A 139026-nucleotide genomic window follows, 5' to 3' on the forward strand; every position below is an offset into this window, starting at 1 on the left:
TTTTATATCCCCCGTGGCCCCAAGGCTCAGCCAAATGAGCTTGCTGACCTGGTGGCATCAACACGCACAATCTGGAGAAGTGTTTGAGCTCAAGAAAGAAGGAGGATGCAAAATGGTGCACCACAGGGCTGGGAAGAACTGAGAGCTTATAACTCCCCACGACAGCCTCCCGCACGTGCATGGACTTATGCAGGGGTCCAGGGTTCTTACTAACGGCCCAAAATGAGCCTGGGCAGAACTTACAGCCTCAGCAACACATCTGGGGAGTGCAGTTGGCAGCGGGCTGCTGGAAGGCTTGCACCAGCATTAGCCAAATTAAGAGGGACAAAGCATGTCGAGATTCAGCTGTAATTAAAGAAAATAAAGTCAGGGGTTAGGAGAGCAAGAACTCTCCAAGCCTTTTAATTACTGCGGGAGAGTCACCGCTGCTGAACGGCACTCGCAGCCCTTCCTTGCTGGGGTTTGTGAGGAGTTTGCAGCCTCTGCCCCACATGCACAGTGTCCCTGAGCCCGGCAGCCACAGTCTGAGCACCCAAAGGGGAGCTGTGGGTGCACGTCCCCCCTGACCCCGACCATTGCATCCCATCAGAGGGGAGATAAGCGCCGTTGTCTCAGCCAAGGCAGCCCCAAAGCATTCCCCAAATGCTGGCGTACCCCAGGCAAAGCGTTTCTCCTGCTGACACGCAAGCGCAGCTCTGCAGCCAGGCAGCGAGTGCATCCCTCCGCAATGGGAGCCATACTTCTTCATTTCACATCTCATAAACCCGTCCTGCTCCCTCACTTATTCCTTGGCTAACGAAGGCCCGGCTCTCCACCCGCGCTGCCTCGGCTGCCGCATCCCGGGCAGGTTGGGGGGACGCAACGCTGGGATGTTCCATGGCAGCTCCCATTCCTCTCACCCTGGCTGTCCCCAGAGAGGGAGCCAGGGAGGGTATAGAGCCCACACCATTATAAATAGGAAGGTGATACAGCCCAGCTGGCAGCCAGGGTTCTGCAGGCTCCTGCATTGCTTATTAACGCACGTGCAATATCCATGAACGGAGCATTCACGCATGGCATCTCGGCACCACTGACCCCAGCATCTCACATTTCTCAGGTAACGGGGAAAAGGGCTCAGCCGTTGCTGCTGTTGGTCCCCGGGGGCTGGCAGGAGGACATGGGGGAGACAACAGTCTGACCATGCCAGAGCTGAGCGGGAATGCCAGTGCTTCACTCCCGTAACGAGCTGAGCCTTGTCTCACTGGGAGAGCTGCATTTTGGGGACACATGGGACACCTCTGTGCTGGGGACTGAACGTGGCAGGATCAGACCCCAAACAGGGTCCTCCGCTGCCCTATTTTGCACACAACCAGGAGAAGAGCAGGAGAGCCCAGCACAGGCCAGGGGTCCCTGGGGTGCCATCACTGCAGCGAGGACATTGGGAGCCTCCAGCTGGGTTTGGGCATCCCTACCTCCCGCTGAGCTTTCCCTCCAGTCCCCCCTTCAGTAACCGGAGGGACAGAGCCCCTGCGATGCTCTGGATGCTGCCCAGGCCTGTCTCTCACAAGGCTCAGCCAAGCTACTGCACCCCAACAGCCCCAAAACTCACAGCAAGCACAGCCACACTGGGCACCAAGCACACCAGCCCAGTGCTGATAGAGGCAGACACAGGTATTGGGCACAGGTAGCTTTTGTTATCAAGCCTCTCTCTTAACACAAAGCACCTGGTAGACCCAGGAGCCCCGAGCACCTTCCTCACCCTCAGAGCCCCATCCAGAAAGCAAGGTGAGCTCCAGGCGCAAGGCACAGCCCCAGGAGCTGGTGGTGCTGGTGATTATCCGAGCACAGAGCCGCTGGGGGCTGAGGAGGAGGCATCAACCCACAGACGTCTCCAGCCCGCACAGGGGGATGCTCAAGGTGATTTCTTTGGGTGCCCGCCAGCTCTAGCTCTGCTGAAGGTTGCTACGTCAGGAGGCAGAAGCTGGGAGAAGTCTCATTTTGCAGCCCCATCTCTGCCAAACGGCTTCAAAAATCACCCAGGAAATCATATATTGTCCTGACTTATTCAAATTCATAAAACAACAATTGGAAAGCCCCCAGCTATGGGTTGAGATCATGCAATTAGACCATAAAAAATAAACTTCTGAAACCCTCAGACATTTAAACCTGATAGGCCATATGAAGAAAAATGTTCACTTTTCATACACAATGAGTGGAAATGATTTTAGATTTTTATTATTATTATTTTAGAAGGGAAATAAGCATATTTCAATCCAGTCAAGAGTGAAATTGAGTTTAACAACAAAGCAATTTCTATTAGTGGAGACCCGGGGAAAAAAAATACAGATGAATAGAAAACTCACAGAGAAATGTGTCAGACAATGGTGGAATTAGGAATTAAAAGCGACTTTGCTTTACTGCTGATAATATAAGCATATAATGATCTACCTCATCACTAATGTTCTCCCTTCCCATATAAACACTGTAAAATCACAACAGCAGAAAAGATTGGGATTTAATCCTGCCCCTCTCCCAGCAGGGAAGGGAAAGGGGTGCTGTGCTTTGCCAACCCCCCTTAGGGCTGTTCCACCTTTTCCTAGGGAGTGCCTGGAGCAAGATCCAGGCCTTTGCATCCACTGCAGGATGCTTTAGTCTGGGCTGAAAATGGGGTGGCTTACCCCCCTGCTGAACATCTGGGGTTGCCCTTCCCAAAAACCAGCCTCGTAGGCATAACCAGGGAGGCATGGGATGCCCTCCATGCCGGGCGGCTCCTGCCTGCCCTCCGGCTGCCTGGACCGCGGGCAGCAACTCAGGCAGCAGCCTGGCAGGGCTTGTGTTTCCCAGAGGCAACTGCTGCTGGGAAAGGATATCTAATCCTCCGGGATGTTTCCCGGCGTGCCTCTCCTCCTGCCCCTGCCAACTGAGGAGACCAGTCCTTGTGCACGTCCAGGAGCTCGGGCTGAGCTTCCCGTGAGGGACACGGAGCCATTGCAGCCCTCTCCTCCAGCTCCCAGCCCCAGTAATTTCCTTGGTGAAGAATAAACTGTAATTAGCTGCTTTGTTTGCTTTGCTTTGGTGTGTGGCTTGCTTTCAGGATGGCCTCCTGCCCCTTCACCCCAGCGGAGACAACGGAGAAAGGAGAAAGGTTTTTCTGCTTCCTCCAGCCTCAATGCCTGGGGATGGACCTGGCTGCCATCCGTGGAGGCTGTGAGAGGACAGGACCCCCCGGGCTCCCACCACCCACAATTACAGGGTCTGAAGCAGGGGTGTTCAGCAGGGGCAGATGCACAGGGCAATGTCACAGCCGCAGCCTGGACCTGCCAAAATTCACCCTCGTGAACACCAACTCCCAGCCAAATCCTGCCCTACCATGCAGGTCGTGCATTCTCCGTCACCTCCCCCTATATTCTTTCCCATCCTACTCTTCTTCACCTTCTCTACTCACTGCTCATGCTTTTGGGGACAGGCAGCATCTAGCTCTCTCGTATCTCCCCCCACCACTGAGCCATGAGCGACCCCAAGGTCCACGTCCCAGGGCGCACAGCATCACCGTGGTTTCTCTCCGGGATGCCAAGGTGTCATTGCTTCTCATCTTGAAACATATCCATTGCCAAGGATCTAGGTCGTTGGGTTAAAAATTGAAAGTTTGAATAGTCTAAAGTATCAAATCTTAAAGCAATTACACTGTCCTAAATCTTTATTGGCTTTAAAGATTAACTTCTCATCTCCAACGAGGCAGCTCCACTTGTTTCTCCTCAGCGGGATTCACAGTTTGAATATGGAGACAAAGGAATATTGATAACACCATATATTACTAAACGGAATTTTTTGCACCATTTTCTTTCATTTTTCTTTCTTTCTATCGTTCTTCTATAGACAAACCAGTGAAGGTGAACTGCTGCAGGAGCTGGAGATGGGGTCACCAGGCGCTCTGCCACAGAGGCTGAGAGGAATGCAAAACTCAATTTCAAGCCAGTCCTGTTCCCTTTGAAGTCAATTAGGCGGCTCCCGAGGACCTTGGTTGAAAGGAGGCAGGCGGAGGCAATCAGGGGGAGAAGCAGTTGAGTAAAAGACCAGTAAAAGCATGGAACAATTCCCTAAAATGCTGCTGATCCATCAGCTAAGAGGGTCTGTGAAGGAAGGCAGGATCTCAACACCTGATTTCATCCCAGCCCTCCATCCCACCCCTGGCAGAGCATGGCTGGGGCACGCTAACAAAGCCACCCCCGCCGCAGCACCCCAATTTGGTGGGACGGCTGTGTCACGGCACACGGTGGGTTTTCCCTGGGGTCAGATCCAGCCTTGGGTTAGGGACTCAGGTGTGTCCGTCAGGGACAAGACCTCAGCCAGTCCCAGAGGGCACTTATCCCCATCCTAGGTGGGAGTCCCCTTGCTTCAGGCTCAGGATCCCCCCAGCACGATGGGCGTCCAGAAAGGGCACCACAAGGAACACGCGATGGCATTCGTGTGACCCAGAGGGGCGCTGGCAGGGATGGAAAGCCGACTGAGAACAGGCAGTTCCTCAGGGCACGATGGTTTGGGTTTTTTCCCTTACATTTACTCGTTCACAAGGGAAGAGCATGCTGCTGGCAGAGCGTGTGTTCCCACATTTACCCATGTCAAAGCTGTCTCGGAGGCCATCTCTTCTGCATTTCCAAAACCAAGAAAATCAGAATCAGCAAATTGAGGAGCAATTGGAGCTGCGCTTGGCATTCATGAGGATTGATAAATCTCCTCCAACACCAGTAAATAACCAGACTCCGCTCCTCGCTCAGAGGAGGGAGCATCCCCCCTCCAAACACCTGCAATAAGACACTTGCAATTACTGCTTTGTCTCCTGGAAACTAGTAAATAATTCAAACAAACCCCTTTTTTCCTTTTGTTTTTCATTTTAATTAATCCACATAGAATTTTGTCCTCCAAACACAATCATAGCAGCACAGGAACAGCAGGTAGAGAATCTCATTACCCAGCTTACCAGCCAGATCCTAGAGCCATTATTAATAGAGACTTCACCGCGTGAGGAATTAATAAAACCCGACGGTGAGGGGGAAGGGAAACGCTCCTGCTGGAGTGCATCGTCCTCTCCACCTTGTCCCCGGCATGTCTGATGGTTAGGGGTGCCAGGGGGTTGCCATGCTTGTCCCTGCAGCCAAATGCCACCTTCCCCCATCAGTGCATGTGGTCCGGGAGGAGCTGCTGGGTTCAAAGCAAGGCAAGGAGATCAGGAAACCTGTCTCACTGCGCGCAGGTCATCACACAGACTCTTGCCCAGCCGCTGGCAGGACGCAGAGGCCAAACGCACGTTCTCATGGTGCTACGTTACTCCTTCCTTTCTCTCTCGTTACACCAGTACCAGCCGCATCCGCAGAGCACGGCCTCGGCACCAGGAGTTGCTCTCGTCTGGGGGTGGCATCACTGAGGTGCAAACAGCCAGGCCCTCCCAGGTACCTGTGCTGGGAAGAGAGAGCAGGACCATGTTCCCCAGCACCCCTGCTGTGGGGGGAGACCCCCATGCCCAGCTGCTTTTAGGGGTTTGGATCCTGCCACCGTGCTCACAGGTGTCCTGCAGCAAGCATCCAGCCACGTGTCCATCCCCGGGTGCTGGGTCCACTTTCTGGGTTCTCAGCTCCCTGGTGACCCCATGGGGTAATCGCCCAGAAGAAAACACCTCCTTCTTGGAGCACCCACTGTACCGATGGTTTTTTTCCTGACACAAGGCAGTTCCGATGGGGCAGCACTGAATACAGGCACGCACACGAGGGACACCTTTCTCCCAAAGGATACTGCATGCACAGCACGACTGCCAGAGAGGAAAATGCCATTATTAACTGGAATCACTTGCACGGAGACAAGGCATGGCCACGGCTGGCTGGCAGCACACACTTGTTCTCTGCTTCCTTTCCTTTCTTGGCTTCTTTTCTCCTTGTTCCCCCAGACCTGAGAAGTACCCTGAGTTGGGTGTGCAGGCTGCTGCACTGCAAGGCAGGGAGGTGCGATTCACTTCGGCTCGATGGCTTCTCTGCCTTGATCAGCTGCACTTAGACAAACAGCAGTACATGAATAAGCAGCTCTAATTAGAGGTGTTAATAGTGCTGGGAGCTGGGGGAAAGTGCATCGAGGCAGGAGGGAGAAGATTTTGCAATCTAAGGAGAGCGACGGGAGGAGTTGGGAGACCTGGGATGCTCAGGACTTTCCCTTCCTGCTGCACACCCAGCGGGTGGGACAATCAAGCTCCAGGAGCCCATGTGAAATTGCCGGGGAAATATCCCCCGTGCTGATTATCTTGAATAATTTATGCAGATGTTATCATGCATTCATATTTTATGGAAGTCTTGCAAAAGCCGTGATCGTGGTTATTCACAACCATTTGCTCCCTTCCAGAAATCTCCATCAGTGGCGGGTGCGGGGATAAAGCCGGCGTGCAGGTCACACCTCGGGGACCTCGGCTCCCCACAGCACTGGGGACAGGGCACGGAGCAGCATCAGGGCAGCCACATTCCCAGGGCACCAGCCCAGACTGGGGTTTACCCTTCCATCCCCCCAGTACCTCCGGGGGACAGACACCCCAGGGCAGAGGGGAGAGGGGACACTAACCGTCACGGACACAGCACAGCAGCATCGCTCCCACCATGATCCCGCTCCTGCACCCACCACCTCACAGCCCTCTCCGGCCCCAATCCTGCAAAACAAAGAGGCTCTATGGACCCCCAGGAGGGACCCAGGAAAGGGACAGGTCCTGCAGCACTGTCCCCTCTGCCCAGGAAGCTGTCACACAGCAACGCTAAGCAGGACAAACGGACAGGACCTGCTCCCAGGGGAGCGGGTCGCTCGATTCCCAAGGGTGGGATGCAGGCTGGGGTGGAGGGGACCCCAGGGCCACCCACGACCTGATGTTGAGCTGCGCAATCCTGCCAGCTCCAGCGCATCCACTGCTTTCCCAGCGGCTGTCTCCCTGGAAACTGGAGCCGATGCCGAGGTGGGAGGCAGGAAGGGGCATCGCTTCCGTTTAGGAAAGGTGGGTGGATGAGCTGTGCAGCAATTCCTTCCAGCACGGGGGGATGGATGAAAGGCCATAGTTCCTCTGCTGCCCGGCTGGAGGTGCGGCAGGCAGGACCCTTCCTGCCCAGGGCTCCCTGAGGCTGTGGAGGGGCACCAGCCAGCCCCACATCTCCCCATTGCTCCACATCTCCATCTGCTCTGGGGTTGGGAATACTCGGTGCCTTGACTCAAGGCCACGTGGGGCAGTGACGGTCACCACAGGAGAAGCAAAGGACTTTGTGGGGAGCCGAGAAGGAGCAGGAGGAGTAAGGGGTAGGCGATGGGTGGGGTGGAGAAGAAAAGATGGGAGTAAGCGGGAAAATTGAGGAACCCAAGAAGAAGTGCTCAGACCGTGCGGGAGGAGGATGTGGCCGCAGGGAAGCCTGCCAGTACGCAGCGGAGCAGAAAGTCAACGATATTAAAGCAAAGACGCTGGATATTTTAATTCCCCGCGGCTCCTGCTTCTCAGAGGACAGCAATGATGTCTGAAGTGCAAGCAAAAATTAAACAAGAGGCATCTCAGTCTGGTTGTTCAGCCTGTAAAACAGGCCTGGGGACCAGAGCGGAGACACGGCTCAGAGAGGGGCAGGAAGGACGGGCACATGTCCCCAGCCAGCCCCCGTGTCACGCACCCCCGGGAGGTGCCACCAGCACTGCCGCCCCACCGCCACACTCTGGTTTTTGGTGTTATCTCTTTCCCTCCGGGGACACCCCAGGAAGCCTTCGCTCAAGCCAGTCTGCCTCTGCCTACAGCAACTTCCATCTATTTCAATTAGAGAACCTTTCCCCAAAAAGGGGCCAGAAACCTCAGCTCCTGTGAGGCAGAGCAGGGGGATGCAGACAAACAGCCTCTGCCACGCTTGGGGCTGCTGCTCAGAGCCTCATTTATCATCTACCAACAACACGGGCATGCCCAGCCTTCCCAGCGCCGGGCAGGGGACGAGCAGCCCCCCCCTTGCTGGCTGGGGTTAATCAAGTTTGGCCTCTGCCAACAGCATCTCGCAGCCCGGGGAAGCGGCACGCTGCGTATCCAAAGGCAAGCGGGAGCCTGGGGACTCACCCAGAGCTGAATTTCCTCCAGGAGCTTGCATCAAACTCAGTTAGAGCGCTAGTGATTTATTAGGAGAGCTACTCCTTGGAGCAGCTGCGAGCCACAAGGCTGTAGTACAGGCATCTGCTTCACCAGGGAGGGGTCCTCAGCAACACAGAGTGATTTATGGGGCAAAAGCTGCTGGTTTAGCACAGGGTGTACAGCATGGGGCGACTCTCGGGGCTGGTTGGGGCAGGGGAGCTGCCGCCAAGCCCAAAGGGTCCCTGGGTGATGAGCCGTGGGTGGCAGAGCTTAGGGACAGGGACACCCCCACCTCCCCGCAGCCCAGCCGGCAGCACGATGCAAAGCAGGCTACGAGCCCTGCTGCCAACAAGTCAAGAAACAGAGGAGGCAGGGAGACCACATCTCGGCTCCAAACCGACAAACGAGCTTTTTTTTAATCTTTTCTAAGAAAACGGCTTCTCCAGTTTTGTCTGGAACAACCAATCAAACCCAAAGAGTTGCATCCGACTGCGAGGGGGGAAAAAAAAAAAATCCAGGTCTATTAAAAATGATGAAAGACACCTTGACAGTGTCCTTTTAATGTAATTAAAAACCTATTTAAAGGCATGCCAAATGTTTACTAATTAAACAAGCGCTTCATTCTGTAGCCATAATGAAAAAAGTAATTGTGATACTTTTAGCAAATCCGAGGTTTTTAAAGAAATAATTACTTTACAGAAAATCAGTTACTAAATTAAACCATTCTTTACCCGCTGTTATTTCTGCTCTTTTGCTCATTTTGTGCAGCAGGTTGAATCCTGAAATTACCTGGGACAGATTTTTATTCTGAATAATGAATATTTCAAAGGAAATAGGAATAGAGAAAGAAGAAAACTAGGAACTGTTAGTGGGTCCCCAAACCTTAATATGTGGCTGGTGGGAAAATTGTGATGTGGTTGGAACAGACTGAAACATGCCCACGTGGCTGTACCCCTGATGCACTGCTGACAGATCTCCAGCAAACTGTCCCCCTAGTGCTCCATCACTACCACCGAGACAAAAGAGGGCCACCAACAGAGGCAAAGCCTCTGCAGCTTGGGTACAAAGGTTGGGTCAAGCCCTCTGAGCAAGATTGCTCTGCTGTTCGTGGAGTCAGCCACAGACTATGCTGATCACCTGAGGATGGTGGAGTTTCCACCCTTAGAGATATCCAAAAGCCAACCAGACGTAGTCCTGGGCAACCTGCTGTAAGTGGCCCTGCTTGAGCAGGGGATTGTACCAGGTGACGTCCAGAGGTCTTTTCCAACCCCAGGCAGTCTGGGGTTCTGTGATGACTAACCCGAGGAGCAGGAGGGCAGGAAAGACGGTCGTGTAGCAAAGGCAATGCTGCACACCACAGCCCCGCCTGCAAATCTCAGCTCCATGCTCAGATGCCGTTGAGAAGTCAGGTAACATCTTTGTGCCCTGTCTGCAAAATAGGATTCTCAGCTTAGCCCACGAATTCCTCCGAGGCAGAACTGTCCCCTTGGTGAGCATCTACAGAGACGTGACGTGCTGGAGCCGCACACCCCAGGGCTCCCCAGACACCGCCAGGCTGCCAGTGCTCCTCTCCAAACAGGTCTGAGCTCAAACACAGAGGGAAGGGGAAAGGAAACCAAGCACTCCCACCCATGCCATTAATAAATACCCATCACAAGAGCATCTCTCTCCTCCTTCTGCAGACACTCTCAAAAGCAATCCTGGCCGAGAGAGGTCTCTTATTTCTGTACCGGAGCACACAGCACTAAATTGAACATGGCTCTATAAACCACCCGGTGCTTGTTTTTCAGCCAAGGTGTGTGCGTGTGCTTCAGCCCATCAGCTCTACCTGGCTCTTTCTGAGAGGAGGCACAGACTTTGAACACAAGCCCACTAATCTAAGATGACACTAGACTGAATCTAGAGAGAGGCAGCGAAGGCACGGCGGTGACCAAGCATCTGTGCAGGCAGGCAGCCGATGGCTGGCTCCCAGTTGTCGGGTTGCAGGGGCTTTTGATAGCAGATGGAGAGTCTGATTGCATTTGCTGATAATGGATTAGGAGGCTTATCTTTGATCTTGACTTTCTCCTGGTTAGCCGGTTTCTTGAGGGGCTCTGCAGGGAGGTGTTACAAGAGATTTATTAACAAGATGAACTGCAATGCCAAGAAAAGCTACTTCTGCAAAATGCACTTTCTCTCTCACGCCTGCACAGGCTTAAACCCACTCCCTGTTTGAACGCACTCAGCATCTTTCCTCCTCGGGGGACTCCTTCCCTCACGGTAGGCTGGCAGAGTTTCATCAATGCAATGGGAAACTGCTGCAGTCCTTGCCCAGCCATCCAGCAGCCTCCAAAATGTCCTTATTTGCCAACAACAAACGTAAGCACCTTAAAAGTCAGGCACCCAGGGCAGAAGAAACTGTAGGTAGAGGCGGCTTGTCCCCAGTGTCCCCAGCACCATCACAGCCTCTCCCTAGGGCCAAACTCCTCTCAGCTGCTCTTGCAATAGGGCGCAGGAGCCCAGCTCTTCCCAGGGCCAGGGAACAGGCGGCACCTCCAAAGATGTCCTGGTAAGGTGAAGGATTGGTTTTAATGCCCACAGGTTTTTGGGATCTAGCTCTGACTGGCAGGCCAGCCACTCAGCTTCTGCGAAAAAGGCAGATGCTCCCCACTTACCTTACGCAGCCTCCAAAAATAACTGAGCGCTTCCAGCAGCATCACCTGCTCCCAGCTGCCCCTCGAGCAGTGGCGAAGTAGCAGACACACAGTCCCCTCCTGGGTGCAAGGCAGCTTATTTGGGCTGCCTGAAGGCAGGCATCACATCTGGAAGCCCTGCCTGCCCCCCAGTGTGTCCTACTGCAGCCCCAAAGCAGGACTGTTCCTAGGGATCATTCCCAGCCCAGGGAAGAGCTAGCTACTGAAGCTCCATGTTGCTGGCCAGCAAGTCTGAGTAATTAATTTTCAACCGGTTTTCCTTGAACCTGATCCACCAAGCACACGTCATCCTGCCCCAGAGGTGGGCTATTTTAGCAATGGTCCCATCCTGCAGGTAAGGAAGCTAAGACCTACTCTAAGGCATCTAAGGCCAGCAAGGGAGCCAGGATTAGAAATTCAGAGCTCAAAGCTCAGCTCAGTAGACTGCCTCATCTGTACCACACACGGACATGGCACGAGGCGACACTGCTGGACCTCCGAGATAGAAGTGAGCACAGCTACCCACCAAGCAGTAGCTACAGGGGAAGGAAGGAGCAAGGACAAAAGAGATAAGGTGATGGGGGAGGCAGACGAGAAGCAGAGAAAGTAGAGGAGAGAGAGGAAAGCAGGAAGGTAACCCGTACATTCATCACCCTGAGTCCACCATGGGAGTTTTTGCTTGTTTTCTCTACAGGCACAAGTCTATTGCTGCTTTCTGCTGCTAGGGAACAGGGGTGCCCTGTTGTTGTTACTGGTGTCACTCTCAAGCAACGCCATGCAGCCACGCACAACCTGTGCTGCCAGCCAGACTACAATCTGACCTCATGCTGGACTGTGCACAGCATTTTGAAGAGTATTTGGCTTTGGGGAGAAAAAAGCAGGCCAAAACCAGCGCTACCCTTTCTCCCAGAGCACCTCCTGGAGCAGCGGCAGGAAGGGGGAGGTAGCACTGGCCATGTGCCTGCTCTGCCCAAGAGCCATGTCCTGAGCTGCCTGCTACCACCCGGTGTGTCCCATTCTGGCCAGCATGGTTTACCCCTACTCCCTTCCAAACCAAACACAACAGGTGAAGATAAAGCAGACACCCCACCTGGATGGATTCTGGATTTGCTTTGCCAGCAATTCTCATCAGCTGTGATTTCTCCATGCTTTTGGACCTTGCTGCTGATCTGCAAACCCTTGGCTAGGGAGAGAGCAGAACTCCCCCATCCACAGTCCACGAACACCTCTGAGTGATGCAAAGCTAAAGGGCAAATTCATTTTCCCCCACTGATTCACAGCACCGCTCTACACAACAGGACATGCCGTTTCACATTAACATCATTATTTGCATTGCAACAGCATTCAGAAAGCCAGGGCCCAGGTTGTACGGACGCCACTCCAAAGAATCAGCAATTCAACTCAACGGTCATTTATTCAGCTCTCTAGCGCTCCTGCAACATGTCTGCACTGCACAGCAGCAGCCAGCTGGAGAGAAAGGTTTCACAGTTGACCCCAATGGCAGCAGTGAGGATTCGGCCAGAACCCAGACTCCTACAAAAGGATGCAATAAGTGAGCACAGGGGTACGGGAACAGGAGTCTCCCTTAAACAATAAGCGGCCTGATGCATGTTTAATCTTCTGCTTCAATACAAGCTAAATACCTTGGCTTTTTCTGAAGCGATGGCCATGGTGCACACCATCGCTGTGCTTGGGAGCCTGACAGCATCTCAGAACCAATGTCCAGGGTGAGCTGTTGAGATTAACCAAACCCCAGGTCAGATCAGAGCAGTTCTGTTGCTTTCTAGCAGTCTGCTTGCTCTCTGAGAATTAACCCCTTATCTTGCAACCTTATCTCCCCGGGGAGCAGCGCTGGATTGTCTGGTCACCTAATGCCATTGCAAAACCCAAGCACAAATAACCCCCAGGGATACAAACCAACAAGCCTTGGTCCTTCTCCATCAGCATGTGGGTTGTTTGCAGAAAACGAGGCCCCAGGCAGAGGAGGAGAGTGGTAAGTGTGCAGCTCAGGCTGCACAGGAGCTATTCCCGTGTCTGCCTTCCGACCTAAGGATGAAAAATGAATTCAGCAACCAAGCCACAATTCATCTCAGCTGGCTAAGGTCTGCCTTTGCAGCTGAGATCCAAGCACAGACACCACTTAGCCTGGCCAATTTCCTGTGTTGATGCTTCACCCAAGACCCTGGCGGGAGAGACTCATTAATTACAGAGGCTGGAATTGTCTCTCCAATAGATAAGCGGGAAGCCAAATGCAGGTGAGCAGCTGTACGTGCCCAACAGAGCAATAAACTCTGCCAGCAAGTGCTCCTACAAACCAGCCCTAGCAGGGGACAAGAAGAATGCTGTGCGCTTGGCTAACGCTGGCTGCAGGCTGCCCCAGCTACAGGTCTAGCTTGGTGGGTGGAAAAACGATACCTTGGGGAGGAGAGATGCTGCCACGTTCAGAACTTTATTGCCAGCTAGAAAAGGCTTCCTCCGCTCCCCTCAGGCTCTTTGCACCTGCTTATTTCCACCCACTCCTCTGCAGGTGCTTTGCAAAGGAGGTCAGGAGCTCTGCGGAGGCACCGTGCCCTACGGGCAGCCGGCAACCCCGGGGCCAGGACTGATGATACCCACTGTGCAGCTGTGACACATCCCCACCCCAAAGCAGGGCAGGTAAGTGGGACCCCCCCCTCCTGCACCCAAGGCCCAGCATGGACCACGTAACTTCGTTGCTCTGAGGCTGGCTGCCTGTGCAGTCATGCTGGGAGGGTGAAGGTGCTGTTGAGGTCACACACAACCCCCCCACCAGCCAGGCTTCTGATGAATCACTTAAATGCAAAAATATCACAAAGTGCCTTCCATTCCACACAATATCCTTAGAGGATAATACTCGGAGGCTCTTACTCACCTTCTTGAGCCAAAAGGATGAAGCTGCCACCCCACAAACTGCAAGGGAAGTTTCTGGGATCGACCTCACCCTCAAAAGCACCTCCAGAGCAGCATCCTGTCCACCAGTCCCTTACCAGGTGGCCATGAATTTCCCACCAATGCCACAACATGTCCCAATCCCTTTCTGTGTTCTTCTTACACTCCCCCCTCTCCAAACATCTCTCCTCCACAGCTAGGAGGATTTGCTCCAAAATTCAGTCTTTCCCAGGGGAGAGGGCAGCCCCACACTTCTCCCAGTTCCTCTGGATCACTGGTTTCCCACCCAAGCTGACCCTGAACCAAGGACCTGCAGCCTCCTCAGCTATTCAAGCAGGGACAGCAGCTCCCGCTGACTCTTTGCTGGAGCTCTTCTCCCACCACATCAGCAATTCCTGGTTTATGCCCCATGGCAACAGGAGAACGGGGCTGCTCACTTTTAGTGCTTCAAACAACATCACTTCATTCCTTTCCTTTTGCTTTGTATGAAATATGCTACAGAGGCCTCAATTATGAAACTAAAAACACATCTTCCATCTGTGCTGTACAGCACCAAGCACCTTCCTATTAATGGAGAACAATTATAATTATTGACACAGAGATAAATGCAGAAACACCACCAGAAGAGCTCCTATTTGAGAGCAGCTGCATCCCACATCCTGAACCACAGAGCATCGTGTTCTGGCTGCTTCAGGAGGATGCAAGAAACCCTTTGCAAACACACAGGACAACCTGCCCTCACTCAAGCCTCTTCCTGGTTTCTAGTACTTAGAAATTGGCTTATATCACCCAGCACAAAGTCTAAGAGCCCTTTTTCTATTTCTGTGGTTATTAATTATGACAACTGGGTCTATCAGGGGTTTACATGTTGGAAGTGCTACAACAGCTAATTAACATTATGCACACCCTATCACCTCTTGGTCCCCACAACCTCCCATCCGAGCCACAGCTCTGCAGAAAAAGTCACAACAGAGAAGGAAGGGGGAGAAAGAAAAAGAAAAAAAAAGTAAAATTATCTTGGCTCCCAGCCCAAGGCTTTCTCTTTTTAAGATGCATTTCAAGAATCTGCTGGCTGGTAACCTCCTCGAGTTACAAGGGAGGCTGCTTGTCAAAAGCTGACCTGAGCTGGATTTAATTGAAAGCCGGTTGCTGGCAGTGGGAGTGAGATCAGAAAGGGCACCTTGGGGAGGCTCCGCACAGAGCGGCCAGGAGGACAGGAGCAGTTGGAGTGGACGGGAGCCATGCGAGCAGAGAGCACCCTCTGCAGCTACGCTGAGGAGACCCTGGATTTGGAGAGTCTGGGTTCTTTGGGTCTGGGTTGGAGAGCCCTGGGCTGCTTCCCTCAGGTCCTGCTGTTAAATTGGATCCAGGCTGTTTGCTTTGCACTCGCCATGCACCGAGCCTTCCGCAGGGTACGTCAGAGGGCAACGCACCGCTCACGTACAGACCCCGCGCTGAGACAGCCTGGGTCAAGGCAGCGAGACCCAAAGGTTTGTCTTGCAGCACCTGGACACAGAAGCCTGTTTCAGGGCGCTCCTCCACAGAGGTTCTCCCACAGCACTGCAAAACACAGAGCAGATGCAGAGCGTTTCTCTCTGCTCCCCCAAACCGCCACAGCTTCCTCCGCTCAGGCCGAATGCCCACCCTTTTCATCAGCGGTCAGACCAGCAAAACTAGGATGAGAGCCAGCCAGGGACAAGCCAGCGTCTCCCCCAGGCTCTGGTGCAAGTCCCTCGAGCGCTCGCAACCTGCCTCTGTTTATCACCCCATAAAGATGTGACTCTTCCCACCTCCCAGCCCTAGGACAGGAAGGCTTGTGTTAAGTTTTTGGACAGTATTTTACATCCTGGGGAGTGTGGGGGGCGAAGAGATGTTTACAGATCTAAGCAGCTCCCAGGACAGCAGTGCTGTGGGGGGATTGCAAACTGGATTAGCTGGGACCAACCGATTGCTAATCCCAGTTCCACCACTGAGGATGCCTGTCACCTTGGGCATACGACTTCACTTTCCATTTCCAAATTCTCCTGTTTTGCGATATTTATCTCCTGCATGAAGTTTTTTGGGCAGAGGAATTTATTACCAGAGGAAAAACAAATCAAGTATTTCACAGCAGTACTTTGCAGCAGAAAATATTGAGCAGTCTCCACATCTAAGTGTTATCGATACCCTAAGCTTTTAATTCCACCAGAAACAAAACAAGTTCATTTGGAAGTTTCAGTCAGTGACCCAGGAACATTATCCTTCTTGCTAAATGTAACCTCTCATGAAAACACTGACCATGAAACTGCACTTTCAGCTGCTTAGAACTTCCCAGGGTATTCCCACTCCTTTTCTCTGCAGCCTAAGCCCCTGCCACCTTAAGGCTTTATCACCATCTGAAAAGAAGTTTAATTTTTAATGGTGAAACATGACCCTTCATTCCTTTCAAAATAAAGTGACACATGTACGCACACACACAGAGTAAGACCAAACCACAACTACGGCGTGCTGCAAGTTGAAAAGCCAGTGAAGACAGACACAGAGCTCCTCCTGTGCTCTGCACAAGCCAGGCCCACAGCTCCATCTTCATGGACAATCAGGATCTGAGCTTTGCTGATCCCCCGTTATCGCTACTTACCAACCCATCATTTCATAACTCCCGGTTGCCTAAATATGAAAAATAATCCCCTTGTTTCCTTTCTACACATTTAAGCACTCACCTCTGCTTCTCATCTGGCTTGTTACCAACCTCCCGTGGCCACAAGGCAGCTATAGCCTTTGGCTCCCTCACAGACTGAAATCTTTTCCTTTGATCCTGCAGTGAATCCAGACCCACAGTGGGGGTGAGCTGGTACTGGAAAGCAGAATGAGACACTTTTTTTCTCTCCAGAGTTTGGACTGTAAACTGCCTAACCAGAACTGGCTTATGCCCTGGGAACCCTTTCCCCAGCCCAGTCACGAATGCCAAGTGATACTTCACTTGTCTGGTGAAAAACAAATGCTCGCAGTAGGTAAAAAACAAGGTGTGACTGTCCATAGCCTTGTGACAGCCCCAGAAATGCATCCATCAACCCAGAGCTCCATCCATAGCAGTCCCACTGGGTTCCCCGAGCACACACGGTGTCCTGGTTTCAGCTGGGACAGAGTTAACTGTCTTCCTAGTAGCTGGTACAGTGCTATGTTTTGAGTTCAGCATGCGAAGAATGTTGATAACACTGATGTTTTCAGTTGTTGCTCAACAGTGTTTAGACTAAAGTCAAGGATTTTTCAGCTTCTCACGCTCAGCCAGGGCACAAGAAGTTGGCACAGGACACAACCAAGGCACCTGACCCAAACTGGCCAACAGTGTATTCCATACCATGGGATGTCCCATCTAGTTTAGGAACTGGGAAGGGGGGGGGGGGGCAGGGAATCGCTGCTCAGGGACTGGCAGGGTGTCGGTCGGCAGGTGGTGAGCTATTGCCCTTTGCATCATTTGTACATTCCAATCCTTTTATTACTACTGTTGTCATTTTATTAGTGTTATCATTATCATTATAATTTCTTCTTTTCTGCTCTATTAAATCGTTCTTATCTCAACCCAGAAGTTTTACCTTTTTTTTCCCCGAGTTCCTCCCCCATCCCACTGGATGGGGGAAGTGAGTGAGCGGCTGCGTGGTACTTAGTTGCTGGCTGGAGTTAAACCATGACACACGGTTATCAAGGCAGCTTGATCTGCTCAACACCCGTGAGCAGCAGAAGTGACAGGTCTACAAGGCAAGCCAAAGCGAGTGCCATCACCAGCAAGGGCACAAGCCCACAGTACCCGAACTGGGTCCAGTGATGGTAGCCAGGGTTAGCCACAGCCAGCGATCGCTAGGCAAGGCTGAGGCTAAGTGAGTAAGTCACATCAGTAAGACCCGGTCAGCATCAACACAGTAGAGGCCGGGCATGGACAGGCACCTACTTTGTAGCTTAAAAAAGGACCAACAGCAAGGAACTGAGCTCAAACACAGCTCCGGAGGGGAGCAGGGGGTCAGAGTAAAATGGCCAGGCTGGCTGTGGAGCTAGGGAAACTGCCAGGTGCAACTGGGCTCATAGCTAGCCCGCAAGGGAAAAGTCCCTGTGAACATCTCGGGGCTATCTAGTCACTGGCCCTTCTCCACAGAGTCTGACAAGCACTTTCCTTAACTAACAGCATTACACGACATGCCTGAACCTCCCTCAGTACAAACGTGTTTTATCTGGGAAGCATGTCTTGAATATGAAGCTTCCAGTGTTGCCAGATTTCAAGTCATTCTTCCCTCCCAATCCCTGGGACTGGTGGTTTATTTGTTTGCTGCAGAACATCATAAATATTTTTACCGGCTAGCAAACTTTTAAATCCAATTGCTTTCTGCATGAAATGAAACCCAGTGTGCATAATGCCCTTTCCTTCCCCTACAGTCATTTTTTATGCGTATATCAAATCACAGCAGCACAAACATGAAAGCACGAAGCGTAGGCAAGCACTGCTCCACGCTAATCCTGATGAACACCCGCAGGGGCACCGAGCACTGTCCTCTGCCACTGGCTGCGAAAGGGCAGCACTTTGTGTCTTACCCACACGTCTGAGAATTTGCAGAATTAAGCTCTTACGAAGTATAATTATTCATAAATGTCATTGAGATCTGCCTGTGATTGCTGCTCTATTTCACTCTGCAATGAGGTAAGGATGGCATACGAATGTGAACGCTGGAACAGTCAGTCATTTTTCAGAGCGTCTCACTCATGCCGTATTTTCTCCAGAACTTCCAATTACAGCACAAGTGCTCGCTGTACTGGTGGGTTTAGTACTGCCTAGTGCCTACCTGCTGTGTGCGCTAACACACCAACAGAGAGCATCAGCCTCACACCCACACCGTTAGCCTGCTGCCTCTGAAGGCAGAGGAGGAATCCCAGCCCTGCGGGGAGGAAGAGCAGCTACTTTCATCGTGCTGCAAGGCTGGGTCACCTACACACAAACACCTAAATAGAAGCACGAGCTGATGAACCTCTTGGTTTTACCCTGTGTCAGGCTGAGCATAGGAACACATGACAGTGGTCATTTATTTCCTACATAGGTATTTTATAGGAATATGTATAATGGGAAGAAAGGTAGTTCGGAAATTGTCTGCAAATTTTAGACAAGCCTTTAGAGAAATTTCAGCAAGAGAAAAGGCTGAGCACTCACTGCTGTCCTCCACCTGCATTGTCCTCCATCAGTCATGCTGCTTGAACAGGGCAGGGGTGCTCTGGCAGCCTGTGATTCTTTTCACCGTCCCCTGCTTTTAGCACCACACTCCTGGTCCCAGAGCAAAGGAGCACAGCACACAGCCCTCAGCATCCTCCGCTGTTCTATCGCTACAGAGGAAATACTTTACTTCCTTAGCACAATCATTCAGCACTGGAGCTGTTACACAAATGCTCTGTACCACAGTTACACTTTTGAGACCATGAAACAAATAATGATGTATGGTGGTGAGGCTCTTTTAAAGAGGTTATTATCTGTGTAATTGTTTTTTTTACAAAGATTAATAATCATAACAAACTCTGCAGGTCAGGCATTACCACAAGATGAGTGGTTCTGACAATAAGCAGTCACCACTGCATTTAGTAAGGATGCTTAATTGAAGCTAATTTCACTAAGTGACCTTAACAAATAGCAATTTCCCTTTAATATGACAGAATGAGTGATTGTTTTTCATTTAAGGCACAAACCTTCTTTTTTTTCCCCCTTCATGATCTAACTTTGAAGTGCAAACTCCTAAATGTCCTTTTATCCAAAGATTCAAAGGGCTGTGCACAGCAAAAGCTAACCTGCGAGGTTCTTTTCTATTTGTTCACATAAAGGATTTTACAGTCAGCTATTGAATACAGATTCTTTCTCTCAGAAATCAGAATACCAAGGCCATCCAAAGATCACACTAGTGGAACCACAGTGGATTTTGATGAATCTGCAAATTACTGAATCTTGAGGGGGAAAGTGCAGCAAGCAAAATTTGTCTGTACTAGCCTCCGTGCATGAGGCACTTGTTACCTTCCCTCTGCAATCATATTCTTTCACGTACAATCCAGCCAAATGAGAGCCAGCAAAGCTGTTCCCTGCTGCTCCCTCCATGCCCTTTAATCAACAGTATGAAGCCAGGACTGAACCATGCCTTTCAGCCACACAGTTTCTGACTGGACAATAGCCCTCCATATCTACATTTAATTTTAGATAAACAGGACCCAAATAGTCCACAATTCTGATTAATTTTGTGGAGTCTTTCAGACATACAACACTTGAGCTAGGAGAAAAATATCTAAAGTCAGGGGAAAGGTTACTGAAAGAGGAATCCACACAAAAAAAACCCCAACATTAGACACATTCTCCTCTCAATGACGATATCAGTTTTCTTAACATGGGCTCTCGAACAGGACAGGGAAAGAAAATGGGCTAGGACTGAAGCAGCCACCCTGATTTTCCTTAGACATTTCACTGGTTTACGCCATGACTAGAATTAAGTGGTTCAAAAGGGCTGCTTAGCACTAAACCAAACATTTTCATTCTCGTAAGCAGGCCCTTACAGGTGCCACAAAGCACTTCTGAGATCCATCAGTTAAGACTGTGCCTCCCCCTATTCCAAAGCTCCTGGCATGACTGTTTAAAACAGTGACAAAAGCAATTCTGACAACTTAACAAGCATAGTAACAAAAACATTGTCTGATTCACTTTTATTTGCATGGCTGTGACCATGAAAAGATACACAGTAAAGAGTCAGTACACTCACTCGAAATCAGCATTTTCATTAGGACAATCATTGTGTGAGCGTGTTCTCAACTATCACCAACTCTAACCCAGACACCTTTTATTAAAGTAAAAAAAAGTTTCAATCATTTAAATTAAGACTTCTGCAGTGTCAAAATGTAAACAAAAGAGAAAGGATAGCTTGGAGGAGGACATGTCAACAGATGAAATAACCAAGATAGCACAGAAAGTATGAAACAAATAGAAATTGAGTCAATGCCAGCAGCAGCTAAATGCCCAAACTCAAGTGAACAAAGCACCCCCTTCACCTGCCCACTGAGAATTATTCTCAGTTCCAGATTTTCTCTCTATTGCACTTCAAGGATGTTTTTTCCACTCTTGCCTCAGTGCCTCTCTTTGGTAGTAATGCAGCCTCTGAAGTTAGACTTACCAAAGCAATATTCTGAATGTATCCATGAAAACTACAGCAGTCTCAACCTTGCTTCTGAACCAGTGTGGTTATATCAGAATAGCAAGTATCTTGTTAAGCAGCTAACTTCTCAACTTCATCTCCATCTTTAAATTCAACCATTTTTTCATATTTCTGCCAGCATGTTAGAAGACCTACCAGGCAAGGAACAATGAATACATGGTATTAACTACTGCTGCCATTCAATTAGCATAAGTGGGGCTACAAGACTTCCAAGGAAAATAGTGGTGTGGATGAAGTCTTTGAAAATGCATTTTGGTAGAAGAATTAATGGTCATGATTGTAAGATCTTGTCTTAACTAGCATACTTGCACAATTCAAGTCAAAATTGAGTATTGTGTCTACTGACATGACGTTGAAGACAGTGGTTCCTATTTATACTGACAGCAAACAACTAATCATTGCCCTAGAAAACAATCTTTGAGGTTCCCTTCATACATGCCTACTCTTAAAAGAGAGGCAAGCTGCTACGTAACCTCTGTAGCATTAATTACTGGCACTTAGAGAGGTTGGTGTCCAGGGAATCACATTCCCCAGCTGAAGTAAACATGGATTCAAAGAAAGTCAAGTGGAGCTTTCTGTCTGGTTAGCTGGCACACGGTCCTGAATTTATGGTTTTCTACACTTAAATTATTTTGCCATGAAGTTATACCAGCAAACTCCACCAGGAAGCTCTCTTTCCAGTATAGTTTAAAATGGGCACAAGAATTGAAAGAACTATACCAGCAGAAGACTTCTTGTTTTTTAATAACTGTACCACAGGAGGGCTTCTGCTAAGATAGGGACCTCAGTAAAGGTCATGGGGGTTTGGGGTTTTTTTTTTTACTGTTTTTATATCCCTTATGAGTTTATCTGCATCTGCAGAAATTTATAGATTAGAATTACTTATAAAAAACATTTTATAAATGGTTCTTTTCCTTATCTCAACTTGCTAACATAGATTGTACCTAATGAAATTAACACAACAGAAGTAAAAGCACATCACTTAATTATGAACAAGGTCTACAGTTGCAGAAATTTTCTTTCCATACATTCATATATCAAAATGAAAACCAGCTGGCAAGACAAAAATATAGATATGCGTATATGATATGCATTAAAGACTAATTTGTAGCAGCTTCTTTGGCAGTCAAATGTCAAGAATATCAGTTTTCATTTCCTCTTTAGCATTAATTTAAAAAAAACTTGGGGATGTGACATGTCAAGATATTAAACCTCAGTAATAACCTAAAAGGATAAGAGAAAAAAACAAACAAAACTTCTTTTCAATAAACCCTAGCACCTCAATGTGTAATTTCACTTATAAAGATAAAATCCCTAATACAAAACAAACCCACAATACCACAAATAAAGCAAAAGCCTTTTTTCAAATCCCACTTAATTTAACAGTAAGCTCCCAATTCAGATTAAAGTGAAATTGTTCAAAGGCCAACGAGGTGAAATGAGTGGGGTGCACCCTCAGGGCTGGTAAATGCTAATACAAAAAAAATTAAGAGATAGCATCATAAATAGATGTCAGCATTTCTATTCTTTATGTTGCTATACCAAAAATTTTGACTGAACTAACAATTGTATATAGCTGGGTGGATTTTTCACCTCCTGACAAATCAAAGAAATATAAGTGAAAAGCAATCATGTGTCATCATCAGCTTGAATAACTAAGGACTGTCTTTTAAGATCAAATGTCAAAAGCAATACTTATATAGTTAATAGTAAAAAAAACCCCTGGCTATCCATGATGCAGTTTTGAGAATTTCAAGATTTCTTGTAAAACTTGTCACAGAGCAATAATACTTCACTTTAATGACCCAATAAATAGTTCTCAACAGCCTTCTAACATTATCTGATATTGAGTCAGACCAAGAAGAACAGCAGAAAAAAGTAAAGCATCAGGTTCACATAGGTACTAAAAATCCACAAGTCCTAGTTCATTAGTATCCCTGGAAGTTGGTGTCAAAATGCTTTTTGAAACTACATAAACTTATCAATTTTCTTTAATTTCTAATAAAAAAGTTCATATAATTCTTATGTGGCAGATGAATATCACAGAAGTTCATCATTAAAAGCAACCAATTTAAAAACCAACCCTCATGAGCTGTAACCTAGCTACAATTAAATGGCATTGTTTTAAAAGCATTTAAGTTACTCATCACCACAAGACCTGATAATCATGTCCCCTTCCCCCCCACCATGTACTGCAAGACAAAATTGTTCTTGTGAACTTTCAAGTCTTTCTTCTCTTGTTGATATATGTAGGGGAAAACAGGTCCCAGGAGGAGTTCGGAGACTACAGTCAGTAATTCCCCATCTTAAAAAAAGCTCTTTATCCCTTTTGGTACTTGGGAGAAAATACAAATGTGTAGCAACAAGAGAATTCTAATCACTGGAAACATTCTAGTGTCTGTACCTTTTATGGTGCTCAGTATATAAAAATAGTATGCTTCAAATTACAGGATAACAGGAGTGGATAAGAGAGAGGCATTAGAGTGCTGCCAGTCACGTTAATCATATATATATTGATTGAATACTGAATGCTTTTTCAGTTTGTTTGACAAATTGGAATGGCTTTGGTAACCCCTTGCTCAGATGTGTGTTCGGTCTCATTCCCTTTTACATCATTCATTAAATCTCCTGGGAATACACAAAGGCTCTCTTTCCTGGCTGTCCTCACAGATTTCTTTGCTTGCCAAATGTTCAGGTGCTCTCTCATCCTCCAATTAACACCTTACTGATCTTATAGCAAAAACCTGCAGTGAATTTAAAAATCCCTTTCTATATGCCTGTAAAATAATCCCTCTCTGCCGTTTTACTGTGCATGAAGAGGGCTGTGCTTCATGGGAGTTGTGTTACATGCCCTCTGTGAGCAAAAGTGACAGCTAATGTCACAGGAAATGCCATACTCCTCACTAAGTTTAACCTTGGGTACACCTACATAGTTATGACATGCAGGAGCTACTGACACATACTGAGTCGACTTTTTTTTTTAACTTGTCTTTAAAGATAAGACATTAACATTCTGACTGTGCATAAAAAAAAGGTTGGCAAATGGTACTTTTCTAAAAATAGCTAGATGGAGTGTCTAAAAAACACCTTCTCAGTGTTCCATACCTGCTCTTGGTTGCATCTTGTCTGCCTGCTAGACAGAAATATAACTGCAAGTACTACAGAGTCATGTAGACAGATAAAAATCAAGGTGAGTTGCATTCACTGCCTGTGTTGTACCATATATAAGAGTTTTGGATTAAAATTTAGTTACTGTGCAAGTATCCTTGTTTTCGCATTTGGCAGAATAAGATTACAGTACAGTCTTCCCAAAATACAGTGAATGCAACAACTTACGTCAAACATTTCAGGTATTTTTAGACTATGCAGTAGAATGAACACTGCAAGGCTATTCTTACAGTTCACATTCTGAGTCCGTTTGTACTTTAAAAAGTTATCTTAGACAATGCTCCCATCACAGATTATGATGAAAATTTCATTGAACTCAAACTATTTGAGAGTCTGGGAGGGAAGCCATGTCTTATGGTCCTTCATGTAGCATTACCCTGAGAAAGTTTCAGCAGCTATCCCAATACAGTTCAATTCTGAGAAGCTGAACCAGGAGACTTTTCAATTATCAATACTTCACAGATCTCAGGATCACATCCTTATGATGGCTACGAGTAACTTCATGAAATTCTTTAAAAATCTTTCATGTCACACTACAACCTGATTCACTTTCTTAAAAAAAAACAAAAACCCTGTATCTGATAAAATTTAAGCACATGAAACAGATTAATAAACAAATCATTGGGAAACAAAGAACTGGGTGATACAGAATAAGAAAATAACAAGGCAACATTTCCTACAGAAATACTTCTGCATATATAATTCTTGAAAAAGTCAGTGACATAAATTGATTTCTTAGTTGTGCAGATACATTCTGCAATATAATGTACTTTATAAAAATATCACTCATTCAATACAAGAATTCAAGTGTCTGCAGAACTAGAATATAGGAAAAACAATTTAGGGGGAAAAATGAAACTGTAATTCTGTAGTGCATGGTAGAGTGAAATTAGGTAATTACATTCTGAAAGGTATGTCTCAGAACAGAATTGTTCGATACATGGATCTCTACATTTCCTTCCATTTCTAATACCAGATTTTTAAGAACATGCATACCATGCTCAGTTGATTAAAGCAAGAAAAAAAGCCTTTCAAATTTGGCTTTTTTTTCTCCCACGTTTCACATTGTTAGACTGATGGTGATTTAGTAGTAGCTTCCTCCATGTTAACCCCTGCAGCAACTTGATCTTTTCACCTTGTTGCATCACTTCACAATAAGCATGCCTGTGTTTTTCCTTACGCTGAACTAGGCATAGTATCTAGATCAAATGCTGCTGTAGTCTGAGCTACGGGCAACAAGAGCTGCTGCTGCTTGCCACTCCACTGTAAAGAAGGTAATTGTTCCAAAGAAGCCCACAAACACCATGATCAGGAGTTGCCACTGCAGAAGGAAGTAGTTGCTGTAGAAATATGCAACTGCAGCACAGATGGACTGGGAGGAAAAAAAACACAATGTAAAAAGATAATCAGTGGAAATATCCAGGCTAGTATTACTACAGAAGGATTATCAAACTGACATATATACAGTTTAATATGCCAGTCTCAGTGGTATGCTTCTGTAGAAGATATACAATCTTAAAACTTCATTATACTTCAACATATGTCTTGACATGGTACACAACAGATGTAGTTTTTACTTGTTATTTAAACAGCCTTCACTGTAGAAAATGAACACCAAACTCAAAAGCATTTGTAGCATCGCAAGTGTCATTCTCTGGTATTTTAAAACGTTTTGTCTAGAAACAACACAGCCAAGGCTTTAAGGTAACAGTCCAGAAAACTATTTCCAGCTTTAGAGCATCACAAACAATTCTATACCAAAATTCAGGATGAAATCCTTTGCAGAAACAACATCATTTTTCTCGGCTCATTAAAAAACCCAACCCAGTATTTCAATAACATTCCAACAGTCATACTTTCAAATGGTTGTGTTGTGTAGTACCTGAACAAACTTGAAGATGGCAAAGGCAGGAGCACTGTCTTCTGAATACAGGAATCCTAAAATACTGAGAAGCTGGGTGTTAAAGCAGCTGTCTCCCAGGCCCAACAGAAAGCTGCAGAATATGGCCACCTCTTTGCTGAAGGAGAAAGAGAATGAAATTTAAAAGCCATTTGTTCAAACAGCTTACACATCTATAAACTATTTTTGGCAGACTTATTTGGAAACTGAGAATGGAATAAAGTTATCAAACTTTAAAATTCCACTGGAAAAGAACTAGGAATGCTTGGCAAAAAGAATAGTTTCATCAGATTTTAATTTCTTGAATGCTAAGACTTCTCTTACTGTTACCTGCAGTCAATTCTACACTGAATTAGAACCACTACAAGAACTCATTTTGGTGCTTGGAGCCACAAAACCCACAAGGCAGTGATTAAAAGCTGAGACACACACATGGTGAGTTCATAAGAACTGCAGGAATATTAGAGAAATACCAATTTATTTTGCAGAAAAATACTCCAGTTAAATAAAGAATAGGCACCTGCACAGGCACAAATGCTTAGAATTGCAAGTTAGCAGCTGTGTCTGCACAAACTGACAACACTGTACTTTCACACAAATTGGCAAAAATACATTCCAAAAGATAGTTGCAATGATGAGATAAGAAAACTCCCTATATTATTTCCCTAACACTCCAGTTCGACCAAGTGGACTTCAGCAACAAGTGTTCAAAGACTTTGGAAACCAGCACAGCAGTGCAAGGCCGGTGCTCCATGCTATAGTAAAATTGTTTTAAAAAAACACTTTTCAAATAAACTGAATTCCTGACATCTAGTACAATAGTTGCTGGTTTCACTATCGTACTAGAAGTCAGGAATGTCAGTTCTGAAGTGACAGAATTGCTACCAAACATCCTCATGCTTTTTATTCTTAAGCCATTTAAGTTCCTAAATTGGGTGCACACTGGTAGAATATCTACCTTTAATAAAAACAGAATTCCTGAAAGCTTTTTTTATGGAGTTAGTCACTACACAGACAAGCAGCTTGAAGAATTTTCTATTAGAGGAGCAACCTGTTTATATACATCTTGAGTTATACCAGCCAAAGGAAAAAGTTTATATACCTTGGAATCATATAAGCAACATCATCTGTTCCTTCCATAGGAGCAATAGGGGCATCATTTGGCATATTGAAAAAAATTAAATAAAAGGCTATGAAATGGACAACTATGCCAAGCATCACAACAGGGTTCCTCCCAAAGCGATTATTCTTGCTCAGTAAACCAAAGATTCCTCCACCTGTATGAGTGGAGAAGATTGAATAATTAAATCAGAACTGAAGATGTAAAGAACAGAACCAAACTTAAAAACTGAAAAAAAAATATGCTGAAAACTTGTATTATAAACTTCCCCATACTGAATAACTAGAAGATTGTCAGACATGAAAACAAACCCAAGGAGTCTGCCAGATCTACCAGACCCATTTGCCAGATGACATAACCTTTGGGTTGCTAGAGATGTCTGGGAAACACGGGCAGGAGATTTATCAGTTGATTGGCAATGAAGACACTTAAGCTTTTTGCCAATATTTTGCCAGTAGCCACTGTTCTCTCCAGTACTGCAACAGTACTAAGAGAAAATGGATGGCCTTGTGCTTCACTCTTTTAATCGCAAAACCATGCATCTCTCTATGGATCTAAGTTGCTAGTGAACAAAGATAGTGTTTGGGTTTTTTTTGGTTTGTTTGGTTTTGTTTTTTTTTTAAAAAAACCCACTGCAGTACTTGAGTTTAAGCAAAAAAAAAATTAATGAACATTGCTCATATTCAATTTTCTTCAAATATCAGATCTCACTTATCACAAGCTAACTTTTTTAAAGAAAGAAATCTTTAGTGTAATAATTTTTTAATAAATCCAGAATAGTTACATCACTTAAGAAATAATAAAAATGTAAACAGAAATCTATTTAAAAAACAGAACATCAAAATGCTGAAAAATCCCCTAATAACATTGTAGCCTAGTGTTTCACCCATTCTAAGTCTTATGTATTTCTTTGCACTAACCCCAAAAGAATAAAAAAATCTTAGGATTCATAGTCATCAGTATTTCACATCCCAGTCCACATTCACTTTACATGGTATAATGTATAATTCACAGCGCAATATGGAACCACGGTGACGATTTCATTTCTAATATTTCTTTTTTTGTTCACGTAATCATTGCTGGAAGCTTGAAAGACAGTATTCAGTTAAATACAAAAAAAACCATTTTGAATAACTACATCTTAATCCTTTTTTGTCTAGAAGGTAGTAAATTTAGACTCACCCAAAATTTCTCCAACACCAATAAAAATACCAGAGAGACCAATAAGGCTTTTCTCTTCACTGCCAAACCTATTCACAGCACCAATACATGTTCCATATACTCCAGAAAAGAACGTTAATACTAAACCTTTGAAGAAAACCAAAGAAAATTTATTAACTTAATTAACTTATTAAATAGATTAACTATTATGAAAGTTATGAAAAAATTCTTTTGTTTAAAGGCTGTTTTTCCCTAAGGTAGCTTTCAAAAACATATATTTAAATGAGGTATGCATAATGGAAGAAAACAGGGAATTTTAAACTATGTAATTATGATATTCTCTTATGCCAGTTTATAAAAATTATATTAGAAAAAACAGCGTCACTAATCAGTGTCACATGCACTCAGGTTCAGTACTGCTTCTGTTGACACAATCCCTATATATAGTTTATATTTCTACTTTTCAAGAACTTTGGCATTTCATACAAATGGAAAGTGCCATGTGAAATAACACTTAAAGTAACTGAAGAAATAAAGCACAATTTCAGTTTTTCAATTTCCCCCCCAGTTATGTCATTCCTAAGAAAGACTCCCTGCATCCCCAAATACCGGTAAAGAGGTAAGATTCCTAAAGTGAACTGCTACCTTTCTATACATATATAATGAATGAAAACTGAGAAAGAACAACTGCTGCTTGTTTAAAACTCTTCTTTCTACTGCCATTACTGTGAGGAAAGGTAACACAGCTGCGTCCAACTAACATGACTATAAGCAACCAGTGTAAAATATCAATTTCTTAATAGAAAGTATATTTAAAACAGTGCAAAGTTTTATGTTTAAACAAAGAAAAGCAGTTAAAAAGTAAAGCTGTTTCTAATTCACCTTGTCTTTCGCTATTGCAAAAATATGGTACACCATATCCTGCTCTACATGTAGCATGCTACATCGTATATGAACTGCATATCCCCTCAAAAAGGGATGAACTTTAATTAGTCTTAACAATCTGACCATTAATTTTGGAAAAAAAAGCTTTTGTTGGCTTCACAGGATTTTGTATTTTCCTACATAAGGTGGCAATATTGACCAGGAGCCACCAGGTGGCAGCAGCTATTTTTCCAAGCTGGACTGATTCTTTTTCTGCTACCTTTAAGACCAAATTGCATATTAATCAGGCAAAACCTGACTGACTCCTTTCCTGTGTTATCTTGCTTCACATTCCCATTGCACTAAACGTCTAAGAGAAATTCAAGCCAGTTAACCTGGGTTAACACAACATTGGAGATGCTGTGAGGTAACTTGTAACTCAGATTACTGGCTGGTGCAAGCTGACATCATAGCTACACTATTGCTATTTCTTTACCAGAAGCTGACTGCAAACTTTGGCAGATGTTATGGCATTGTTTATAGTGTGTTCGCATCTAAGTTTTTCTTTTCACCTACAAGAGCTAACAACATAATGGCGATTCAGAGCTGAGGTTCGGAAGATGCATCTATTCTTCCTAAAACTTAATTTGATCATAAACGGAACTGCATCAGAAGCCAAATAAGGAACAAGAAACCCCCAAAAAATCCGTAACAGGATCCCAGTAACATTTTGAACATTTTATAGTATTTTTGTGGAAGAATCACCTCAGTGTATGGCAAAAATAAATGTATTTTTACGTCACAATTCATACCTCAGTCTAACAATGGCAGACCAGGTTTAACTAAAGTTGCTAAAAAGAAAGAGACCTCTTGCCACAGCAAATACTAATGACAAAAATAGTTGAAAACGGCTAAACTTTTTCCCAATAGAACCAAGACTGAAATGAAGACTGTTAGTAATCTCCCATGCCTCAGTGGAGGGGACACTGAAAGTGTATTCTACAAAATTAATTTTAATTCAAATGCAATGCAATTGCATTAAACAATCTACAACCAATTGATAGTGTAATGCCAAATCACATAAAAACCAGCTATGTAAATTTTGCCTAAGCCTCAGTTTGGGTGACCCAGAACTGTACTGAACCAAGCATTACTACATCTGCCAGTATTTACAGATTTAGGTGCACTGCTCCTCCCATACAGAAACACTTTCCAGAACACAGAAATGTCATAAGTGAGTAACTTGTTCAAAGGTAATTGAAATACTCAAATAATGTCTGCAGAGATACAGAATTGCAATCCTGCCCCGGGGTTAAAATTCCAAACAATGCCCTGACACTGCTACATGATTATATACTCTGCTTGCTTCATACCTGTGTAGGCTGTTGTAACACTGAGAAGCAGAATCTCTTTGGTGAAGCTCAGCTTTATAGATTTCTCTGTAAAAACATAATAATAGAATTTAATATGATAACACTATTAAGACAATATACACTTTCTTCTGCTCTTTGCAAAAATAGGTTAAAAATTATGCAAACTGTGACTTTATTACAGTCAACAGAGCGCTAAACAAACCAACCCTGACCTGTCCTTTAAAAGAAATGTTTCATCTGAAATCCCTTTTTGTAAGAAATGCAAGCGGGGAAATATTAAAAAGGGGATACACAGTTTTCAGTTAGCAGACATAAGACATCTCTCAGGTCATGGCGATTGCCTCCTAAAAGGATAAGTAAATTCTCAGTGAAGATCCCCATGTTCTCAAAACAAACTTAACAGTCACAGGCAGAACACATCAAACTTCGATGGAAGCTGCAGATGCTCCAGTTCAAAATTGTTGGTTTTATGTGGTATCATTTGGTGACAAAATAAGACAACTTGTAACTTCTCCTTTACCTTGTTATGTCAGTGTTTTTGTTTTGTTGTTGTTTTGGGTTTTTTTATCTTTGCACTCAGATTCCCAAGTGGTGACCTGTTCTTTCAGAGCTCATCTACAGAAGGTATTGTGAAATAGCTTGGACCTGAAACTACATCAAGGAAGTACCCCTCCAAATTTCTCCTGGACTATACTAGTATGTAACCGAAGTGAAGTTTACTTCACTTTCTTTGCTTGCAGTTAAGCTTTGTTTGTATGATATGGTCACCTGAAAGGAGCACTTCTGAAGTGCAGGCAGCCAGCTCACACCAATCACACATCAACAATAATTTTACCACGTTACTTCAATGGTTCCCAAGATTTTCCAGCTGCAAGCCCCATTTCAGCTAGGTTCACAATCACAAATACTCACATAGACAACTGAATTCCTATCATGCTCAAAACTCACCAGTCCTGTGTCCCTATGTGACCTGTCATCTCTGGTCTGAAAACCATTGCTATCTGGCAATCATTTTTCCAAGCAGGCCATGCCTGAAGGTCTATATTTGAAGTGGAATAACTGAGATACATTCTTAAAACCTAATTTTTTTTTCTAAGTGATTTGTACATGATCACATTATCAGCAGAATCATGGAAAGCTAGAAAGGATACGTCAGTATTTCTTGAAACAACTCGTATGTGAAACAGTACTTACTGAAGGCAGCCACTGCTCTCATCATTTTGTTTTGTGCAGACCTGGGTAAATAAATTACTTAGTCAAAATGGAGAGAAAAAGAGTAACAACACTGTACCACTATACCGGAAGGAAGCTGAATTTTTCAAATTTTCTGTACATTTTCTAGCCCAGCACTATATACTGGAATATGCTAATATATTATTAAAAGTTTCTGAGAATCTACACTACTAACCACAAAATGTTTGCTTTCTGTACTAGTGAATGCTGCTCAGAAATAAACCTGCTTAACAGAATCTTTCTTCTGAGCACTTTTAGCTTTGAACATTTTTTCACTGGCATACTTACTGATGTTTTTCTAGCATTTTCATTGTTCTTTAAATAAAGCAAAAATATTTAAACTGATGCCTCAGGCAAAACTGTACTGAATCTATCTATCTGTGTACCTACACATTTCTAACAAACTTATGAGGGTGGCATATATATATATATATTTAGAGAAGATATGAAAAACATGTTTCATACTCCTATAATAAGGAGTAATTTCTGCTTATTCCAGCCTTTAAACTGGGCTGATGAGGGCAAGACAGACTATGAAAGGTAGATACATGTTTAATAATTATTAGTGGAGGAAAGAGGTAAAAGGTATCTTTCCAAAGGCACTTACTTATTAATGGAAAAACTTTATGTGCAGTACTGCACTCCACCCTTGAAAATATGCCATATAAAGAACATTAATTCTCACTTGTTAAAGTATATACACTTTTCTGTTAAATCTGTAAATTCTACAGGTTGTTGATAACATTCATGTACCCAGTGTAGAGAGGAAAGTGAACGCACAATGTTCCATTGAGGAGCAGGAGCACAGACGAGTGTGTGTGACAACATGGTATTGCCATAAGCACTTACGAGCTGTCTCCCAGGATTTCTTTAGCAGAATCTTCCTCCCCTGGAGCTTTTGTGTCCTCTTGTTTCCTAATCAGAAAGAACAGAACTGTGCCCACAAGACTGATAACAGTCAGAGCAATGAAGACAGTTCTGCGATCACTCTCTGTGGAAAAACAAAGAAGAGTCATAACTAGATGTGCAAAAGCAATTCAAACCAATTCAACTACCTTCAAAGAACTAATACAGACATACTACATAACAATGTTTAAATGCTTACTAATTTTCTAACTTACCTTCCACATGAAGCAAAAGGTACCCAGCTGCTGGCAAATTCCTGTCTCAGTTATATGATGCTAATAAAATATCGGCGTATTAAAGAGTGTCACTTGCATTTTCTGCCATGTAAAGGCTATGACCAAGGAGGAGCCAATTAACAAAGGAAGTGCATAAATTATTAGCAGAAGAAAGCACATCTTTCAAGACTTATATAATTCAGAGTGGACATAGCAAAGTACCCCAAAACCCTTCAGATTCCTCAGATAAGCTCTTTAGCAGCATCAGAAATACGAGCACTGTAACATCATAAACTGGTAGGCTTGTAAACTACAAAGGCCTTAAAACCACTGAAACCTGACACAGCATACAGTGTGCAGCTGAGGAAGGCAATTGCTGCCCTATGCAAGAGCTCTGCTGCACTAACCAACTTGTTCGGCATGGGAAAGTCTGTAATACAGAAGTCATTCCCATTTACAAATATTAAGCAGAAAAAAAAGCCAAGAAACAGCTAATAGCTGTGATTGAACCAGGGTATGATTCTGAAGATACTGCCTACATTTGTATTTACTTCCCCTTTAGCTTAAAGGTAAACATAAAATTGTTCTACATCAATTAAAAATAACACATATGATTACAGATCAAAAAAAGTATGTGCTTCACCTTGAAATGCCTGTAAAAAGTGTCTCCAATACTTTCAATAACATTTAAGTCTTTATGTTAAAGATGAGGGAATGTGGGAGCTGACCTTTGAAAATTAACCTGTGCTGCACTACCAAGCTTATGTCTGTGGGGAACCTGAAAAGACAGATCTAATAGAGGTATGAAGTGGACTATTCCTCTCAACCAGGCAGTACTTCTAAAGCCTGATAACTATCATTTAAAAATCAACATCTTATTCCTGATTGACTATAGCAGAAGTATCTTCATCTTTTAAACGTTAAAAGAATTGACCTTTCTAGTAGGTATTTTACTTTAACACTACAATAAAGAAAACTTTCACAGTCATTATAGAACAGGACAATCCACCCTATTTATTTAGAAAATTACGGTTTTCCAGCAATACTCAGGTTTTATAATTAAAATCTTACATTTTGCTCTATTTTCACCATTGCCATTTCCTTACCTGATACCCCACCACACCTTGCCTTGCTTACTTAAGCGGATATATCTGCTTTAAAACCAATGAGTCTCAACCACTATCCAGCTTCTTAAGAATATCAAGATTACTGTTCTCTCTCCTGCTCTTTATCAGTCTAGCACAATGTCAAACAAAAAAACTACAGTATTAATTACAATCCCATTAGGAAGTTAGTCTTCACAAACTATGCCAAGAAAGGAGGACTGAGTTCTTCACACACTCTTCCAGCAATGCTGCCAGTTTAAGCAGCAGCATCTGACTCTCAGTCCAGCTGCACATACCAACCTCTGTCTTGCTACTGCTTTGTGCCAGCACAATCAGTGCAGCCATGAAGGGAACTGGGATGGTTTTCCTTTCTTTTCCTTTATTTCACAGGTTAATCAACCTCCAATCTGATTTAGGACAGTCTACACCAGGAACTTACTTTGGAACAAGATAGCGTGTCTATTAAACATATAGCAGCCATTCCAGAATACCTTTCCCCAAAATATGTGTATTTTGGCATAAGCATGTCTGCACAGGGAAAATCCCAGAGTAGCTGCTGTGGAAAACCTTATTCTAAATTAGCATTCCGAAGAATTTCATAGACAATATCCTACAAGAAGGTACTCGAAGTGCATTGCATGCAGGAAAACAAGATACATAATACAAGGGCCATGAGTACCATGGAACACTGAATCAAAAACATACTCCAAAAATAGAGTATATCTGACAATAAACTGGAAAAAAATTGTCTGCTGTTGTACAAGTTCCTTGCCATTTTCCAGTTCATGATTTCATCTGTTTATTCATGCTACTGTATTTTAAAGGGTGGCCTCTCACACAAACAAGCAATACCCACCTGATATGCGAGTTTTTCCTTGCCAAGCAAAGTATATATAGAGGTTTCCAAAAAACAAGCTGTAAACAAAAAGGACAGCAGAGGTGAACTGAACTTTTTGTGGCAAGATTAAGGCTGTAGCATCATGGTAATACTATTCTATGCAAAAAATAGTACTATGCAATTGTGAAAGAAACAAAGACACTAGTCAGTCTCTGGGCAAACTGCTTACTCTACGTAAAACTTCAAACAGTACCGGATTCTTCCCCATAATGCTGGCTGTTCATTTTCAGCAATCAAGACACAAAGTGGTAGCAAAAATGAGGAAATCTGCATCTAAGTTGCCTCTCTAATTTTAGAAGGGTACAGGTTAGAAAGCTGACATATTTATGGAGATGATTTTGTAACACTTCTTTAGAAGAGTCGAGTTTTGTCTGAAGTATTGCCCCAGCGAGACTAAATTGGTTGTTAACAGCTCAAGGGAAATTCTGTATTCCTACCTACAGTTTCCTGAAATACAGTAATTCTGAATGAATAGTGATTCAAAACAGCCTGAGACAAGTCTCCTCATATAAAGCCATGCATTTTACTCACTGTAAAACACACAATTAGTTGGGTTTGCGAAAATTGCTGCTCTGATAATATACTGGTATGTTAATTCTGGAACACGAAACTTAAGGAACACAAGAAATACGCCACTGGCTCAGACTGATGTTCTACTAATCCAGCATTCTGTTCCCATGACAGCATTAGCAATACCATCTAGTGCAGGCTCACCAGCCCAAGCACTTTCTGCAATTCATTCCCCTCATTATCTCCCAATACCCAGAATTGCTGTATTAGGGGTGGTAAAAGGTATCTCTCTTCAGGAACCATTTGTGGACCTGTTGTCAATTAATTTGTTTGATCCCTTTTTGATCTTGCTGACACCATCTACCTCTACACCACCCTGTGTAAGCTCCAAAAGTTTAATCACCCATTGTGTAAAGAAGCACTTTATCTGTTTAAAACCAATCCTTTTCTAGTTTCACCAAGTGACCTGAGTTCTAGTACAGCAGCATTTGGTGAGCAAGAGTTCTACATTCAGCTCACCTACTGCCTTTGTATTTTAGTAACCCATCAGTATAATCCTCCTCAAGACAATTTTTCTCCAAAGAAAAAGTCCCAGCCTTTTTAGTCTCTCCAAGTCAGCAGCTCTATTTTCTTTTGCATTTTTGTTATTTTTCCCTATACCCTAACTACATTACACTCTCCCAAGAGAGATAAACCATATCTGCACAAATACTCAACAGCAGCAACACAGCATCCACTACCTTGTTCTCACTACCTTTCTTGATGCCGAGGCTTTTGTTGACTTTTTTGGTTGAGGCAGCGCTCAAAGCTTAATATCAGAGAACTATCAGCAACAAGACTTCTTTTCTGACTTCTGACTGCCACGTCCAACTTTAGTATCTTCACTTCAACTTGTCAGCAAGCAGCCAGGTCTGACCGCTCCCTCAGGGAAGGGGAACTAGGAGTCAAGGGTATTACACATCCAGCAGAAAAGTTGCCTCGCGCCAGCTAGAGCCTAGCCTCGCAGTACTCAAGCAGCGCAGACCCAAAAATTGTAGGTAGGGTCAACCAAGAGTCCAGACCATCATACAGGTTTGTGTTGACAAGGCAGGTCTGAGGTCAAGCCAGGAGGTCACTCCACAGGCCAGAGTCAGGTCCGGTGATTGCCACACAGGTCCACAGTGACAAGGCAGAACAACACCAAGATGAGAAGTCAGTCCGTAGATCACCAGGATCCATAGCCAGGCACAGTCATGACTGTGGCTGAGCTGAAGACCCATACTCCTCCAACACAGCTCCAGAAGACCTGAAAGCCTAGGGCTGAGTTTAAATGGGGCTCCTGGGTGCATGGGCAGATGGGAAGGGTGTGGTAGAGATGCCAGGTGAAGTTGTTCAGGACCATTAGGGCTTACTAGTGTAGTCAGGATCCTGACACAAATTAGCACAGCCCTCCACAACCAACAAGATTTCTATTATGTATGTCAAATGCTCCCCTAACAGAAATGTATCTTTTTAGCATGTTGAGAGCAGAGACTTGCAATATGTAACCTTCATTTGTTGTCCTATAATGCACAATAGCAATAGAAATGTTGCTTCCAGCTCTCCCTCCCACTTCACTGACTACAAGGTACCAGTGGATTATTTTTTGATGCAGTCTCCCACTTATCAAGAAGTGTAAAAAGTAGAATGTGTACACAACCAAAAAAAGATGAACAAATAAAGCTTACCTGGACTGTAAGAGTGCCCAAAATACTCCACTGTTCCTTCCAATGGTGTTTTCATCAGAATTTACAGTCAAGCAATTTCCCTGTGCTGTCCAGAGTACTGAAATATACACAATATATTGCTCAGGAAATAAAAATATTTTAGAGGTATATTCAAATATAGCAAAGAATAGTAAGCAGGGTAAGAACAATGCTTACCAGCAGCTGCAATGCCAATAAAAACAGAAGCAGTGTAGAAAGCCCATGCAGCAGGTTGGATAAAAACTGCAATATACAGGCTAGAATAGAACAGATCAGTTTATTGAACACAGACTTAAAGTGGACAATGCTCTTTAACAATCAGATATCTCACTTAGCTTCTAAATCAGCTACTCTCTCCTAAGTGACACTGGAAAATAGTTTAGGTCATATGTGAAAAAAGTTAATCTTTTTACTCCACTAAGCATGTAGAGGTTTTTTTTTTATATATAGTCATTAATCTGAGACCACAACCTGAACTCCACAGTCAGCAAAGTCTGGAAATGATGTGGAAAAAATACACTCTGCTTCCACTAGGCTCATGTACTCTGCAGTAACACATCTACTGATACAGACTGTCTCTGCAAGATACCTTCCTTAGCCAGTATAATTTCATGTATGGCATGGTAGCTTTAGGTGTGAAAAAAAATGAAAGAAAGATTTCAAAGGCAGCAGACAAAAATTCAAAATTAATACTTACCTATAAAATACGCCACTAACAACCATGGAGAGTTGAGGTCCTACTATTGCAACCACTGAAGGTGATATGAGATTTGATGCAGAGAATACTCCATAAATAATGGACATGCTACATAAATGAACAACAAAGACGATTAAGTACTTAAAATAAAATATAGGATATAAGTGCAACTGATTTAAAAATGTTCAGTTGATTCCAAAATATCAAGTTAAGTACATACATAACTTAAGTAACTGCATAACTTGCACGTTCACACATTTCCTTCCTTTCTTCTGTTACCTTCACCTATTGCATCTATATGGGTATATAGGAGTGTAAGCATTTCTGAGATTGCTGAATGGAGCCCCAAACTATTGCAGGCAAGCACATCTTGTAATTTACAACACACATTTGTCAAACTGTGTCTTAACAATAGTTATTGTATTTTTTGCCCAGTACTTCTAGAGGAGAATGTTCCAGATCCTCATTCGTCTATCAGTGAGGTTTTCGTTTTCTGCCAAATATGCCACAGAAATTTTATAGATATATTTTGTGCTGGTTGTATTTTTACTTTAAATTAAGACAGTAAACCCTTCAAAGCAGCAACCAGGTTTTCCTATATGACAGATTAATTTGGCATACAAAAGGTCCCTGATCATGCTTGGCAAGTTTGGCTATGCCAATGCAATAAACAGAATAGCTTTTCGTGGCTTTGCTTCTCATCTTTCTGACTGCTCCTTTCACATTTATGTTGCAATATTTCCTGGAAGTTGATCCACACCACCTATCCTACATAAACACACAGAGGTGTACAAGGGTAAACAACCAAGGCCTTAGTTAGTAGTTTTATCTGAAACTTCCACATTCTTCATCTCGTAAGACAAAATGCTGAGAATGTGATGACAGTACGTTGTTTTTTCTCCCTACAAAGAAAACATGCAAAACAGATATGTAGTTCACCTAAAAATAATTCAGAGTAGAAGTAGAGTGAATGTGAGAAGCCTATGTTTTAAACTGTTTTAAGTATGTTATTAAATTGTGAAGTCAGCAGAACACTGCACTCTCTTGAGGGTGTATCTCTACCAGATGGAATTATAACTAGCTTCACCCTGCAAGAAGCAAAGTATTAAGAAGATCTGTGTAAATTACCTTGTGTAGCCACTGCCATGAAAATCCGTGTTGTTCAAATCTGTGATAACAGTTTGCTGTGAGGAGAACATCATACATTGTAATATGTTAGAATATATCCTGTAGTCTGAGAACACTTGCATCAGTTTGAAGTCAGTATCAAACGTTAGAATTAATCCTTAATAGACTCTACGAAGTACTTAAAATAATTTAAAGTGCTAATTACAACTCACAACACCTCCACAATGAAGGTAAAGGAGATATTTTTCAGGAAAATATCTATATTTGAAGCAGTAATTAGTACTTTAGGATTGTATCATGATTTCATCAGAAAGCTGAAAATATTTCACAAAACTTTTGTTTCACTAAACACCCCTCTTACGCAGATATGTATGACTACCTTAATTTGAAACATAGGAAAAAAAGGAGAAGTTTCAAAACACTCTTAATTTGACCTAACTTCTGATAAGACTTTACGTTATTTTCAGCTTCCTGTTATTTCCCTGTTCCTTTTTTTTTCCCTTCAATCAGCTTTAGTGATCATGAGACCATGAAATGAGTTGGATTGGCAGGCAGATCTGATTGAAAGTCACTTGTAATGACTTTAATGACAATAAATTACATGGTTGCATGATCACTAGGTCCAATTCAGTGGGGTGCTGTGAAGTCATTGCAGAACTTCTAAGATCACTGGGCTGTACTTATGTACTTATGTACAGTATCACACTGCACTATGACTTTTACAAAAACTATCCTAAGTAGTTATTTCTATAACGCAGTGAAGGACATTTGTATGTCTGAACCCAGAAAGGATTCTTCTTGCATGCAAGAAAAAAGAAGCTGTAAGACCTGTAGGCTTAAGAGGTATGTTGAAATCTAACTGTCCTTCAGGCATATAACTAACATTGAAAGCAATGTCAACAACTCAGTAAGTTAGAGGATCTGGGCTAAGTATGTCAGCAGAAGGATTCTAAAAATTTAAACAGTAAGAGTGCAACCTGCTTTTAATAGTAAATTTGGATTATTTTATGCTCAATTTTGCTTCAGCACACAAAAAGATACCCGATACTAATGCAGTAAATTACTTATTCAGATGGAAGGTGACTTGGCAGTTCCAGCAATTGTGGAAGTCTGACTACTTGTCATGTGTTATCCTCATACTCCCCCTCAACGTCTAGTTTGTTAGAACAGAAAAATACGTTAGATTAGGAAAAACACTCCAGGAAAAACTAGGGGCATAGTTAATAATAACAACAACTTAGGCAAGTATTCCAAAAGGGACTATATAGAATAATCAGAAATATGGAATGCCCAAGTTAATTCAATTGTTAGATATTGCAAGCGTCAAAACAGACAGTATTTTAAAGTTCAAACATGTGGTAATTTTCTACTTTCTAAGCAATCAGACACAGTTACATATGTAGCTATGCTATCTTAAAGATATAAACTCCTTAATTATCCAGTTAACCAACTTAATCTAGTTAACACTAAACTAAAAGGAGACAAAATGTCAAGGTGTCTTGCACATTAAAAAAATCCCAGATAAAGCAATTATTACATTAGAGTACACAAAAGACAAGAAAGGATGAATAACTGTGATAGAAACGTGGCATGTTTTGAAATTTATACCTACCGCAATATTTCCACATGTTTGGAAAGCAGTGAATATAAACATAAATGAGACTCCCAAAATAATTATGTTGAAAAGTTTTTTTGATTCAGGAGACATTTTGTGTTTTCTTGCGAAGTCCTCAGCTTCAGTCTGGAAAAACGCTATTTTCTTTTAAAAGTTTTCCCTTAACCTCTGTTAAAAACAAACAAGCAAAAAGAATAAAACAAAAAAAAGAAAGTTTCAAAAATGATAATTACTTAGGGCTACTTATTAGCTGCTAGGACATAACCATCAACTAATCAAGAAATCAGGTAACTCTCTTAAATAATGTACAGCAAAATCAGTAAGTCGAAAAAAAACCAACCAAACCAAAACCAGAGAAAGGTCTGGTACAAACGGTAAAGACCAAGATTCTCTCTACCTTTTCCCATGAAGTTGACAGAGCAGACTGCAGTATGTTACTTCTTCATGACATCACTTTCCCCCAAAGGTAGCAGTTTTCCAAATATTGAGCTAGTTCATCAGCTCAGTTTCTTGCCATTGTTCTAAATCAGAATTCTGGTCCACAGCCTTTAAATCACCTGACGAAGGAAAGATGAGACATTTGTACAGGAGTCATTTCCATGCATGTTGGACAGGAAATAAGGAACATTTCACAATCCAGATCAGCTGACCCAGCCTAGAAAGCCCTTGTGCACTATGGGAAATGCAGTTTTATGAAAGCACACTTTTTCTACTTGAAAGGTTAGAAATCTCCTAAGCCTTAAAATAAAAAGATCTATACTAGTTTTTAAGAATTAATATCTCTATCCACTAAATAATAACCAGCAAGATAAAAGAACAGTCTTAGAAATTCATCTAAGAAAACTGCCTAATTAGCTGAATTCAAACAAACAAATAGTCATGCCAAAGGGAAAATGATTCCCACCTCAGAGAAACTACATAGCTCAATGCTACCAACACATATGCCTTGCACAGTGCTTCTGTATTCCATTGTTTCAGTGACTCATGAGAGGAAAGTCTTCATCATCTTTCACTGCTTTGTCTCAAGGAACAACATTTGTCTTTAGTAATTACATATCCTTAATATTTTACTTCACAGTATTTCTACATAATATATTTAAGATCAATTGATCTTTTAAGTTTTGAAGATCTCTCTTAAAACATCAGCAAAACTGAAAGAGGATTGCACATCTTGTATCGACTGAACATCTGCTTCTTACTGTTAATATCTTCTGTCCGTTCTGTTGGGCCTCCAAGTCAGGATTGGAACATTCACCTAAAGCAGCTCCACTTAACTGCTGGCCAAAGAGGAAAGGAAGGCAATTCAGAACTGACAGAAGTAAATGGCAAATCAACAAATTTTACCTCTGCTACCTACAGTAGAGGACTGAGATCAAATCTGTATCCCAGCTATCACTACATATTTAATACTATTTTAATTCCCGAGTTGTATTAAAAAATGTAGTTTTTTCAAAACAGTATTTATTTTTTACTTGTGGAAGAAAGTATGATTATTCAGAGGCTGCTTTGCAAAGATCCAATTAGAATATCAAGGTGTTTTTTTAACACAAACAAAGCTCTCTTTTTTATATTATGAATTTATAGTAACAGATTTTTAAGATCCTCTAGGCACTGTGTCCCACTCATGCCTTCTTCCCCTTGTGCCAGCATAAGCATTCATTTAGCTGCGCAGCAAACTGGGCTGGTGTGCTGGACCAATTCTTTTGGCAACAGCAGCAGCTTGTACTGAAGTGACTGAAACTAGGGAGGAAGGGACACTGGAAACTCTCTCTGTCACTTTAAGGAAAGGATTTCAGCAGATGAATCACAAAATTTTTAATCAAAATTCTCAGGGAAAAAAAGAACAAACAATATAGCATGAAGCAATACAAAACGTGAAAACCAGTACGAGTTTGTTTGATTTCTTAAGTCTTTTGTAGGAGGAAACAAACTGTTGCTTCTGGGTTTGTACTGATGTCACTGCTTATTTTTATACCTTTTCAGTGAAAAGGTTATTAAACACAGTTACAGTAACAATAAGGATTTCAATTCTAATACTGATTTTGCTTTCTTGTATTGATACTGTCATTGCATTAAACAAATCAGTAGAGAACTGCCTCTTCGTTTCTATTCTTTTTTTTAACATAATATTATGAAAGAGATGGGTAGAAACACTTATCATGGTTGTAAGATGAGAACTAGCTGTTATTGTTTATGCTTGGAGTTTGGGCGTTTTAGTCAGCGCCTGAAGTGACAAAGCGACAACTTTTGGAGTGGGGGAGCAGCTTTCACCGAATTCCCTAGACAAAACTCAGGGAATCTGCTTGTCATCCCTACACAAGGGCCGTGTTAATCTCCTCCCTTGCTCCAACCGTACCACGCACGCTGCCAAAGCATGAACTTGCAGAGATCGCTGTGTGTGAAGGACGATTTCTAACGTTTCCCAGCTCGGCTGGCAGCTCGCTCCCAAGTACAGATGCAGCCGTGGGAGATCGCCTCGCCAGCGGCCTGCGGGCAGAGGGCTGCCTGCACGGCTCTGCCGCCCCACCACAGCGTGCATCCACCGCGGCGCGGACCCGGGAAGCCTCACCAGGCACCGCGACCGGCAGGAGGTGAAGGAGAGCCCGCACAGCGCCCGCGCCGGCCTGCCAGGCCCCCCTCACAGCGCCGACCGGAGCACACGCCCGGCTGCAGCGGGAGAAGGCAGGGCGCAGAGCTCCCGCGGCAGCTGCCCCGGGAGGAACGCCCTCACGGCAGCCCGAGCCGAGGACCCCGACCCGCCTCCCCTCACAACCCGCTCCCCTCCGCGTCCGCCATCTTAAACCGTCACCTCCCCGCCCGCGCGACAGGCGATTCCCTTCATTAACGCTTTTTTTTTTCACGCGGCGGATGTTTCCCGCCCCTCCTCCCCCTGGCAGAGACTGGACTCGCCTTATTTCCGTTTTTTTACCGTTTTCGGGACACATTGTTCAAAATTTCCCCGCCTCCGCCGAGTCCTTCCGGGTCACGGCGGAGCCTCCTTAACGGTCACTTTCCAAGGCAGGCGAGTTCTTAATTTAGAGGCCGTTTTTCCGCTTGCCTGCCAAGGCCGCCTCCGGGATCCGCGGTCGGTGAGGAGAAAAAAAAAAAAAACAAAGACGAGGCTGCCCTCGGGGAGGCCGCCGCCGGGAGAGGGGCGGGGGGGGGCAGCGCGCGCCGGGCGGCGCTTTCCCTTCCGGGTCGCCGTCGGCCATTTTGTGGCGTTAAGTAGGCGCGCGCGGGCGGCGCCCCGCTCATTTCCTCGCAGCAGCGGGTAGGGGCGGCCGTCGCTGGCGCTTCGTCTCCGCTCCGGCCTTCGGCCGCCTCCCCCCCGGAGCCCAGAGGTGGGTGCCTGCGCCTCCCTCTCCGTTGAGGACCCCGCGGCGTTCCCCTATGCCCTGCAGCTCTCCTCCTTTCTGGACTCTGCTGGGCCGCCGCTCCGGCGCCCCCCCTCCGGTGTGAGGCGCTTCCCCCTCAGGGCCGCGCCGTCTCCTGACTCGCCCCCCTTCCCTCGGGTTTCTTCTCCTCAGCCGCCGCCGCCCCTCGGGGGCTATTGCCCGCCATGAGCTACGGGCGCCCTCCGCCGGACGTGGAGGGCATGACGTCCCTCAAGGTGGACAACCTGACCTACCGAACGTCCCCGGACACGCTCCGGCGGGTCTTTGAGAAGTACGGCCGCGTGGGCGACGTCTACATCCCCCGGGACCGCTACACCAAGGAGAGCCGCGGCTTCGCCTTCGTCCGCTTCCACGACAAACGCGATGCCGAGGACGCGATGGACGCCATGGACGGGGCCGTGCTGGATGGCCGTGAGCTCCGCGTGCAGATGGCCCGCTACGGCCGCCCCCCCGACTCGCACCACAGCCGGCGTGGCCCGCCGCCGCGCCGCTACGGGAGCAGCGGCTACGGCCGCCGTAGCCGCAGGTGAGGGCCTGGGAGGGGGCGGGGGAGGCAGCGGAGTTTCGGTAATAAGGCGGGGAGACCGGGGCCACGCGCCCGTACGGCGGGCGCCGCTGGGTTTTGTTTCCTTTTCCGAGCGAGTTCCGTGGCGGGGTTGGGCGGGGGGAGTAGGGGTTTAGGAGCAAAAGCACGTGCAGTTCCCTCGGAGCGGAAGGGTTTCGCCCTGTAGTAGATTTAGCCCCCGGCCACTCGCTGAACAATGGCGCCTTCTTAACACTCGTTTTCTTGCCCACGTGGGTCCCGTTCCACTCTCCCTGTCCCGAAGTACTCGCTGAAGTCTGTTGCGCCGCCCGTGTTCAACTCGTAACGCGCTTTTTTTTCCCCCTCCTGCTATGATTTAGCCCTAGAAGACGACGCCGCAGCCGATCTAGGAGCAGGAGCCGCTCTAGATCCCGCAGTCGGTCCCGCTACAGTCGATCCAAATCCCGGTCTCGCACACGCTCTCGGTCTCGCTCCACCTCGAAGTCCAGGTCTGCCAGGAGATCCAAGTCAAAGTCCTCGTCTGTCTCCAGATCCCGGTCCAGGTCAAGATCCCGGTCCAGATCTAGAAGCCCTCCCCCTGCCTCAAAGAGGGAATCCAATTCTAGATCCAGGTCTAAGAGCCCTCCCAAGTCTCCGGAAGAAGAAGGAGCTGTATCTTCCTAGGAACATGGTAATGTACCTCGGGATCAGCACATGTTGCATGTTACTTTATTATAGCACTTAGGTGGGGTGTTGGGTAGTTCTTAGAGTATTAATAGCCTGAACCAAGCGGATCCTAACGGGGCACATTGTTAGTTGTTTTTTTTTTCTTGAGCAGTGCTTTTTGGTTATTGGTTTAGGGAAATTAATACCAAAGTGCTTTCTACGGAGAATTTTTTTTACAGAGAGAATGTTTTATTGAGAGATTAATGGCTTGGTTTTAATAAAATATTGTATGAGACGCAACCTATGATGAAAATGACTATTTCTTACTGTATTTATCCAACATCTGCATTTTCCCCTTTAAAGCTGCGGTCTCCTGTTTGCTAAAAGAATATTGGCCAGTATTGCAGATTTTAACTGATTTGGCTGATCCTCCAGGGACCAGTTTCTGTGGGCGTGTATTGGAGCAGGTTTGTCTTTAAATGTTAAAGATACACTATCCTTTTATAATGGAAGATCGGTTCAGTGGCCGTTATACTGACTGGAGGTAATAACTGTTCTAGAAAAGTGGCAAATTCCTTGCAACAAGAAAACCATGGAAACTAGTTTTTCCTCAAGTCGACATCTCGAAGAGGCATCTAAGGATACATCGGGTGGGGAAAGGATAGTGTGTCTTTAACCCTTCAAACTGTTTGGTCCTATTTTTAAAAGGAAAGGGCCTAAGCTAGCTCTGAAGTTAGATAATTGTAGCAAAATTAGTCACACTTTGTTTTGAATGCTAAGTAGAGTTTAGTTAAGTCTTTATGAAGAAGTATTAGTTTTACAACTTTTATGTAACTTTTGATAATCTATTGTTGAACAGGCTGAATTGAAGTTAATGGTGGCTTGATCTACAGCCTGATGCTTACTCTTCTTTGTAACTAAATACTTTGACAGAACCTTACATTTGGCCTCTGAAGTAAAGCAACACATGGGGGGGAGGTGGAACACTATGGAAATTCCTAAAACTTAAAATTAAATTAGGCAAAGCCAGTTGAAACACAACTAGAAGTATACCTGAAGTCATCCACACAACCAAAAGAGACAAGGTAGAAACCTGGCTGAACTTTTGTTTCTTCAAACCTAGATGCATCAGATAAATGAGAATCTACATAAAGGACGCCTTTGGGGGGAAAAGATCGCTTGAGTCTTCAGTCCATTGGAGAGACCCCTGGCACGAGCAACCAGCTGTTGAAAAGGTTATTTTGTAACATTTTGTCTAACTTTTTACTTGTTTAAGTTGCGCCTCAAGTGGCAGATTTTACATTTTATGTGCCATTTTGTTGCTGTTATTCAAATTTCTTGTAATTTAGTGAAGTGAACGACTACCGATTTCATTATTGGCTTGGATATTTGAGGTAAAACTTCATTTTTGTTTATATAGTGCTGACTTTTATTTGAAATTAAAACTGATGGTAACTTGCTGCCTCCAGTTTCATACTGAGGAAACATGCAGCTATTATATGCTGAGTAGCTAACTCTGTCAAAAAGTATTCTCAGTTTTGTCTTCATTCCTTAAATAAAATTCTGCAAAACTTCAATTTGAAACTTACTGTAAATGCTTTTTTTTTACTTTGAATTCAAATAGTATCTTCAAATTCAAATTGGTAGAAATCTTTTCAGGTGACAGTTGATATTTGAAAGGATTGTTTTATCAGACTCAATTCTAATCTCTTCTCTTATGTATTTTTGTGCACTAGGCGCAGTTGTGTAGCAGTTGAGTAATGCTGGTTAGCTGTTAAGGTGGCGTGTTGCAGTGCAGAGTGCTTGGCTGTTTCCTGTTTTCTCCTGATTGCTCCTGTGTAACGATGCCTTGTCGTGCAGAAACAAATGGCTGTCCAGTTAATTAAAATGCCTGACAACTGCACTTCCAGTCACCCGGGCCTTGCGTAAAAATAATGGAGCATACAGTGAGCACATCTAGCTGATGATATACACACCTTATTTTTTCCAGAATGGTAAAACTTACCAACCTACATATATGAACTTACATATGAGAAATGTAATGTTAAGAAAAGAAATGGTTCATTCCTTTGTAAGTACTGATTGGTGTATCTTTTGCTTAAGACATTCTGTACTATACCCACTGTCTCTGTAGTTAATATTAAACATTTCTCTGTGTTAACTTTTCTCAACTTAATGTCCGAGTCAGCTTATTTTTAGCTTGAAAAGATTTCTGCAATTATACTGTCAATGTTTAACTTCTATATAGTAACTGAATGCATTCTACTGCTTATGAATTTTATTTACAGGGGTTGCTTTTAAATTACTATGGGCAAACTTAACTAGTATTGTGACTAACCCAAATGTTGTATGGCAAGTATTGCACACCAGTCTATAAACACAGAATCAGACAGGTCCGCTGGGCATTGTTATGGAAGATACACACTGAGCAGTACTAATTGCATTTGCTGTGTGCTTGCCCTGACTCAACAGGCTGCTGCTTGATGGTAGCTAATCTTACAGTGATGATTTTTTTTTTCCTTGATTTGGGTACCAAATGAATTGTAACTTCAACCATCACGTGTCAAGGGTTATTGTAATGCCTTGTTAACTTTATGCATGTATGTTAAATGGGAATGGAAACATCTGAATATTTGCAATCTGGCTTGATTGAGGATTAAAAGTACTTTTGTACAAACAGGAGTTTGTATGTTCCAGGACTGCATGGCTAGTGGCAGTCTATGCAGATGCATTTAAAAACAAAGGGGCTGGCTTTTGTATATGAATCTTTGGCAAAAAGCTTCAGTCCTGAGAAACAGATCTTACGGGGATATTTTTTTATCTTGAAAGAGTGCAGTTAACTTTTCTTCATAGCTGAAGTTGTGAATTTAAGTTGGATCTTGTGGATTGTCAGGTTGTTAAGCTATGTTGTGTAGTGGCTTACATAATGGAATTGAGTCTTTGAACTATTACATGGTCTTTGAGGAGGAGCACAAATTTCTCAAAAGCCATAGCTGAAAAATTGAACAGCTTTATTTTTACAATGCATGTTTTAAGAATTACTGCTAAGGGGATCCGTTTCCTGAAAAATATGCATGGGGTTTGCTGTAAACAGGACTGTTTTCTGCAGATCCATGCTACAGTGAACAGTTAAGTATCATCTTGTATTGGAACGAACAAGTGGAATAAACTTAAGTACCATCTGATTGTGCTAGTGAGATGATCATCATTTCAATTGTATGTCTTCCTGGTAGAGAAGAGCTGGCCAAGTGCTCTTTGTCTGCACTGAACGAATGTAAGGGAACGTGGACATTCTTCAGTTTCCATTTGCAGAGCAAAGCTTCAATAGACCAGTCGGCACTGAGGGGAGGAAATGCCAGTGTGTGAAAAAGTTAACCCACGTTTATAACTTCTGCAGTAATTATAGGAGACTGTCACCAAAACTTAATACAACAGTTCACAAAACTGTGTTTCTAACAGTTTTCTAGTCCACAGTAAATTAGTGGTTCTTGGGTTATTTTCTGTTTTGGTTGCTTTGGTCTGCTACCCTTAGGATTTACTTGGCTAATTCCAGCCCAATTCGCTATCTGTGAGGAGCTTCTCTAGAATCAGTGCGGTGGTGCCTCTGAGAAGTTAACACTCTTTAAGAGCTAAGACAGGAATTAAGATTTGAGTCTTAAATATGCAAAAGAGTTTACCTTCGGACTTGATAAGTAGTCCAGAATTGAGCATGTGGATTCTTTTCCAGCAAGAAGTAAATCGTAGTTAAAATATCTTCAAAGTCTGTATAGTTTGGGGAGGTTAAGCAGTCTTGGTTAGTCTCCGGATTCTAGGTACAGTTAAATATGCCTGGTTATGTGAAATGGTAATTAAAAATCAATTATGCATCTGTATGAAAGGCCTGAGAAGCATGGCCTAAGTGGTTAGTTAATGACTGGGTTTTCTCTTCACCCACCCTCCAGTGGTATTTATAGGATAGCTTAATGCTGGAATCACCCCAAGAATAACAAGTTTGATAGCACAGTATCACCATAAAGGCTGTCGCCTGATCTCTTGACAGTGTTCTCAGTACGACTTGGCCATGAACTCCTACCAGTTTGTCACAAATCAAAGATACCCGAGTGCTTTAATGTACCTTTTGGGTCAAAAAAGACATCCGATCCTAAAATAATGTCTACAGGAGCAAGAGAGAGCAGCTCCGGCGATACCCGCCCCCAGGTGAGCCCTAGAACAGGTACGTGGGGCAGGCGGTTCAGCAGGCAGCTTCTCCGGCAGTTGCGCAGACACTGGGGCAGCTCCTCGCTGTCGGACAGGGTCACTTCAGCACCGCACTTGGCAGCCAACACGCCGGGGAGGCTCACGCCGGCACCCACCTGAAACCACAGCCTGGTCACGGGGAGGGAAGGGTGGACGGGGCCCCTGCAGCTCCTGACAGGGTCGGGGCTGGGAGGGAGGGTGGCAAGAGGGTCCCGTCGGTACCTCCAGCACTCGCTTGCCGGGCAGGCTTCTCCGGTGGGCCCAGAGGTACTGGGCCAGGACCACGGCGCAGGGCCACACGTACATCCCGTACTGCGAGTCCAGCACCTGAAAAGCACCGGGTGCGGCGCTGGGGTGGGGGGGGGGTGGGGCTCCCGGTTTTACCGCCCCGCTTCCCCCCCGCCCCCGCCGGGAGGTACCTCGGGGATGCGCAGCGTCAGCGCCGCCGGCCCCTCCGTGAAGCGGTACCGCCGCACGCCGCCCCGCCGCCGCCCCCGCCTCGGCTCCCCCATGGCCGCGCCGCCGCCCAATGGCGGGCGGCCACGTGTGGTACCAGGCCGCGCGGACCAATCGGCGCCTTCTCCGGTCGTGGCGTCAGGCGGAGCGCCGCCGCGGGCGCTGATGGCGGCCGGCCGGTTGCTCAGAGCGGGGCCTGTCCCGGCGCTCCGAGCGGCTTCCCCTGAGTGTCGCCGTTAAACCTAGCCGCTCCCGCCCGCGCTCATGGCCCGGCGGGGCTGGACGGGCTTCCCCCGCGGGCCGGTTCCGTGAGCGGCACGGCGCGGTCCCGCACGAATCGGCTGGACACGCGGCCGGCTCACCGCTGTCACGGGAGCAGCGGGGGCGGAGCGCGGTCCCGCGGGGGAAGGAGAGGGGCGGCGGGCGGGTGTTCTCGGGGCGATCCCGCCGGCGAGCGGGCGCGGGGCAGCGCGGCCAAGGGCGACCGGCGCCCGCGCTCCCTTCCTGTCGCCCGCAACACCCTCCCTCCCAACATGGCGACCCGGCCGCGCCGTTTCCCCGCCTCGGCCAATCAGCGCCGGAGGGCGGGCGAGGCGTGGCGGAAGACGGCGGCTCGGCGAGCCAATGGGAGGGCGGCAGGGGCGGGGCCGCGGCGACAGCGGCGGCAAGGGGGGTGAAATTTCTCGAAGGTGCGGCGGCCGGGCTGGGGAGAGCCGGGACCGGGACTGGGGCCGGGGCCGGGGCCGGGGCCGGGCCGGGCGCGGAGCGGGGCCTGGGGCACGCCGGGGATCGGCGACGGCGGATGGTGACGCCCCCCAGCGCTGCCTCCAAGACCGCCGCCATGAATCATAAGAGCAAGAAGCGGATCCGTGAGGCGAAGCGCAGCGCCCGGCCCGAGCTGAAGGACTCGCTGGATTGGACCCGCCACAACTACTGCGAGACCTTCCCCCTCAGCCCCGCCGCCTGCAAGGTCCGCCCCGGCCGCGCCGACCCCGCCTCGCCTGAGGGGAACGGGGTGGGGGGGGGGGGGGGGCTGTGTGATGGGCCCCTGAGGGGAATGGGGAGGGGGGGACACACGCCACGACTGGGGGCGTCCTGAGGTGATTGGGGAGGCCTGAGGGGAAGGGGGGGCCGGGGGAAGTCTGATGGGAACGGGGAAAAGGTCCTTCCTTGAGGCCGGGGTTGCCTCCGAGCCGGCGGAGCTCCGTGGGGGTGCCGGGGCGGGGACCCTGAGGGAGAGCGTCGGGGCGGGGAGGGGGAGGCCGACCGGCACCCGCGTTTTTTCCTGCCTCCACGTGGCGAGGGGTGCGGGGAGGTCCGGGCCCCGTCGGGGTGGGACGGGCACCCTCGGTGCTGGGAGCGCCCACGTAATTCCCAGGCGCCTTCCCCGGGGGCGGCGGGGGGGGGGGGGGAAGTGCAGCCAGGGACGTGTCAGCCGAAAGGGCAGGGGTGGCCCCTCCGCCTGGGGAGTTACCGTGGTGGGGAGGAGTGCCAAAGGGCTTCGGCCTGCTGGTGTTACTGATGGGCACAAGGAGCGCGGCACGGGAGATGGGACTGCAGCCTCAGTGAGCTTAAAATAACACGTCGGCAGCTTGATACCCTCGTGGTGTGTGGAGCGAAGTGTAAGCGTGAAGCTCCTCCACACTGACTTAGAAAGCGCAGCTCTAGCATGCTAGTCTGTCCTAATGTCTGTTCTGTATTCCTCTCTTGGTTTCACAGGATAACGTGGAGAGGGCAGATGCACTCCAGTTAACAGTGGAAGAATTTGTTGAGCGTTACGAAAAACCTTACAAGCCTGTAGTCTTGCTGAATGCCCAGGTGGGCTGGTCTGCCCAAGAGAAGTGGACTCTAGAACGACTGAAACGCAAGTATAGGAACCAGAAGTTCAAATGTGGGGAGGACAATGACGGTTATTCTGTGAAGATGAAGATGAAGTACTACATAGAGTATATGGAAACCACACGTGATGACAGCCCGCTCTACATCTTTGACAGCAGTTATGGAGAGCATCCCAAGCGCAGGAAACTCCTGGAGGACTACAAAGTACCCAAATTCTTCACTGATGATCTGTTTCAGTACGCAGGGGAGAAACGAAGACCGCCTTACAGGTACAGTACAGTGAGAGTAACATAAAAGTAGGTATTTTCCATCTTGTTAGCTGTTCTTAAATAGGTATGATTATCTTATGTAAAACAAAGCGATAGCTTTATGTCTGCTCTTTTGAAATGAGCATACATCTGTAACCCAGAGGGAGGGAAGGGCAAATTTGTGTATCCCAATTGCTGGTTCTGTCCCAGTGTTGCCACAAGTTTGTGGGGTTTTTCTTTTTTTTTTTTTTTTTTTTTTAATTAAGTCAGTTTGCCTCACTTTTTAGAGTAAAAAAAAAAACCCAAAACATTTACATAGTTACTGAAAGTTATGAAGATTAATTTTTTGCTATGTGTGCCTTCTGGCTTTCAAATTTTAAGTACCTCAGGACTAGCTCCTGGGTTTTGCACCAGTGGCTTATGTACAGTGTGGAATTTTGTTTAATTATGAGTCAGTCCTTTTAAGGTAGAGATCTTAAGCTAGATTAGTTTGAAGTGCGGAGACTAGTTCTTAGCTCCCCTTCAGATGATTTTGAGAGAGAAAACAATATTTCACATCTCTGTAGTCTTTTCAACTCTTTTTTTGCATCTGACTGGAAAAGGAGTGAAATGACACTTCATTCCTGAAATCAGATGCAACAACCTTGTATATGGGCTGTTAGATACAAGTGTGATTTCTGTCTACATTGTTATAATGCTTCATAGCAGTATGAGCATAAGCTGAACCCTCCCAAGTAATTAAAGTCTTTACAGCGATATTATAATTGTCAGAGAATGCCTTGCCCTTCAAGTGACATGAGGCTGTGATGTGGGTGTTTTAATTGTTTGGGTTTTTTTAAAATGAAATGGAACAAGTAATGAATAATGTTTCTCTTCTCTGCAATCTCTCACATGTCTGTAGTCCAGTTGTGCTTTTGCAGGAGTAAAGTGTGAAACTCATTCTATTTAAGATCATTAAAGTAGGTGTTTTTACAATGTTGTAACAGACCATTTTTATAATTCACTTCTAAGAAGAACATGCAATGCTGTGATTAAATGCAAAAGCACATCAGGTGTAGTTTCTAGTAGAAACTGAATACAGTTACAGAACTGGAAATCATTCATCGAAGTTATAGGTAAACTAGATAATCTGGTTGTGACTCAGTTATATTGCTATCTCTTTCCCCCACACCCTCCCTACCTACAGGCACATGCTGAACTCCTTGCTTGTGATCTTGGTATTCACAATTCTTGTGCTTTGTTCTGGAAAATGTGGGTTGGTTTGAGGCTGTTACCATTTTTTGAGAGGCGAGTGATGCAAGGAGCAAACTGATGCCTCCTGGAGTTAGGGGTTTCATCCAGGTACAGAAACGGATGAGGAGTCCAGTAGCTTAAGAGCATCATAGAAAATCCAACAGGAAGTGTTGCTTTCCAATCACATGATGAGGATATGAACTGTCCAGGTGAACCTCTGGATTGAGGGGTGTGTGATAGCGTATAGATCTTAAAGTAAGAACTTGTGCTTTTAGAGCATCTTCACTGGAGTTGTTCCTCTTTAAAATAAAGGCAGTAATTTTTGGAAGCCATTTACTGAAGCAGCTATTTTAGTTTGTGGGAGGGGTGAGGTTTGGGTTTTTTGCTTTTAAATTGAAGTTACAGGTTGTGAAGTTCTTAATGGTAAATGTGATGTCTTATGGCAAACTGGGTTATGTTCATTGTAAATTAAATGCCTGGAGGAAGATGCTGGTAAATAGCAGTGCGGCTAAATAAGGGGTTTAAAATCATCTGCATGTGTAGATTCAGGTTATAGTCAGTACTGAACGGCGCGTCCGTCTGCGTACCAGACAGATCTTTATGTTTAACTTCTTCTGACTTGTTAGTAAAAGCTTTGACTGTTCTTCTTGTGGTTTAATCATCTTTCCAAGGCTAATATGAATCTAAAGAGTGAATTGACAATAGAAGTGACACACACCTGCTTATTTACGTTTTTATGGCTCCTTTGTGGAGTAGGAAGAGTGCAGCTTGATAACCAAACTTACAGTCCTACAGTTGGTGTTAGCAAATGATACTTGAGATCCAGCTTAATTTACACCTGCATTGGAAAGGGGAAATGGAGAGTTTGCTCACTTTCAGTATTTTCCCGAACCTTTGAACTCCTCTTGCTGGGTATCACCTGCCTGTCAGCCACGCGATGGACAGGAGGGACCTTGTTGGTGCTTTAGTTTCTGTTGCCCATTAAACAATTATTGCCTTTTTTTTCCTCTTGACGCCTGATAGTAAGTCACCTCGCTTATACTGCTGTATCTGGTATGGTAGATCTTGCTGTTCTGTTACAGGGGAAGTGAGCAATTGAAGGTGCTGCCGCTGTTTAACATGTATAGTGGATAAAGTTCTCTATTGGGAGAAATAAACTTTGCAAATGGGGAATGAGAATATACGCACCAAATCCTGAATGGTCACTGGAGAATAAGCTTCATCTAGTTAAATGTTAGAATGAACAGCCTGTTGTAAATAAACAGAAGGCATAGAGGGAGGCCAGAGTTGTGTAACTTTGCTCAGTTCTTTACTTATATTGCCTTTTGTTTGTTCCTCATTGTTCTGCAGTTCTGGATCCATTTATGAGTAACAAATTTTAGAAAAACATAGGATTAGGAGAATCCTCCTGCATAGTAAGAATCCTAATGCAGGCTGTTGTGACTTAATCACATTCATAAACCTTGAAATCACTATATATTTTATTGAAGAACTGCTTAAACAAATTACAGCTATGAAATATAAAAGGTATCTTCACTTTCTTGTCCCAGAGTCATCCATGTTGGGTTTTAGGTTAAACCCATGTTGTATCTTTTTGCTGTAGCTTGAGCCTAACAACCTCAAGAAGGTAAATGAAGGAACTGTAACCACCTTGATTTTTAACTGTATGTGAAATTAACAGCTCTAATTTTCTGTCTAATATGAAGAAAAGGAGAAGGTAGCTCCTTGCTTGCTCTATGACTAAAGGATTTCATCCCCCCCCACGCAGGTGGTTTGTGATGGGCCCACCTCGTTCTGGAACAGGAATTCACATCGATCCCTTGGGAACTAGTGCATGGAATGCCTTAGTCCAGGGTCATAAGCGATGGTGCCTGTTCCCTACCAGCACTCCCAGAGAGCTGATCAAAGTGACACGAGAAGAAGGAGGGAACCAGCAGGATGAGGCTATCACTTGGTTCAATGTCATATATCCTAGGACGCAGCTCCCCACCTGGCCCCCTGAATTCAAACCCCTGGAAATCTTACAGAAACCAGGCGAGACAGTCTTTGTGCCAGGTATGTATGAATCTCTGCAGTAAGGAAATATGGGAGAGAAAAACACGTTTTTAACATTTGTGTGTAGTAGAGATGAAGAGAATATTTCAGCTTTCTTATATGGCCCATCTCTTAAAAAAGAACCTATTCTGAGCTGTTTCAAAAGGAATATATGTTGCAAGGAACATTTTCAGACCATTCAGTTATTTTTCTGAGTGTCCTGAAACATATATGGCCTGTAGCATAGAGTTGCATGTGGTACAGATGACAAAACAAGTGAGACCTGAGTTGCAGCATCACAGGAATGTGATCTTGAACTAAATTGCAGTAATAGGAAACTGTCAAAGCATAAAAAAATAGAGGTGTTTGAGTACTAGTAACTCTTAAACAAAGATGTTTGAGTTTATATACACTGTAGCATCCATGACAATTTTGTAGCTTGGGTAGTCCCACTGCTTATGAATTTTTCTTAGCTGTGGGAAAAGAACTACTTTAAAGGCACTGACACTTTCCACCCACCTCTCTGTGGTTATGCTTCATCTTGCATTTGAAATCAAAAGCTATAGAGAGATCTGATAAAGATGCCATTCTCTGAGTGGCTGCACACTGTGTGCCTATTATAACTGGGAGGTGAGGTGGCTAGTGGATGAAGCGGCTGAGCTCAGTGCCAAATTTTAACCTCTAAATCTTGCATCGTTTTTGTGCAGCATGGCCGATAGCTTCTATCCACATTGCTTGTCTTTAACATACAGCTGACTTCATGTTTGAAGAGTGCCTTGTGATTGTCTTGGCACTTACTAGTGACTCCTCGGTGTACCTTCTGTTAAGATTTTGTAGCTGTCGGGTTCCATTAAACTGTTTCCTTAGTCTTTTTATGAGGTTATAAGTGGGTTGTAAGAACACCACTGTCTATTTTTATCCTGTGTGGGGAAACAATTTTGTGTCTATTTTTAAATGAAAGGTTAGTCTGTAGTCATAAGAACCTTACTAAATCAGCATGGAAAGTGCTCTGCAGCTTAACAGAAAGGGTCTCTGTGCGGTCTGGGTTACAATGGCTCTTCCTATTAAGTAAGCCATCAGTAGCCAGCGTGTTGCTGTCAAGTCAGATCTTCAGTACTGTTCATGAGCTGGATAATTTGGTCAGAGAGTTGAGCAGCCTTCTGTAACGAGAATCTGTAAAGCATTGGAGCAAATGCTGAAATAAGACTGAGGAAAGTTGACATGGTGGCAAACTCACCTGGGTTCGGGAGATAAGGTCCAATTTCCACCTGTGCTATGGGAAAAGTGTTCATGGTTGTTCTTGAACTTGGTTTCTGCTATGTAGCCAGAAATGGTCATTGGTGTTGTATTTACAGGTGGCTGGTGGCATGTGGTTCTCAATCTTGACACAACTATTGCCATCACTCAAAACTTTGCCAGCTGTACCAACTTCCCTGTGGTGTGGCACAAGACAGTAAGAGGGAGACCCAAATTGTCACGGAAATGGTACAGGTAAGAGATTTAGTAGCTCTCTTTTGTATTCTGTATTTAAAACAAAAGACCAAAAATACCCCATTCATTTACATGCAGTGTTACTGTTCAAAGGCTAACCCCGAAATTTCAACTGTATTTAGGATCCTAAAGCAGGAACATCCTGACTTGGCAGCCTTGGCTGATTCAGTTGACCTCCAGGAATCTACTGGTATTGCTTCCGATAGTTCTAGCGATTCTTCCAGTTCCTCAAGTTCCAGCTCCTCAGACTCTGATTCAGAGGTAATGCTTTTTACTACAGCAGGTGATCCATATCCTGCAATTACATTGTTTTTTCCATACCTGATCATGTGTCCTCATCCTAATATTCATGTCTTATGGAAGGAATTAATGGAAAGAAACTAAACAGATCTACATGGTGGAGGAGCCTGTGGCCTTAGCAGGTTCTCTTTACTGAAGCCTCTCTTTGTATTGTTAAATTAATTCAGTTTGTTTGATCTATGTTTATAATATTTATAAATCTGTCACTCATTTAGCTAAGCCATGCTTGTGTAAAATGGCTGCAAAATGGATGTTTTAAAAATGGGGTGGGGGAACAAGATCCAAAATAGAGACTGTTGGTTATGACAGGTGACTTTTCTAGGCACCTAAGTCCATCAGAAGGCACTGAGTTTGCTCTCAGAAAATTAGGCCCTTGTAGGAGCCAGAAGGAACACGTGCATTGTCTTGCCCCAAGCCAGCTTACTCGGTGATGAAATCTAAGAACATAGCAGTTCCTGATTTTTAAACACTTAATTTAGAATTTATTTAATGTGTCTAATCTAAACTAGTACATTCTTTGAATATTGATTATTCAGGGTTTCTGAGGTAGATCTTATGGTGAATTCCACAGCACAAACAGTTTACTAGATTTCTCTGAATTATGGTTTCATCTCTTCATACTTCAGTGTGACTCTGGCTCTGAGACAGAGGGGATGATGCACCGGAGGAAAAAGAGGAGAACATGCAGCATGATGGGTAATGGTGATACAACTTCCCAGGACGACTGTGTGAGCAAAGAGCGCAGCTCCTCCAGGTGACCCGATGGCAACTGTTGTTTTTAAATGAGCAAAAGACAATACAACGCAGAGCTGGCAGACTTCAGATAGGGTGATTCATCAGAACAGAGGGATGGAGAGCAAGGGATTCCTTATAGAACATAAAGCAGTTAGCCAGTGGTGATATCTTTCCTCCATAAATTATTTTAATTATTCCAAACTGAAAACTTAAGATTCTTGATTTTTTTTAAATGAGGTTTTTTACTTTTATTAAATAAACAGTTTTATTACTTTTCCTAGTTGTCACTTTTAACAGAGAAAGTATTTTATTTTTGTTTAATGGGAGAGGTGGGATATTTTAACTGTGCTCTTCATAGAGCACAAATGAATAGTAAACAGCTAAAAATTAGGAATGATCAGGTAAGACTCAGGTTTCAATGCCTTGTTGTCCAAACAGAAAACCTTCAAGTAGTTGTATGGTTTCTCTTATTGTTGCCTGTATTACTTCAATTTGGCCCACTGTTTTATCTGTTAAAGGCAACATTAATCCCAAATGTCTATGTTTACCTATTTAAAAAAAAAAAACAAAAGGCAAGTTTCTAGTCCATCTGGAGGGAGGAAACATTAATATTGCAGAACCAAGGCTAGATACTGCATAGGGTAAGGTTGCTGAGGAAGGAAGTTCTCTGGACTTGCCAGGTTAAAAACAGTGAAACACTGGGAATCTGGGAGTATACTGCAAGGAGGAACTTAGAAATTCTTTGCCAAATTAAGCATTTTAAATGAAGCCTACAGCAGAGGCTTGCCAAAATTCTTAAGCAAACTCCTTGCAGTTTGGTTAACCTATGCTGCTGTATTAGCTGCCTGCCTGCATTAGGGTGCTGTCTAGTTACTAAGTTGTTGGATGCTCCAGGTTTGGCATGGATGCCAGTACTGTGGTGACTTACTGCGTGGCCTGCTAAAGAAGGTGTGTGGTAGTGATTTACCTGAGGAAGGCCAGGTTTCCAGTATCATGCCAGACTTCCCAGTCTAGGGTACTGCCTAAAGACCTGTTTGCTCCTGTTAGTGTTGCCATTTATCTTGCTGTGATAATGTTGCTCTCTTGTTTTCAGGAGTTGCTCATAACTGAATACAATTGAATTACAAGTACAGAGCATCATGAAACAGTTGGAGAAAACTGTACTGACTGCTTATTTTGCCCTGGAGGTTTTAACAATTTGTTTGTTACAACACTGTCAAATCCCATTTCAGCAGCCAGTGTGACTTCAGGCAGGGAATGAGCAGCAGGAGATAACAAACTTTAAGGCAGACCCTGTTTAAAAAAAAACAACAAAGCTGTAAAAATGCAGAGTACATGTGCAGATCTGTTCTTCTGAAAATCCTGTGCATTTTTAAGTTGTTTGCACTTCAAATTTTGAAATTAATACCTTAAACATTAAAAATTAGCACGTTGCCTAGAACATTTGCTTTCCAGGTTTCACTGTTCCTCCTCCTGTATGTTGATTGTTTCACTCTGTGAGGTTGGGTGGGCTTTCTGTTCCAGCTGTGTGATGGATTGGTTGATAGAAATGGTTCCAAACGTAAAATCATACCTAGCTTGTACAGTTCTGCAGGAAGAATAAACATACAATTAACATGCATGCTGCAATCTTGTGTCCTGATATGAGGGGAATGCTATAGTTGTTGACAGGCAGTTGTACTTTTTTTGACAGGATTAGGGAATCTTGTGGAGGCCGCAGCTACCCCTGAAAGATAACAACACCCGCCTAGAGGCAGCTGCCGATCGAAGCTCCGTTAGCAGCCAGCCAGCTCTGTTCTACCCCCTTCTGCTTCTATTTCTCACAGTCCTTAAGTTTTTGTCACTCTTCCTCGATCCAGACATCCGTCTTCATTATGTGCTGTCGAAGGTTGGCTCCTTAATAACTTCTAGGGGAATGCCCCGACTCTACATTATTGTGCAATGCTTTGTCCCCTCTGCGCCCCAAGTGAGTGCACTAATAACCCAGCTTTGGGTAAGGAGATGCCAAGTATTTAATGGTTCATGTAACTGGCAAGGAAGACAACGGTCAGTTTTTAAAGAACTCTTTTTAAAACCAGCAGGTAAATGTAAAAACCTGCCTTGCTTTGACACTGTCATATGTTTACATGTTGTCCTGTACACTTGAGGAAAGGAACACCAGCCCTTTTGGCCTGTCTGAACGTCCGGCGGATCTCGCACCAGAATTTCAGGAAGGGAAGGTGGTGTGAGTGCTCCAAACACTGAAGCAACTTCAGCGAAGGTGACCACCAACCTGAAGCATCTTTCATGGTCTTAATCTACACGCATACATCTAAGGTGCAACACCTTAACCAGCAACAGTCCATTTCCTTTTGCTCTGTGTCTATTATGATGACTGGCAACAAAGATGCACTAGCACCTTGTGATAGGAAGCTCATTGGAGCAGGAGAATCCTGGAGTTTCTTGCACAGCAAAAACTGTGGGGAAAAAAGTCAGCATTTGCCAGTAACTACAATCCTTTAGGTGCAGGTGTTGTCTTTAGCACTAGGCAACAACTGACAAAGTCTGACTCTTGTATGATAACAACAGTTGCTGGGCTTTAAATACCAAGCAGTAACAGGGCCATGGGCTCGTTCAGGCCAGTGCAGTTCACATACGTAAATGGCTTTTCTTTGAGGTTATGGGTGCAGACGTTTCCGGAACTTCCGGTGCCAATTTTAAAGGACTGGGAGGGGGACATATTGTTGTTTTATGCTTTTTAAAAATGCAGTGTGTTGCTTAAGTTTGTGTAGATGCATTTGTATTATGCTGGGTAAAGCTCTCATCCCCAAGGGATCTGTTGGAGCTGCTGGATTTTTTAGCAGGGGTTTGTGCTGGTGGTGTCAGTGAAGAGATCTGGCTGGCTGGCTGAAGGTGTGCTGCATGGAAATGACCCTTCTCTATCTGAACAGCACAGCCAGAAGCTAGCTGGGTTGGGGTTCTTAACCTTGGGTACTCTCCTGAGACCTAGGAGGTGGGTATTAGATCTCACTTCAGCCGTTCTTCTTTGGGAGAGGAAACTTGAAAGCAGAAGTGGTGTGTGTGTAGTAAACATGCAATAATGCCCAGGCACTGGTAGCAGAATTAAAAAGCAGATTGGCAGCCTTAACTGTGACTTTCTTACACATGTTGGGTTTGATGGAAACTAGAACATTGCTTGTCTGGGTTTTCTGATCTTTTTTTAACCTTGTCTCTTCCTATTTAAACACTCTCCCTTACTGGAGACCGGGCCATATCCTGTTGTACAAGGGAATCCTAAATATGTTTGTCAGGATCTCTGTTTCTGAATCTTCTGTGCCAGTCACTTTGTGCAGGAGCAGCGTGGTGGTGGAAAAATGGAGAGAGGGAAGGTGTTTTGGTACACTCTTTAGCTGTCCAGACTCCTGAATTTTCTGTGATAGCCAGGCATAAGTGAGCATGCTTGCTCTGTAGACTGCTGCAGATTCTTCCACAAGATTACTTCATTTAAAAAAAAAACTTCTCAAACTCCTGGCATTTCTGGCCAAGGTTGCCTTTTTCGCTGCCCGGTTGAACAGCCAGGGAGCATGCACAATCTGTTTGTCTTCTCAGAGCAGGCTGCAGTTGCTGCCTTTGGGAAGAACGTGGGGGCCTGGAAAGGCAAAGGCTCAAAAGTCTCAGCCCTGTCATGGTGAGGGGAGCCCTTAGAGAACTGTCCACTGCCCTCTTTGGTGGCTTGACAGTTACTATGTCAGTAAGATGACTTACGCTGTAGCTTGCAGTTGCATTTGGCATGTGTGGTTCAGTTTCACAGTCTTAAAATCTTCCATGCATGTGAAAGCCCAATTGCTGTGCTGGGAAAGCCACACCTCTGCCACCAGAAGCACAGTGGGAAGATCCAGAGTGCAGACTATTCTTCTGTGCCTATGAACTCTTCCATGGTGTGAAACAAAACAATTTCACATTGAAGCCTGCGTTCATTTGACATCCCTTGCAGAAAAGCAGTGTGTTTGAAATGGACTGCAGGCATCGTGATACCAGCGATGCTATACTGACTTCTCCACAAGGCACTTTCTGATATGAAACAAAGGTGTATCTGTTTAGGCTTCCTGGGAATTAGGACTCCTGGGATCTCTGGTTCTTCCGCTTACAGGCTCTTGCCTCAGCTGAACTGGTGAGCTTCTGTCTTTTAGTAGATGAGGAAAATACCTACCTCACAGGGGTGTTGTGAGGCTGAAATGTAATTACTGTGTAAGATGCTTTGAAGTTGTCCTCCCACAAAAAGTGTTCCAGACATCCTAAGCAACCTGAAACTTCCTAACCTGGTGTTAGCTTTCTGTAGCAGAAAACATTGGGGATGTTGTTCAGCACTCTTGGCCACGTGCTGTTCTGTGGTGGCCCTTCCAGAATTGCTGTGTGGTACATGAATTGTAGCAGAACAAGGTTTTTTGTTTTCACCACAGTTGACACTGTTGGCATTTCATGGCCTGCTCTAAACAGGAGGTCCTGCTAGATTGAGATTTTTTTTTAAAAATAGGACTAGATTAAATTCTTTCTCATCAGGGAGTCGGCTTCACTGGCCTTACAGGAAGTGGGGGAGCTGGTACTTCCCAGGCCCTCATTCCAGGCCAGGTAAATGAGGAATAAAGTTAAAAACTGTGCTCCCCTTGTGCCTAGCTCCATGCTTGTGGGAGGCTGACTGGGGAGAGTGGGTTTTGTGCTCTCACTTCTCCAGGCTTGTGCTTCTTGGGGCATCCATGTCTCTTGTTCCGACCCCACTGCTTTTGTGTACTGTAGAGCCCCTGGATGTAGCAGGCTGCTGTGGTCCAGCACCCAGACCCATTTTCTTGAGCCCCAAAGTCACAGTGCTGCTCTGCCTCAGCCCCGTGGTGGTGCTTTGTGGGCTGCCTTGTTCCCCAGGGACAGGCTTAGAGAGCCACGTGCTGGGTTTGGACTGTGGGCTTCCCGATTGTACTGTGCGTATTGGTGTCATTGTCCTGCCTGCTCTGGTGAAAGGTAGAGGGATTTGTGAGCTCTGGCCGTGCTTTTGAGTCTGGTAACTGATACAGGCTTGTCTTCTATGACAGTTCAGGAGTAAACTAATAAATACCCCATCAGAACTGTAGACATGAACAACAGGCACGCTGATCTTGGCACCTGTTCTCTGCACAAGTGCTGTGGGAGCAGGTGATGCTGAGGAAGCACTGGCATACCTTCCTCCCCTTCCCAGCTCGGGTACACTGGCTCCAGTTTGTCTTCTCAGTTACATTAAGCCTCTCCAAATGCTTAGAACAAAGACAGCAACCTCTTTCATAACTAACCTAGACCCTTTTCCTCCCTGAATCCCCAGCCATCCTGGGGCAGGAAGCAAGACTGTTGACTGAATCAAATCTGAAATGCCTATGTGGGCTGATTGTAATGGGAGGTTTTTTGGCACCCCCCTTGCAAAGGGGGGAAGGAAAGAGCTTACCGATTCGTTTGACAGTCACACTGTCAGCTCCAAGCCCTGCCAATGCCATTAGCTGCTTTTATCACCCCATCCAGCAGAGCTGGGATACTCTTAATTGTCTTGTTTGGATGATTGTGTGTTTGCTTTTTATTTTAAATAAAATCAATTATTTTGCATTATCCTGTTGGCTAGTCACTTTTTTTCATATCCTGATCTGAAAAAATCCCTACAGGTGTACACCTCTGTTTCCGAAAGTACCACACTAGCTAAACGGTGTTCAGGTAATAGCTATGGGGGTGCTTTGGGGAATTCCTCTAGCTCTTTCTCGTGTGTGATTAGTACATCTGTATGGTGGGGGGTGTTTTAGAAGCTGCTGGGGCTGTTGTGGCTTTGGGAGAAGGTTTATGTCAGTAGCTTTGTTACCAGACGGCAGTGTGTGCTTTTGCCCCTTCCCTGTCCTCCCCAGGCTGTATTACCAAGAAGCTTTGTGTTTCATCTCTCTTGCCACCTCATACTGGTGAGAGGGAGTTTCAACTTCCAGGTGTCGCATGCTGCTTTCAGCTTAGCTTCTAGACAAGACGCACAGTGCAGAGAGTTGCTGTGGAAGGGCTGGAGTGCATGCAGAGAGCCGACCAACCTTCCCCCTCCCCACACCCAGGGATTCAGAGAGAGAACCGCCTCTGAGGGCACTCCTGTGTGTCTGAAACTGCCTCTTAACAAATTTGGCTCTGTAGTGGAACAAGGATTGGGAAAGCAGAAAAACTTGTATATTGTGTTAGAGAGCTTTGTTGAAACCAGTAACTGTAGGTAAATAAGCTGAAGCCGAGTGTGGAACAGCAGCCTGGAGGCTTTTGAAATATTTATATGAATGTATTGTAGAATGACACACCTTGAAGAGTAAATGGTTTTGTGGAGACAGCAAGTTTGCTGATTTCTGCACAAAGATGTGTCCTTCCTTTCCCAAACACTGATATAAACACTTTCCTTGATTACTGTCACCTATAAAACCAATTATTTTTTTCTCCTTTCCAAGTGCTCTTCAGAAGACCTCTCCCCGTGCCCTGTTCACATCCTTTGCTAGATACTGACTAGCTCGATGCAACCAGGCAGTCACAATTAGCAAATGAGCCCCTGTTCTCTGTGTGGGCGCTCTGGGCACATTGGTGCTTGGCATTTAACAAGACCCAATTCCAGAAAATGGTATGAATTGTGGTGGCTGAAAGCTATGTAGAGCCATTGTAGAAATACTTTTATAACATATCTCTTCTGCTTTTCATTCCCAAGAGAGGCGATTTTGTGTGCTCCCAGCTTCAGGATAATCCCATTGTTCTTCCTAATTCGCAACTACTGCTGGTACTTCCTTCAGTGCCAACGTGGTCTTGCAATCTGGACTTGATTAACTTTTATTCCTCTGATTTATCTACCTATCTTCCTTTTTGTGACAGTTGCAACCTAATGCCTCATTTCAACAAGGAGGGTGGCACACTGATTTTTGAATTGCTACCGGGGAGCCAACAGGACAAGGTTGGGAATGCGAAGGTTGCGTTGTCTGTGCTGCACTCTTGCCAATGTTCTTGTTCCTCTCCTCCAGTTTGATGCAAAAGCAAAGTAGCTACTGCTATTTCTTTTGTGGCAGTTGGAGAGCAGGTCACAAAGAGAACAGGGCTGCACTCCTACTTGAGTGTTAGGCATGGCACTAAGTAGCTATGTGTTATAAGACTGGTTTGGGATTGAACTAATATGCTTGCAGCATCTCATCTGTTTTTCCAAGACATGTAAAGACTCCTGTGGGACTGCACCTTCTCTGTTTCTGGAGAAGTGCAAATTGAGGCACGTAAAGCTGACTGGAAATGTGTTCAAAAGGCAATAATCATTCCATGTCCCTTCTGGTTAGAGAGCTGGCGGCTCCCACCCATATGTGATGCCTGTAATTGTGTGTCCTCTCGTTCAACAGAAGGACCTGAAACTGCGGGGCTGCCACCACAGCAAGTGTCTTGCAGCCTGGCGGGAGGAGGAGGAGGATCAGGGCAGCTGGAGGAGCAGCAGCTGGTCCAGCCATGTCCCAGCTGTGCTAGCAGGGAAGGCATAACCAAGGCTGGAGGAGAATTTTAGAATTGCTTTTCTGATGTGTTGCTGCCTTGTTTAGACCCAAGGCTGTGTCTTTTCTCAGCTGTGCTGCTGCAGTCAGGACTGGACTGGCTGCCAGTATCCATGAGCTTTTGGTTCACCGTTAGGACCTTCAAGGGCAAGGCCAGTTGCACAGCTGGTTCAAAACTTTGAAGACCATCAGCAACAACTTGGAGCCTGCCTTTGCGCAGGGATTAGACTGGAAAATGAGTTTTAACATGATGGAAGAAGAGCTGTACTGGATGAGACCAGAGGCCTAGCTAGCAGAGGGGTTAGTAATTGGAGCTTGGGGAGAAAGTATAGAAACAAAGACTCACAAGAGAGCTCTTTGGTAGGATCATTCCTTTCAGTGGGAGCAGGTACAGCCATCCCCACCCTTGTGCTGGCTCAGACCTCTTGGTGAGCTGAACTCTTCTTGTGGTATTTAGTTTTCTGCCACTTGTGAATTGAACCAGGTCTCTGAGCATCGCTGCAGCATCAGAGCTAGCACACAGCCGGGTGTGAAAAAGCAAATGAACAGCCAGCCAGATAGCTCAGTGACATCCAAACCTGTGTCAGCTGAACAACAGGGCAAGTACACTGACATTTCCTAGGATAGCTTCTAATTTCTGGCATCAACGCAGAGAGGCTGTTGCTGTTCTTGGCAAGGAAAACGTGGTATTGGTGACTGGGAGCATGACTGGGGCTTGCAGAAATAATCTGAGTCTGGACCAGTTATAAGACCAGTCTGTGCCCAAGCTTTACGTGAGGGGAAATGGCTTCTTGGAGGGCCTGGGAACACAGAATCATCTGGAACAGGCGCTGTCTGAAGTCATTAAGGTGTGTGCAAACCAGCAGCTGCTGCTTTCCCTGCTAGAAACCAGCATCTATCTGCTCACCCCACTTCACAGGATCTTGTAGACCCATGCTTGGGTTGCAGCTGTGGTGGAGAGAGGTATTGAAACTGCTTGCTTCAGCAGACTTCCTTGCTTTGGCTGGGAGGGATGCATCTGTGTAAGCAGAGGACATCAGAACAGCTACTGCCTGCACAGTTCACAAGCTGCAGGAGAGAGTAAGAACGTGCAACGTGGTAAATCGGGTCATGTTTGTGCCCACAGCAGGCTTTCCCAGAACGTTACACTGGGGAGACTGGGAGCAGCGCTGACCGTGGTGGTGTGGGCTGCAGGGAGCCAACCGAGCTAAATCCCTCTTGCAGGCAGATTTGCAGCGCAGCATTTTCCGTGGCGGGGGATGCTTCCCGGCGCAGTTGTCACCGCAGCTCTCCTGAATCCTCCTTTGTTGGTAAAGCTCTTCAGCTGTTACCCAGCCCTTTGCTCCCCCCGCTGCAGCCTGGAGCTGACGGCCCTTTATCTAAAAGCAGCTTTTGTGCGGCGCCGGGGCTCTCTCGACAAGCTCTTTCCCAGCCAGCCCCTTTCCTGGCCGCAGCCGGTGCAGGGCTGCTCTCCTCCCAAGAGAGGGCAGCGTGCTCATTCGGTTTCCCCGCTCTGGGCTGCCCACGGCAAGGCTGGCACCCCCGGGCTGGGCTGGGGATGCCGTACCCCGGGAGGATTGCCTTCCCCGAGCCCTTCCACCCTTGCCGGCAGTCTCTGTGCAGAGGCTGCGACAGCCCCTCCGCGGCTCGTCTTCTCCCGGAGCTGGCGGGCAGGAGCAGGGCAGAGATCCCTGGCTGGCAGCCTTGCCTGGCTGACCTGGCGTGTGAACCCATCCCCTCCCGTTCCGCTGCAAGGAAGGAGCCGCAAGCATTGATCTTGCTGTTGGGTTGCAGTCCCCTCTCCTCAGTTGTGGCGAAACTCCGTGACAGCCATCCTTTGGGAGTCCAGTCCAGGCGGCTGTGGCACCAGCCCAGCTCCAGGCAAGCGCAAGAGAGTTGCCACCAGCTTCCACGGGCCACCTGCTCTGCCGGACGTCAGGTTTTCCCATCCACCGTGGCAGTTTGGAGAGTCAGCAGCATGGTTTTGTGAGTGAGTTGATGGGGATGACAGATAACCCTCTGTCCCTCCCAGTGGGAGCCTTGCTACATCAGGGCAAGCTTACTCCCATCCAGTTGCCTGTGGAGAGCCACGGAGGGGACAAGTCGATACCACACAGGACCTGCTGGGCCTGGTTTCTACCTGGGAGACCATCAGATCATATTCTGCAGAATAGTCTAGCTCTTACCCCAGGTCTGGACGTGGGAAGCTGAGCCCTGTTGCTGATTCTGCTGCCTTGTTGCTGTATGTAAGGACGCATTCTTGCAGACGTGTCCTTGATGCTCCTGGCTGTTGCTCTTAAGACCGGGAGTGTTGTTTTTCAGAGGTGCCGGAGCGCTGCAGTTCTCACAACTCCTACGAGCGCAACAGGTTCCAGCAACCTGATAGTGAATCACTGCAAGGCCAAAGGCAGAAGCCGCTAACAGTTTTCTCTGGCTGTGGCTCCTGTTTGGTTCCCCCATCAGTGATCTTGATCTCAGAAGCAGCTGTGAGGGCCAGGGCCTCATATTTTAAGGCAGTGATAAATTCTGCTTGGGAGGGTACCCACTGAAGGGCTCAGTCTCTGCACTGGCTTAATGCAAGCCACATGCCGCCACATGCCACCACATTCCTGCACGGGCAAACACCCTCTAACAGACTTTCAGCCAAGAGCTATGGAAAATGTACAGTGCCAGGGAAAAAGAGCAGGGGATGTCCTGGGTGTTGGCAGCAATCGAGGGCACTGCGATAGCTGCAAACGAGGGCATCAGCGTGTAAGGCCAAAACACCCCGAGTCACCCTACTAGCAGACCACGGTGCCCAGTCTCTGGCAGTCTCGCCCAAAATTCCTCCTTGTCCCCAAACCTGACAGTCTGCCTAGGCACAGGAGCAAAGACCCAGTCCCGTGAGTTTCCCCACCCCGGTTCTGTCTCTCGCTGTGAGCAATTCCCAGGTCTCAGGGGAAGTCTTAGAAGGCAAGTGATGCATTGGATTCGGGACCGTGCCTTCGTGGCTACTGCAGGTGGTCAGCTCAACTCCAAGGTTACTTAAAAAAACAGAAGAAATACAAACAAACCCGATTAACTGCTGATTCCCAAACTGCCTTCCCAAACACACAGTGACGTATCACATACCCGAAGCCGTGCCAGGCTCTAAATCAATGATCACCTTGTTCTGTTGGACATGCTCTGCCGTAAACACTTCGTCTGAGGTTCTTTGCTCCTTCTACCCCTGGAAGGGTCTTCCAGAAGCTGCTTGAGAGAGAATTTCAGTCTCGCACTACTCCAGACCCATTTATACCCCTTTGTATTGATCTGGTGGAGCAGTCCTGGCTGTCACATCCCTTGTGCTTTTCCACTACTTCCCTCTAGCAAGTCAAACTTTTGGAAGGCAGTAGCTTCACCAAGCTAAAGAGTGGATTTGGACAGGAAGGGAGAACAAGGGACCAACTATACATCAAAAAAGGTGCTGAACCAGACAGCACTGTGACACTACCATCCCTGGATGTTCTGGCTGAGCTCTAGAGCAGCTCTGACGGTCGGGGCCCGGGAAAAGCAAAGCTATTCAAGAGAAGGGAAGATAAGTACCACGGTTGGTTGTTACTAAGAATACAATTATCCATACGCTAACGATTGCCTGCCTGATAGGATTACCAATAAAGACAAATCGCAGTGAGGATCATGGCTTCACTTCCTTCCTCCCACCCCAGGGATTTAATCCCGTCTTTGTTCGTGTTTTGTTTTTAGCCAGTCAATAAAAAACTTTGCTCCCGGAGATATCTCCAAAGCCTTTTCCCTGGAGGAAACTTTGGGGGCAGATTCCCATGTCTGCTCCCCTCACGCGCAGCTGGGAGAGAGCTCCATGCTGCTTTTACCCTGGCAGGAATAGCTTAGGCCTTCTAATTTCAGCCTGCTCTGTAAAAGGTTGGCTAATCCTCCCAGCAGTCTCAAGAGGCAGGAAATCCTTGGTGGCAGAGTCTGGAAGGACTTGACAACCCCTTGGCCAGTCTCCTTGCCAGCTTCTGATGGCTTTTGAGCACATCCCATTTTTTAAGCCTCCTGTTTTTCAGGCATCCCAGTAGCGAGGTGCTCGGGGGGAGGCTCTCGCAGCCCAGCTGCTTTCAGCACCCACTTACCCGGTGGGTGCCACAGCAGTTTACGAGTGCCACCGATATCGCCCACGGCTCCTGGGGAAGGTGGAGCAACGCTCTGAAGCTTGGCGGAGATGCGCTGCCAGATGCTCCTCGCCGAGGAGAGTCAGGACGGACTTTCCTCGCCCTGCCAGCAACTCTGCTACCCAGCCAAGGGCTAACAAGGTGTAAATGCTCATTAAACACTACACGGAGGCCAGCTGACGCCCCAGCCTGCACAGAGCTCCCTGCAACGGTGCTGAGCTCACCGAGCTGCGGGCGCCTCTCTGCCCGCAGCGAGCATCCCAGGGGGCAGAGACCTTTCCCAGTCAAACAGTTACAAATGATGCAAGCGACTGGGCGGAGGGGTCCGGCAACGAGTTTTGGGGTACAGGGCAGTGTCTAATGAAAGGTCCTCCGGTCCCGAGCCCGCCACTGGCATCAAGGATAGCGGGGGCCGCTTGCAGGCAGCCTTCCTCACCCGGTCCCCTTTGCCGAAATCCCACCCGTGGCTGTGGGCGCGCATCCCGGCAGGGGGTGGGAATAGCTCCGGCTGCCGGCTCCGTGCGGGAGGTGGGTGCCGAGGCCGGGGAGAAGGGGGGGGCCGGGGCTGTGGGCAGGGCCCAGGCAGATGACGCCGGGTAAAGCCGGCTGAGAGCCTGCCCAGCCCCGCCGCAGGCCGAGCGGGCTGGCCGCGCACCCTCCGCGGCCGCGCAGTCGGGTCGGGCGGGCGCCGGGAGCAGGATGGACGTGACCGTGGACTTGTACCTGGCCGTCCCGCTGCTCTTCACCGTCCTAGCCCTCGTCCTCGCCTCCGTCTTCGTGAGGCTGCGGGGAGGCGAGGGGGAGAGGGCGGCCGAGCGGCCCCGGGAGCCGGTAGCGGCGGAGCCGGCCCGGGAGGGCGGCCCCGGCCCCGGGGGCGAAGCGGCGGCGGAGGGAGCGGGACCGGCCGAGGGGCCGGAGGACGAGGGAGGCCGGGTGCCGGTGGAGGAGGTCGGGGCGGGCGAGGAGGGGAAGGAGGCGGCTACCGAGCAGCGGGAGGCGGCGGCGGCGGAGCCGGGCCCCGCGGCCGAGCCCGGCCCCGCGGCGGCCGAGAGCATCCCCCGGCAGCCGCCCGCCGAGCCCCGGGAGCCCGGGCAGCGGGAGGATGCGGAGAGCAAGGTAAGGTCGGCTCCCTGCGGAGCCTCTCCCCGTCCCCCGGCACCGCTGGGGTCCCCGCAGCCGGTGTCCCGTCCCCGTCCCCCCCCCGCAGTGTCCCTTCGCGACTGCCTCCGGCCCCGCCGGAGGGGCTGGTGCCGGCGGGAGGGCAGCGCCCGGCGTTTTCCTCTAAAACAAGAGAGGTCCCGGCAAAAGCCGGGTTTTGCTCTCGGGTGGGGACGAGCCCGTTGTCCCCGAGGGCGGCAGCGGGGTGGGGTGGTGGTGGTTGTTTCGGGCTCCTTTCCACCCCTGCCCCCCCCCCCCCCAAGAGGTATACTCTTAAAAATAATCAAGATAGTGAAGATGTAAGGGAAGAGAGGTGTGTGTCGGTGTGAGCCTCTCCTGTCTGCACATCCAGCCCCTGGGAGCCTTCTCCTTCTCCCAAGAGCTCATCCAGGTGCTGGCGGGTTGCGGGATGTTTATTCTTCCCGTCTGCATCCTCTTTTCTGTGGGTTGCAGCAAACTGTCCCTTTGCCAGCACCTGGCTCCCTTACGCTGTCCCCGGCTGGCTGTCCTCGCCAGCCCCAGGGGAAGGGACTGCCTTCCCCCTCCCTCCCAACCCCAGCAGGACGCTGGCCCCAAGGCCTGACCCCTGGCTGAACTGGGGGGGGCTGGGGGGGGCAGCGATGCCTATAAACACCCGGTAAATCCTCCTCCGGCACTGGATCTTATTTAAGAATAAAAGGGTGACCCAGTGTCCGTGGAAAAAGCTTGCTCTGCTCTTGCCCGGCTTGCGTGGGACTCGGTGACACCCTGAGGTGCCTGAATTCCCTCCGTAGGTGCCTTTCTCCCAGGGTGGCCCCTTGTCCCAATGGGGGGAAGTGAGTAATGGGGTGGCTCAGCAATCCAGAAGCGATGCGTCGTCCGTGCGCAGGCAGCGTGGTTCGGCCGGGGAGCGCAGGCCTGGGGCCCAGGCGCCTGCTGGCTATTATTAGCAGCATTTGTAATCCTCAGCGACTGTATCCAGGCTGCCGGGCAGTGCGTAGACAGCCCTCGCCTTGGAAAGCATCGCCACTGACTCGCTGGACGGCCTCGGGCAAGTCCCAGGGGGTTGCGCACTCCCTTCTGTGCCGTGATGCTCTGCAACGCCCAGGGTGAGCCCTGAGCCGCTCTCAGGGCTGGGACGTGGGTCTGTCTCCCTGGGCTCCTCTTACCTGCCCTTGTCATTTCTGAGGCTCGGAGCTTTCCCTCTCCCCTTCCCCACACCCCTTGGCCATGGGTATGGCTCTCAAGCAGCCCCCTCCCTCGTCCCAGCATCCCAGAAGCCACATCTGTCCCTCTGCCCCGTGATTTATTGGTGCCTTTGAGTACCAGGATCTCTGTCAAGCTGGAGAGCCGTTGGGCTGCCGTTAGCCGGCTGGGTCCTGGCTGGGCTAGCTCGGCACCAAAACTGGCCACCTGGCCAGAGCTGTTGTGGGGCCTGGGGCATACCCAGCACTCTCTGATGAAGTGCAGCACCCCATCAGGACAGATGGCCATATCCAGTGCTGCCAGAGCTCACGGGTTCCTCTGCTGTCTCACTAGCTTGAGTCTTCTTGGGCATGTTTCTCTTCCCTTGTGGCTGCTCTTCAGTCCCAATTTCTTTGAAAAGGCACTGCTGCGGTGCTTGTTGCCTTCAGAGATGGGCTCAGCTCTTTTATCCCCACTCGGGTGCAGGTGCGGTAATGGGGTTTTGCATGCCTGGAGGTGAGCCCTTACCCAAGGCACGGGGGGTCTTGTGTCCTCCAGGAGCCTGGCTGGGCCCGGTGGGACCAGGGTCTCTGCTGCTCTGCCCTCAGCCCCTCTTACAGCAGAGCAAAGGGGACACGAGAGCTGAGTAGGGTCCTTGCTAGTTTTTCCTCCTGGGAAAAGGTTACCGCACTTGTAGGAGCAAGACAGGACAAGTTGCCCTGGACCTAAGCAGTGTCTCTTTGGGAAGGACAGGGACTGGGCGGTGGCTGTGATCTGGGTGGTGGTGGAGAGCAGTGGGAAGGGGGAGGGATGCTTCTCGCTGCTGAGTAAGTGTTTGGGAGCGCTGGCCCGCGCGTGATCTCGCGGCTGCCAGGACTGCTCGGCACAGGCTGCCTGGCCGGGGCTGGCGGTCCCACGGTGCTGGGTGGCACGGCGGAGGGAGTACGTGCGTTTCCAGCAGGCGCTGCGCACATGTGAGCGGGGAGCAGTGCCCGGGCTGCTGATGTGGGAGCTGATCCTGCGGGCAGGATCCCTCCACAGCTCTACTGAGTCTCCACTGGCTCCCCCGGTTTTGTTCCCTGCAAATATCCTCAAAGTTGCCTTCTCCTCCAGCAGTGCTTAGGCCAAAGCCCAGCAGATGTTACAGGCAGGGATGGGACTGACCTTGGGCAGAGCAGCGAGTGCTTTGCAGGCGGCTGCTGGTGGAAATGTGCCCTATCAAACCCATCTTGGCTCAGCTGAGGGCTGCAGTCCGCTGATGTGACTCAGCAGGCGAGGCTCCCAGACATTGTCCGCTCCGCTGCGGGCTCCCGGCGGTGTCAGAGCTGCTGCAGGCTCAGGGCTTCTCGATCCATTAGCAAGCAGAGGGCTGTGCTCAGCACTCGGAGAGCTTTCTTGCCTCTTCCCCCCCCCCCCCCCCCCCCCCTGTTTGCTTAGCACATACTGCGCCACACTGGTTTGGATTCACTGCAGCCATTAACCACTCGACCAAAATGCTGATGGATGAACCCGCTTGGGAAGAGCAGCCTTAGTGTGTTTAATGGCTGGCTGGAGCTGTGCACCCCGCTACCTCTTTCCTTCCTTCTCCCTCACTCTGCAAACCAGTATCTGCTGGGGCAGCTGCGTAGCTCAGCTTCCCTCCTGCTCCCACCTCCCACAAGGGCAGCCTGTGATGTGAAACCGGCTGGTTAAAATCAATGTGGTTCGGGGCTTCCCTGCCCCTCTCTGGGAGGAACGGACCATTGCAGCATTGTCCCCACAGCTATAAAATGAAGTAGTGGCAGAGCAGGGAAAGGAGCCTAGGAGTTCTTGTTTCCATTAACTGCTGGTAGTGATTCTCCTTGTCTCTGCTGGCTCCCATCACTGAATAAAAGTTAATTAGTGTGCCGCTGTCTGTTCTCATCCCCATCCCCAGCTTGTTAACGGATGAGGCAGGGCTGTCAAAGCGATCCCCTAATGAAAAGCTGTCGGGTGGGAACCACAGTGTCGCTAGAGCTGCTGAGTCTGGTTCTTGCGAGAAATGGTCAGAAAACTTCAATTCTGTAATGAGTATTTCTGTCCTGGAAATGGCAGATGGCAGGGACAGGGCAGGGTTTTCAGTGGTGGTCCAGAGCCACTGCTGGGATGCCATCCTGGTCAGGATGCTCTGGAAATGGGGAGGGTGAGCAGGCAGTGCCAGGCTCTGCTGGGCACGGCAACCTGGCCGGTTTGCCAAGGGTTAACCGCAGCTGGTGGCTTCAGAGGGAGCAGGGTCAAGTGGGTGACAGTGGGGAGAGGGGACAGTTCCGGAGGTGATCTGGCAGGGGGGGTGCCCAGCTTGCCCTGGCCAGGGAGTCATGCAAACGCTGCCTGACCGGGGCAGCGTGCGGTGCTGTCACCTGGATAGCAAAGGCACGAAAGGGATGTCGCCTGCCTCTTCTGCAAAGCTCCTGGCACCTTTCCCCTGTGTTCCCCCACCCCTATCTATAGGCACACATAGGCAGCAGAAGCACAAACCACCCAGCTCTCAGCAGGGACCCTCTTTAAATTTAAGAAGTCGGCATCTCCCTCTCTAATACCTCCTACTTCCTTCCCCGTGCCAGAGGGGAGAGGGTGTCTAATTAGTCTGGCTTTAATTGGCAACTGTGCAAGCTGCCTCTGTGTTGCCACAGGGCTGCGGCAGGAGCTCTGCCGTCCCACAGCGTGGTGGGGAGGGATGCCACGATGTGCTACCCCTCGTCACAGCCTTGGCAGCGGCACGGGCCCCTGCCAGCAGAACGTGGGACTCTCCGGCCAGATCTGTAACTGCTCAGATGTGCTCCAGCTCTCACCCAGTGCAGTCTGTGTTGATAACAAACGCATCATCTCTTGCAGTGGCTGCAAATTGAGAAGTGAGGCAGGACGTGTGTCGCCCCCCCGCCCAGGGAGCCTGTGCGCGTGTCGTGCCCTCCCCTGCATCCCAGCCGTGGGGTCGGAGCACAGGGCCGGTGCTGGGACGTGGTGTGGGGCACAGTTGCGTTGGGGCTTTACGTTGCGTCCCCTACAGTGGGTCTGGGAGACTGGGCTGCTGCTCAGTCCCTTCTGGGCTGAATACAGCCCTGGGAGCCTGCAAGGAGCCGGTCGGCTGCTGGAGTAGAGGCCACAAGGACTCTTTGCCTTCTGAAGTGCTCACCCATGTGAAAGGGTGCCAGGTAAGCCTTCGAGGTGAGGGCAGGCTTTGCCTGCCCCTGCTCCCTGCCCAAGGATGCCATCTGACTTGTCTGTGCCAGCAAGAGATGTCCCGGTGTTGCTGCCTGTGGTGTTTGCTTGCCGGAGGCCAGAGCAAAAAGGGGAGAGCAGTGGATGAGCAGGCTGGGTGCAGTGCTGGGAGTGCTTCACCGGGGTGTCACGGTGCCCACAGAGATGGGTGCTGCTGAGCCAGGACTCCTCAGGCCACTATGGGACGTGCCAGGGTTTTTCTCATCAGATCTGGCACTGCCTGACCCCTCGCTGAGGGCTGGATGGCCCTGGAGTTTCGGTAGGGCTCTAGCTGCCCTATGGCTCATCCTTGCCCACAGCGGTAGTGGGGAGGATGGGTGGGAGCAGATGCTCCCCACGCTGTGGCGGGGGTCAGATCTGCAAAGCACCACCTTCGCGTGCGGCATGTACCCGCTGGGCACCCTGGGGCTGGCAGGACCATTGCCCAGGGCAGGAAAACTTGTTCTGTAGCAGCTGCTTCTCTGGCTGGTGGGAGGATGGAGAGCCGCAGCAGCGGGGTGAAAGGGACTTGCCGACGTAGCAGCTGCTTTGCTTTGCTTTGCTAAACTCTACCCAAAATCATTATTTATTCTTTTTGTTAAAGGCTTCTTCCTTCCCCCTTTCCTCCTGGCTTTTCTCCTTCTGGCTGGCTGTCTCCTGTCTGCTTTCTTTCCCTCTTGCAACATCTTGCATCAGGCTTGGAGCAGAAAGTGCAGCCATAAATGGCAACATGCAAGGGCTGGGAGTTTAATCCAAGACAATGTTCTCCCCCTGCTTTGCAGCCTGCGATATTCCCTCTTCTTGGAGCTGGAGTGGGACACTCATTTGTCCTCATCCTGCCCGTAGACACCGTGGCTGTCCCTATGACCGAGGATGGGGAGAGAGACACACTGGCCCCTCACCGTCCCTGTGTCCCTTCTGAGAAGGGAAACCCATTGCTCAGAGGGGTTTGCACCAGGGATGGAGGAAGTGGGGAGGAAACGGCCAGAAATGAGCTGAAAACCAGATGATGTTGTGATGGGGAGCCCGGCCTCCGTCTCCTGTAGGGCTGGGAGAGGGCTCACACGGTGGCAGAGCCACGAGGGGGCATTTTGGGGATGCAATGCCAAGCTCCTGTGCCTAAGCCATCTTCCCCTGGGAGACTTGGGATTGTCTGTGGTCAGTGCTGCCCATACCCAAAATGTCCCTGGAGGTCTCGTCCTCACTCTTGTTTTGGTCCAAAGCCTCCGCTGCCAGAGTCGGCTTCACGCGCAGGCGTCTCGCTTGTTGGCTATGGAAGCTAAAGGGCAGAGGCACGTTTCCGATGATCCAACAAATGCTTCAGCTCTAAAGCCAAGAGCTGCCAAAAGCCAAGACAGATGTCTTGCTATGTTGGTATTTAAAGTAAATGACTTTCTGGATTTTAACCCTGCGGTGGCAGGCGCTGGGTTTTCCAGAGCCCCTGGCAAGCCGTGCAGAGGTATGATTGAGATGTAAGAGGACACGGGATGTGCTGTGGAGTGGGCTGGGTCCACCCTGCCCACAAGTGGGAGCAGGCAGGGAGTGCAGGGCATGTTCCCAGCCCTGCGTGGCCTCGGGGCCAGGCAGCTGCCGCCGAACGCGTCCCCTTACTGATGCCGGCAGCAATGTGATCTTTGTTTGCTGCAGCAGCTGGCCTGGGCGGCCCGTGTCAAGTCTCCTCCAGATGCTCCCGGATAATGATGTGCGTCGTCTCCCTGCAGTGCTTCTTGTCACTTTTTTTTTTTTTTTTTTTCTGCGGGGAGGTTTTCTTGGTCGGTGTGCAACCATGGAGAGATGCTGGCTTGCAGGTTGGTGGCCGGAGCACTTGGGTCCCTGCTTCTCCAGCAGCTCCTGCTGCCATCTGGCCCTGATCCACACTTCCCTCACTCCCTACCACTTGAAACAGTCTCCTTGCATTGCCCCTGGGCTGCGCTTCTTAAAGAAGAGCAGTGCCTGGGGTGCCGTAGTGTCCTCTTTGGTTGTCAAGTCTCCCAGCGTTGCCCTACCACCTTCCCCCTCCGTTTCTTGGCTGCAGGATGCTGCCCTCCTCTCGCAGAGCATCCCATGGCGGGGGCAGGGCAGCTGCCAGCTCGGCTGCTCTTGCCCCACGGCTGCAAGGAAGCCAGCACAGCATGGCCATGGCAGGGCTGAGGAGCCCTGAAATTTGGGGCAGACCCCCTGGAGGTGTGGGGATGCTCCAAGCAGGGAACACTCTCCCCTCTGCCCCAGCTGGCAGGGGCTGTGGGCACCAGCCAGGCTCGGGGTGGGGGTTTTGTCCCTGCTGATAGTTTTTTAAGCCAGCCCAGAGGCTGCTCCCAGCCCAGCACTGGTATTTTGCTGCAAGGCCAACAGACACAATGTCCCCGCTCCCTGCCCACGCGTATCTTCCTCCGCAGCCGCCCTCCCGGCGCAAGGGAGAGAGGTTCAGCTGAGAAGTGTATGTGCTGGGAGAGGGCAGGGGAAGGAAGGTTTTGCATGGGGGTTGAGGCCATTCTGCATTCACAGCTGACATGGGGCTGAGAGGGCAGGGAAGCCCCAGCTCTGGGATTACGGTAGGGGGACGGGAGGGCTTCAAGGGGGTATTACTCTGCGATGGAGAAGGCAGCTGGCAGAGCAGGCCCTGCAAGCGTTAACGAACTGAGCATATCGTGGTGCCGTTCCTCTCCTCTCCCCTCCTGCTAGCTCTGACCTGCTGCATCAGCATCGCGGGCAGCTGCCTCCAGCCTTGCCAGGACAGCCGGGCAGCCGAGCCCGGTGCTGGCCAAGCTGCTCCCTATCACCGATGGCTCCTTGCAAGGGTCCCAGTCCTGCGGGATGGGAACGCTGCAGAGGGCAGCTCACAACCTCCAAAGCCTGGCTCCAGGGCTGGGCATTGAAGGTCTCTGGAGTTCCTCACTCCACCAGCCATGCCATGGCTTGGCACACGGATGGGAGGCAGCATGGGCTCGGGCACCAGGGCAAGGCAGGCTGCTGGCTGCGTTTGGAGATATGTCTGCGTGTGCTGATGCTGCCAGGGCTGGTTGATTGAGCATGGGGAAGGCTTGGGGACCTTTGTGCTCAAAGTTTTTGCTTCTTTCCAGATACCACCTTTGGGTGCCTCACCTGGGTCCAGCCTCGGGCACACGGAACAAGCGGAGGATGGATGTGGCCATGCAGCACTTTCCAAGGCAGCTTTCGAAGGCACCAAGGCAGAGGTGCGTGGGACAGAGAGCTGGCCTGATGAGGGTGGCACAGTGAACAGTGTGCTGGTGTCCCTGCATGGATGGGACATGTCCCAGGGTAGCAGTGGCCATGGGAGGGGACAAAGCTTGCCTGCTCTGCTCCCCTGGGGGGGGGTTGGGTGGGCTTTTAATGGGTTGGTCCATTTAAAGCAGAGAGAAACGGTGCTCCAGGTGCACATGTGCTTCTCGGATGTGCAGGGAGCGATGCCTGGCTCCTGGGGGGGGGTCAGAGAGTGGGGTCACGCTAAGGCAGCCTGGGGGGCTCTGGTGGTGGTGGGACAGCGATGGCTGCGGGTGCGGGAGTGAGCAGCCCCGGCGAGGAAGACAGACGGGGATGTTGAGGCTGGGGCCGCAGCATGGGGGGAAGGGAGGTGCTGGCATCTGCCTCTAAGCCATCCAAGCAGAAAAATGTCGTGCTGCAGCGAGCTACCAGCTGCCACGAGTGGGGGGTTCCCAGCACAGCCACAGCACGTTGCTGTCGCCTGCCAGCCTGGCATCCCCGGCTGCTCCCTCTCTGCTCCCATCAAATGTTTCATCGTCTGGGTTAGAGTGGAGATATTTTCCTTTCTTGGAGGTTTGGCACCCAAATTTCCTACTTGCTTCCACTGTTAAATGCTCAGTTCTTAACGCCTGGGCAGGGAACAGGCTAAAATGTCCCTTCTTGTACCAGGTCCTGAAGGTCAGGTCTTCCTGGAGGCATTCTGGCTCACAGGGAGAGACAGATGTGATGGGGAGCCGCTGCCCCGGGCTTGTGGCTGAGTCCCTCCCTGAGGTGACTCCTTTGGGTGCTTCCCTGCTCCTAGTCGTCCCCAGGGGACGCCTGGGTGTCCAGCAGGAAGTGCCCATGTTTGGAAGAGTGGCCCAAAATAATGGTGGCTGCAGGGGGTGGGGGTCATAGCAGCATGTCCTTCTGGGGAGCCCAAGAGCATGGTGGCGAAAAGAAGCCAAATGGCTGTGAATAATGCGCATTCCTCACCAATGACAAACTAACCTAGTTCTGGGTCGGGGCTGCATACAGCGCTCCAGCAGTTTATCTAAAGCCGTGCACCACAAAGCAAGCGCTCGGCTCTGCACAGGGTCCTTCTCAGATCGTCTTCATTTCCCTCGGGTGTCCTCCACCCCAACTTTTCCTGTGTCCCCCTCGATAGCATGCTGGCTCACCAGGCTCCCTTCATGCTCCTTTCCCTCTCTCCCACGTGCTTTGCCCTTTGCGTACCAGCCCCATTACTTTGAATGGGATGCACAGGGCTGGGGAGGATGCGGGAGGACGTGTGCTCCAGGGTGCTGTTGACCACAGGGGTTTGCAGCTGGGGTGCTGGGTGCTGCGCTTTGTGGGAGGAAGGAATGTACACGGGGGCATTTGTGTTCCTGTCTTATCTCCAGAGCTGGAGCGCTCCCCTCCCTCCCTGCTTGCAGTTTGCATGACTTTCTGCAAGGGGAAGGAATCTGGGCTTGATAAAGTTTGTTGTAGCTTGTAGGAGGCAACCCCCAAAACTTCCAAAATTGCTTTGCATTTAAAAAAAAAAAAAAAAAAAAAAAAAAAGCACTGTTGCTGACCCTATCTGTGCTCCAGAGGTCAGCTGTGCCACCGCAGTGGCAGTGCGTGTGGGCAGGCATTTCTTGGAGGAGCGAGGAGGAGCTGGGGGTCCATGGGCCCGAGCTGTCTCTGGGGGTTGCTGCCAGGCGAGGCTGGGGGGGTCCTGGCAGGGTCCCAGCATGAACCTCCCAGCGCTGGCTTCGACCACTGGTCTCAGCTAGTGAGTGCTTCTGTACTTCGGAGCAGCCGCTTGGCCCGTGGCTGCAAGGTGGCTTTTGCTGAGGATCCAGCTTTTCCTAGTGTTGGAACAGTCTGTCCAAGCCTGGCCTGGGGGCATCCTGGAGAAGTTCTCATGGCTAGTGGCTCAGTTCCCTGCACATCCCTGGGCAGGGTGGGGAGCATGGCGGGTGCCAGTTCGGGAGGGTGCTCAGGCACAAGACTGTGCCTGGGGACACTGGGATAGCAGGTTCTTGGTAAAAACCTTAATATCTCCTCGATTATGGGGAGGCACTTGCAGTTTGCAGCCTTTGGGTGGGAGTGCAGTAAGCAAGGCCAAATCCCTCCCCACTGACTACTGAGAGGAAAGCAGGCTAATGAGCCTCGCTCATTAGCGAGCATCCTTTTGGCCTATTCCATGAAGGAGGCAGGAAAGGGGTACTCAGCCCTCACCACAGGAGCTCTGCTCTCTGCCTCCCTGCCCTGCAGGCTCTGGTGCCCCAACAGAGCACGGGTTATTTAGCATAGCACCTTCTCCTCATGGCTGCTCTGTTTTTAACTCCTCCAGGAGGAAGATCTGGACTCAGAAAACGAGAAGCTGGTGGTGAGAGAGCCGGAGGATGAGGATGGTGAGTGCCAGGCAAGCCAGCACCCTGCAGGGAGGGTACGGATGGGTCTGAGGGGCTGAAGCCCCAGAGTGCTTGGGGATGGTCTCCTTCCTCCAGGAAACGTAGCGGAAATTCCTACCCCGGCAGCAGCCCCTGTTTGCTTCCCCAGATGCCCTTGGGCTGTTTGCCATGGGGTAGCTTTGTGATGAAGCTGCCCCAAAAGCTTCTTGCTCACATCCAGGACGATCTCCAGGGGCTTTAGTCAGAGCCGTGTTTAACTGATTAGCCAATTAGTTGATTGGAAAATGATTAATTGACTAATTGGGGTGACAACTGCTGTGCTCGTAAGAAAATGAAACAGATGGTGCCAAGCAAGAGTGTGTGTCTGAAGGGGACTCTGCTCATCTGAGCAGCACTGGAGATGCTGGGATGTCCCCAGGAGCCCCTGCCTGGGGTGGCTGGGAGCAGCAGGAGAGCTTGGGGTGTTCCCTCTTCCCTGCCCCGCTTTCTGCTTGCCCTTTTTAAGGCACTGTGTGGCAATCCCCTGGCTCGGGAGGATTATGCCTAATGCCACAGAGAATGAAATTTCAGTCCTGGTGCTGTGCCCACAAGGTGGGGAAAGCACCTTTGGAGGCAGGGTTCCCAAAAGACACTTATTCCACCCCGTTAGTCTTCCTCACAGCACTGGTGACTGGGGATGTCACCATGCAGGACTGGGAGACCTGGTCTGAGGAATGATGGATGTATCCTGCCAAATGCATGTTCAGTAACACTGCACTGCCAGGGTCTGCCTCCTTCAGTTCAGCTCTGTTTCAGGGCTGCTCCAGCACCACTGTGCATTACCCCAAAGTGGCTGTGGCTCGGGATCAGGAGATGACGGTCCCTGGCCATGTGTCGTGGCTAGCCCAGCATCCTCCTTAAGCATCTCCTGCAGACAGCCACTGACTCCTCTCCTGAATTATTTACACCATTTCTGAAGTGTTTTATAATGGAACTGGGTAAAGTGATGGCTCAGCCTGATAATGAGGGGGCAAGCGTTGTGCAGCTGGGAATAATAGTAGTGCCCTGGCTTTGCTGGGGAGCAACCTCACGCCTTCCTTCACTGTCTCTCCTGCACATCGCTTGGTCCTGGCCCAACTCAAGCCGCTGAGCTGCTGCCCAGCAAGCCCGCGAGCAAAGATTCCCCTTGGGCATGTGGGGATCGTGCAGGCAGTTTGTCACCAGCCTGGGATGCTGCCACAGTGGCCAAACCCGCTTTGGGCAGGAAGGCTTGCAGGGAGCTGGCAGGAACCACATGTGGAGCACGCCAGAATATGTTCAGGGGAGAGGTGTGCTCTTGGGGCTGCTTTCTCCCTGCCAGCTCAGGGTCATGGTGCTAGCAATGCAAGGGCAGAGAGATGAAAGACAAATGTTTTCTTTAATATGAACTCACGGAGGCTCCGAGTAAGTAGGTCACCTCATATTTCTGTAGTGTTTTCGCTGTCCACGTGAAAACCCAGCCTCCCCTTTTCTGTGTGTTTCCTGAAGTTTGTTTTCAGTCTGCAAAGAAAGTTCCTGAGCTCAGAAAAGAGCCAGTGGTTTCCAAAGCCACATGCTGGCTCCTTTTTAACCACAACATGTGGGCAGGGAGATGGGTAGCTTCCTTGCCTCACTCTTCCTTTATTCTTTTCTGTCGGGGTGGCAATTAAACTGCCCTTTTTGGGAGAGGCAAAATCCTAAATCTCAACTTACTTGGCAGAAAACCACGAGGGAAATGATCTTAATTGTCCTTGAAATCAGGCAAGCTATACAAAGGTAATGAAACAGCTCCTGCTCTGCATCAGAGTAAGAAACAGGATGTTACACCCTCTTTTTTTTTTTTTTCCTTTCTTAATATCTCCCAAAGCAGCAGCCAGCTGAATTTTCTTTCCATGCACTTTTATGGCCACCCGAAAGGCTGATAAGCCGCAGCATGAATGCTCGTTTCCAGCTGGCCAGGCTTGTTTGTCTGCCCATTCAGAGGGTTTTCCCACCGAGGGAAGTGGCATATGGCCAAGCTGAATGTTTGGGGCTGCAGGACCAAAGCATCCGAGTGCTTGTGTTTGGGCACTTGTGAAGATGCTAGGGAAAGGGTTTGCCTCGTTGTTCCCCCTGGAGTCCCAATAGCATTCTGGGATTAGAGAAATACTCCAGATCATTAACTGAGCAGTAATCTACTCAGACTTCCCAGGGAAGCTCCCCAAGATCAGGGGCATGGAAATATAGAGAAGAAGGGAGGAAATGTGGATATCTGCAGGGAGGTTTCTGTTAAATTCCCACCCTGCTCCCATTGCTCCAGGCACACTGCATACACTAGCAGCAGTGACCTTGCAGTGGTTGGCTCACTCGGTCCCATACCTGCCTACGCAGCCTTGCACAGCTTGTTTTTGAGATCTCAGGTTTCCCCATCTACAAAATGAGGCTCTGACTTGCCTTTTGCATGGGGGTCCCCAAGGTCTGTGAGAGCTCTGGCAGTAGCCGAGGGCGTGCATGAGCTTAGGGTCGGAGAAATCACTAAATCAAACAGCTGACCTTGGGCATGGGGAGAAAATCCTTAAAGGCAGTATTGACCAGAAAATAGAGAGAAGCTGCTGATGCTGAATCCTTCTGAGTGTGAGGAAGGGAGGATAGGGGCTGTGGGTTGTTTTTCATTTGGGCAGGTGGAGGAGGAGAAACTTTCATCAATGTGGTGCTTGCAACAGCAGCAGTGAGGATTGGAAGGGGTTTCCTAGGTGGCTGGGGAGAGGGGATGGGTCCATGGGTTATGTACAAGTTGGGGCTTTCTCTCCTACCACAGAAGTCAGGGGAGTTTCACCACTTTTGTGGTCTTGCTGGTGCTGGGAGGTATCATCCTGGATATTTGGCTTGTGGAAAAATGTCCAATTTTTCAGGGCCATGCAGATAACACAACAATGCCTTCCTTTTGTGGACCCCTTAGAAGTATCACCAGGGTTCCGAGGGTTGGTGGAAGCAGCAGATGTTTCTGGGTGGATGTGGAAACAGCGATGCTAGATGGCTCGACGTGAAGCAGCTGAGTCCTGCAGTCCTTGGGAGATAAAGGCTCGCAGATGAACAGCCCACAGATAACCCACAAAGGCAACTACCCAAAGCAGCCGCTCTTCCTGGGCTGCCCTTTGGATTGACCTCCACTCCTGTTGTTTTCTCCCATCTGTAGGAAGATAAAGCAGGGGAGAGGTTTTTAAAAGCAAATAGTGCTTGAACAAAATCCGATTGGAAAAGGATCGGCTTTGGCTCAGAGTCCGTGAGCTTCGGTGCTCTAATTAGCACAGGGCTGAGGCTGGTGAGCTGGGTAGAAGAGCGCCCAGGCCTGGAGAAGGAGACCTCAGTTTCCTCTTCAGGTGTGTTGGCTGATGACAGAAGGATTTGGACTAGCTGTGTTGGTGCTCCTGGGGCTGCCTTGGCTCAGGTCTGTTTGCAGCCCTGGGATTTGCAGTGTGGCACCTCCTTTTTTTCACAAGCTTTGTCAAGGGCTGCAGGAGAGCTGCTGGGCTGCGTGGCCCGCGACAGCTCTGCTCGTGGCATCATCCATGAGCCCCAAGCATGGGAAGGGGCCCCTGGACTAGAAGAGGGAGGGAGGAGGAATGCAAGTCTGGAGAGGAGAAGCGGAAAATGCTGTGAGCTAATCAGGGCAGGATTAGCATGTCTTGATAAGCCAAGATGGGCCTGCAAGGCTTTGAATCCAGGGAGAGCAATAGCATATGGTTCCTGTGCTGTAGGATTTACTTGTATCTGCTTCCAAGCAGGGCTGCTCGCTTGCAGCAGTCCTCACTGTTTCCAGTGCTAGCTGCAGCCAGGACTCTTGCCATCGTCTGGCCAGCAGCACCTTGGCTCCCCACTGCAATCCACACAGCTTCCCCAACACTTCCCAGGCTTTCCAGAGACTGGAGCTGACTGAGGAAAAGTGTCTGGGGTGGCCATAATGTTTGGGGTGCATGTGCAGGAGCAGGGGTCAACGAGCATCTCAAGAGAACAAGCTCACTGCTGTTGATCACTGGTCTCAGGAGGTCTCTGGCTCATGTGATCTCTTGCTTTTCTTTGTCTCTCCCTCTCCAGCTGCAGATGAGACGTTCTCTTTTAAATACAGTCCTGGAAAGCTGAGGGGAAACCAGTACAAGTCAATGATGACCAAAGAAGAACTCGAGGAAGAACAAAGGTAACTTGAGTTTCCTTTTTCTTCTTGCCCAAGGCCATCTGGTTGGCATCGTCTTGAAGAAAGCTGGGTCTGTTCAGACCTCTCTTCCCCATTACTACCTTAGTAGCCTCAGGCTCAACGTCTCATTGCACCATGGTCCAGACCTCTCCCACCCAGGAAGACATGAGAACAAATAAAGTCATGCTGATTTAGGAGGTGGAGACACTATGGCCCTATATATTTTTGGAGCTGTTCCAGCTCCTTCTCTGGATGCTTAGACCAAATTTTCAGTTGATGGAAGCTGGTGTAGTTCCCCTGATCCCATTAGCAACACGTTGATTTACATCTGTTGAGGACCTGATCTCTAGCTACTTCCCCTCCCTTTACCCTGTGGGTGGTCTCCAAACTGAGGACATGGGCATAGCTTGGAAGTACTGGAGCGAAGTGAGTGTGGAGCTTTAGAGTTTGCTGTGATGGAGCTAAGACTGGAAATGCCCATACACAGGCCTGGCTCCTCAGCTGTTTGTGGTGGGGATTTGCCACGTAGCAGGCCTGACAGAGATGGACAATTATCCATCTCGCACTTTTTGCTAAAGTTTCGTCTTGAGCCCTGCATGAAGAAAGGAAGAGCCTGTCCTGTTACCAAAACCAAGCTTTCTAGCTCAAGATTTCCCAGCCTTTACAAGGGAAATCAACCCCAACCTTGCACCTCGAGCTGCAAAGCCCTATCCAAAGCCAGTCTGTGCTGTCAGTATGAAGTCTCTGCCCACGTGCAGATGGAGTCCTTCAGCCCACAGGCACGCAGAGCCCGTGCTAAACCAGAGGTGTCAAACCCCACAGCCAAGGGTTTTGCCCTACAAGCAGGCTTTGTGGCAGGCTGCTCCCTAGCAGATGTGTGCAGCTCATACCCTTTCCCTCTTGGGTGAGCTGCAGGGAACTGCTTTCCCAGTGGTGGCTCACCAAGCCTGGGAGATGTTGTTCTCTCCATTGGTGTTCCAAGGGCTGTGGGACCCAATTCTCCACCCAGTGGTGTGCACCTCCTAGAATGATTTGGAGGAATTTGTCACACCTTGCCTGTGATGCTGTGGTATAAGTACCACCACAACTGGCATGGTGTAAAAGCCTGACACGGACCAAGTGGAAACTTGAGGGCAGCAGGGAGGGCAAGGATGGAGGGACCGTACCCTGCCCCTGGGTCAGGCATGCTCCTGCTGGCAAGCCTTGTCTCAAGGCCCTTGGGCAACATCTCTGCATTGCCAGCAGCTGGGATGGCCGAGGTTTGTCTCCATGGCGGGAGCAGGGCATTGTGGTAGGCAGTGTAAATCCAGAGACCTGCCCAAGGGCTGGTGCTGACACACACTCACTCTGGTCCTCAGAAAAGCTCAGGTGGTGCACGGGGCTCTGGCAGGCTGTCTTCACTAGCTGAGCCTGCAGCCGTTCTTTCCACATCAAACCCGGCCTTCCCACCAAAAGATGTCTTCTCCTTCTCCCCTGGCTTCTGGGCTCCCAGTCATCCGGTCTTGGGCTTCATCTGCCTTGTAGCACTGCCAGGGGCAAAGATCTGCAAGGGCTCTGTGCTCTGAGGTCAGCAACAGAAACGAGCTCCAGTTTCCTCTGGCACAGGGTTGATTCTGCATTGGTGGCATCAGGAAAAATGTTGTTTGCTTTCTTCCTTTTTTTATATCTTTATTGTGCCTGAAGCCCCCAACCTGTGAAATGCTAAGCAGGTCTGTTAGTGACACTGTATTTTTCACTTGGGGAGGGTGGTGGTGGAATGAACTGAGTGACTGTGAGAGAAACCTGTGGGACTCAATGGGAATTGCTTTTCAGGATCCTGCTAAGCACCAATGCAAAAATCTACCTGCAGCAGGCAAATGCAAACCCTTTGCACCAGCAGCTCCACCCAAACCAGCTCAGCAATTGCTGCTCAGGTTTTCAGGGCCAGGAGTCCTATAGGGCCTTGAGCTGGTTCCTCTGTGGCAAAAACTGCTCCTGCTATCACCCAGGGACACCGAGGGGACGTTGCCTATGGACAGCAGTGGGATAGGGGTTTTGTACTCGGGACTGTAAAACAGGCTCCAGGGGGGTGATGGACCTTCCCTGGGCATGTGGGATCTCCCAGGCGTTGCTGCTCACATCCGTCTGGAGCTGCCCCAGGGCAGGACAGTGCACCTAGAACTGATGGACAGTGCCTGGGCATTGGGTCCCTTGGAGGTTCTCCGCAGCTTTCCACACTGAGGGCCATTGGCAGATGTGTTTTTCCTACTGCTCCTTTATTTTCTTCTCTTCCATATTTGTGTTGTTCATTTCTTTAAGGCAGCTTTGTGAATTTTTTTTGTCTTGCTTTGTTTGCTGGCTTACACCCCCCCCAAATCTTCACTGCGGCACCAGCAGCTTTTCATTTCAGGCCTCGCGGGTGGTGTAAGGGGGCAGGGCTGCTGCCAGGTAAGCTCCTGGGTGAGCTGAGTGCAGCGGCTCAGCCCAGTCCTGCATCCTTCTCCCTTGGCAGTCCCGTCCCTCTCCCTGACTCCGTGCACCCTGACCATGCTGCTGATCTGCTGTGACCCAGGTTTGCCACCTTTATGTTGCAGGATTGAGCTGACCTCTGATCTCACATCTCTGTAGCAAGTACCTTAGGTCCTCGGCCACAAACATTCTTGCAAATCTTTTTGGTAAGGACACACTATTTCTTAGAAGTAGTGGTACCACTGGTAACATCTGCTAATGTGTTTTGGGGTTTTTTTTTGCTTTTGGGTCTCATTTTCTGGGGGAGTGTTTGTTTCTGAGCTGCAGTTGACTGCCTGTCCCACCTCCCTCACCACCTCCCTCCCCTTCCCTTCTCATAACAGATTAATAAGTCCGCTCCCCTCTGCCTCCATCTCGCTTACCATGAGTGCTCGGGGGGGGAATGGGGGCTCTCATGTTCGGATGCTCACCTCTTCCATCTTGGATGCCTGAAGTTGGACATCCCACAACCACTTCTGTTTACTGATATGGAAAATTAGGGCTGCTGAGTGAGTGGGTAGTTAGTCCTAAGGTGTGTTGCTGAAGCTGAGACAGGCTTAGTCTTTGATTTTAGCTCTGTCGCTCCTCCAGTTTTCCCATGGACCAACAGGTTCCTGTGTGAAGCAGCTTGTAAGCAACCTCCCAAAAATGCAAGTGGGTCTCCCAGACCCCCTTGAGGCTACTTGTTGTGTTGATCACTAGTCCATGAGTCTTAATTTAGGGACCCCTAATTTTGGAGGTGCCCTTGAAAGAATTATTTGCCTTTTCCAGCACCTTGTAAGCAACCTCCCAAAAATGCAAGTGGGCCTCCCAGACCCCCTTGAGGCTACTTGTTGTGTTGATCACTAGTCCATGAGTCTTAATTTAGGGACCCCTAATTTTGGAGGTGCCACTGAAAGAATTATTTGCTTTTTCCAGGAAGAGCTATAGGACTTCAGATAGGAGACGACAGGCATGCAGTAGATTGAGTTGTTTAACCAAAACCCCACTTCTGCTCTAACCTGCATCACTCCAGAAGTTGTGGTTGTCTTGCCTAGTATTCACTTGAGCCTTGTGGCTTCAAACTGGTGCTAAATCTGGACTAAAAGGGGAAGGAATGTGACCTTTACTGAGTGATGCAACTTCCTGCTTCTGGTTACTTCAGTCTTAAAAAAATAGAGGGACTGCTCAGTGAGGGAGGAGGACAGTAAATCTAGCTGGCAAATACATCTGCTTAGGTGGTGGTTGTGCTTGATCACACCTGGCGGGTCACCAGTACTTCTAGAACAGAAGCACGTAGCGTTTGTTCCCCTGGGGGAGAAAAATAGTCTGGGCAGGAAGGGGAAGAGTGCAGGGGAAGGATGCAGCCCTTAGTCAAGCCAGCACAGCGTATTTCCCAAATACTTCTCTTCTGCACCTGAGGCTTTTGGCCATCTATTGCCAACTGTAGCTGCCATGGTGCAAAGCACTAGTTAAGGCTGAGAAATATGACTTGTAGCAGTGCAGCTTGCCCCAGTTCAGACAGGGTTGAACTGTGTTGGCATGAGACACAGCCTGCAAAGGGCCGACTGTTAGGTGTTGCTGTCCTGGCTGGGCACCTTGTGCAGATGATGAAGGGCTCCTCAGTGTGCCTTCAGGGCCTGGCTCGCATGGATAGATTGAAGTGGTCTCTGCCAGCTGCTCTTCAAACCTCCCTTGAGGCTGGAAGAAGTTAGTGGGGTTTTTTTGCAGTTCGAGAGGAGTATGATCAGGACTCTGTTGAGCACTGACAGCTGCAACAAGGCTCCAGACATAGTAAAAGAGAAAACAATCAGGAGAAATGACCCCCTTGGGTCTCTGCTTTCAGTTCTCTCTTTCCATGAGGCAGAGCAGGTCCCAGCCAAATCTTGGTTGGCCTCGGTGATGCCAAAGGGTTGAGCTGTCTGTGCTCTGTCCTTGCTGCTCTTTGCTAGGTGTGTTGGCTGGAGAAAGGAGAGCAGATCCCATCTGATGGTCTGTGAAAAGGTTTTTCCTCTCTGTCTTCTCTCTTGTTTCTGGGCTTTAGGAAGAGGTGAGGGTGGAGAGCCAGAAGCTGCCCCATGGGGCCTTAGCTAGGGCACTCTTGCAGACCCCTTGAGCAGGGTCTGAGTGAATGGCACCGAACTGCTCAGACACGCTCTGCTGTTTGCAGGTGCACTCATGGATGGAGCAGGTGATCCCCCAGACCACAGTCTAATCTGTGTAAGACTGAGAAGGTAGGGATGGCTGCCAAGTTTCCTTGGCTAATGGCCTCAATTGCTGCAGCCAGGGGACCCATTGTAGCAGCAGATTTTTCTCCTGCCTCTCAATCCTCTCCTCACATCTCCTGGTCAGCCACGGATGGGTTGAGGAGTAACTGCTTGAATCAAGGCTAGATTTAAGCCTAGGGCTTGACTGCAAGTTGGAATTCATGCAAGGGGAATTGGATGGCTGTAAATCTCATGCTCAGTCCTTTTCTTGGTGGTAATTTAGCGATGGAAACCTGTCTCCTCCCCAGCTGGGTTCAGAGTACCTCTCAGTTATGAGGCACTGAATAAAACTGGGCTTGGACCCTGGAGTTTCAGCAAGGCAGGGTGCCCTGGATGGACACTGGCTGTAGGGAATGGCAGAGAGTAGAGACCTTTCCCTGCTCTGCCAGACATCCCAGACCAATGTGGGGATGTAGCTGTGGCTTGAGGGAGAACTGTGCTGAAGTCTGGTTTTGAATGAGACAATGCTTGTGGTGACAACTCTGGAGCACACAAGGGCAGGAAGCAGCTGCAGGGGTTTAATGACTGTGTTGACAGACCTTGACCTAATTTGAACATCTCCACTACTGGCCCTCCAAAAATAAGTGGGTGGGACTGGGCTGGGGGAGGTTGCATTTCGGGAGAGCTCTCCATCAGCATCTGTCCCTGTCCACCCCCTGCATTGCCATCACATAGCCCTGGCTCGCTTGCTTGCTCCCCCCTCTGTATAGCATGGGATCTGGGCCTCTTTCTCCTCCCTTCTCTTTTGCTAATCTTCACCCCCCCAACCCAGTGGCTTTGCTGTCCTGTCCTGTCCAGCATGGTGCTTCTTTTGGATGAGGGAAGCTGGTAAGTTTGGGCTTTCTTTGGGGTTTTATTATTTGTTTGCTTTTCATCTTCTGCAGCACGATAGTCGTCCTGGGCTGAGGGAGGAGGAGTAGCAGCAGGGAACTGCGAAGCCTAGGACCATGGGATTCTTCAGGTCAGGCTGGCAACTGCTTCACTGCAGCCACCAGCCACAGGGATGGCACTGACCATGGGCAAGGCTGTTTCCAGCTGCAAAGCACCCAGTGCATGAGGCACCTTTTCTTCCCACCTGCCTCTTGTAGGAAAGGGGTACTGTGTGTTTGGGGGTCCCTGCTGAGCTCCCCCTACTCTGATGCTCCCTCCATATGTGCCAGACTCCACTTGTATGAGGAGGGAGTCTCCTGGTGGCCCAGTGCTGTTCCCTGCTTCCACCATATCCCCAGGGAAAATGTCCTCTGACCTCCAAGATGTCAGTGGACTTGAGCTCTGGCCCTATTTATAGAGCATCTGACTGAGTCATGAGTCCCCAGCAGCTTTAAAAACGGAACAACTAGGATGCCTCCCTCAGAAACCCAGGGAAGGGGAGGCCAGGAAGCCCCTTCCCTGTCTCCTCCTCCTGTACCGGAGAGGAAACTTTTGCAAGCTCCCCCATAGCCTTTGCAGGGTGTGAGTCTCTGAGCCTGCCCTGGCATGAGATTTCAGATCAGACAGCAACTCTGCTTGAGCTCCTGGTTTTTTTCTTTTGGCTCAGGTCCTGAATTGTCCTAGCTTGTGGCTGCTGCTCTGCGTCTCCCTCACCCAACGCTCACAACTTGTCTTCATCTGCTTTTGCTTAATTCTGCGCGGCATGGGCAGCTTGCCGTTCTCTATCTGCTAACTCTCTGGGAGCCTGGCTCTGCCTCTCCTGCGGCTCCCCTGCGGCCAGGGGAGACCAAGGGCTGCAGGGAATCAGGGCATCACACCATGTTGGGTGCAAACAAACACTGAGTGATGGAGGAAAGGACAGGCTGGCCCATCCATGGCTTTCCCTACTGCTGCGGCGTTGGCCAGGAGTGTTGCAAGGGGATGGGCACAGGGCTGAAGGAGAAGACTGTGGCCTCTTGGCTGAGCTGGCCAGGAGCTTGAGCCACCTTCCTGGCTGTGCTCTGGCCTTCTCAGCTGTTGCTGTTGTGGCTGGGAAACATGGGAGGCTTCTGCCTTGAAACAGCGGTGGGCAAGGTCCGCTCAGGGGGTGACGCAGTCCCCAACCCCACTGACTTCTTGCTGGCCCCTATCCTAAAGGCAATGGGACTTGCACTCCCTGGTCCACGCAGACTCCAGCAGCCTCAACTGCTTTCCTGGTGTTCCTGAGGAGCACTAGGTATTTCCCAAGGTTGAGTGCACCTTTCAACTTTTCTGTCCCGCTGGAGGAATTTCAGATTTGTGTTGATAGAAGCTCCCTTTGGTACCTCTCACTCTCCCGCTCTTCTCTTTTCTAAGTACTGACTGTGTCTCCCTGTTCTGCATTTAAGTCCTCTCTTTCTGTGTTTTACCTATTAGCTGATGCAACGGGCCCACACTTTTAGGACCACTGGGAAAGCTTAGATTTATTATGTCATTCTTCATATTTTTCCTGCAATACCCCGATCCTGGACAAGACTGGGTTATGGTCACTACCAGAAATGACATGGTAGCTGTCCCCATGGTAAAGAAATGGGAAGCGGTGGTGGGACCATCCCCAGCAGTGAGAACTGCCTGGGGAGAGCTTGACCACTCACTGCTGGATCTGCCCAGGGCTTTTTTTCACTGCTCTTGATCCTCAAGGGTCAATCCTAGCCTCTCTGGAGCCAGATTGCTATCTGCCCTCCTTGCCAGGATTTCAGACCAGAGGACTGATGGTCCCGACAAGCCGAGCGCCTTACCTCTCTGCCAGGGGAAGGAGCTGGGAATGTTCCATGCTTCTGAAAGTCAGCTTTCTGAGTGAAACTATTCCTGAAAAGGGCACAAGCAATTACCAGAGGTGGTTACAGCAAGATGCTCTGGAATCTCCTTAGAGTGGGTCAGAACTCCTTTGGAAAGCTATAGTCTATGGATGGGCTACAGGATTTCCTGACCTGCTGTGGATTTTGCACACATGAGGGATAAATGCAGATGGGAATGCCACTAGCCCACCCCATCTACCAGTGCTGGGATTCTGTCTGCTCTCAAAGGCAAGAAGCCTTGTGCCAATGCCATGGCTGAGTTGGATTGAGGGGAATGCTGCTGAGGCCACCAGAAGGACATCCAGTTTCCATGCTTCAGGAGAAGCATGGTCTTTTGAGACCTTCAGTACCTGAGCCTCCCTCATAATCCAGGACCCACTCTTGTCTCAGCTTCTTGTTCTCTAGCTGTTCCTTCCACAGAATCATGTCCAGCTGACAAATCGTACGATTCACTGACTTGGCCCTCAGCTTGGGCCAGAGCAGAGATATTTGGATAATCTGTATCTGAAGAAAGGATATGGGCTTCCAGCAAAAGAAGACCCTAACCTGGTTTGATTGATGTGCTGCTGGGGGAAAGCATGCTGATCAGGTTGATTTCATCATCCAAGGTGAATGGAAAGGAGGGAAGAGCCAAGGATAAGCAGTGGTTCAAAGCTCTCAGCCTCCATACCAAGCTAATTAAGTCTTTCAGGCTCCGCGGCAGCAGTGCCAGAGCTTCTCAGCCTGGGGGTTTATATAGCCCTGATGTCCCCAGTGATGGACTGCCTCATGCTCTTTAGTCTAATCCCCCTCACAGCTTGCTCCAGGAGCAGAAAGGGGTACCCCTGCTGTGCAGATGGGGAATTTATGGCTCTGACGGACATCCTCTATTAAGTTCGTGCTTGGTTTAAGATCATCTCACTCCAGCTGTCGGCCCTGTCCAGGAGGTGAGTATCCCTGTGAGGGGCTGCAGGCTGCAACTGAGCCTCCTCCACCCTCCCTGATGTCCTCCATCCCTCCCCGCTCCAACTGCAGCATGCTGGAGGGGACCTCTCCTTTTGGGCCCCCGTGGCAACAAGCTTATGCCCTCACGCGTGAAATCTGATTATGCTTGCGTGACTTGAGCAGGATGATCTGATCCTCAGTGCTGCGAATCCCGCAGAGCGATTATCCACTCCGGAGAATTTCCTTTCTTTGTCCTAATGGGCCGGCCACTGAGCCTCTGCAGTGTCGCTTGAGGTCCCACGTGATGCTTCACCCTGCATCTCCCATCTGGGATCCGGGTCGCTGGCTGCACTTATGAGGCTGCTGGAGAAGGCAACCTTTTGCAGAAGAGTGAGGAAGAAATGAGGCTGTAACTTGCCTTCATGCTGTGGCTGGCAGGAGTAAGGGACTTTCAAATGGGGTTCAGGTGTTACCTGTGAACAGTGAACCCTCTTGAATCCAGGATGAATTAGGCTGGGGTGCATCTGTGAGAGTTTGTAAGTACCCAGGCACTGTGTGTTGTAGCTTCCCTTTACCTCAGTGGAGGTCTCTGTGTCCATGGGCAGCTGCCCAGCCTACTGTGAAGTGTTTCCCACCGTGGATGGTTGGGCCGTGAGAAATGCTGGGGCAGTAAGGGCAGAGTGTCTGAAAGGTTCAGACTGAGAACAAGGGAACACATATTTTTTTTTTTTAGCCCTGGCTCTGCTAACAACGTGCTGCAAGACCTCAGGGAGTGCCTGGATGTCCCCACTCATAAAACACATCTAATGATCTCGCTCTCCTTCCCTGGGACATTGGGAGAGCTTCCTAACAAAAGGAAGCCTTGTGACCTGCAGAGAGTCTTGGGATTTTTGCCTTCTTCCTTTGAACAGACACAGCTGTAGGAGGACTGAGAAAGGTCGACCTGTTCAGGCACACTGCCCTGTGAAACCAGTACTCATTCCTGGCTCATCTGGCTTCAGGTGAGAAGAGGGATCTGGGCTGGACAAGGGTGCCAGCAGCCCAGGGAGGCTCTGTGCAGGACAGTGAGGTGGTAACCCCTGGAGCTAATGAAGGCCTCCAATTAGGTGGGCTTCAGCTCTCATCAGTAGGTCAGAAAGGTTGTAACTTAGATTGGTGCCAGGTGAAACGATTTACACTTCTGATTGGGTTTCGACTATCCTGCTGCAGTTGATGAAGCAAAGTGCCTCCTCCTTAGAGGCACGAGGTGTGCCAACAGTGGCTTGTTCTGCCCTGAGGTGGGAAGTTGCTTTGCCTTCCCCCCCCACACACGTACTGAGTTTTCCCCCTGCTCGTTTATGTGAATGATAATGAACGAACCTGAGGGGTGAAATGACTGAAATGATTTCTCTTCTCTCCCTGTTTCTCTTTGCAGAACTGAAGACTATATGAAGTTGTCCCTAGCCTCCTCCTAAAGGCATCCCTTGGCATCTTTAAAGGCTTGAGAGAAATACCAAAACCAACCAAACACACCCATAAGAGAAATCCATAAACCCTCAAAACTTGGGATCCCCTCTTGGTCTGAAGTTGAGTTCTTCAAAAACTCCTGTGGTGTCAAGTTTGAGGAGATCCTGTTGTGTGGCTCCATGGACTGGGGCTGGGCCCAAGCAGCGACTCGAGTTGTGTTTGGGGGGCTGGGATGAACCTTCCTCCCTCTCCCCCAAACAGAACCCAAATTGGACACTAAATATGCAGCGAGTCCATTAGTTGTGTTCATTACCATGTATTAGGCCTGACATGAAATCTGTGTTGTTCCTTTATTCGGGTGAGCGAACCATAGCTCTTCTCCCACACCAGCCTGGACCTTATACCAGACTATGTTGCTTCCTGGGGCCAAACTCCTCTTTATTGCTGGAGGGTGGGAACTGCCTATGATTTCAAGTGTTCTATAACACTGATTTATTCTGAGGGGTGGAGGGATAAAGTGGGGTCCAAGTGAGGGATGGCAGATGGTAGCTGGACTGACTCAAATCTTGCTTCTGTAGTTATTTTAGCAGAGGGCTGATTCTGTAGGTAGACAGAAGACTCTAGAAGTGATGAAGATGGATAGTTTAGCTGTTCTGCTTGTGGTGGAGGTTTAGGAGACCACACTTTGGCTGCTGTTAATATCTGGATTCTCACTTTTCCCTACTCCAGTTCCCAAGAGGAGAGACCCAAGGAGGTAGCTATGGCATCAGGGGTTCCCTCTGGCTCAGGATGAGATAGTGGGAGTCCTGGAAGAGACACTGTCCCCATTGCTCTGCCTGCTTGCTGTTCCAGTGTCCTCTTCTCTTGCTAGCCCTGTGGCTTGTCCACTGGAGCCAGAGCTCAGCATTGCTCCTCAGCTCTGTCACATATACAAGATGAATTTGGCTGGGCACATATACCTGCTTCAGACATAGCAGGTTTTAAATCAAACCCAGCTGGTTTGCAAGAGTGAGAAGAGGGTCCCAGTTCTCTAGCAATGTTGTAGAAATATCAGGCTGGGTGGGGATGTGTCCTTCAAAGTTTCTCTTTCACTGCCGGACAACTGCCTCTTGGCTAACGCTGCAAACATATCGGAAACCGAACAGGCTGCTTTTTTTTTTTTTTCTCCCTTTTTAATTCCTATGCAGACAATACTTGAAACCTTGTACACAGTTGTCCTTTCCAGCGCCTGGGGTTGGCAAACTCTTAATAAAAGGGCTCATTTAAAGAACAGCAGGAGGCTTCAGCTTTAGAAGAGGCTGGGCTGCCCCTTCCCAGCCGACAACTGCAAGCGTGTTCAGTGGTTTGCATATGAATTTAGGCACATCTGGATCCTCTGCTTCAACATCCCGCTGGTACAGCTGCTGTGTCCCCTTGGTGCTGGCTGGCTGACTCTGTGTCCCGAGCACCCAACTATGCAAAGAATGCCTTATATACATTGTGTTTAAGTTACATGGCAATATGTACATCGAGCAAAGTCTATAGTTGAGTCCAGATTTTTGCTAGTGGCCGCGAGTCAAACTATTTCTTCAACTCAAATGGCTGTCTGGGTATTTTTTACTTTTGTTTGTTTTGTTTGTTTGTTTTGTATCTGATGGTGGCTCTTATACAAAGGACTGTAATTCTAGTGGCTTGAATCTGTAAAAATTGCCTTTGTTTGGTCCAATAAACCTTTGAATAGTTTATTTGGTTTGTGCTTGTTCTCCCTGCCTCCAGCAGCTTGTAACTTCTTTCTCAAGAGATTTGTGTTGAAAATCTGGATTTTAGGTTAGAGGTACATTCTGCCCTCCTGTGCCTCTTACCCCATAAATGATTTCACTGGCTTCTTTAACAATAGAGTCAGACCAGTGGTGAACGTCAGGGATTTTCCCTTATTTCTGCTGGAGCAATGCAGTGTTGCAGCAGGATCCTGGTCTTGTTTGGCTGCAGAACAATTAGCAATGTTCCCAAGGCAGAGCTCTGCCCAGGATTTCAGCTGATGTGAACATGGGTGCCTAGCAGTTCCTGAAACGGAGATCACCTTTAACATACCTATGGCTCACTGCCCCAAACCTCCATTAATTGTAGAAGTCTTGGACTGAAATGTCTAAAAAGAGCCTAAGGGAGTTAAGTATGCAAATTCAATTGCCTATCAAGAAGAATTAGACTGCTTTGAAAATCCTTAATTCATCTATTTTGTCAGGAATAAGTAAAATCCTGTTTGACATCCTAAATCCAAGTAGTTTTGAGGACAGCACTTGTGGGAAGAGAGAATGATTTTACTTGTGAATGGGGTAGGTTTGATTCAAAATCATCAAAAAAAACCCCAACCCAAACCCCAAGCTGGAGCACGACAAAGTTGATTTGCAAGGTCACCTTTGATAGGAGAAGCTCCTTTTTGAAATCAGTTTCATGTTTTTGATGCCTTACTCTTCCTTCCCAGGCTCTTTTCTCTCTTTACCTTTGTTTTGCTCTCCCTTTGTCGTAGATGATGTAGCACAGAGAATTAACAGCAGTAACAGCTCTTTTTTTATTTCTGTTTTTCAAATGCACAGTCATGATATTTAAAGTTGAGGGGAGAGCCAAAATGCATTGATGTCGTGCTTAAAAAAATTGAGTGAATACTTTCTGTGATCTTGATTTTGGAGGTTTAGAGGCAAGGAAATGGGCCTTTGGGGAGGTTTCAGCAGTGTTAATGTCTGTGAAATAACGAGCGAGGGATGCAGACCTGTGTGGAGCACTCCCAGTTGGCATGCATTTCAGACACGTGAGGCAAAGCCGTGTATTGAATTTCTCCACACCAGACTGGAGAAATGCCCTCTGGTGCCCAGCAGTGATCTAAAATAAAATATTGATCACTAATGACCATGCTTCCCTTCCTCTTGTCTGGAAAGGGCAGTTGGATGCTATTCATGTGAGCACAAAAAATTACAGAAGAGACAGACAAATCCAGGCGCTTGACAGCCTACGGCCAGAGGTTTCGTAACCAGAAGATCCCACATCATTATCAGAATATGTTTGGCCTTAGGACAATTGTATTTTAATTGCAATAGAAAAGAATTGGCAAATGAGCTTTCTTTTGCCAGGATCTGTTTTTTCTTGCCCTGCCTGCTGTAACGGTGCTGGGAGGACAGCCTGCTGTTCCTGCTTCTGCTGGGACTTAGTCCAGGAGAGGGGAAAATGCAGAGCCCCACTCTGCAGAAGCACAGCGTGTGAAGGCTCCTCTGCTCGTTCCTGACTGTCTCATTCCATTGATCTTGTTCGTGGTGTGGTTGCTTCAGATGTGTTGATGCTGTCCTCTCTTCTTTCAAGCAAAGATTGTGTCCTCATTTTGCCGGTCAATAGGTATTTCTATCCTTCCTGCTAGTGGAACAACTAATAGCTTGTCCACACAGGACTTGCAGGAAGTCTACTCCAGGTTAAATAATGGCCTGCATTTAAATGGATTAATTACAGTGTATTAAAGTCCTATGTGGAAAGCGGGCTGTGATGGGGACAAAGGACTCTTGACAGGGTGACCATGTGGAAGTAAAAGCCAGAGTCTGTCTTTCTAGCCCACAGGAGGTCTAAAGAAGCTAAACAAGCAGGAGGAGCTGGGATTGCGGCAGATCTGTGCTCTGAGCTGCTAAGTTATCACTGAATTCCAGCCCCACAGTCATGTAAGGGCAAAATGAGCCTTGAAGTATTAGAAACTGCTTCTCCCTTGTTACGGCCATAAAGCACCACAACCTCATTGGTTCTTTTAATCTCACACAGGAGAGTCAGATATGAGGTGCGCTAGGCAATATTGCAGTCTGACCCCAATCAGGTGGAGTCCAGCAATGAGAATGTACCAGCCCACAGACAGCTCTGACTGGAGCCAAGGTGCACGTTCATTTTGCCCTAAAAGAGGATTTGTAGACTGTTGCATCAGTTCATGAGCTACCTGCGAAAAAGTGACACTCCTGTGCTGCCCACCCTTCTGTATCCCTGAGTGATGATCAGTAGACGTATGACCAATATAAGCCCTCCTATAAAGTTTCCTCAAAAAAAGCCCTGTGACAGATACAAATCTTTGTGCTGCAGGGCGTACAACAATGGTTAACTGCTTCAGGTTACGGAAAAATCAGGACATCTTCTGTTATGGGGAGAAGGGAGTTAATCATCTACTACAGGACTTTCTAGGGATGGAAAGCTGAGCTAGATGGTCCACTGGTCAGCCTCTGCCCACACAGGGATCATCTTGTTGCTGGACTGGCTACATGAGTCCATCTCACCATTTGACACTGGCAGATGAACTCTCAAATCAAAGCAAATTTCTGTCTGTGATCTTATCTTCCAGTGGCTGATTAAAGTCATGTCCACACTGGAAGGTAGTCTGGTCTCTAGTTTTCAGGTAGGGTACGCATTTAAAATTTAATAGCTATTCCTGAATTACTCTGTATCTACATACTCTTATTACAGAATGAAAGGACACTGTGCTGATGACGCTTAATCCAGTTTCATTATGGAGTCTGCTAAATTGGGACATGTTGGTCTTATGAAATTCCACATGTCGAGTTATCTTGAAACTTTGAGTATAGATAAGCCCTAAGGAACTCCAAAGGTAGTGTTACAGCAGTCTGTTTTAACTCCATATTTAAAGAACTGCAGAGAGATGTGTGGGATGATTGGATAGATGGGAAGGTGGAGGAAGGAGAACCAGAGGCTATCTCCTTCTTATGTCCCATGGGCAGATTTCCTGCAGCCAGTAAGGCTTGTAAAATGACCTGCTTTTGGCTTTGTGTTTTCATTTGACCATGGTGTTCTTGCTCAAAGTGCCTTCTGGGGACTGGCTATTCCTACTTCTCCTTTTTTTTTGACAGGGTTCAGAGAGAGCAGCTGGCTGCCATCTTCAGGCTCATGAAGGAAAAAAGTGACACATTTGGAGAGATGTCTGAAGGAGACATGAAGGAGCAGCTTAGACTGTATGATATATAACCTTGCAGCCAGTGGAGACTATGCCCAAAAGTCATCTTGGCCGTTATTATGCAGGTCACTGGAGGCTGTAGTACTATAAACCTGTTTTGGTAGTTATTTTGCAGTTCCAGTTTGTTTTGCAATGCATATAGGCCTGTGATATGTATTTCAAAAGACTTGTCATTTCTCACCCTTTTAATTGTTTTTCCTTGAAGAGCTATCATGATATTTTCATCTCATACAGAGATTTTTACCTCTTTCTGTCTGGGGCACATGTCTCAGTCATACAAAGCAGTTAAACTCACAATTTTTTTTCTGGCCATGCTTTATAAAAACAAACTTTCAAACCTAGTCTTTATCAGTTTGATATCTGAAGGAAGCCAAAGATGATAGATATAAAATGGATGAAAATAATAGAATCATAGAATAACTCAGGTTGGAGGGGACCTAAGGAGGTCTGTAGTCCAACCTCCTGCTCAAAGCAGCATCAGCTATGCGACCAAGCCAGGTTATTCAGGGCTTTATCCTGTTGGCTCTTGAAAACCTCCAAAGATGGAGACTGCACAACCTCTCTTGGCAGAGAGGCTTCCAATCCTATGGTTAGAAAATGAATAGCCAAAGGCGAGTCATTAGTGCTCCGATTAGAGGTGAGTTGCCATTCTCATCTCCTTGGAAGAAACACTTCATCCTCCTTCACGCTGGCTTTTTGAAACAAATCCAAGTTGGTTCTGGCTGACCTCATTGAGCTCATCTTCATGCCTGAGAAAACAGCACCTAACTTCGACTTGGAAACACAAACATCTCTTCGCCTCTTGGCACTGGTAAAAGTAGTACAGAAAGGTGGCTGGCTTTTTTACAAAGATGATTGCGTCCAACTCAGATCCTGTTCTCCTAATATAAAAATGATGTGAGAAACTACATACTTAGGAAATCTCTGTGAATTTATGAAGTCTTTTGAACAGTCTTGACCAACCCTTGGTGGTTTGGATAAAGAAAATCAATGAGCATTCCTAATTTTAACTGAATGTCTTCTGGTGTACTTATCTCTCCTACGAAATCCTGTTAAATACTTTATTATCAGGAAGGATTTTCTCAGTTTTAATACCTGCTGACAGAGGGAGGCAACATTTTCTGACCCAGTTTTGGGGAATGATCTCTTACAAGATTAGGTTTGCTTTATTTTGTGTAATTCTTTTGAGTCTGGGAAACCAAATCTCACATTATCTGGTGACTGTTTCCCACTACAGTTTATTGTATAACTCTATATACCGTTTGACTTTTAAGAATCATTTAATCTTCTAATTGTTTTCACTTAGGTGAAGGCATATTTAATATGAGATCAAGCTGGTTTTACTACCAGTCATGACTTAATCTAAATTTAATGTCTGAAAATTACCTCTTTTTATTCAACATGAAGGAATTAAGTGGGAAAAGGAGTCTTATGATGTGAAACATCGTGCTAGCCTGCCATGTCCCCAGGCCACAATTTCCTTTGTCAAGCTGTATAAAGGAAGAAATGTAGAAAATTTGTATATGGGACTTCTCCCTAGTTGAAAACTGAAAGCAGGATCTTTTCCAAAGCTCTTTGTAAAAGCAAGCAAAGGCGAGTTAAGGTTTAGTTGATTTTTAGTCTTTGTCTTGTAGATTTTACAGTTTATTTCCAAAATATATTTATATTTCTTCTTTTACATTTGGGCGTTCTCTGAATAGGAACATTTCTGGAAAAAAAAAAAAAATCCTCAAACTCCTCAGCTTCACATTATGCCAGCAATGATAATGCTGAATAAGGCAGAGCAGCTGGCATGAAACCTGCCTGTCCTGCCCATACCAACTCCAAGCAGTGTCAGCAAAATGTTAAGATGCTGTTGAAGACAGGACAGTGTCATTTACTAGGCCCAAATTTAAGAAAGAAATGAAGCCAAGTAAAAAGGCCTCTGCTCAAGACATGAAACAAAGGGATCTCTAGACGGTAAAACCCATGGGTTTTAAATGGAACATTTCCTCTGCGTGCAGTTGCAAGGCTGTAATAAAGAGAAGCCTACTGGAGACATCTGTGTGCGTCTGTGGACGGCAGCGGGGAGGTGGCGTTCGGAGGCCGCCTTCGAGGCTGCTGGGACCTGCAGCCATGGGGTACATCCCGTCTTGGCTTGGCCAGCTTCGAATTTCCTTTTCCCTCTGGGCTCATCAATATTTATACAGGAAATTTCACCAGTTGCTACGGCAGGATCTCCCCTTCTGGGTATTGTCATTAAGTGACACTGGCCGCTTCTCCTCAGCCTCATGCAGGGCTGCAGGGTACAAAAGTGGCCGTATGAAGGCACCGGCGCCAGCGCGGCACGGGGGTTACACCGTGAGAGCCACTGGGGAAACGTTTCGCCCCTTTGACAAGCTCTGGGGCTGCAAACATGGGCGGGAGGATTCCGAATCAGCGCTGGCACCGAGGGGCCTCTCACAGCCCTTCATAACGCGGAGGCCCGGACTCCTCTGTGAGCCCCAGTCGTGGGGATGTCCGCCCCCCCTCCCCGAGGCTGCTCCCGGGGCCGGGAGCCGCTCCTGCCCACGCCTGTCGCCGACGCTTCGGGAAGGCGACCGGGCCACCAGGGGACCGCGGTCCGGGCGCGGCGGGTCCCCGTGGCCGCGAGGGCCGCGGCCTCGGCGGAGCCTGGGCAGGGCCCGGCGAGGGGGGCCCGCTGCTATGGCAACCAGCCCCGGGCCGCTTGACATTGGACACTTGTGTCCCCACTTGGCACCCGTATGGCAACGCGGGACGGGACTAGGTTGTCCCTAGCCGGCCCCCGTAACCCGCCACGACCGGGGGGTGGGGGGGGCAGACTGGGAAGACGTAGAAACCGCCGTTATCGTGCAGTACGCATGCGCACGGCGCTGGCGTCACGCGCCACGAGTGACGTCGCACCGCCGCCTGCCAGAGGCGGGGCCGAGCGCGCATGCGCGGGCCGGGGCCGCTCCCCGTAGTAAGATGGCGGCGGTCGCGGGCGGCCCTGAGGGCAGCTGCCGGCGGAACGCGGCCGGTGCGGTGTTCGGCCGAGAGGCTGAGGGCTGCCTCAGCGGTGTGGAGGGTCTCAGGAGCCTCCTGGGAATGTCTGGCCGGCGGGTGTGCGGCGGCGTCCCCGGCCGCTCAGAGAGGGCCCTTTCGGTGTCTGTGAGGTGTGGCTGCCGTGTGGGGGAGGCAGGGGGGCTAGACTTTACTTGCCAGCCGACAGGCAGCACGCCGGGCTCCGGCTTTGTAAGGCATCCAAGTTAACCCACGTGTGCACTGGTAGTTTTCACCGGGTGTTTAACCTGACCCAGAGTCCACTGAAGTCGTCAGGACATTCGTTTCAGTGGGTTTGGAGGGGGAATGCAGTGAGATAAGTCGAAGTGAGTGTGGTTTAAGCTGTTCTTTAGTAAATCCATGTTTGGTGATGGTCTTGGGGTCTGCCTGCGCAGGCACCTTAGGAAATGAATCTATCCTAAAAGTGCCCAAAGCAACGTAAAGTGTGTGCAGCTGCCCTCACTTGCATGCTTGGCAAGAACAGTTCATCCTAGGTCTTTGCCAAGATACTTCCTGGCCACATTTTTTCTGATGCTTTTATTTCTGTGTGTTCCTGACATCCCACTAAGCATGCTTTAGTGTAATCTAGGGTTACGACTCTTCATCCTGCAGATAAGGAACAGATTGTGTTGTCTTGATCTGATCTTGGGTAGATCAGAGAATGACAGCATTTTGTTCTGCAACTTCAGTGTTCTTGGATGTGTTTCTAAGTTCTCATTCAAGCTCAGGCAGTCTTAATTGATAGCATATTTCCATACATTCTGTATGGTATGTCTAAATATTTTGATGGTTGTAATATTTTGTGCCAGCCGTGGAAAGGTTTGCTGTTAGGTGACTGTAAAAGTGAGATTTGGTAAATAATTAGTAGGAATCTTATACTAACACTATGATTGAAACAATAGACAAAAGTATAGCCAAGCAATTAACTAGTAGAGGTAGTTGCTCGTAAGTTTTGCAATTCTTTGCTCTTATGATGAGATGTTCCTGTACGCTAGATAAGAACAATGTTGAAACTGACCACATGTGATTGAAACTGCGTTAAGCTTCAAGATCAAAGAACAAGGGACAAGAATAAAGACTGCAAGGATGGCCAACAAGAACTTCAAATGGGTTGGTGGTTGCAAAAGCAGCCCTTTGACTCAAATGGATCCTTCATTGTGCATGATTGGATGTAGGCAGTACTATGATAATCAGTTATAATCATTTTTATGTATATGTATACTAATCTGATTAATATGCAATTAGTTATTCTATATAACCTGTTTGTGCTAAAGCTGTGGCATGCATGCTAGGTGGAACTATCTATCCCCCGTGCATCCAGCACTGCAATAAAGAATGCCTGCTTTCTAAAACTCCAGAACGAGTCTTAGAGAGTTTCTTTGACCGGCTTTTTGGTATCATTAGGCACCAAGCAGATCCAGGTTTAAAAAAAATCTGGAATTATTTAGTTAAGGAGCTTTAGTAAGTGGGAGAGATGAAGGCAGGGGAAAGAAAGCAGAATTCCTTTCCTCTGGCTTTGTAGGTAGCTTTGATAGGGAGTTCAGGTTTTCTTTACAGATCACTTAAATGAGCTTTTTTGCGTATGTTGCCTCTGGAATTGGTAAGCTGTACACTCTGTGATGCAATAGCATCTGCTTTGCGCTGTAGAGCTGGTGTAGGGCTGGCTTGGCCCAGTGCATTAGCAGTGTAGATGAAGTAGGTGGCTGTTCCAACAGTATGAGGAATTGTGCCAGTGAACTTGTCAACTGTATCTGATAGCAAAGAGGTGGGTTTCCACTGTCCTTTCCTTTGAAGGAAGTGGGAATAGTTACAGATGGGAAAGAGTGTGGCCCCATGCCCACCATAAACCCTCTGCTTTTTGCACCCACAAGGTTATTTTCCATCTTACATTCCTTCTGTGCTGCTCAGGGGAGCTACAGGATTTTTTGCAAACTATGTCAAATATTTTTAATAAATTCCTCAGGGGCATTTCTCAGGATGAACTGAAGGGAAAAGTCCTCATTAATATCCACCAGAGGAGAACAAGTATGGGTTTCCAGACCAGCTTTGGAGTTACTATAACACCAAAAAAAGCCCCACTCCTTCCAGCCCCACCCCTCACAGTCCCTTATGTCTCTCAATCGCTGTATCCAGGCTACATGCATTTGACAGGGAATTAAATCCACAGTCTCTGAATCTATAATAGACTGGGTTTATTCCCATAAGAATAGTGAGACAAAGTTCAAAAAACATGTTGTAGATAACAATCCATTTTAGAGAATGTAATTTCCTCTGGGGAGTGAAATAACTAGTTCTAAAACTCGCAGTAACTGGTGGCTATAGGGAATTTATGTAGTAATCAACCAGTGAACATGTGGCATAAGCATCTCCTGTTTTAAGAAGGCAGCTTCGCCTTTGTAACCATCCACACTTTGTTGGTGAATCACATTTTGGTATAACATGAGGACTGTATGAAAAGGGCCAAAGATATATATCTCTGTAAACCCCTTGATATTGCAGTCTTTTGTACCTGCATTTCTCTGGAAGTTGTCTGACCAACATAACCTCAGAGGTGGTGGAAAATACACAGTGGTATCTGCTACCTTCTGTTTGTAGCAAGGGAATGGTATTTTGTTTTATTCTCCTTTCTCCATAATATGACTAGAGCTTTTCTCACAAAGGTGTGTTTTTACTGGGATTTTGACATGTTCCAGGAATGTGATCTTTCTTGTGAGTCCTCTCTAAATGTCCAGGGAAGCAGCAGAGATGCTGATCTGTGAGTACATGTTCAGACTGAGTTATGGAAGCAGCACTAGATGGTAAAAATTCCTAAAGATAAGCTCAGGAGATGGGGATGGATTTGAGTCTGGCTTTCTGCTAGGATGGGAACAGAGGAAAACATGGAAGTCCTTGTGACTTTTTTTTAAATTTGAATAGATTTATTGCACATCAAACACATCCGATCTCTGGATCCCAGCCAACAGCTCTGGAATAGCTGTGCAACACTCCTTTCTCTAAAGGGGAAAATCTCTTGTCTGAAATGCTTTCTTAATTCCCAAAGTAGGTCAGGAATGCAGTCATTGAGATAAGTATGTGTAGTGAGTGAGTCATGGTGTGATCAGCTGCTGGGAATGCTGTGTAGTGCTTGCATTTGTTAACTGCTAAATTGCATTGAGAACAATAAACTAACAAAGAGGAGGTATTACATAGTTTGTTTCATCTTCATTTGTCTCAGAGAAAGGGGATAATTGATTTTGTTTTCCGTGAAAGGATAGTGTCAAACCTACTGTGGGGACTGTGACTGTTTTCGAGCATTAAGCCAAATTGTTAGGGATGCTGCTATAGAAAGAGATGAAACAGCCAACCGACCTAGTCCTGGGGAATCGTAAGCAGTCTCAACACATCTCCAAAATTGGCAGTGCAGACTGGGCCAAACGTGGCAGGGGAGGTTGCGTGCCTTATCCATGTGGTCACATGTGGACTCGCTGCAGCACATCTGGCTGTGAAGTTGTTCCCAGTGGTCAAATCCAAGGGTGAGGTATGACGAGTCCTTACCTCTCTCTATTGGGGTCAATTTTTCCTCCTCTACAGTGGTTAAGAGATTCCAGCCCTGGTTCAAGGAAAGGTAACACTGGGAGAGATATGGTGCTGTGTAATTTCCTGCTGGCAGAGCTGCCTGGTAGTAGAAAGTGTCGTTCTTCTTGGAGCTATTTTTTACCTCTCTCCTGAAATGGCTCACATCTTCTTAACCGAGGCTAATGTAAATGCAGCCCTAAAATGCTCACGGTTGGAAGAAAGTTTATATACTGCATATTCCGTAGACAAATGTAGGTAAAAGTGAGGTGGTAGGAGAAGAAAAGCGAGTACCGTTTATCCGCTGGATGGTGCTGTTGTTTTATAGAAACAGCAGAGGGGTCCTGTGTTGCTGTGACTGAAGACTTCAAGTACTGTTTTGCTTCAGAGAGAATTAAGGATGTGCACAGTCCTTTTCTCCTTAGCAAATGTCTCACAAATCCTGCATGTTGTGATCCGCCTGTTATCCAGCATTCCTGAGACTGGCTAAACTTAGCTAATGACTATAGGTGGGAAAACTCCTATTTTCTGAGCAATTCCTCTTGATCAGGACCAGATTTTTTTCTAAAAAAATCTCATTTAAAACTTCCCTCAATCCCCCAGCACCCAAGAGTTAAGCTTTGTTTCACCTGTGGGATGAGTATTTGTTGGCTCAGTCAAGTGCAGTAACCTAGCTAGGAGTCGCTGGAGGAAAAGGTTGTTTTCAGAGTCTGGTTATACTTCGTTGTAGGGGAAGAGAAAACACATTCTTCTGATGAAACCGCCTTTCCAGAGGGCAAGACTTGAGTTTGAATTTTGTTTGCTTGCCGTAGCATCAGCTAACATAACATTAGATAAGATCTGAAGTAGGTATTTGCTACTTACGTGACATTGTTCTAATGTTCTTGTAACTTTTTATTGTATTGTTTTATAACTCTCTCTTAAAGATGTAACTGCAATCCTCACGAAGGAGAGGACTTTGTGGATCATTGCCTCTGTAATTTGTGTTCCTTGTCAACACTGTTACAGCCTTTTATTGGAAAGGAAACAAACAATAGTAGCCCATGTGATGTGAGAAATTGTTTTGCAAGGCCTGCCTACAACTCAGTTGTTGGAATTCTGCTACTGATCATTGATGGAAGTAGAAATTAACTCAAGATGCTGGTTTTAAGGAAATGAGAGGGTGGGTGTTGTGGTTTAACCCCAGCCAGCAACTAAGCACCACACAGCCGCTCACTCCCTCCCCATCCAGTGGGATGGGGGAGAAAATCGGGAAAAAAAGAAGTAAAACTCCTGGGTTGAGATAAGAACGGTTTAATAGAACAGAAAAGAAGAAACTAGTAATTATAATGATAACACTAATAAAATGACAACAGCAATAATGAAAGGATTGGAATGTACAAATGATGCGCAGGGACCGACACCCAGCCAGTGCCCGAGCGGTGATTCCCCGCCCCCTCTCCCAGTTCCTATAGTAGATGGGACGTCCCATGGTATGGAATACACCGTTGGCCAGTTTGGGTCAGGTGTGCTGGTTGTGTCCTGTGCCAACTTCTTGTGCCCCGGCTGGGCATGAGAAGCTGAAAAATCCTTGACTATAGTCTAAACACTACTGAGCAACAACTGAAAACATCAGTGTTACCAACATTCTTTGCGTACTGAACTCAAAACATAGCACCTTACCAGCTACTAGGAAGACAGTTAATTCTATGCCAGCCGAAACCAGGACAGTGGGGAAGGAAGTGGTGAAAGTGTTTAGTTTGTAGTAAGTGAAGATGGCCACATTGGTTCAGTAACTCTTATGAAAGGTGATACTTTGAATTTTTAGTGCCTTCCAGCAACAGAGGACTGGCTGTCAGCTCCTTTCAGTTTCCAGATACCCTGAATTCTGGTAGCAGAGGAGAACTTTGCATAGAAGACTGTAGTCTGCTGGCAGTAGATGTTTCTAATGACCATTGCTAGTTTGTGGAGTACAGGTAGAAAACCCCCGTGTGATGGCAGTGGTTCAGTGCAGAGCATTGTGTTCTGTGTCACTGGCAAGGCTTTCGTCGGAACCCGTGTTCCTGCAGTAGTCATGTCTGAGCTAATCGAGAGCCGATCTGGTGGGATGCATGCGTGGGTGTCACTAACCAGGGTCTAGAGACTGGCAAATGTGCGGGGAAAGCAGAGGTCCGAAGAGGTAGTGTCTTACTTTGAGGATACCAGTGGTTCACATGTAAAGCAAGTCCTGACTTCAGATGAGTAACAGCATCAGATTCATGCCTTAATTTCTCATCTTGTTGTAAACTGTTTGGCCTCAGTGTAGTGGTTCCCCACTGAAGCACAGGATCTTTCTAATCCTTCCCGTCACAGTGAATTCCCTTTAATTGCCACTCTGTTTGTGTGGAGTGTGTCCTTTCATGTCAGCAAGGACCATTTAAAAATCTAGCTGTTTCCTTTTGGAGGAGAAATATTGTAGCCCAGTAGCTAAGGAAGATGACTGTGACCTTTGGAGGTAAGAGGGACTTACTGAAAATGTGACTGGATGGATAAACCAGGGCTGCCTGGGGAAACAGATTTGCAGGGAGGTGGAATGACTGACTGCCTAGCCTTGTCCCAGCATCTGAGGTTTTATTTAAAAGCCAGAACTATGTCTTGCAAAATGGAGGAGTTACAGTTTCTGGATACTTCTGAGATGTGGTCTATGTGTGGTCAGAATGGCTGGGAGAGAGACTCACACCTGTTGGATCTCTGAACTTTCTGTTTGTTTTGGCTTTTTGTTAAAAGATGGCCTCTGTGTGTGTTTATGCACTTCAGTTTTGATTGGCCTGGGTAGATGTCATCTGTCCCTCTTCCATGGTCTTTGTTTTGTTTGTTTTTTCCACTGTGATGTGAAGCTATTGGATGAGTTACACAGGATGTTATCTGCGTATTAGCAATACAAAGACCAGTGGAAACCGGATGGAGAAAATAGAAACCCCAGCTTTTCTCTGTACAGATTATGCTGAAATTTTCACACCCACACACTTAAATCAGCTTTGTAGTGGTAAAGTTTGACTTTCGGCATGAGCAAAAAGACTTCTATTTCAGGCAGCGCTGCATGAAAATTGGAGGTTGGGTATTGCCAATTCTTTCTCCATGGGCTGTGTTTCTTTGCCCTGCAATAAAGGATTCCTGCGTGTCATCGCTGTCCTTGTGGCAGGATAGAGCTGTATGACCTTAGTGAAAATGGGGAGTACCACAGTGTATGAACCCAGCAACCTTAAGAAAGGAGCAGAGGCATTCTGACAACTTTTTTTTAGGGGGGAATTTTATCTTCCGGCTATTTTCTAGCTGCCCATGAACACGCAAGAGTGTTGGGCCTCAGTTCTTTAGTCTTGTTTTGTGTGTAGACGATGACAGTTTCAACAACCCTACAATTGCACTGTTAAATTGGCAGTGCTGTGAGTGGGTTGATGAGATGGTTCCCTAAAATGTCCCAAGGAAATTGCACACTGTCCTACGCACCTCCTTTGTTTTTTAAAAACTGCTGTCAGCACAGTTGAGGTGGGAAATTTTCTGTTTGGCTGTTTGATTTAACATGCCATTATCCAGCAGTCCTTTGTGCTGCCCCTGAGATCTGCAATGGACTGTGGTCCCAGACTTTTCTTTATCCCCTGTATCTGTTCTCACAGGTGAACATCCACATCAGAGAGCAGAACTAGGGGAGAAAATCTGATGCTAATGTAATGCTGATGCTGGGAATATAACTTACTGCAGCAGAGAGGAATTCCTGTGTGATGCAAAGTCATAAAAAGAAAACCCGGCACCAGTGGCTCTTGGACCTGTGTGTGGGAAGTTTTCACCACTGAAATGTTCTGCCTGGGACACAGTGCAGTCATGGCTGTGAAGATCCTGCTAACTGTGGTGTTAGCAAGTGGTTTCCTGTTCTGAGGACTGAGAACTTGTGCAGACAAAATTTGGGATGGTCGCTCTCCTCCTGCACTTTGCCATCTCACCTGTAGCTCAGCCGTTATCTCAGCAGAGATGCTGCAGGTTTATGAGGAGCCCCTTAATCCATGCTAGGCTGCTCGTAGAGCTGCTCCACTGCTGGTACTGGTGAGGAGTGGCATCTTTATCACTGCAAAACTTTGCGTGCACAGGCAGAGAAGATGATGGACCTGCATCCAATACCTTTATACTGGTTTCCAGCAGAAGTCCTGTCTTGAGAAGTCCCCGTCTTCCCAGGCTTCTTCATGACAAAGGTCTGTCTTTGCAGCTGAGTGACGCTGTCTGTCTAGGTGGGATCCCATGGAGCTGTGCGAGCCTCACCTGCTCTCTCTGGCTCACACCATCCTTTTTGCCAGCTCCTCCTATAGCCTTTTGTGGAAAATGCTTTCTTAGTAAAGGGTGGGTTATCCTTGTTTGTGCATGGATATTCTGTACCCAGAAGTTATCTGCATCGTGCGTGACAGTTTGTTAATGTTATACTGACAAGCCTGTAACTATGATGTTGATCTTCCTGCTCACCTTCCTGCAACAAGAGATGAGGCAGACACCCTTTTGCTAATTGCATCAAAATATGGTGGGCTTTATCCTGCCCTCTGCAGTCACAGCAACTGACTCAGCTGAGAAAAAGTGACTTTCAATGTCTGTGGGGGCACACATATGCAGACAATTGTGGTTAGGATCTAGGAGCCCAAGACTGGTCCATCACAGTGTCCTAAGTTGGGAGAGCATGTGGTGATGGTAATGGCAGGGTTCTGTCCCCTCAACCTAGGTGGTCATCAGCATGTGGTGGGATAGCAGAGCAGTGATTCGAGACCCCCTCATACAAACCTTTCTCTCTCTAAACAAACCAACTAGAGGACAGGACACTGCATTAGCTGCCTGTCTCATGTTCTCGATTCTTTTTCCTTCTTTGTGAGCACAGAATATCAGAAAATAGCCATCTGTATAGCTAGTTTTGGAGAAGGGTGGCTGGGGTACTGAGAGCATGCTCCTTGGGTCACTTAGCTGACAGTATTGACAGGTATGTTATTTAAAGTTATTTTTTGGTGCATGTAGGAAGGGATAGTGTAAGGATGGTCTGTTGTTTGCCAGTTCTGCTCACCTCTTCTCTGTTCATCAGTTCCACTTGCCAGTTGCAGTGTTGAAACAAAATTTGATCACCTGGACTCTGTTCTGAGTCAAACCAGATTGATAAAACTGGTGACCAAGGGTTTGCAAGCATGATTGTGACTTGATTTGGCCTGCAGGAAAACCCTGGTAAATTTGATGACCACCAGGCCTGTTTTGATTTTGGCATTTCGGGTGCAGTTAGCAGAGCAGGCAGGTAGAACAGTTATCTGTGACTGAGCACATCTAACAGGGTCCCCGGCACAAGATCGGACAGCCTTAAGATACCGTTTTTGTTGGCTTTCCGGACAAGTGGTGCACTTCAAAGTTTGTAGCAGATAAACTTGCACCTGGGGTATGTAGAGTGAATGGCCTTTTTAGTGAAGTATGCACTATTTATTTATGCATAAATGGAACCGCAGTATTCTTGTTTCTTGAAGTTGTAAGGCCAGACCCTGTCAAGTGCTGATATTAAGAGAAGTGAGAGGCTGGCTGAATACAGTGTTCTACAGGCAACAGTAAACAACTGAAGGAACTGGCCTTGTAGAAAAACTGTCTTGCAATTCAGCTGCAATCTCTAGACAATAAATTGTTCTACAGGATAACAGAGAACCCAAATACTAACCACATGACAAGATGGGAAGGGTTTTTTTTCCCCCGGATAGATTAGATAGCAAACCATGTGAAATTCCACAAGTAAAATGCCACCTATTTATCTTGAAAGAGAAGGAGACAATGTGCATTTTGTAGATGTGAGTTACAAGTGAGATAAAGCTAATTCTCAAATCAAATTATATTTTAGGGAGGACCTGAACTTCTATCTATGAAACAGTGTAGTTATTTTAATGTATTTGTGGGGCACTTGACATATCTAAATGTTTTTAATAGATAGACCTCCTGAACAACCGTGAAATACTTCGGTAGTGGCAAAACAAATAGCCCGCCTTAGACTTGTGAGCTGCTGGAGCATTGTGGCTTCAGCCGTCAGGGTTCTGCGGATATTGTGGTGGAGCCACCAGTATCTAGATAAAGCTGAAAGCAAAAACATATCCATGTAGCTCTGGGCAAAAGCAGGACTGTTGGCATCAACCTGGTTAAATTTTCATGTGATTAACTGCATTTTACCGCTCTGTCTTCTTTCTGTTTATTTCAGAGACCTTCTGTCTGGAAAAGTTTGGGGTGGTGTAGCACAGCTCATCATATTCCTCTCAGCAATGACTGCCTTTCAGTATCAGTTGAAGGAAACACAGTAAGGTAATTTGCAAGTACTTTAGGGTAAATTACATAAAGTTTGTAAACTCAAGGGCTTGTAACTTGCTCTTGGCTTCTCAGAGCTTTTTACCATATGGTTCCACAAAATAGCACACATAGTTGAACGACCAGAAGAGTAATTTTCCATGTTTCTTATTTTTCTACAGAGCTCTCAGTGTCCTCTTGCTCTTGATTGTTTTGTGCATTTACTCTTAAGGTATTAATTATTTTAGTAAACTGGGCTTGCGTTTACTTATGATTGCAATATCAGGGGGTAAATATGAACTCAAACATTGACCAAGCGGAAAGGCAAGGTGGAGCAAAGGAGGTGCCCTAGATGACTGTCAGTGGAGCATGATGCAGCAGTGTAGATTGCTTAGGGAGAAACCTCAAGCCTGGAAAGATCAACAAGCCCCAACCAACATCTTCGCACAGGGTTCGTTTAGATATCACTGAAGCTTGGAGCTGTATGAGATGACCTTTCAAGATGTCTCTTCCAGCTTTTGTTGCAGTGGCTCTGCAGCATAACTCATTCTAGATGAGTGGGTAGCATCTCAGTGAGTGCAAAATGCCCACTACAGAAGAGAGAGCTATAATGGCAGGCTAGTGGAGATTAGCACAAGGGCTGGACACCACCTGAATTTGACATCATCCCATTAACAACACAGCTTAGACTGTTCCTGTTGTAGGCTTGTTCATTCTCATTTGATAACTAAAAAAGGGGACACAAGGCTTGAGATGCAAGCTGCAGAGGTAGGAACAAACGCACTCGGTGTATGTCCTGCCTGACTTTTCCGTGCCACACTTTTCACTAGAGTGACACCCATCTTTAGGAAGTGCATCTCACGGGAGGAGATGAATAATGTCACTGCGCAGCATTATTAGAAACAGACTGGCTGATCCTCTTGGCCCCGGCTGAGACTGTGCAACAGGAGTGTCCCTCCTGGAGTTCTAAGGCCTGTGAGACAAACCCCCATTGAACAGATGCTAAGCAGCTCCCAGGGAACCAGGAGAGAATGGCATGCCCTTCCTGAGCACAAGGATCTCACATTTCCACTACAATAGCACAGTGTGCTGCTTTCCTGCCCAGCAATCACTCTGCTTGGAGTTTTCCCAGTGTGAAGGTGATAGGTGGTGGGTAACTGGAGTAGCAAAGAATTACCTTCTCTCCATGGCTGGCAAAAGCCTCTGTGAAGTTAATAGGAGGAGGATGGAGATTAGCACAGTACCCTCTAGGTATCTAAATAAAGCAGGGGAAGAACTGTTAAATAGAAGACAATAGACAGAGAGGAGGGAAGAGAAGCATGTGATTTCCAGCAGTAAATCCATCTTCCTTATCACAGGACCATGTGGCTGCGCTACTCTTGCAGCTAAAAACATGACTGCACTTTGCCGATGCATCTGTCAGTCAGGAACAGAGAGGAAGGCACTGTGAGGCCACATTTTTCCAAGTGTAAATCAGGGGCATGATGATTTATACCACTCAAGAAGCAGGCTTACATCTTGCATTCCTGTAGCACTTTTCACCCCAAAGGATGCCAAATGGCACATTTGTCCTGCCAGATGTCAAGAGGGGTGGTTTCTGATGTTAAGTCAGTGGGAAGAGTATGGGAAAGACCTTTAGCAAGAAATATTTCACTTCTGGCTCTAAAATTAGTAGACCCACACACAGATGTGATTCTGTAATTCGTATCTGTGCAAGGCCTAATTTTTGCAGCCAGATGTGAAGTGCTGAGATAAGATGCCTGCATCTTTTGCCAGGGGTACAGAGAGGGATTTGAGCTTTGTGAATCTTGTGTTTCTCTCTCTGGAACAGTGGAGAGTCCTGGAACGCTCCTGCTCCTGGCAGCTGTCAGGGACAGGAGCTGGAGAGGCTGCTTTTCTGATGGGAGGCCAGCTAGCCATAAGTTTAATAAATTACCTCCTCACCTGTCTGCAGTACTGCCCTGCTCCTTGGGGGAACAGCTCTCTGAGAGATTCCTAGTCAAGGAACAGAATATTTTCTTCCTTTCCATCAAATAGATTTTAAAGGGGAAAAAAAAGCCACAACCCATATCAGCCCTGGAGTGGTGTCAGTTTGTCTCTCTCTCTGTCAGCTTTTGGGTGATATGCTAGGCTTCCTGCTGGGATGGCACAGACTGTTGAGGGAGGCATTTGGATAAAGGATCCCTGGTTCTTTCCAGCCTGTGTAACTCCAGCTGACATTTCCAACCATTGTTGCTGGGAGTGTATTTTTCAGTTTGGGTTTTTTTTTAATTCTTTCACATGAAGTGGCTCATCAGTCTTCTCAGCTTTGTGTGTCTGAGAAAGAAATGCTGGGACCAGAGCCATTTCAGTGTTGCAGCTTAAGCGGGATGGGGTGGATTGTGAAGAGATCAAGAAGCAGAAAAGTGTGATGGAAGGCTTGGTCTGCTTCACTCAATACAGAGATGTTAACACCTATCGCTGTGGGCATAGGGAACATGCTCAATAGCTGAGCAGTCATTGTGCTTACAGAAAGAACTAAAACAAGTTCCAGTGATCAGAGGCTGTAATACAGCCAAATTTGGAGAACTTAGACCCCATCTCCCAGTGATTGCTCCAGGCAAGGACTTTCTGTGGTACATGGGAGCCAGCTGGAGGAGCCTGCCTGTGGTCCCATTACCGTGTGGGAGAGGGGGAAATATTCCATCTTGGACACATATCATCTGCTGTCACAATATAGATTCAAAGCAGTTTCTTTACTGGGGCATTAGCTGGGTGGGGCTGGATACCAAGCAGACAAAACAGCACTAATAAAAAACAACAAGTTTTGCATTCTCTGCAACTCTGCTGTGTGGACACTGAGGAGGTGCTTCCTAGCGTTCCACCCTGAAAGCCACTGTCTCTTTCTCTCCTGGGGCATTTCAGCGCATGGAGAACACAGACCAGCTGGCTCACTAAGCTGTTCCCCACCTCCTGGCGCAGTTCACTGAGGCTTTGCTCTGTGACAAAACTGTGGGCATTCTTGCAAGTGCAGCAGTAGAGAAGTGGGGGCTTTGCCTCAATAAATGCAGTTGTCTCTCAAGGTGTGTTCAGTGTTTTTGAGAGAAGGTTTGGTGCAGAAGGGAACGGACTTGCTGGAAAATGGCCCGTGAGTGTGGAATTCAGGCAAGCTTGGGAGTTTTGGGGCTATTGGTTTTGTTTGGTGAAAGCAAGACAAATAGCTGTGCAGAGTTTGCTCTTGTAATTTCTTTCCCCCCTGGATTCCCAGCCTAAAAGCATGTGCTTCTGAAGACAACTATTGAACTGGCAGGGGAAAACAAGACCCTAACATTTCCAAGCCAAGCCTTTGCTAACCCACAGGCATGTCCATGGAGCAGTCTCATGCTGCAGGCAATGCCATTCCTTTTCTCTCTCAGTTAGAACTCACTTAGTTCTTATATCATCAAGTAATACTGTGAACAGGTCCACACACCCCCAGCTTCTTTAGCAGCTCCTTATTCCACAGACTTCCAGTCACATACTGGTTTTTGGTATGTTTTGGACATCACTGAAAGACAAGTTTGTCCTACAGTGAAGCTTGATCAATTTGTAGACCAGCTCTGTCCTTAAAGCACAGCTTGTGATGCCCTCTTCCCTAGCTCAGAGCCGTGGGAAAGTGGAAAGCACACAGGGCACAGGCAAGTAAACAAGATTTGATACATAGCCCTCTGGAGAAGGTGCACGCAGATAAGTTATTGGCATAGTTAAAACTCTAGCTGACACGCACAACATACAGAAGCTTAAGATCTAATGGAGATAAAGTTTGTTTATAAAAAAACCAAACCAAACAAAAAAAAAACCAAACAGAAAGGCAAATCTGCCTTTTATTTGTCCAGGATGTAATTAAGGATGTAGTTAAGTAGATGTGGAATTAAAGGGACTGTTGGGAGATGGAAAAGAGCTAATAGATAACCATCTTCACTTGATGGTCCCAGGTGGAGTTTGCTTAAAAAAACAAAGGGCCTGTTTTCATGGCACTAAAGAATAGAAGAACTTCTGGTGTGGGCATTGATGTTAGTAGCTGGACACACTGAACACAGAGTGGCAGTGCTGGGCTCTGAGCCTCTACACCATGAGAGAAGCAGCATCTCCTGGGATTGCCAGTAGGACTACCAGAGAAACATGCAAAACCTCTCATTTGGAAAAGGAGGCTGGCATCTGGCCTGTGGCCCTTGAGATGTTGCCAACTCCTGTGTTAAGTGCAGTCTTCACTTACTATCTTCCTTGTCTGTGGGCTGGGAGCCCTGTGTATCCCAGGAATCATACTTCTTATAGAGCTTGATAAGTGAACAGCTCTGCTATTGGCCTCAGTTTTCACCAGGCCACCCCTGACGAGTTACAATACATCCCCATTTCCCAATCTGACCTCATGTTTGAGCTCACCAGCCTGGCTGCCTGAGCTCTAACAGACTGATTTCAGCAGTGGCGGTAGAGGATGACGAAATAATACTCCAAGGAAGTGAAAGCCAGTACTCCGACAGGTTTTTTTTTTTAGGTTTTCTTTTCTTAGACCAAGAAGTTGAAAAGCTGTATGTTTTGCATAGCAAGCCTGGTTTTGGCTAATGTGCTTGCCAGAGATTTGGATATTCCCCCAAGCACAGTCTTTCCTGAACATAGAGTACTAGAGACATGTTCTCCACAATTGCCAGCCCAGTTCCTTAAAAGCAAAGAAAACTGTCTTTCTCTGGTTGTAAGAATCCTGCTATCCCTTGTGGCTCTTGGTTTCACAGTAATGTTACATGGAGGAGGTTGAAGGAAAATGTTTGCTGCCTCCAGAATTTCCCTTTGGGACCCTATCAGCAAAAAAAGCCTTGTAGTTGCACACAAGCAGCTCCTTCCAAGCAGTATGCCTGAAGTGCATAGGGCTTGAAAGAGGAAGGCTAAAATGAAGCCGTTGCTATGTATGCTGCATATCGGTGCTTCAGGACTGATACTTGTTCCTGTAAGAATGTCCTGTTGGAGATCTTGTGGGCATAGAGTTGCTGTTTGCCTGCTGCATACCCAGACCTGTAGCCCACCTTTCTAGAATTGCCTGAAGCTGATGAGGGCTGCCCAGGAATATGGCAATACCTTGGCTGATCCCTTTCTCGGTGCCTTTAATTGTTCAACAGATCTCCTTTGATCCTAGGCTCAGTTTGAGCAATAGTGAAATGTTTTGCTGTAGGTGGAGGCGAGATGGTACCCTGGACTAACAACCTCCCTTGTGTTTCTTCAAAGGCTTTTCAAACCTGTGTTGTTGTTTCATTTTTCTTTCCTAGGTCCTCTCATAACCAATGTCTTGCACTTAAATCCAGAGGGAGTAACTTGTCAGGAAGTATGGACAATAAAGAAATGCAGCTACTGCTGAGCCTTGTACAGGGAATCCTTGCAGCTTTTTGCTGTGATGGGCGGAGAGTTACAAGGTAGGTGGGAAACCTGTTGACTGGCTTTCCTGTAACTTAAAGCAAACATCTTCAGTTCTCTGTGTATTCAGTAACAGTGTGAGTGCTAGCTTCTGAGACTTGTGGTATTGTCAACAAAAGCTTTTTTATATCTAAGCTTAATTTTTTATAAGACCTGTGGAAAACAAGCCTATGTTGTAAGAAGCAATATAGCCATCTCCCCTTGAATTGTCAGGGTTAATATTTAACAGCTCCCCAGAAGTTAAAGTGGCCCTTTGCTGTAGCACATAAAACTACATCTCTGGTACAGGTAAGCATTTCTCTGGCTGTGGTGTTCATTCATCTCAGCTAAGCTTTCCCTCTGCTGGTGGGGAAATGTATTCTGGACTGCCAAAGACTGATCTCCAGGCAGACTGCTGATTTTCATGAAGAGGAGAGGATGGGATATGTATCGTGGAACTTGGGATGGGGAGATATTGTCAGGTGCTACCTATCAATGAGAAGCAACATATCCTAGGTCTGAATATGCTCACGGCTCAAATCAAGTGTAGCGCAAACCCCTGGGGTTGTGACAGGGACTCATTACCCTTGGAGCATTTCATGTGCACGTGGCATTAGTGAAGCTTTGTTTTAACTGACACTGTTGATGAACAAAGCCTGGTTGTACTGTACAAACCCCAAATGACCAGGGTCCCACTAAGGGCAATAGTGCAGAAGGCGGTTGTCTGTCTGTCCCTGATGGCATGATTCACAGATGTGAGAAACTTGGAATTTACTTCGGTGTTATGTAGAGTAAAAATTCAGATATATTAGATACTCCCTTGAAACCAACTGAATTTCAAGGGGCTGTACTGTGGGCGTCCCCAGGGTGATCTAGTTCTTTTAAATTCTACAGCTAGCTGCAGACTCAAATCCGTCCAGGTTCTGGTTTAGTGGTGAACTGACATAGCTATCATTTCCTGGCCACTCAGTGATCCCTGTGAAGTGATGGGATGGTTCAAAAGCCATAAGTAAAAGACCAGTCCTAGAATTGGTACTGGAGGCAGCTTGACTGAGAGCTCAAAAAGAAGAGCAGATGAACAATGTGTACTGCTGCTATCTGTACAAGCAGCTCAGAGCTGAAGTGGCACACTCGTGTTTTGGCTTGGGAACCTGAGCTCCAGGCAGGCCTGTGTAACAAGTTTGTCAGCAATAGTGCTGTTAGATTGTGATGGAGTTGGCACCTTTCAGACAAGTGAAATGCTGGATTGAAGTTTTTCCAGTTGCCCTAAAGGCAGGTCAGCTTTATTAAAGAGGGAGGGAACTGTCTGACTCTAAGCTCTGCCCTCTAATGCTTTACTCAAGCACTAATATGCCTTTAAACACAAACTCCTCTGTTCTATGGTGGATTTGCAAGGAGTCTTAATTTGAATTATTCAAAGCAATCACAAAGTAAAATGGATGCATATCTAGCCATCAGCTTTTGGGGGCAGGGATTGCTTCTGGATTTGAGCTACAAGCAAATACTGCATGAAGAAGAAAATAAAGATCTGTTTACGGTTATGGCTAGAATCTTGCCTGAGCCCTTGGGTAGGTGGTGGTCTGAAAGCTAATTTCTTTGACTGTAACTACGGCTACTTCCATAATTCACACAAATGTTCCCAGTGATGCTTCCACCGGATTTGGAGGTAAAGGGTTTCCTTCTTACGCTGGACTAACCTCATTAAGGAAAATATAGGAAACTTCCATTGTTTGCAGTAAAAGGTATTTCTTTCCCCGCTCTGTGTTGCAATAAGCTTAGGATGATAGACGGGAACAGTACAAAGCTGTTCTCTTGTCTGAGAAATTGGATCTGTGTGCGGAGTGTCTGGGAATGTTGGGAGAGAGGGTGTGTGTATTCTTGTAGTGAAATCCAGAGAGAAGACCAGCCCACTCATTCAACACACCTTTGGAAAGCACTGCCTAGTGAGCACCTCTGGGCAGCAGCAGCAGAGCCTCTGTCGCTTTCAGGCATCTCGCCATGTGGTTTTTCAGGAGGCGGCTTCCTAAAATTCCCAGAGCCCTCATTTGGCTTATTGTTTTAACACACTTCTGCATCTTCATTGCTAATTTCAGCTCCTTGTTTGGCTTGTCAAAGACAAGGATTTTCAGGTAAGAGACCTGCTTCCTTGTGATATGCACTGTCTGGATAGAGTGCTTGTGCTCACTTTCTTTCTCTGTCTCTATGTCTTTTTACCCTGAAACTCGTACTTTTGATCTGACTGAGATGACCACTTTGCTTTAGCAGACCATGTTGTGTAGAATCAGAACACAGTTTTGGAAGATCCACAGTCAAAAACTTGCTTCTGCTGGTTCACCGATTTCCAGTGTTTCCTTGTGTAGCTGTTTAAGAAAGCCGTTTTTGCTTTACTAATGCTACCTGATTTCATACTTTGGCACTACATAGTATTTGCTTTTCCTGGCGGCTCCCAGAAGGTCATCCAGCCCTAGTCCAGATTTCATTGCTGAACATTAAATTTGGTGGGATACCTTTGAATTTATAGCAAATTCAATATCTGATTCCTAATACAAATATGCTGCATACTGGGAGACCAATGTCATGCTGACATGATCTATATATATTATTTTTTATATCAATGGTCAAGTAAATCCTACAAGAAAGGGTGTGGAGGGAATTGCAGCGTAGACTGCGGTAAAACGTCTCCAGCATCGTTGGCAGGAAGCACTGTTCCTTGCACAAGCACAGCAGATACCTGAGCCTTTCCTACTAAAAGCATGGCTTGCTTACATGTTAGTGCCCTGTGCTGTGTATAGGAAGCATCACTCCCCAGCCTCCCCACCAGCCCTCATATGGTCCCAGCTCTCCTGGTGAGCACGTCTGGCTTGTCTTCGTGGGGGCTGGTTTTCAGGTGGACCTCTCAGGGCTGATACTGGGGGGGCAGCCAGGAGGGGTGAGGCTGGGAACACCTACATCTCTTCTGGAGGTGGCATGAGTTTAGTTCAGCTCCAGTGACTTGAGACCATACCTGGAGGACAGCTATCGATTTGGAGAGGTTGGAATCTGCACAAGGGAGGCAGGGGAAAGGAGAGAAGGAGGAGGTGTAGAGAAGTGAAGTGAGTTGTCCTTGGTCACAGAGCCCATCAGTGGCAGAGCAGGGACAAGAACTCCATGCCCAGCTGCTTGAAGCCATTTCATTCTGCCATAGTTTCAGATAATGGAAATGTCCATATTTTTGCAACTTAAGTAAAACACAACTAGTCATGAGCTGTATGTGATTATCTGTGCGTCACTTCTATTTCCATACCTTTATATGTAACATAAAGTACACAAAGCAGCATTTACATGGCTTTATCCTCTGTTTGTCCTAGGGCTTTGTAAATGGAGAGGAAGATGACAGTAAATGTCATTGAGCTTCTGCAGTTGTTTGCCAGCTGGACGCTAGGGCCTGAAATTCGATGAGCTGCTTTGACCATTTGTCTGGGTTTAAAATCCTGGTCAGGAGAGCAGGGTCCTGTGTAGGCATGAGTGCCTGGCCATGTGGGTCTGACTGCAGGGAGCAAGGTTTTGGATGTGAAGGGCTCTCAGTTTTACGTTTTTGTCTCTGTATCTTTGGCACAGTATTTGAAATTAAAGTGTAATAGAGCTGGGATGGAATGTGTGCCCTGCAAGACAGCACATACAGAAAGTCTGGGGTTGGGGGTGGTATGTCATACTGTCCTGTTTCATTTGTTCTCTGCCCTTTAATTTCAAAATTGTAAACATCATCTTAAAAACACCACAGAAAGTCATCCAGGGATTTAGGATCTGCCTGAGCTACCTTACCAAATTTCTCTTTACTTAGGGCGTATATATAAAATCTTTCCTCTTATTGGGCAGTAAACAGTTACAAGTTTATACATGAAGCACTATGATAGAAAGCAACTGCTGCCTATTTGGTTGAAACTGGCTAGTGGTTATGAGGGGAGGTAGAGAAACAGCTGATAGGCTATTTACCACAACCTCTTTTTCTCAGAAATAGCATTGGAAAGGTTCAAGTATTTATCTGATACAAAATTATTTTTAAAAGCCTCTTAGTTGATAATTTCCTAATCACTTTAATGAATGCCATACCACTCTGAAGCTTCAGCAGCAATTGAACTGTTATCTACAGCCTGCTATCTGCAGAGGTGCTCTTTTTCCCCATTTATCACCTCGGAAGCAATCCACAGCTCTCTGAAACAAATGCATCATGCAAAGGGTGAGCGTGAGTGTGAAATCAGACTGCCACAACTATGCTGGTTTATTCTGAAAAGCTTTGCTGTACATAAAAGCTCAGCTGCAGAAATTTTTCACCTTCCTTTTTCCTGTTCCACCCTCCAGCCATGTGCAGATAAGAATGAATGTTTGGGACAAAACCCCACCACTTCGGCCTTGATTTTTTTGCTGGGTTTCAGCCCAGTCTGTTGGCAGCTGTATCCTCCTATGATATCCTTGTACCTGCCTATGCCTCTGAACTGGGGAACAGGGCAGATGCAATATTAGAGGTGATTGTTGAAAACGCAGAGATTTTACATTTTTAAGCTTCAGAGTATATTTTAATAGCTTCAAAGTGCCTGTCTTAAGACACGTGTGCCTGGCAAGTGTTGCGTGATGCCATTGCATTAGCTGGCTAAGGGTGAGGAGGAGAGGAAAAAGCACCTTGTGGCCTCAAATGCTCAAGAAGTGATGTATGGTAAAAGAGTGAGTTTCACTTCTTATTAGGCTTCCCTTACTGAATTCTGGAAGATCTTCATGCTCTGTTCCTGAAGCACTTGGCTCTACCGGTAAAGAGAGCAAGATGGCTGCCTTCATGGTGTGTGCCCTGTCCTGAGCTCGGGATCTCCAAAACAGTCCTGCAGTGCTCTGGGGATGTTGCCAGTGGTCTGTCCAGTGCAGACCAAAGCTGTTCTCTGCTGGGTTGCAGTTACTGCCGGTGTGGATGTTTCATGAGCCAAGTGCTCAAGAGGAGTGTGTAGCCTCTGGAATTTGCTTAGTGGGGACATAAGCGGTATTCAGGCCAGGATGGTGTGGGAAGTTGAATAACACTTTGGTGGCAAAGTTGAAGATGAAATTTAATTCATATAGCATCCTGCAGAAACTCAAGTGGCAGTTGCCGAGGCAAGTCCTCTTGAGTGTGGTGGTTGTATGCAGTGGTTGCTCTGAAACGCAGAGAGGGGCTCAGAGTCAAGAGCACTAGAAATGGGCTAGAAGGTGTTCAGTGTTAAGTTGAAGGTGTGTGTGATGGTTCTGCTTTTTCTTTGATTGCATTCAGGCAATTGAGCATTTTCCAACGTGCCCCAGATATGCTACAAGTGGAGACCCAAGAGCAACAGGGTTTAAACTATTCTGATAATGGGAACTCAAGGAGCTTTTTAAAGGTGATTTTGGGGAGAGACGTCACAAGGCTCGAACAAGATATGGTTGAGAAGACACCAAGATGGGAAGGAAAGGAGGAGCAGAAGAAAATGATGAAACCAGTTGCCAGGCTGGAGAAAGCCAAGGAGAACATGACTGTGAAACCACCCCCCGCATTGGAGGGAGTCAAGACAACAGTGAAAACACCCCTTAGGGTGCAGGGAAACAAGGAGAAAACAACAGTAAGACCAGCCCCAGGGGTGGAAGAAGCCAAGGAAAAGACAACAGTGAAACCACTTCCCAGAGTGGAGGGAACCAAGGAGGAGGCAACAGTGAAACCATCTTCTGGGATGAAGGGAGCTCACGAAAACAACATATCCAAAGACCAAACAAAGCCAAAAGAGCCTCCTGCATCAGTGAAAACTGTAAGACCTCTTCCTCAGGCTGCTGCAGTGACAGAAAAGAAGCAGCTGAGGGCTGCTGACTTCAAGTCTGAGCCGCACTGGGATTTCGAGGACAAGTACCTGCTGGACAACTCATCTCCACCATTGGTAGGTGTGATGGCTGTGTGTGTTTGCCAAGAATGATGCCTCCCTGTTGACCTCCTTGTCTGCTGTGCCCTGCATGTATGTGCCCTTCACAGTCGAGGGCGATCTCCAAGCTGGGAGGTCAACTCACTGGTATACGCAGATGCGGCTGGGACCCAGCGAGGGAGACCTATATGTACGACTCAATTAGCCTGGCCAGTCCTCCACCATGCTCCAGTATGGGAATTTAACTGCAATTGCATGCATTTCTATGGGTTCCTTTGAAAGTCAGCCCAAGCAGCCCTTTCCGGAGCTCAGGTGCATTAGAAGCTGGGGAAAATATCTCACCTTCTAGATGTGCTACAAGGTGGTCCCACTCTTAGGTGCCTTGATATATTGCATAGGGGACTTACACGCAATGCAGCGTATATGTTCCCTGTGACATGGCACCCTGAGGTAAGTTGAGTCACACCTAGTCTTGTGACGTCTACAGGCAGGCATTAGGTGTCTGGCACTAAATGGCAGTCTTCATACAGGCATCCCATTTCTCACCCAGTCTCTTGAGAAACGGAACATCTGCATTCCTATGAAGACTCACGTTTACAATCCCCAGATTGCCTTGATCTTTGTTTTATGCAGCCCAGCTAAAGAAAACAAGCAGTGTCTTGGGGAGGGAACAGGAAAAGGAATGCCTCTGTGTGCCTGTTCACCCAAGCATATCTGTACCAAAGCAAGTCAAAAGCTTTGACAGCAGTGGGGCAGCAGTGACACTTGTGCTGTGCTAGGCTGAGAAGAATGACTCTGGCAGTGATGGTGAGGAGGGTCTCAGTGCACAGGAACAGAGGCTTTGTTAGTTGCTTGCATTAAGGTCAAAATAAGGTCAAAGAAAAAGGATTAGATGAGGACTGATAAGCATGTACCTGCCTGCTTTGGGGACAGCAGGGTGGAGACCATTCACATTTTACGATTTTCTGTCAATATTGGCAAAAATTCAACTGTGTATGTGTGCCCCACTGGAGAAATGATGGTTAAAAAGTAACTTTTTTTACTGTCCTTGTGGTTTATTAACAGCATGAGTGTCTTTCCCAGGTGTTGCCAATTCACCTTTTCCACATTGTATGTAGACACCCATAGTAAGCAAGCAGATTCTTTACCCATTCAGAGCTCCATGACTCAGATGGTCCCACCATGTTGGGTTGCTATCTAGGATTTTCTTGCTATGCATTGAACAATCGTCACAGCAGAGCAAATAATTCATAACAGATGTGGCATTCAACAAGTCTTGCTTTGTTCCTCTTTGTTAAATAGGAATAACTGTAGGCCTCGTCAGCACAAGTAGAATATTTTGGTAGAGGTGAAGATGAGGATCTCAAATGATATAGTTGTACCTGTCAAGGCAGTAGCACTTGCACAGCTACAGCTTCAGAGTTTTCTTACAGATCCTTTTTCTTGGGAGTGTTGTTCTTTTCATTAGTTCTCGTGATCACTTCTGCCTGCATAGGTCATATTACTGATGTGATCTTCCAAAACGGTAAGCCTGGTGCCCCCCATCAGGTTGTCTTAACAGCCATGGAATTGAGAGCCTTTTTCTTTTCTGTTTTGCACTGAACACTTGTTCTGACCATATTTTTAGCCTTTCCTTTGTAGCTATGAGGGTTTGGAACTAACTTAAAATGAAATTTGAGCATCTCATCATTACTCAGGTCCAGGAACAGGGTCTTTAGGAAAGTTGTAAACTATAGCAAAGTTCTCAGCAAGCAGATGGGGCGTGTTATGGTGCACGATACTGTCTCTGTCTGCCATCTTATGCCGGTAACTCTTTGTAAAGCTTACCCAGAGCAGTTTTCGCTGGCACCTCTGTTGCTGGAAGGCTTGGACAGGTGGGTAACCCTCTCTAGAGTGAGAAAGGTCTTTATGCATGGGTATAAGTGGCCTTTACACACTGCTCATGTGCTCAGGGAGGAGGGAGGATGTAGGCACGTGAGCAGAGGACAGGAGTGCCTGCTCTAGCTCGTTGGTCTTAGATGAGCCATTTGCCTATTTAAAATCTCAGTGCCACAATCTTCCACCATTGCCATGTGACATTTTGGTGGCATTAGGGGAATGTAGGTGTTGCTCCAGCGGACTGTCAGAGCTGCAGGCACCATGTTGTTCTGCTCAGACTTCTCCCGGTGGAGCAGGGGCTACTCTTGAAAAATTTAATCCCATTCCCCAACCCCAGGGTGCCCAGGATGCCTTGGGAGATGTGCAGAGAGCAGAGGTAGATCAACTAGGGCAATAAAAAATTCCTAGGAGGAGTTTTATTGTTTTGATGTTTTATTTTTGAGTTCTCTCTCCCTCGTGGTATTTTGATGTTGTTCCCCATTGCCCCTTTTGGCAGTGTGAGCCATTCTTTTGCTGATGCGATGTGCTCTTCAGGGTGGCATCGAGCCACTTGAGAGGAGCAGCTGGCCCCAAAGATACCTCTGTTATCCAAAGATCTGTGACTATTAAATGTGGAACTTGGCTGTTAAATGCTTCAGCTCGTGCACTGGACCAGCCTTAATGAGTCACAGCAGAAGGGCCTGACAGATGATGCAGTCTGTGGTGCAGGATGTGCATCCTTCTTCCTGGGCTCCCCATGGTCTCTGGGCACCCCGAATATAAATGGGAGTGGGCAAATTATATGGCTAAGAGTGCATATGCCACATGAGACAGTACCTCACCCCTCCTGCCCAGTGTTACTGCCTGTAGACACAGTGGGGTTAGGTCACCAGGATCCTGCTTGTTGACTGTCACATGCTCCCGTCTTCTCATCTGATGAGCTGCAGAGCATGTGCAGCCATCTCAGAAGTGCAGAGCAGGAGCTGGCAGAGAAATGCAAGACAACAGTCACAGCAGGAAGCTGGGAACATCCTCCACTGTAACTGAGGCTGCGAAGGATCTGGGTGTGCAGAACAGCTGAGACAGTGGGGAAACCCCTTCCTCGGTATGGAAAAGAGGAGAAAATGCACACAGGAAGGTTGTTAGTGAAGATGTGCATCCAGATGTCACATGTTGGGTCTCGCTTCCAATCCTGATCTCTAGTTCTGCAGAGAGGGGGAGTGACTAGAAGCACTCCCGCCTCCTTAATTTCCTACATGATCAGACTTTTCCCTAGTTCCTCTGGTTTTGATCCAGTCTAGCTGTGGAGGCACAAGAAGTACCAAGCCTTGGACAGTACAAAGTACAGCTTGAGCAGTACTGTCTCTGGACATGAAACATGCTGCGAGTGAAATGATGCCAACATGAAACCCTCCACAATGTTCTTGTCGCTGCACTCCTGTTGTGACAGGCAGAGTGAAGGCTGTCTCCTCGGGCTGTGACTGGATTGTCATCCTCACCCATAGCAGAGAGCCCAGCTCAGCTGTGGAGCACGCAGCAAGGCTTTGGCAATGCAGTCTGGTTACTGCTGGGGATTTGAGCTCGCCATGCGGTCCACTTGGTCTCCTGTTTTGACTTTCAGTAGGTGTTGCAGTAGGTATTTGGGGAAGATGTCTAAGAAAGTAGAGCCCAAATTGACTCAGCAGAAAATCCAGCGCAGTGGAGTTTGCTCTCCATCTGCACATGGGGCCTAACTGGCCAGCTGGAATGATACCCCTGTTGTTATAGAGGATAAGCTGTCTTGGATTTCCTTCTCAGTTGCATGCTTCTGTGTGATTCATTTACGATGTTGAAAAAGTTGTTTGCATGCTTTTTCTTACTTTTAAAGGGAGTGATAATAGTGATTTGATCTCTCATCTTCTTCACTGTGTTTGCTCACGTGCACTCTGAGGCCAGGACCTTGAGGTGCCTTGCCAAAAGGGACTGCTAGCCTTATTTGGTATGTCTAGATTAGACCTATTACAGATAGCATCAGTTAAGGAGGCCCAAAGCCAGTAAAACATGTGAGCATTGCAGGCCTGTTGTTCTGAAGAGGAAAGTCTCAGATCTGGATTCACTCTGGCTTCCTTGTAGGTGACTTTCCACCAGCTAGTTATTGATATAGTGCTGAAATTATGCCTCCTGTTCATAGTGATGGGGACACTGAGGGAAATGGATGATGTACCGCTGGAGTTTCTATGCTTCTTTCTGATACTCTCACACACAGGCAGACAAGCACTGGCACTCAGTCAGGTTTATCAGCTCCCTGCTAATCAGTCCTTATTGTTTTCTTTTTGTTTTTCAAGACCTGCCCTGAATCAGTGAAGGCCAAAGCTGCCAAGTCTGACTGGCTGCGAGATCTTTTCCTGCCCAACATCATGCTCTTCACAGACAAGAGATACTTCAGTGACAGTGAGTGGGACCGCCTTGAGCATTTTGCACCTCCGTATGGCTTCATGGAGCTGAATTGTTCATGTGAGTCCCTCAGGGCATGTCAGGATGAGACCATCAAACTCTGGGAACCTTATGCCAGGTAGCTGGAGGTTTGCAGCATCTCCCTGTCAAAGGCATCAGGCTAGGTGGATCTTGTGGTCGAAACTGTGGTGCTTTCACTGTGTCCATCCCAAAGGCTCTTGATGCTAACTCTCCACCATGTTTGCTTCACAGTGGTGGAGGAGGTCATGTCCCTGCTGCCCCCAAATTCCCACGAGCAGCTGCTCCTGGCTGACAGCAACAGCAGCAGGCCGACATGCATCAGCTGTGCTGTCGTGGGGAATGGAGGAATATTGAATAACTCTGGGATGGGCCAGGAGATTGACTCCCATGACTACGTCTTCCGGTACGGCAGGTTTCCTTCTTAGAAGATACACAGCTAGCTTATGCTGGCTAGCTGGTAATTATGGCTGGATAACTTCACCTCTTCTCGTATTGCACTAACTGCCAAGTGCCAAAATGACTGATGGCAGGAGGAGATGAAAAACCAAAAAAGAATTGGAAAGTTCCTAAACACACAGGAAGAGCCTGGGTTCACAGATGAGCCATAAAGAGCCATTTCCAAAGCAGGGGCTCTCCTGCAGATCAAGAGGTGTAGCTCAAAATGGGTGTAATCCTCCCTTCCTCCAGAATAACACTGTCTTTTCCTGTTATAAACATGGATGCGAGGGTTTTCACTGGTCACCTTCTAACTCTGCTCCTCTGTTTGATTTCCTTGGCCAGGGTGCGTAGGGCTGTTATCAAAGGTTACGAAAAAGATGTGGGAACAAAAACCTCCTTTTATGGATTCACAGCCTACTCCCTGGTGTCCTCTCTCCAGATCTTGGGACACAGAGGGTTCAGCAACATCCCACAGGGAAAAGTAAGTCAGGTCCATGCTGTATGCATGCACACCTTTATGGGATGCTTTTAGTCTGTGGCCTTCAGTTCTGATCTTACCATGCATGAGGAGCAAAGGGGCTGAGCTAACACTTTAGCATTACCCTTGGTGAGGGAACCTGCATTGGCTTGGCTTGGAGTGAGTATTTGCAGTGGCAAGCTGTGTCAGTCCTACCCCAGCCTTTTGGCATGTAGAAGTAGCTGCACATCAGATGCTATCTCCATTCTGCTTCTGTGGGATAGTTAAAAGCTGCAGACCAAAGATGTGTGTCCGAGAAACTCAGGGAACTTAGATGCCTGCTTGCTTTTTATTTTTAAAGGATGTGTCTCTCTTGTGCTGTTCATTAATGCTCACTTGTTTTCTTAGCATGTCAGATACATTCACTTCCTGGAGGGAGCTAGAGACTATGAGTGGCTGAAGGCTCTTCTGTCAAGCAAGAACATCAGGAAAGGATTCTTGAACCACTACGGGTAAAACAAACTGGCCCCACCTCTACATCCTTCACTGTGGAGCTCTCTGTTTTGCCCTTTTTCTCTCCACAGGGCTCAGCCCTGCTGAGGTGCAGGCCAGGGTAAAGCCAGGTTAAATCCTCCCTCCCCTGGCAGATTTGGCTGGAGAAATATCTCATTTCCTCCACAGTTCTGAGCCCTACTGTAACTAATATACCTCCTTCCCAGAAATAGCTGATTTCAATAATGTGTGGCCAGAGGTTGGAGAAAGCTTGTGGTCCTCTGGGATGAACACCTGCTGTTGTCTGGTCTGGTGTCTGTAGATGGTGGCCTACTCATGGATGAAGTCCTGGTTTCACCAATTCTTGTCTATAGACACACATGCTTTTGATATTCCAGTCTCCTGTTGTTGCCTCTCCTCCCTGATCTCTGCAATGCACATAGGTTATGGACGCTTTGTCGTAATGTGGGCAATGTTGCAGAATAACTTAACAATGTTTGTGGTTCTTCTCTTATCACCAAGTGTATCAGGGCTGATCCTTTCCAGCTGTGATGAAATATATGAGTTTGTCCTGAGTCTCCCCATTCCTGTCCTTAGGCAGAGGCCCCGGGAGAGATTTGATGAAGATTTCACGATGGACAAATACCTGGTGGTTCACCCTGATTTCCTCAGATACATGAAAAACAGGTGAGCTGGAGGTTGTGTACTCTAACAGGTTTATTTTTCCTGGCCAGCAGCATCTCTGTCTATCCCTGGGCTCTCTCCTCCCAGCTCACTCCCTTGTAACTGCAGTTTAGCCACACCAGCAGATTGGGGGTAAGCTTCACCAGTGTGCAGTCAGTTAAAATTCTCTGTGGTGCTGCAGTGGGATGTTAGTGGTGCATAGATGTCCAGCATCTGTGAGCTGGAGAAGTAGCAGCCATTGGACAGTTTGGCTTTCTGCATCCAAAAGAGGTCCTGGGCAAATGGCAACTTTAGATGTGGGAAGAGTGTTGCTAAAGTGCCAGAAGAGTTGATCTAGTTCAGGACGAACCTTTCATGTTCCCCATTGCTTAGCACCTTGGAGGAAGGCTCTGTAACAGCCCTTGTCTACTGAGATCCCTTGTTGACTCGGGAGGTTGTTTGTGCCCTCAAACACGGTAATAGGCACTTCTTCAGTATCCCATTTGCCTGGCCTGGCTGCTCTTCTTTGCCTCTCTAATCCTTTTCACAAGCCTGCTGGACACTGTCACTGTAAGATTTGACAATCGTGGGCCACACGTGACCAAGAGATGTAGGAAGAAGAGCTCCTGTTGTGCCCCGCTTTGGCTTCATTTACCCTTCGGTCTCCTTGAGAGCGGAGTTATGCCTTCTCTCAGAGAAGGCAAATGCAGTGCCAGATGGCTTGCACCACCCTGCTCCTTCTGCCGTCTCCCCTCTGACTTGGGTCCTTTCCAAGGCCATGAGGGCTTGAATGCTATTTTTTCCTGGTGTGGACTCCTACCTTCCTAACAACTGCTGGCATAAAACACTGCGGCTCCTAGCGGGTTTTGTGACCCTCCTCTGCACCTTTCCTGTGTCTCGTTTCACTCCTGAATGTGGATGGGGAGCAGGATGTACCAGGGAGCTTTGAAGCCACTTCTGCACTGCAAGGCAAAGGACAGATTTAAGAGTGGGCTTTAACATACTAGATCCTTTAACCCACCCCTTCTTTACCCCACTGCCTCAGGACCTACCACTTCCATAAAGCTGGGGCAGAGCTGGGTTTAGGTTGCAGTGCAGGTGATGAAGCATTCTGGGCTGGCCTTGTGCTTTACTGTGCACGCACCAGGACCCACACATGTTGGCATACTCATGGCTTGTCTGAAATGCCTTGTATGGCCAGAAACTGCTGCAAGGAGGGAAGATGCCACATAGGCCACAGGGGGACAAAGTGTGCCTAGCTTGAACCACCACACCCAGCAACTGCTCTGTCCTTTCTTCTCTCCTGCTGCAGGTTTTTAAAATCTAAAAGTTTGGAAAAGCCTTACTGGCGGCTGTACAGACCCACAACGGGGGGCCTTCCAGCTGCTAACTGTCCTCCATCTCTGTGACTGGGCAAGGGCACGATGATTCTTGCATACAGCACTGTCTGGAAGTGGGGATAGGCTAACAGGGAAGGGCAGGAGTGGCTCCAACCCTGCCTACCATTTGCCTTGAGGGTATATGGGTTCTTGTCAGCTGTGGAGGAACAGATTGAAGACAAGAGAAACAGCCCCAAAATAGTTCACATAGAGATTGTGAAGGCTGCTGTGGCCTGAGAGCGATCCTGCCTCCCAGGGAGGCAGTAAGAGGACAGCAGGCTCTCTGGAGCCAGTGTTCATAGTCTGGTCCTTGTGGACCCCCATGCAGCGTCACCCGGAGGAGCCCTGACTGGCATCCCAGTCCTGTGCTCCCTCCCCATTTGGGAACTGTGTCCTGTATTTCACTTAGCTCCCTCCATCGTTGGTACCTCTCCCCAGTGAGCCCTCCATCTTTCCCAGGTGAGTGCCTATGGCTACATCACGGAGGGTCATGGGAAGTACTCGGATCACTACTATGACAAGAACTGGAAACGTCTGATTTTCTACACTAACCATGACTTCAACCTGGAGAAGCAGGTGTGGAAAAAGCTTCACGATGAGAATATCATTAAGCTTTACCAGAGGTCCTGGTTGTGTGCTGAGGGCCATTGCCTGGGAAATCTCAGCAACACCTCACTGGGAATGGAAGAGGACTACCAGAGCCAAGGTTAACTCTGGACTTCCAGGCACATTTCTTTCCCACAAAGCTATCTCCCTCCTTCAGCACCTCTTCTCTCACAACGTTTCTACAAATGTGCAGATGCTACAGACCAGGAAAGGAACAGCAAGAAAATGCAGCACATCGACAAAGAAGTCCCATCTGGCTGTGCTGCAAGACTGTTGCTGATGGTTGTAGGCACTGGTATTGGGAGAGAAGAATCCAGGACGGATCTGGGTAGCATATGGTCCAGTGTCCTGCATCTTCATTGGGCTTTTCTGTCTTTGCAAGGAGATGTTCCTCAGGCTGGGACTACTTCTATTCTGAGTGGATCTTCTCCATTAGTGGTGCCCGTCTGGGAGTTGGGTGTATTGTCTAAGCAAGCTCCCTTGGCAGCCAATGGATGGAGGTGGACACACAGGTTCTGCCTCAGGTTGACTTAATTCCTGGAGGTGCTGCTCTTACTCTGCTCTGTGCAGATAAAAAGGATGGACTGGACACTTCCACGTGACTAATTTGAGAGAGGATGAGTCTCACTTCTGCTTCCTGTTGTGGCCTTGTCATGCCACCTCCGAAGGAGCACAACCATCAGCTCAAAGGCAGGTAAATGCTCTCCATGGTGCAGCAGGCATGCTGTACTTGGTGCATCTTGCTGTGAGGCTCCCCTGGCTCCAGGACATGTGAATGTTGTGTCATGGTCCTGGTGTGCCAAGTCCTTGCTTAGCTGGGCTTTGGCACGCTTGGCTCCCAGCTGTGCCAGAAATGCTGTGTTTGTCCTCTTGCCAGGGGAGGTAGGGGCTCTCCAAGTCCAGGGATGGATGCTGTCCGTCCTTGCTGCTGCTGGAGTGCCTGTCCTCCATTGTGCTGAGAGGAGCCCAGTTGCAGCCAGCAAGCCTGCAGTGTATTGGCCTTCTGAAAGGGGTTTTACAAGCAAAATAAATGGCACTACTTTGTCCAAGCTGATTTTTCATTGCAGCCCTGTGGGTTGTGATTATTTAGTGTGCGTCCAAAGCCATTGCTTAAAGGCTGAGATAGCGGACGATGAAGCCAGGAAAGGGCAGGACTGAGTGTTAATGAGAATACCTCCACCTGGAGGGGATCTGCAGCTTGCGTGGACATACCTTAGCATCCGCCACTTGTTCACGTTGCTGTTGCAGGGTGGGGATCGGAGCTGGCCAAACACCTTTCTGAGGAAGTGGGTAAACACCTGGCAAGTTTGTCCTTGCCCCAGCAACTGCTCTCCAAGTATATCAGATGCTGAAGACAAATGCATGAAGGGCTGGATGTTTTCCCCATGACACCATGCAGGCAAAAAGCTACTTCCAGTGTCCAAGCAGGTCCGGTGCATCTCCCCGGGCTCATCAGGCTCTGGATTGGGGCCCAGCTGCACACTTGACTGGTCCCAGTGGACCTGCTGTGGCTGCGAGCCGTTTTTCTTTTGTGCAGCATTTCTGTTGGGGGCAGCAGCATCTCCAGGGATCCCCTGGACTCCGAGGGAGGCATTTCAGCGTGGATTGTCAGCAGGGTTTGTCAGGCCTGATTTCCTTTGTCCCTTTTTTCCTTGTGCTGCGGAGAGGCCAAGCAGTTTCTCATGTCTCACTAGGCTTGTTGGCAAAGGACAACCCCCCCCTGCTTTGGTAATCTAAATGAAGAATTCAGCTTGCCTGGGAGAGGGTGTAGCCTGCGTTTGGCTGCTCTGCCCATACAAGCCCCGCAGTGTCTGTAGGAGCAGGGAGTTAGCCGAAATGCACTGTGCCTCTGTTGGGAATGATGTATGTAGTCTCATGTGAACAACAGACCCATGGAGAGCCATGGGCTTTGAAGCAGATCAGAAATAACTCCTGAGCAGCAAACGGCCTCCCTGTGAAGAGGGAGCCTGATGGAGGCTAGTCACCCTCCAGAACCGACTGAGGACAAACTCCGGCACCCAGGAGCTCTGGACCCCACTGGGCTCTTGGTGGGCAGTGAGGCAGCTTTGTTCCTTGCCTGTGCGTCGGGCCATACCAAATTGCTATGGGTTGCTTAGTGACCAGTTCTGCATGGGTATTCTTTCTGCCTGAATAGGGCTTTTCTCTTCCCAAGAAGTTGGAAGAAGTTTCTCTTAGACCCTTCCCTTCCCCCTCCTCCTCTTTTGTTTCCCTCTTCTCTGGGAAGCATGTTGGGGCTGAGTCCCGCCAAGCAAGGGGATCATGGTGGGCAAAGCGGCTTTGGGGATGGGCTGGCAGCCCCCAGCCGGCGCTTTCCCCCAGCTGGTGCTTTCCCCCAGCGCCCAGCTCCTCTGTGCTGCTGAGGCTTCCCAGAGTCAAGGGAAGGAAACTTCCCAGGAGGCTTTCCCCACCAGCAGAGCCTATTCCCTCCAGGCTTTCCTCTCAACACAGCTGGCATAGTTTGATGTTATCAGGGATAATCTTAGCTGGAGGAAGGTGTTTGTTGTGGTCTGGAGTTTCCCAGCAAGCTCAAAACCACATCCTCTTTGGCCCCAGAAAAGCAGCTCTGACCTGGCGGTCCTCTTCACCTCCTCACTTTGCTCGCGTCCCCCCTGCACCAAGGCATCCCATCCCACAGTGGGCTGGCTGAGGTGTTGTGCACTCGGGGACACATCCCCCAGAGCACAAGTCCAGCTGCATCTCACCAGAGCCACCTGACCTTGTGCCATTGGGTCCGGAGCGGCCACGGGAAGTCGAGGGGGTTTGGAGGTGGCATTTCCCAGCCAACTTCTAGCCTGGCCCAAACTAGTGAGGCAAAACCTGTGGAGGGCACCTACAGCTGGAGCACCCTTGGCAAGAGCCAGGATTCAGGGCTTGGGTGAGTCTCCCAGCTGGATGTGTGTCCCAGGGCAAAAGCAGCAATGCCGGGCTGTGCTGGAGTAGCCCCAGCCTCTTCAGTGGGGCTGAACAGAGCCAGTGCCATGGTGCAGGGCCACCCCAAATGTCCCCATCCAGGTCCTTGTGGCTGGCAGGCCAGCAGGATTGTCCCAGTGCCACCAGGTGGCAGCTGCTGTTCAGGGACCTGTCAGCATCGTGCCATGTCTGGCACATCCAGGTTTGGCACAGGTCATGTCTGAGTGCTGTGCACAGCCCTGCAGCTGCCCACACTGCATCAGACTTTTGTCCCCCCATGTCCTTTGCTTTATAACACCCGCCTGCCCGTAGGATTTATGGTCCAGGAGCTCCTTGGGGTATTTAGGGACATGCACAGAAGAGGTTTCGTACCTGAGTGCCACTCTTGCAGCTGCAAAGTGCGTGCAAAGGTACAGCCTCGGCTTGTGCAACGTGGCATGGTGCTGAAGGCAGCACTGACGGCAGGATTGGGTCTGACATCCTGAGAGATGCTTCAGACGCAGCAACAACTGCTCGTGCATAGACACGATACCCAGTGCCAGCCAGAAGCTGCAGGGTCTGCTGGATTTAACCAGAGAGGTCTGATCTGGGGAAGAAATACAAAACTGTGCTTCAGCGTGTCCAGAAGCTGCTGTTGTGTCAGCCCTGCTTCTTTGGGAAGCTGTTGGGTGAGTACCGTGAGCCATTATTACAGCTGTGCCCAACCCCTCCTGGGGCTCCCCATGAGTTAACGGCCTCTAAATATTAACTGTCAGGTTGTGGGAAACAAATCCCTTTGTCACCCAGCAACTCTTGCTGTGTCACCTTCCTGGCTGGGCTTTGAATTTTTTGTTTGGTTTTAGCCTCTTCCCTTTTTGCGGTGTGACTGCTCACCCTCGTCTAGCTGAAGCAGGGACCATGTCCTGCTGCATGTTTGCAGGCAAGTAGCTCCTCAGCTGGGGCTGGGGCAGAAGCAGGAGGAAGTGGACAGGGACTTGCTGTGTTGGGGGACGGGGATGCGTCTCAGGGACATGCAAGTGGTGCAGCGCCCATCTTTGCCCCGCTCCTGGTCAGCCCAACCCTGCTCTTCAGAGCCTGAAAGGTGTGTCCTCGGGCTTGGGGTGCCTAATAGTGCTGTCAGCCAAGACCAAACCAAAGCAGGTGCCAGAGAGAGCCACTGCATGTGGCACACATGGCTCCAAGGCAGTTTGGTGCCATGATGGCACATTCAGATAGTCAGTCCTGTCTCTCTTGTTCCCAGGCAAGAAACCAAGGCACAGAGCAGCCAGAGCTGGACACCAGTGCCTGGCTTCCCAGCATGGAGCAGGTGCTCCCTCCAGATACGTCGCTCTCAAGCAGCCGTGGAGGTCAGCCATGGGAGTATAGCAAAGTAGTGTGCCGGCTCCAGGTCAGCACAAAAACCTCTGTGCTGGTGACTCACCAAATGCTATTTATGTTCTCCAAGTGGAGAGAGGTTTGGGGCAGGCCCTCATTGCACAGGGGTGGGGGGGTTCACCCTCCTCACCTCTACTGTGTGGACCTTCTCCCTTTGTTGGGGATGTGGCAGCAGGGAAATCCAGTCAGACCAGAAAAACTATTGATAGTAGGGGAGGGAGAACAAGATAAAGGAGCAGCCCATGGCTTTGTTGTGCAAAAAGTACCAGGTGATCAAAAGCACCTACCCTGCAGAGAGCCCTCATCTCCAGGTGCTGGGGCAGGGCCCTGCAGGCAAACAGCTCCTGGAGGTGCAGCAGCCCCTGGTTCCCACGCCAAGGCGCTGTGGTAGAGTCCGGGCTCCTCTGCCAGGCTGAGCAGCAGGACCCTGGGTGCTGTAGGGCTTTTCCAGCTTGGCCTGACCCAGCCCTCGGGGTGGTAAATTCTGAAAAGACACTTGCTGAGTCTTGAGGACATCCCAAGGCTCCCTCCATCCCTCCCACAGCAGCCGTGCAGCATCAGGTGGGACCGCACAGACGGACGAGGGGCCGGCACCCACCCACACTCAGAACCAGTGTCCCGTCTCCCCAGCTGTGTGCTTTGGGGACAGAGCCTGGCCTGACCCGTGGGACATGTGGCTTTGAGGCTCCTGTGTTTCAGCAGACCTCAGGGACTTTTTACCGTGCTAAGATAAGGGTACATCTGCTTTGCCTGGTGCAGAGCTGGCAAGAGAGGGGAAGGCTGTGGTTTGTATTGTCACCTTAATCTCTCAAATCTCTCAAAGGTGTTTCCCAGCCCTGCACCCCTCCAGGACAGAGCCTCACAGGTTGCCTCATGCCTGGCAGAGAGGCCTTCAGACTGTGCGTTCAGCTTATCTCAGCCCTGGTCAATGGTCCAGGGCTGCCCAACGGCTCTGCCAGGTGCAGACATCTCTGCCATGAGAGCTAGGCTGGGCCCCAGCACCGCCAAGGGGAGCGAGCCAATGTAAGCCACATACTGTCACCACATGCGAGGTCCCGACCTGCCGCCTCAGCCCGTGGCTTGTCCCCACAACCTTCCTGCTTTTGCCAGGAGCAGGAGGGGACTAAAGGATGTGTTTCCCTGATGGGCCGCATCCTGCCAGATTGGCACAGAGATGGGGCACGTCAGCTCAGTTACACTGCACAGCTGCATCCCTGAGCCCCTTTCCCTACCCGCAGCGTGGGGTTGTGTACAAGGCAGAAAGGCAGAGCCCAGCGCTCAGAGCTGCGGTTGCCATGCAGTGATGCTGAGCGCAGCCCTGAGCATCTCCGGTCCCACAGCTCAGAGCTGCCACCGCACTGCCGTCATGTGGGTGCCCGGGTCCCCACGTCCAAGCATCCTCTGTGCGGTCACTTCCCTGCTCACCTCCTGACTTTGGTTGCAGTAACACCTAAAAATCCAAGCAAAGACTGTCAGGGAGCATCCACAGCACTGCCCAGGCAGCGTTAGTGCGGGCAGGCGCTTTGCCTGACCCCGTTTCTGCAGGGAACCTGGCGAGAGGAGGTTTGGCCGAGGCGCGCTCTCGCTGCTCTCCCCACCCTGTCGGGAAGGGGCTGTGCGTCAGCCTCCCGAGACATCTGCTGACAAATTTTTCATTATGCAATGGCCTTGCCTTCGCAGGCAGCCATATGGCCCCACGTTCTCCAGCGGGGCTGACAGCAACGCGTTCCTAGGTCCAGACTTTGCATTTCAGGGAAATTTCCTATGAGCAGATTTTTGGCACTTTCTTAAATGCACCTCTGACCTGTGCTGAACAAATTGGGATATATAAATCCTCCAGGAGATTTTTGGAGATCTTTTTCTCCCAGCTGGACAGTTCATCACGGCAAAGAGCATAAGACTTTCCTCCACCAACCTGTGGCCAACAGCCAGCTGGTGCAAAATGTGCTTATTTTCCTCTTGCTTTCTCTAGCCATGTGGATGGCTTGGGTTTTGTTTCCAAGAAGTAATCACTGGAATAAAAAACCCAGGCTAAAAATGATACTTGCTGGTTTTCATTGTAATTTCTTTTGTGTTCTTTTCCTAATCTTCATTTGGCGACTATCATCCTAAAAGGTTTTCACACTTACTTAACTTCTAAATTAAGCACCACTTAATTTTGGGGCATGGGCCAAAATGCATTGTAGCACAAAACAAGTAGAGTAGATGAAGAACTGTGCATCTCATTTTCACCCCTTTGAAAAAAAAACCCCACCAGTAGAAAACCATATATCATGGAAACAGAGATGAGAGGGGTGTGAAGAAATGAGCTCCTCCCTCCCTCTGGGCAAATGTACTGAAGCTGCCACTCACAGCGTTTGCGTAATTGGGCCATAAATGTCTCCGGATGGCAAATTCCTGACTTTCCTCAGGCCACTCGCTCCAGACCATCGGTTGTCCACCTCCAGGGCCAAGCCTTGCTATGTCCCTTGTGACTTAGTAGAACAGTTGGTAATAATTAGCCATGATTAACGAAGGGCCAGAGCTGAGAGCACCTGAGCCGAAGCGCTGGGTCACAGGGAGCAAATCCATCAGGTCAGAGTGAACAAGGGCAATCCCCAAGTCACACCAGGTGGGGACAGGCTCCAGGCTGGGGGACCTTTGAGCAGGATCCCAGACTTTTGTCCCACCTCCGCTGGCCCTGAATAGTCTAGATGTCCCGGTACTGCCAGGGGCTGGGAGCAGGCTTTGCTGATAGAGGCAAAAAGCATCAAATTCTTCCG

At 47.8% G+C, this 139026-nt stretch overlaps 6 protein-coding genes across 24 annotated transcripts; 4 read left to right on the forward strand and 2 right to left on the reverse strand.

The window, feature by feature from the left end:
- Positions 1–10194: 10194 nt before the first annotated feature.
- On the reverse strand, positions 10195–43613 carry MFSD11 (major facilitator superfamily domain containing 11). Of its 13 annotated transcripts, XR_007507467.1 has the most exons (17): positions 40886–41167; positions 40486–40656; positions 38874–38929; positions 37746–37853; positions 37226–37305; positions 37031–37127; positions 34773–34831; positions 32539–32680; positions 31651–31691; positions 30457–30522; positions 28241–28366; positions 27041–27215; positions 25921–26056; positions 20829–21001; positions 16371–16504; positions 14852–15231; positions 10195–12810 (listed from the first exon to the last, which is right to left on the reverse strand). XR_007507467.1 is itself a non-coding variant. In XM_049812135.1 (16 exons), exons 4-16 carry the CDS (start codon positions 40579–40581, stop codon positions 25243–25245), a joined length of 1350 nt encoding a protein of 449 aa, XP_049668092.1. In that variant the 5' UTR covers positions 40582–40656; positions 40886–41045; positions 41688–41765; positions 43298–43402; the 3' UTR covers positions 22844–25242. The 13 variants fall into 13 exon arrangements, 12 of the variants coding, with proteins under 12 accessions (XP_049668095.1, XP_049668092.1, XP_049668088.1 ...); XM_049812135.1 differs by lacking the exons at positions 10195–12810; positions 14852–15231; positions 16371–16504; positions 20829–21001 and adding exons at positions 22844–25410; positions 41688–41765; positions 43298–43402 and having other exon boundaries at positions 40886–41045; XM_049812131.1 differs by lacking the exons at positions 10195–12810; positions 14852–15231; positions 16371–16504; positions 20829–21001 and adding exons at positions 22844–25410; positions 41688–41765; positions 43058–43290 and having other exon boundaries at positions 40886–41045.
- An 82-nt stretch (positions 43614–43695) lies between these two features.
- On the forward strand, positions 43696–47243 carry SRSF2 (serine and arginine rich splicing factor 2). Of its 5 annotated transcripts, none has more exons than XR_007507459.1 (3): positions 43696–44409; positions 44787–46307; positions 46809–47243. XR_007507459.1 is itself a non-coding variant. In XM_049811983.1 (3 exons), the coding sequence occupies exons 1-2, from the start codon at positions 44048–44050 to the stop codon at positions 45088–45090; spliced, it is 666 nt and encodes a 221-aa protein (XP_049667940.1). In that variant the 5' UTR covers positions 43696–44047; the 3' UTR covers positions 45091–45097; positions 45436–47243. The 5 variants fall into 5 exon arrangements, 3 of the variants coding, with proteins under 3 accessions (XP_049667940.1, XP_049667941.1, XP_049667939.1); XR_007507458.1 differs by having other exon boundaries at positions 44787–45539; positions 46196–47243; XM_049811983.1 differs by having other exon boundaries at positions 44787–45097; positions 45436–47243.
- An 823-nt stretch (positions 47244–48066) lies between these two features.
- Positions 48067–49986, reverse strand: METTL23 (methyltransferase like 23). The gene is made up of 5 exons (XM_049811981.1): positions 49728–49986; positions 49531–49635; positions 49187–49424; positions 48750–48834; positions 48067–48411 (listed from the first exon to the last, which is right to left on the reverse strand). Exons 1-5 carry the CDS (start codon positions 49818–49820, stop codon positions 48243–48245), a joined length of 690 nt encoding a protein of 229 aa, XP_049667938.1. The 5' UTR covers positions 49821–49986; the 3' UTR covers positions 48067–48242.
- A 433-nt stretch (positions 49987–50419) lies between these two features.
- JMJD6 (jumonji domain containing 6, arginine demethylase and lysine hydroxylase) lies at positions 50420–63248 on the forward strand. Its single transcript, XM_049811980.1, has 7 exons — positions 50420–50734; positions 51484–51872; positions 54853–55139; positions 56474–56609; positions 56732–56870; positions 57536–57663; positions 59338–63248. Exons 1-7 carry the CDS (start codon positions 50567–50569, stop codon positions 59372–59374), a joined length of 1284 nt encoding a protein of 427 aa, XP_049667937.1. The 5' UTR covers positions 50420–50566; the 3' UTR covers positions 59375–63248.
- A 6663-nt stretch (positions 63249–69911) lies between these two features.
- MXRA7 (matrix remodeling associated 7) lies at positions 69912–101498 on the forward strand. Of its 3 annotated transcripts, XM_049813206.1 has the most exons (6): positions 69915–70434; positions 77937–78050; positions 80399–80459; positions 84531–84630; positions 87201–87281; positions 94446–96201. In XM_049813206.1, exons 1-5 carry the CDS (start codon positions 70018–70020, stop codon positions 87232–87234), a joined length of 726 nt encoding a protein of 241 aa, XP_049669163.1. In that variant the 5' UTR covers positions 69915–70017; the 3' UTR covers positions 87235–87281; positions 94446–96201. The 3 variants fall into 3 exon arrangements, with proteins under 3 accessions (XP_049669161.1, XP_049669163.1, XP_049669162.1); XM_049813204.1 differs by lacking the exons at positions 87201–87281; positions 94446–96201 and adding an exon at positions 99340–101498 and having other exon boundaries at positions 69912–70434; XM_049813205.1 differs by lacking the exon at positions 87201–87281 and having other exon boundaries at positions 69916–70434.
- Positions 101499–119667: 18169 nt separating this feature from the next.
- Positions 119668–132649, forward strand: ST6GALNAC1 (ST6 N-acetylgalactosaminide alpha-2,6-sialyltransferase 1). The gene is given in 10 exon segments (XM_049813183.1): positions 119668–119857; positions 122998–123631; positions 127795–127963; positions 128156–128327; positions 128705–128843; positions 129228–129331; positions 129909–129998; positions 131287–131344; positions 131346–131387; positions 131813–132649. Coding segments are annotated over 10 exon segments (1791 nt in total). The 5' UTR covers positions 119668–119726; the 3' UTR covers positions 132065–132649.
- The last annotated feature ends 6377 nt before the right edge of the window (positions 132650–139026 follow it).

The sequence above is a fragment of the Accipiter gentilis genome, chromosome 10 (assembly GCF_929443795.1).
Source record: "Accipiter gentilis chromosome 10, bAccGen1.1, whole genome shotgun sequence".
Lineage (NCBI taxonomy): Eukaryota > Metazoa > Chordata > Aves > Accipitriformes > Accipitridae > Astur > Astur gentilis.

What these genes read in the sequence shown, in the direction of transcription:
- MXRA7 (XM_049813204.1), top strand. Translation starts at nt 70,018, where the DNA reads ATGGACGTGACCGTGGACTTGTACCTGGCCGTCCCGCTGCTCTTCACC. An exon ending in GGGAGGATGCGGAGAGCAAG is followed by an intron (nt 70,435 to 77,936) that starts GTAAGGTCGGCT and finishes GCTTCTTTCCAG; the next exon opens with ATACCACCTTTGGGTGCCTC. An exon ending in GAACTCGAGGAAGAACAAAG is followed by an intron (nt 84,631 to 99,339) that starts GTAACTTGAGTT and finishes TTTTTTTGACAG; the next exon opens with GGTTCAGAGAGAGCAGCTGG.
- METTL23 (XM_049811981.1), bottom strand. Translation starts at nt 49,820, where the DNA reads ATGGGGGAGCCGAGGCGGGGGCGGCGGCGGGGCGGCGTGCGGCGGTAC. An exon ending in TGACGCTGCGCATCCCCGAG is followed by an intron (nt 49,636 to 49,727) that starts GTACCTCCCGGC and finishes GGTGCTTTTCAG; the next exon opens with GTGCTGGACTCGCAGTACGG. An exon ending in ACTACTTATCAAGTCCGAAG is followed by an intron (nt 48,412 to 48,749) that starts GTAAACTCTTTT and finishes TCCTCCCCTCAG; the next exon opens with TGCCGACTGGTCTATTGAAG.
- SRSF2 (XM_049811983.1), top strand. Translation starts at nt 44,048, where the DNA reads ATGAGCTACGGGCGCCCTCCGCCGGACGTGGAGGGCATGACGTCCCTC. An exon ending in TACGGCCGCCGTAGCCGCAG is followed by an intron (nt 44,410 to 44,786) that starts GTGAGGGCCTGG and finishes GCTATGATTTAG; the next exon opens with CCCTAGAAGACGACGCCGCA.
- MFSD11 (XM_049812138.1), bottom strand. Translation starts at nt 40,581, where the DNA reads ATGTCTCCTGAATCAAAAAAACTTTTCAACATAATTATTTTGGGAGTC. An exon ending in TATTGGCATTGCAGCTGCTG is followed by an intron (nt 37,128 to 37,225) that starts GTAAGCATTGTT and finishes TGTATATTTCAG; the next exon opens with TACTCTGGACAGCACAGGGA. An exon ending in AGGAAAAACTCGCATATCAG is followed by an intron (nt 32,681 to 34,772) that starts GTGGGTATTGCT and finishes GTTTTTCCACAG; the next exon opens with AGAGTGATCGCAGAACTGTC.
- JMJD6 (XM_049811980.1), top strand. Translation starts at nt 50,567, where the DNA reads ATGGTGACGCCCCCCAGCGCTGCCTCCAAGACCGCCGCCATGAATCAT. An exon ending in CGAGACAGTCTTTGTGCCAG is followed by an intron (nt 55,140 to 56,473) that starts GTATGTATGAAT and finishes TTGTATTTACAG; the next exon opens with GTGGCTGGTGGCATGTGGTT. An exon ending in TTGTCACGGAAATGGTACAG is followed by an intron (nt 56,610 to 56,731) that starts GTAAGAGATTTA and finishes AACTGTATTTAG; the next exon opens with GATCCTAAAGCAGGAACATC.